General features: G+C 36.8%; 9 protein-coding genes across 14 annotated transcripts; 1 reads left to right on the plus strand and 8 right to left on the minus strand.

Annotated features, from left to right (window-relative positions):
- Positions 1-20,756: 20,756 nt before the first annotated feature.
- Positions 20,757-29,948, minus strand: emx3 (empty spiracles homeobox 3). Its single transcript, XM_039648594.2, has 3 exons — positions 29,185-29,948; positions 23,543-23,727; positions 20,757-21,995 (listed from the first exon to the last, which is right to left on the minus strand). Exons 1-3 carry the CDS (start codon positions 29,531-29,533, stop codon positions 21,828-21,830), a joined length of 702 nt encoding a protein of 233 aa, XP_039504528.1. The 5' UTR covers positions 29,534-29,948; the 3' UTR covers positions 20,757-21,827.
- Positions 29,949-34,599: 4,651 nt separating this feature from the next.
- Positions 34,600-40,863, minus strand: b4galt7 (beta-1,4-galactosyltransferase 7). Of its 2 annotated transcripts, XM_039648831.2 has the most exons (7): positions 40,276-40,863; positions 40,017-40,085; positions 38,309-38,638; positions 37,213-37,438; positions 37,033-37,116; positions 36,794-36,898; positions 34,600-35,420 (listed from the first exon to the last, which is right to left on the minus strand). In XM_039648831.2, the coding sequence occupies exons 1-7, from the start codon at positions 40,326-40,328 to the stop codon at positions 35,265-35,267; spliced, it is 1,023 nt and encodes a 340-aa protein (XP_039504765.2). In that variant the 5' UTR covers positions 40,329-40,863; the 3' UTR covers positions 34,600-35,264. The 2 variants fall into 2 exon arrangements, with proteins under 2 accessions (XP_039504765.2, XP_039504766.2); XM_039648832.2 differs by lacking the exon at positions 40,017-40,085 and having other exon boundaries at positions 40,276-40,857.
- A 1,067-nt stretch (positions 40,864-41,930) lies between these two features.
- On the minus strand, positions 41,931-45,249 carry tmed9 (transmembrane p24 trafficking protein 9). The gene is made up of 5 exons (XM_039648833.2): positions 45,024-45,249; positions 44,397-44,497; positions 44,184-44,309; positions 43,379-43,525; positions 41,931-43,193 (listed from the first exon to the last, which is right to left on the minus strand). Exons 1-5 carry the CDS (start codon positions 45,232-45,234, stop codon positions 43,044-43,046), a joined length of 735 nt encoding a protein of 244 aa, XP_039504767.1. The 5' UTR covers positions 45,235-45,249; the 3' UTR covers positions 41,931-43,043.
- A 1,915-nt stretch (positions 45,250-47,164) lies between these two features.
- lman2 (lectin, mannose-binding 2) lies at positions 47,165-53,287 on the minus strand. Of its 2 annotated transcripts, none has more exons than XM_039649148.2 (8): positions 53,059-53,287; positions 51,763-51,881; positions 50,740-50,857; positions 50,325-50,404; positions 49,518-49,679; positions 48,186-48,300; positions 47,987-48,106; positions 47,165-47,889 (listed from the first exon to the last, which is right to left on the minus strand). In XM_039649148.2, exons 1-8 carry the CDS (start codon positions 53,243-53,245, stop codon positions 47,729-47,731), a joined length of 1,062 nt encoding a protein of 353 aa, XP_039505082.1. In that variant the 5' UTR covers positions 53,246-53,287; the 3' UTR covers positions 47,165-47,728. The 2 variants fall into 2 exon arrangements, with proteins under 2 accessions (XP_039505082.1, XP_039505081.1); XM_039649147.2 differs by lacking the exon at positions 50,325-50,404 and adding an exon at positions 50,444-50,526 and having other exon boundaries at positions 53,059-53,273.
- Positions 53,288-53,904: 617 nt separating this feature from the next.
- pld7 (phospholipase D family, member 7) lies at positions 53,905-60,684 on the minus strand. Of its 2 annotated transcripts, none has more exons than XM_039649268.2 (11): positions 60,355-60,684; positions 58,926-59,828; positions 58,041-58,225; positions 57,770-57,953; positions 57,488-57,602; positions 57,256-57,383; positions 56,700-56,903; positions 56,174-56,313; positions 54,859-55,024; positions 54,681-54,780; positions 53,905-54,473 (listed from the first exon to the last, which is right to left on the minus strand). In XM_039649268.2, the coding sequence occupies exons 1-11, from the start codon at positions 60,355-60,357 to the stop codon at positions 54,268-54,270; spliced, it is 2,334 nt and encodes a 777-aa protein (XP_039505202.2). In that variant the 5' UTR covers positions 60,358-60,684; the 3' UTR covers positions 53,905-54,267. The 2 variants fall into 2 exon arrangements, with proteins under 2 accessions (XP_039505202.2, XP_039505201.2); XM_039649267.2 differs by having other exon boundaries at positions 58,041-58,228.
- A 561-nt stretch (positions 60,685-61,245) lies between these two features.
- On the plus strand, positions 61,246-65,447 carry gpr137 (G protein-coupled receptor 137). Its single transcript, XM_039648758.2, has 8 exons — positions 61,246-61,353; positions 61,799-62,416; positions 62,506-62,555; positions 63,515-63,758; positions 63,935-64,078; positions 64,164-64,292; positions 64,754-64,869; positions 64,964-65,447. The coding sequence occupies exons 2-8, from the start codon at positions 62,072-62,074 to the stop codon at positions 65,055-65,057; spliced, it is 1,122 nt and encodes a 373-aa protein (XP_039504692.2). The 5' UTR covers positions 61,246-61,353; positions 61,799-62,071; the 3' UTR covers positions 65,058-65,447.
- Positions 65,448-66,477: 1,030 nt separating this feature from the next.
- On the minus strand, positions 66,478-74,639 carry syvn1 (synovial apoptosis inhibitor 1, synoviolin). Of its 2 annotated transcripts, none has more exons than XM_039648755.2 (16): positions 74,400-74,639; positions 72,529-72,666; positions 72,353-72,445; positions 72,128-72,280; positions 71,649-71,697; positions 71,302-71,405; positions 71,006-71,132; positions 70,820-70,919; positions 70,660-70,725; positions 70,257-70,373; positions 70,018-70,169; positions 69,794-69,937; positions 69,573-69,713; positions 69,273-69,456; positions 67,459-67,571; positions 66,478-67,194 (listed from the first exon to the last, which is right to left on the minus strand). In XM_039648755.2, the coding sequence occupies exons 2-16, from the start codon at positions 72,658-72,660 to the stop codon at positions 67,031-67,033; spliced, it is 1,839 nt and encodes a 612-aa protein (XP_039504689.2). In that variant the 5' UTR covers positions 72,661-72,666; positions 74,400-74,639; the 3' UTR covers positions 66,478-67,030. The 2 variants fall into 2 exon arrangements, with proteins under 2 accessions (XP_039504689.2, XP_039504690.2); XM_039648756.2 differs by having other exon boundaries at positions 74,404-74,635.
- A 950-nt stretch (positions 74,640-75,589) lies between these two features.
- smad5 (SMAD family member 5) lies at positions 75,590-94,230 on the minus strand. Of its 2 annotated transcripts, none has more exons than XM_039648997.2 (7): positions 94,090-94,230; positions 84,633-85,394; positions 82,327-82,584; positions 80,881-80,994; positions 79,438-79,659; positions 78,091-78,347; positions 75,590-76,330 (listed from the first exon to the last, which is right to left on the minus strand). In XM_039648997.2, the coding sequence occupies exons 2-7, from the start codon at positions 85,033-85,035 to the stop codon at positions 76,187-76,189; spliced, it is 1,398 nt and encodes a 465-aa protein (XP_039504931.1). In that variant the 5' UTR covers positions 85,036-85,394; positions 94,090-94,230; the 3' UTR covers positions 75,590-76,186. The 2 variants fall into 2 exon arrangements, with proteins under 2 accessions (XP_039504931.1, XP_088990942.1); XM_089134816.1 differs by having other exon boundaries at positions 84,633-85,299; positions 94,090-94,215.
- A 7,228-nt stretch (positions 94,231-101,458) lies between these two features.
- Positions 101,459-116,027, minus strand: tgfbi (transforming growth factor, beta-induced). The gene is made up of 17 exons (XM_039649046.2): positions 115,857-116,027; positions 115,496-115,594; positions 109,808-109,872; positions 109,568-109,725; positions 109,237-109,401; positions 108,085-108,231; positions 107,845-107,986; positions 107,167-107,379; positions 105,958-106,095; positions 105,729-105,874; positions 105,308-105,444; positions 104,087-104,217; positions 103,797-103,921; positions 102,537-102,639; positions 102,389-102,450; positions 102,227-102,251; positions 101,459-102,082 (listed from the first exon to the last, which is right to left on the minus strand). The coding sequence occupies exons 1-17, from the start codon at positions 115,970-115,972 to the stop codon at positions 102,021-102,023; spliced, it is 2,034 nt and encodes a 677-aa protein (XP_039504980.2). The 5' UTR covers positions 115,973-116,027; the 3' UTR covers positions 101,459-102,020.
- Between the last annotated feature and the right edge of the window lie 11,114 nt (positions 116,028-127,141).

The raw sequence follows: 127,141 nt of genomic DNA on the forward strand, positions 1-127,141 counted from the left end.
ATGGTCTAGCTCCTGTGTATTTAATGGACCATCTATCGCCCTACAATCCATTGCATTCTTTAAGATCACTAAATTCGAGGCTTTTGGTCATTCCCAGGATATCTAATTCCATTAAAGGAGGGAGGAGGGCGTTCTCACATTTAGCTCCTAATCTCTGGAATAGCCTACGCTATCTCATGACCAATTCGTACGAATTCGTACGAGTGATTAAAAAGTGGCTAACTCGTACGAATTCATACGATTTGTCCAAACCTACATGATGGGTAGGTTTAGGGACGGGGTCAGGGGTAGGTCATTCGTACGAATTCATACGAATTGGCCAATTCGTAAAATATGTACGATTTAGCAAAAATCATACTAATTCGTACGAGTGAGGTCGTAATTAGCCACCTCGTAAAATTCCTACGAATTCTCGTGAGATCGGGTTGGAATAGCCTTCCTGATATTGTTCGAGGCTCAGACTCGCCGTCCCAGTTTAAAACTAGATTAAAGACGCGTCTCTTTAGTCAAGCATTCACATAATGCTTACCCTTTTATACCACTGTTGAATCAGATCGAATGCATTAATATTATGATAGCTATGCTAATTATTTCCCATTTGCTTTTCTGCTGTTATTGGGACGCCGAGGTAAATAGTGTTCGTCAGCTCCAGTTTGTATCCAGCCTCTCACGGAGACTTCAGATGCCCCAACACCTGCAATGAGACGACTAAACGCTTGTGAAGAGACGACTCAACACCGGCGATATGTTATGCCCTAAATTAATACATGATTAACTAACTGTATTTTTTCTATGTACATTTCTGAAATGCACTTTCTGTAAAGCTGATTTGAAACAATATGTATCGTGAAATGCGCTATAAATTTGAATTTTATTGAATTGAATAGTCTAAAAAGTGCATTTATTGAAACTAAACACCTAATATTACAAACTAATACATTACTGTCTATGTAAAATAATTAGTTCAGTTCAAAATTAAAATATCCTGATAATTTACCCCCCCCCCCCCACCCCCCACGTCATATCGTAACGAAACCATCCGTCATTTTCAAAAATGAAAATGTATATACTTTTTAACCACAAATGCCCGTGCACAAAAGACGATCTTTGGGCTTGATAAGACCCTTTTTCCTCGGCTGGGATCGTGTTGAGCCCTTTAAAGCTGCAGTAAAACTGCAATTTGGATCGTCAACCCGTTGGTTCCTGTTGAAGTCCACTATGGAGAAAAATCCTTGAATTTTTCCTCAAAAACCTTAATTTCTTTTCGACTGAAGAAAAAAAGACAAACATCTTCGATGACATGGGAGTGAGTACATTCTCAAGGAATTTAGAAAATTTTGAACCAATCCTTTAACATTTCATAATTAGAGACCGGTTGATCGGAGATTTCCATCTGAAGCAAAAACAGAATACAGTGATTATGTTAATGTGATAATGCTCATGAGTAGAGTAACCAGATCTAAGCTCAAGCATTGCAGATCAAAATCACACACACAAATCACACTTCTGAAGCTCATGCAACAGATTTACATATTACTCCAAAAGAATGAGTCAGATCATGTACCAAAGAGCCCAGTGAACAGGTTCATGTGCAGTGGAGAGACTTGTCCAAAAAAAAATAATAATAGCAATGATCATGTACACAGGATTGGAGAGGTTTGCCAGTAGACATCTTAATTTGCTTAATTCTTAATTACTTTTGTTATTAAAGATGATTTAATGTGCATTAGTCAACCTTCTTTAGTGTGTAATGTTGCTGTTTGAGCATGAAAAAGGTCTGCAAAGTTACCAAGAACGAAGCCACTCCAATTCTCTATATTAGTGTGTGCACACTGTTTCTGGACTTCCTCAAACACGTCCATAGTCTTATGTTGTCATCTGGGAATGAATATTCCAAATTTTAATAACAACCACCCAAGGCTAAAAAATGAGGTGAGGCCTGGTTGAGTTGCGTCAGGAAGTCGTGTCTCATTTCGGAGACTGCATCCTCCGGAGGTCGCATTTGTCGGCCGCATAGGTCATTGAGGCTGCCTCATTTCAGTAAAGTAACCATTACATTCACAAGTCATCAAGAATTTACAACTTTCATCTGACTCATTTTTGAAGGCATTATTGATGTATCCTGCTTTACTTTTGATTTCCCACAATTCTGTGCTTTCCATTCTGCGACAGCTGAGCTAAAAAACTGAACGTGGCGTTTGGTGGTCAGTTTTTAATGTACATTTTTGACCTTTTCCACGTCTGATGTCATTTCTATTGATAAATTACTAGTAATTAAATATTTGCTTAGTTCTCACCAAAGCTTGCTTAATTTTTAAACCCTTAATCACTATCGCCATACGTTAGTCCACTACAGTTTACTTGAAGGAGTGAATGACGAGTGAGTAAATTCGGGCAGCCGATTAGTGTACATCAGTTGCAACACATTCTCACCCCAAGGCGTCACCTTTTGACCATGCTTCAATATGACGCTTTAGGCGCCCTTTAGCGTCAGTTACATGACGCTATCCTACGGCGTCATCTAAAGTCTAAAGGAAAGCGTCAGTTAGATGACGCGGGTAGGTTCAGGTCTGGGGTAGGGGTAGGGTTACACGCGATCCTATGCCGTCAACTAACTGACGCTAAAGGGCGCCTAAAGCGTCAGATATTGACGCATGGTCAAATGCTTCCCAAGGCTGCAACACGTCAATGGTTTCAGACACCAAATGGCTGTTCCCTATATAGGGTATAGGGGAGATATTCAAATTCAGCCATTGTCTGATAAGGCAGAGAGTCCGCTTTTTGGAAAGGGGCTTCAGAGAAACAGGAACTAAAATGTACTCACAAACATGGAAAAGAAATGTAAAATATGTGAAAAATAATGTGGAAATCTTTTCAAGTAGACCCTAAAAATAAAACCAAGGGCAAATTATGGCCTCTTTAACAATAATCAAGACCAGTGTATGATCATTTCAGTCTGATATTAACAGTTTGTGCAGCACATTTCAGCCTGGATTGTTTTATGAATCTGTCTAATTTAAACAGGCTTGGCAAAGAGGGTGTTATTGAAGGATGGGTAGAATAAAACTATATTTAAAACGAAAACAAACCCATAGCCAGTGTTTGACAGAGCAGGAAAAGAAGCTCAACACTGTTGCTCATTAAACATGCGAGTATCATAAAGTCATAGCCATACTAGCAAAAAATTAAATAAAGTAATGAGTGTGCATGTCAATTATAAAGTATTAATTTCTTTCAGTGACAAACTTTCTTAATGAGGAAAATGTACTTTATTTTGTTTCTGTGATATGCACCATCTTTGCATCTCAAGAAATTCGTGAAAAGTTCTGTTCTTTGTCTAATCTGGGTAAGAAACCAATCAAGATGGAAAGTTCCACACACACTCAAGAAACAAATCCACCTCAACACACACAACAACATTCACATTCACACACAAAAGAGAGTCGACATCCTTCCCACACCTGAGGTGGCGAAGCTCTCACCTCCCGATCGCAGGTGTGAAAGCAAATACAATGGATCTTTATTCAGGTTGAATTACGTGAAGTCTCATCAAACGCAACACAGGTGTGTGGCAGACTTTCACATCATCAGACACTTTAGAAGGTGGATATTTGATCTAATCACTGCATCAAGCAGCATGAGAAGGAAGAACCTAATCGTTCACTTCCAGAGAGCATCAACAAGGGTGCACATCTGTAACAGGCCTGTAATTTGTGTCGTTCCATTAGGGAAATCAGTACCGTGTTTAACCCCATTTGGCGTGATGGGAAGACAGCAACACCAGCCGCTATATATCCAGGCTGCATCTCCGCCTGCACAACCCCCGTGCTCTCATTTTATGCAGTGCTGCATCATAAGGGAAAAAGAGGATAGAGTGATGTTTACCTATTCACACCTCTGATGAGTGCAGGAGAATTGAATTTATGCTGAGAGTGGAATAATTGATTTGGACGGCAGCCGCGCACCAGGAACATCTGGGGTCTTTCTCACACCAGCACATCTTCTGATGACATAATAAAAGAAGGATGAACTGTGAGGCACGGTCATTTACAGCAATATTTCCCTGTAAATACATTCGCGTACGGCGTTAAAAACTCGAAAATGTTCCCTAATGAAACGAATTAGCCTTTTCTTTCCAGTTGTGGTGTGACTTTGTTAATCGAATCTTCAAATATATTGCTTGTGTCATCTTTAATGATCTGATTGCTACAAACACGAGTCAACGTTCTTTTGGTTGGATTGCCACTTAAATGCATCGCTAATATCTAATTGGGGCGAAGCGGTTGACGTTTGCCCCCTAAATTGGGGCTCTTTCCTCCTGTGCCCCGCTCTTGTTTCTGGCATCTGGTTCACCAAGTAAATTGGCTGTAGAGACACCCTTCCTCACTCTCCTCGGTTCTGTGGCGCTCCCATTTAAAAAGTGAGAAATTATAATTATCAGAATTATGCTTTTAATGATGCGTTAATTAGACTCCTACAGTGAGATTAGCAAGTGCTTATGAATTATTAACTGTGAAGTCTTTCCAGAATTTGAACAGGCAGGATGTACTAAATTTGCTTTTTGGTGATTAGCGTGCTGGAAAATAACACAACAGACTGTGGTGCATATGCTTATGGTTACAACTTTAAGTGCATTTTATTTAACTCGATCACACACCGACGGTTTTGTGCCAAGATTCTGTGCAACCAACTTCTCGGGCAAAGAGCCTTGCGCATTCGTACTTTCTCATTAACAGAAACATATGATGAATCATTCGCTGCCAAAAGTTTTTTTTTAGCACGCGGCAGATATATATATATAGCAAGCGCTCTTTCTGTTTGGTGTTTTTCGTTTTGATGCTTTGACAAGGTCACTGTAATGATGTATGTGCTTTCTTTGCTAATGCATACGTCAGATCTTCCCCTTCACTCTGTCTGCAGCAGGGGAAACAATGAGGAACGCACCTCACCTCACCGCCCGTGAGCGAGCGCGGTGGACGTTAAATAAACAAGCCTCCCCGCAGCCAATCCTGCCTCGTGTTACATGAGCAAAACCTAACAGAGCATGGTAAAACTATTTGGGTAATCCCTAGTTGTAATAACTAAGTCAACTGTTTTGAATTGAGTGAGCAGCCTCTGCCCCAACCGCAGTGGCCTCTTTAGCCCAGCGTGTAATGCTTGGTCTGAGTTGTCCAAACTTTTGGATGGAAATAGGCCTGCTAATTTGCAGGACGTGGGCACCACACCCCACTTGGCATGCATGAGTGAAGAGTGCACCCTGGATACAATCACACAAAAGACCATTTAAAGGCAAGGGAGAAGCCTGCTCTTTGCCTGCAGTCCATTTTAAACAAATAACCAATAAATAACCCATGTCCAAATGGCCAATTTAGACAGCGCCAGCACCAATTGGTCTACTATTAGAGTGAAGTGAACAAAGGAGACACCTGATTGAAGCCTACATCTGTGATGCCATAGCTAATGATTGAGGTATTCCAGAGATAACCAAGCCATCTTTCTCTGTTTAGTAACACATAAGGGATATTCAGTCAGCTAGTTATTATGGCAAAAGAAACCCAAACTGGGTCCCGATATGAAACAGAGGGCTCTCTCAATACGGGTGCACTAATAAGCATTAATTCATGCTTAACTAATGCACAGATAATACTGAATTAATGTGTAACTAATGATTATCTAAGCTATTAATTAATGATTACCACATTAGGAACTAATTAAGAGTCTGTAGGGTTAATGTATTAGTTCATACATGAATTGTTATTAATTAGATATGTGATTGTGGATTAATTCCATAATAACTTATTTTTTTAACTAAAAGCGTTAATGAATTATGTTAATTACCAGAATAAGCCAAAGTCTTGTATTTCAACTTCCAGATAATATGACCGGTACACTAATATGCATTAATACATGATGAATTACTTCATTGTTAGTGCAAATTCATGTGCAAATTACTACAATTACTAAATAACTAGTTAATAATGATGTGCCCCAACAAGTAAAGTCATAACATAATGATACCTTTGCAAATCATTAGCTAATGATTAATTAAAGCAGGCAACTGGAAGTTGAAGTGCCGACTAATTGTGGTTATTAACACATTAATTTACACTTTTAGTTAATAAAATATGTTATTAAGGAATTAATACACAATTACACATTGAATTAATAGCGAATCGCTATTAGCGATTCATGTATTACGTAATCTAATAATCATTTAGACTCTTTATTAATTGCTGATGCAGTAATCATTAATTAATGGTTTAGTTCTTCATGAGTTATATATTAACTCATGATTATCTGTGCATAAGTTAAGTATGAATTAATGCATATTAGTGCATTCGTATTGTAAAGTGTTACCAGTTTTTTTACTTACAAAAGAAGTAAACAAATTGACATAAAATATTGATTCGACAGGAGAGTGAAACAGATTAGGCACTGGACAAACATTTTTGACACTAGATAATCACGGATGACAAGTCAAAATCAAGTGTGTAATATACTGTATATATTTTTAAAAAATTGGAACGTTTAATATATTAAAAACTGTATACATTTGATGTACTTATACTTATTAAATGAATTGACCACTTAAATTGAATTATTTTAATTAATGGGGTTATAATTCAGTATTCCCATCAATTATGTACATTTCAATCTCATCTTTGCGTTAAGTCATTCAATTTGCATTCATGGTGTTAACATATCTTCAATTAAAATATGGGCAATTAAATAAGTAAATATTCATGTCTCTTGTCACACACACACACAGAAAGGAATAGACAGATGGTAAGGTGAAATGGTTTATTCAAGTTAACATTATGGGACAACAGCGGGAACCAGACTATGGTGACTTGAAGAAGACTTTGGCTGGCGATGACTGAATTGGAAACTGTGCAGGTGAAGGATGAACACGATGACTGGAGGACAGGAGGCATCTCCATCTCCATCTCCTCTCCATCTCCTCTTTATCTCCATCTTTCTCCATCTCCCTTTCCTCTCCATCTCCATCTCCATCTCACCTGCATCTCCATCTTCTCTTCATCTCCATCTCATCTGCATCTCCATCTCCTCTACAGCTCCTCTACATCTCCATCTCCTCTACATCTCCATCTCCTCTGCATCTCATCTGCATCTCCATCTCCTCTCCATATCAATCTCCTCTCCATCTCCTCTGCATCTGCAGCTCCATCTCCTCTCCATCTCATCTGCATCTGCAGCTCCATCTCCTCTCCATCTCATCTGCCTCTGCAGCTCCATCTCATCTCCATCTCATTTGCATCTCCATCTCCCATGCATCTCCACCTCCTCTCCATCTCCATTTCCTCTCCTTTGCATATCCATCTCCATCTCATCTGCATCTCTATCTCCATCTCCTCTCCATCTCATCTGCATCTGCAGCTCCATCTCATTTGCATCTCCATCTCCTATGCATCTCCACCTCCTCTCCATCTACTTATTACTAATTACTAAATTCCATACCAACATCTACCACTTAAACAATACAAGGAGAGATTAGAAACTGCACTTTTAATGCTTTCAAAATAACAATATACAATTGCATGAATCTTGAATTAAACAGAGTGTGTGGAGGGAGAAGGTAACAATGTAAAATATACCTTTTTAAATTGCAGTATTTAATGCAATTACATCAGATTTTATTTTCAATTACAGAAGAATTAAGAGTAATCCCCGATTGACAGTATTTAGATAACTTGGTAATTAATTACACCCAACACTGTACAACAGTAATTAAAGTGTAAACTTAAGCATTGACTCCAGCAATTATTTTCTTCCAAGCTAAAACAGTTCTGCTGGTGCAGACCTCTTTTTGTATGCCGCTGTTGCCATGGTGACTCATAATATCTGTGCTCCATTGATAATGGCTTTTTTATAGTTGTGGTGCACGCTTTAACTCAAGAGTCAGTCAACTGAGAGTTGATTGTACTCATTTCAGCTGTAACCGAAAACTCAAGAGTTTCCCGTCTCAAGGTAAGTCAACTCAGATTTCAAGTTTTAACTCAGAGTTGTTTGAACCTCCTTATTGAAATGGGCCCCAGAAGACTGTGGGAAATACAGGCTGATATAGGCTGTGTTTATGAGGGAGTGCAGCACTGTAAAAAAATATTGTTGGTTTAACTTAAAAAAGTAAGTAACCTGGTTGCCTTAAAATTTTAAGTTCATTGAACTGGAAAAAGTGAGTTAATACAATGAAGGAGAATGATTTAATCATCAGAAACTCAAAATTATATGTTATCTGAACTAAATAAATGATTTAAGTTGATTTGACAAAAGAAAAAATGATGTGATTACTACACTGTAAAAAAATATTGTTGGTTTAACTTAAAAAAGTAAGTAACCTGGGTTGCCTAAAAAATTTTAAGTTGATTGAACTGGAAAAAGTGAGTTAATACAATGAAGGAGATTAATTTAATCATCAGAAACTCAAAATAATAAGTTATCTCAACTAAATAAATTATTCTAAACTTTATTTGATAACAAATCTTGAAAATATTTTTTTTTTTACAATGAGGGAATCAGTATCTAGTGATGATCAGCAGCAGGTGTGGTAATGGCTGACTGAGTGCAGGTGAGTATAGGGGATGCTGGGAAGTGTAGTGCAGACAGGTTACAGAGTGACATGTGACACCTAATTTTACCTTTCAGAGGAATCTCTTTTTGCTTTGTCTGTCATCAGTTATTCAATTCAATCAACTTATTTGTGAAAATAAACATTTTCATAAAACATTTTATTTAGTATTTTACCTTAATGACACTTTAAAATATATCTAAATATTAAAACGATTTTCTTTACACATTCTTGTGTTTTTACTTTTTCACGACGAGGAACAACGAGGAAAATTAAAAGATGAGATACAAAATATAAAATAGCCTATGACAAAACTTGGATTTTTTTTCCCTTTGACTGGACATGTAATGCTTAAACGGGATGTACAAATTTGTAAATGTTGCTGAGTTACTTAATCAAGTGAATGAATATTAAAATAAAATATATACAACCCTTATGACTCATAAGAATGACAATGGTATCAATGATTGTGTTGAATACAAAAAGAGAGATAAAGTGCATTATCCTGATTGTCAGTTGTCTAATAAAACTTTTATATATACATTATCAATTAATATACAGATAACACTCCATTACAAATAATTTTGTCTTTAACAAGGGACCTTAAGATGTTCTATATTCTATATTTTACATTTTGTTTATTTTCTATAATACCACATTGTCTGGTGCATCATCATCCTGCATATGCTAAACTTATATCTAAATATATTACAATTTAAAAGTAAGTATATCTTTCTGAAGGGGGGTATCTTTCCCATCCTATAGGCTACACTTCTTCAAACCCTGTCTCTTTTTGTCTATTTTTATATATACGAATATTTTTTTTCATTTCAGTTTAATTAGAACGTTTTCAGATTTCAGAAGCTGCTTCCGTTGAATCAAGGCACCGCTGACATGCCCATGGCAATCACGGATTAATGGATTGTTGCATGGATATTAAGTACCTCCATACATAATGCAGTGAAACACTGATGGAGCTTAAAAAAAACATATCATATCAACTTCGCATCTGACATCGTGTGACTTATGAAGTGCGTTTTAATGAACCATTGTTTCTTTGATAGTTCCCACAGTTTTTCTCCACAGGGTGTCAGTGAGTGTGTTAGTAGGCCGGAGGGTAGAAAATAACACAACGCAATATATTTTATGAAGAGACCTCCGACAATCGCAAGGAGCAACTCGTAGGCAGATTTTGTTTTTGCACAGGTTATGCAAATCAGTCCTCGTTGACTCACCGACTCGTTATAACATTAATTAACACAGTGCTACCTTGCTCAATATTTGGTAACAGAGCCACTGTCTGCGGATGTAAAAATTTACAGGATTCCAATTTTAATGAGAGAGCAGAGCACAGGTGTGCTAATGAAGGGATTGGCTCATTTGAATAAAACCATCCTGTTTGGGAGAAAATTAATTAGCAACACTGGAGTAAACGCTGACACCTTTGAACAGAGATGGTGAAAATATACCATAATGCAGATTTGCCTGACAAAGGTGCTCCCATCTTATCTCTATTTAGTAAAGTCTGTTATTCAGCATTAATCTTTGTGTTATCATAGGTCCATTCAGACATTTAATTGCACTAATAGTCACAAGGTCGAGTTCAAAAAGCAGCATTTACCAGTTTTCTTTCCCTCCTCATGTTTAGTCTCCATTTAAGGCTAAATTTACATGATCCTCACTCTGCCCGTCTCAATTTTCCTTCCTGGATTACCGTGTTTAAGCCTAATTTTCAGGAGACAAGACGAGCTAACTGCAGCTTATTAAAAACTATGAGGAGGAATTTTACTGTGACATTCAAGACAGAGCAGATAATAGGGAAATACCATGTCTTTTCATGAAGTGCAGAGGAACGTAGTCTTAACCCGAGGCCTGATATTAAAACGTTCTTCTGAGCTTAAAGCGGCAATTAAAGAGCGTTGTGAAACAAGTGTTAGATACTCAAAAGTCTCTCACACGATACCTCTGAGTTTAACACTTTGAATACCCACTTGAGGCTAATGCTTATCATAGTTGCCGTTTCATCCGCTTTATCTTGGAGGGACCACAAATTTTCCATTTTCTACTGAAAACTATGGCTATAAATCTAAAGCTTTACATTCAGCAGGCCTTTAGCCAATGGCTGAATATCATCCTACACAGTGTGGCCTGAAATAAATCAGTGACAGGGTTTCTTATTTCCTTTTTTTTAAGCAACTTTTTAAGCAAATTTTTAAGCACTTTTACAGGACCCTTTTTCAGTGTTATCTTGCAAAAGTTTTTTATTTTGCTTTACCAAAAATAGAAAAATACATAAAATATTAGGCTATAAATGTATATAAGTAATAAATTAACTATAATAAAAATAACTAGTAATTAATTTTATAATTTTTTCAGCTCATTTTTTAGAAAAAGAACAAATTTCTATGCCTATTCCTAAATGTGTACTTTCATAAGCATTGAATTTGTTGAACTTATTTCTGAACCATGATGAAATGTATATATTCACATTGTGACCATGATTGACAACAAAGATCTTGAATGTGACAAGCTAGTAATCGACTTCAGAAGTTGGAAGATGGACATTTCCGATAGCGTTGGTCGATCGGCAGTCACATACCCGTTTACATCTGGTGTTTTATTCTGCCTTCACGTGGAAATTTCCTACTTACCACTTCTGAAGTTGATTACTAGCTCATCACATTCAAGATCTTTGTTGAACAGGAACTATGGAGGACACTAGGTTTAATCATATGGGAAAATCATATTAAAGCCATTTATAGTCACTACGCTAGTCAGATTGCTGAGTATAATACACACAACAATGATCATGTAAATATGCATTACTTTAACAACGAGACATGGTGATGTAGCAGTTGTGGGAAAAAAATAAACAAGAATACCAATCCTCCCCTCAATCGCAAATCGTTCACCGTTCTGCCATGTTTAAAGTTTGTGTGACCCACCCATCTTGGGAACTTGGGTATCAAAAAAAAAAAAAAATGATCCCTGAACTTCCCAGGTGGTAAATACGACTTGAGTGGGCATTCGTGTCCAATTTTCAACTAGGAAACTTGTATTTATGATAATTCTGATGAGTTGAGGGCAGCATTAATCCATCTCTTTTGTCCACTTTCAACCACTTTTCTGTCCTGATTTCTTTAAGGGGAGGGTCTATGCAGGTAAATGTATGAATTTCTTCAGATCTTTGAATCAAATGGACAAAATAAGCTTGTACATAATATACATATGAGCGTGATCGGAGATAATGGAAAAACACACAGGGAGCATCAGCTTTTGTTTCTGCTCTGACAGCCGCAAGATCACACTGAACACTGTGAGTGAGTGTTTGAAAGCTGGAATGGTAAGAGAACATTGTGCTTGGTACATTTTTCATCTTCAAATCAAACTTGGACCTTCAGCCAACGAAAGTTTACATCCCATCTGGTCAGCAGTAGGCGTGTGTTCGAACGCATTTGACCAAAAAAGCGATCTGGTCAATGCGTTTTCAACTATCTTTAGAAGTGGTCAAAAGTGGACAAGCTCAAAAGTTTTAGACTCCGTTTACACCTGTATTTAGCATCATCTTCTTATGAACCAATCGAGCAAAATGCATAATACCATGTCCATTCCGGTTCAATTCATATAGCACGGGTTTTCCGAGAATACGGTTGTGCGTCCTGAAAATACACGGATGTGAGTTTGGTTACAGAATGCGATTGTCACTCGTCAGAGAATGTGTGTCATTATGTGTGAAAGGTTTCCATGTAGATCGGATTTTGCGGTAAATACTGCGTGTTTAGGTCATGTCCGTACACACAAGAAGGTTCAGCTATAGCCTAGGTCTACTATGTATGGGTTGTAGTAGCCTGTTGCAACAATAACTAGTGTTGTTTGAACTGTAGTCTGTTAAAGAGTATAGATGTTATTCGATCTGCGTCATCAATGTTTGCGGCGGCCATATTGTTGACATAGAAACCACGGAAACTGTCAGTCTGTCAATTGACAAGCGAGGTAGCGTCGGGATTATCCATGGTATATCACTGTTTTTTTTTTTTTTTACAGCGTGATGGTTTTGTGTAGATACACGGCTGTTCTAACAACAGAAATAAGAACCTCAGAGTTAGTTTCTATGCGATAAGATACCGACTGTCAGAAAACGTGAAGGGAATGAGACAGCGCAGGACAGGCTAGCTAGGATAAATAGGCTAAACTTTCAGCCAACTCCCCACAGAAAAGTCTGTTCCCATCATTTTACCACAGGTTTCACACATAATCCATGTCAAATGCGTGTGTGGTGTGTATACGGTACAGACGCAGGACATGCTATAGTGCTTTATATGCTGCGTTTGTGATCCGCGGCTGTACAACGAACACCCTGGTTCTCACTATTTTTATTTTAACTTACTCAATTACTTAACTTACTCACTATTTCAACAACGTAAGCCAACTATTCCATGCATTACTTCTATATATTAACTTGCTCAATGAAGTGGTCAAATATGTAACCATGTACTTATATTAAAATCACAAAGAGTTTAAATGAAAACCTAAAATTGACAAAAATAACCGACTCTCATGTCTTTTCTTTTGCACTTACAATTTAATACAATAAATCTTGTCACAAAGAGCATGTCACAAAGAACTTGATTTTCCACCTCCATGAATGAGGCGAGTGTCGTTCATTATGTTGCCTTGTTGAGGTAAATTGTAGTTTGTACGTTACGGACACTGTACGATCGAGATCGAATCTTTACTTAATGCTATTATTTGATTTTGATGTGGGTCCACACACCAATCAAGCTTTTGATACCGACGAGATGAAGCTCCCCCTCAACTCAAATCTGCGCGCGGCTAGGGGCAGCATGAACAGATGTCATGTCAACAATATGGCCACGGTAAGCTACTTCCGGTGTTTGCGAATAAGGTCTATTCATGGACAGCTAACAGAAACCTTCACTGGTCTTTGGTGAATCACCCTTTTGGAAAAAAAACCCCATCAACCTAGAACTGAGTCTGCATTGAAAAATAGAATATATGCCAATGCGTGCAATAAAATCTGAACCACAACGACAGACATGGCATACTTAGGCTCCTTGCTCAGGTGTCTTTTTTTCTTTTTATACTCCTTGTTGGAATTTTTTGGTGTCTTGGTGTGCAACACAACAGATCTGCTCAGATAAAGCGATCACACAACGGAGATTCCGCAAATATTGGATTCATCCACGCAAACAAGCAGTATCGAAACAAATGCTGTAAAAATAAAATTATATCCGCAAGTGACATTTTAAAGTATGTTTTAACGTTTTAATTCTAATTCTAAAGATATCCATTGTGATTTTAAGCAATAATACAGTATATTATTAGGTGCTAAGCGTCACATGAAGTACGTTTTTCATCAGCATAAGATGACCACTAGACAGAAGTGTAAGGATGTAAACGTCTCCGTCAATGGGCAGTCTCATTCTTTATACTGTCATCCATAAATATAGGAACTGGTAAATATAGTCACAGCAACCGGATGACTGTGATGCCGATGCACTGATTTCCATCATAATTCTGCACCTAGAACCAGACTGGGCCCCTTAAATAGTAATGTGCTAGAACACAAATAGGGGATGCGTGATCGCATTGGAGAAAACCTGCTGTCGGGTGTTGATTCGCGCTGTCTGGTGAGTGCCAATGGGGACGCACGTCAGTTTTATAGCTGAGCTGGGAGGAGAGGCGTTGGCAGGGAAAGAAATGCGCTCATCAATGTTTATTAATCACCGGCATGATATGATACTGTAGAATTGCAGTATTTTTACACACGTTGAGCATGCACAATCGTCTTTGGCCACAAGTCGATTTACTTAATTAGTCACAGGTCTGTATGAAAGCCATGCGAAACTGTTCCTGGTATAAGCAAAAAGCCATAAGTGTCATTCTATCAGCTGTCAGTCAAAGTCATCTGCTGGGCCTGCTTTTTCTGTTTTTAACACACACACGTCAGAATGTCTCAAGCTGTTTGCAAGGAATCAAGCGTTGAGTTTTCTACATGAACCACATGAAACAAAGGAGCAACAGCTCACACATGTCAGAAAACCCACAGTGTATCCATTCAAATGATGAAAAAATGCAAGATGGAAGTGATGGGGACAGGAGAAAGATATAGAATTATAATATTTAAGACATATCACGATTGCGAGTGTGAGCTAACAGGCAACGTTCCTAGAACATTCACTAACATTCTTTAAAAGTTGTGTAAATGTTAGGACAAAACGTTATTAAAATAATGTTTTCGGAATGTTCATATAACATTATTAACGTTCTTGTAACGTTGAGAGAAAACGTTCTTAGAACAACGTTCTTGGAACGTCTTTATCAAGTTATTTGTATTTGATGAACGTTCTCATTATGTTGATAAAAAACGTTCTTAGAACAACGTTATCGGAACGTCTTTATCAGGTTATTTGTGTTTGATAAACGTTCTCATAACGTTCCAGCAACATTATGCTAACCTTAGGATAACGTTCTAACAACATTATGCTAACGTTCCAGCAACGTTCTGCAAACATTAAGACACCGTTCCAGCAACGTTAAGCAAACTGGACATTTCCACGTTTTTAGAACATTTTAAATTAACGTTCCCACAACCAAAATGGAACGTTAGAAAAACGTTCTCAGAACCTAACTTTGTTAGCTGGGAAATTTGTTTTCATACAATAGTTCAATAATTGAGAGCAACACAATCGCAATCAACCACCTCTTAAAAATCCACATGTACAGTATAGCTTCATAAACTATGATCGCTGGCTTCCGGCCAAAGAGTGACCTCTGACCTGACGCATGACGTATTGATGAACACGGAAGCGCAAAGGATAGAGAAAAACAAAACACAGCCGGTCACAAATTGGGGATTTTTACACAAATTAGTAAAAATGAGAATTTTTAAAGAGAAATGTCAAGAGGAGCTTGTTTTTGTTGTCCAGCCATATTTGTTTGAACCGCGAGAGGCGTCGACTCTCACCCAAGGTTACGCTACTTTACTCTACATCATACGTCATATAGGTCAAAGGTCACTCTTCCGCTGGAACTAGACTCATGTAAGGCCGTTACCGGCGGAAGCCAGTGATTATATAGTAGGGGTGTAACATTACACAAAACTGACGGTTCGGTTTTCCCGTCTCGGTTCGGTTTAGAAAGCTAAAATTGCTTTTTTTGTTGTTGTTTTTTAAACAGTGGTTTAATGAAAAATTGTCTTGTCTTTAAATTAATTCAATTACAATGAAACATTTCACAAGGATTTAAAAAGATCTGCTAATGCTGTAAACTATATAGGGAGCCGCACATTACTATAACATTAAAGGTTGTAGCCTAGACTTTTAACCTAAATTCAGATGCTATTTCTTTTTTAGATATAATAATAAACACACAACACATTGTATGAAAACTGAACAGTTTTTGCATTAACTTTTGTTTTTACTCTAATTTGTTATTGAAATATAATAATGTGGCGTGTTCTGTACGCAACGAGAGTATCGCGATTCGAATCGTGAGTTCTGTATCGTGGTTTTTCGGTTCGGTTAGAATATCGTCACACCCCTATTATATATAATAAAGTTAAAAAATATATATATTTTTCTTCCAAAAATTCATTGTTTCACTTCAGAGGGCCTTTATTAACCCCCCGGAGCCGTATGGATTACTTTTATGATGGATGGATGCGCTTTTTTAGGCTTCTCTATTCACCCCTATTCTAAAGCTTGGATGAGCCTGGACATATAATTTAAATCGTATTGTGTTTGGCTGAAAGAAGAAAATCATATAGCCTACACCTAGGATGTCTTGAGGGTGAGTAAATTATGGGATTTTGGATTATTTAATTAATTATGGGAAAACTAACCTTTTAATATCAAGTATTAAATACAAATCTTTCTGACAAGGTTAGTCCATCAAAATAGTGGACAACTGTTGTAAATTGTATCTTAAAAAAATTCATTTACAATTAGTCTGTCGTAAAACGCATACTTTGCCTGGACTATCTTGTTTTCGCAGAAAAATAGGCCTGCTAGTAAAGTCACCCACATATTCAGATTATGCAAATACTGTATTATTTTGAGCATGTAACAATACAAAGGATATGCTAAGCATATTATATGAGTAATTACCATTCATAGCTTTTGACAGATTAACAAAGGTGCCAACATATTTCGTTACATACTTCACAAGATTTCTATCTGCAAAGACTTGAATGATTGTTTCGATTCGTTCGACTGCCTGTATTTGTCCATTCAACACCTATTAACTGATGTTTCTGTGTAATTACTCTGGCTCGTCTGTGTGTTGAACAAACACACAACACACAAAAGAAGCTTGTATGTTTTCAAAGAAGCAAAGCGACATGTCTGCGATAATTCAAATATTTGTAATCAAAACAGAAAACTCTCACTGACTGTTTTGGGTACACAAACAAAGCCTGGCCAATCAAAATATTGTTGCACAAGCGAAAAGTGCAGAAGCCATTTACTTTTGAAAGATCGATTGAACCGATGATGAGCGTTCTTGGTTTAGCTCAAGGATTTTGGATCGCCAACAGTCATTGTCCATTAATTAGAGCTGTTAACGCTGATTCACAAAAACCAATCAATTACTCCTCCAGACTTGACTGTCGGTATACCCTATAATTGGGCGACTGCTTTCCTTTTCTCAAGTGCCCCGCGGCCAATCGTTGCAGACCAAACAGGTGGCTGCAGAGGAAACAAGCTCTTCCAGTCCATAAAACTGGCTAACTAGCTCCTGAAAGTTGCCAGCCTACAATTATCATATCATTTGTGTTGTAAATCATACTGCTTCTTGTCATGTTGTCATCAGTTGCACCAATTTCATGCAACACATCTACCCCCCACCCCTAAAAAAAAAGAAACAAATGTAAAAAATTAAAGACATCCCAGGTAATTTTCACAGGGACGGATGAAAAGTATGTATGGTTTCAGTTTCAATACACAGAGCTGGAATTGAGTAGCTGTGAATGTGGTTCATAAATCAGCACATTTGTGTGTGACATTGTCCCATAGGCGTGAGATGGCCCTCCCACTGTACGTTGCACAATTGACAACGTAGACTCAAACGCATGTACTTCCCCCTTCTCAAGTCTAAACATCCCCGAATCCAGCATACCAAATTTTGATCCTGTCACATGGACACAGCAAGGGCGTACAACATTTTTATAATGCCTTTTGTACTTCATTCTGCCTTAATAAATCATAAAGTCGGATTTTAATTGTCCCGTGGATAGCATAATCATGGCAATCCTTAAACTAATAGCTAAAGATTGTTAAGTTTAGCCATTTGCACAGTTATTCAGATCATTTTATATACTTGTGGTTGAAAAAGCGTATCTAATTGAACATTGGCATTGTTCATAGCCACACTGAGGTACTGGATGTTCTTACCCCTTAAACACATTGTAATTGTTCAGCTGCAGTTGACAGCCACAAATAAGGCAAATGAGTCTGTTAGATAAACAACTAGATCTGGGTAATCCTCACCATATCATAAATTGCACCAACACTGTAAAAAAAAAAAATATTTTCAAGATTTGTTATCACAAGATTTTTTCTTTTGTCAAATCAACTTAAATAATTTATTTAGTTGAGATCACTTGTTATTTTGAGTTTCTGATGATTACATTAATCTCCTTCATTGCATTAACTCACTTTTTCCAGTTCAATCAACTTAACATTTTAAGGCAACCAGGGTAACCAACAATATTTTTTTACAGTGAACTTATAAAGAAAACATATTTGAATCAATAATTTTAAAAGCAACATTAGCCATTAAATGACTGTCTATTATATTTCTATGGAACTATTGAAGAGTAATTGCTGGAGAAGTGGGTTTTCTTATAGAGCTAACGAAAGTTATCATAAGCACTGTATGGTTTGAAGCAGGTTTTGGATGAGTTAAAGCAATTTAAAAATATATGTTGTCATAACTTCAATTCTTTTATGCATAAGAGACTGAATTCTTTCAAAAAACATTGTTTTTGTAAAAATCGTACTGACCGCAAACTTTTGAACATAATTTAAATTACAAGTTTCATTAAATGCCATAAAGGATAAAAAAAGTTATAGAAATAAACAAAAGTACTGCTTATTCATGAATATACCTGCTGCAATTATAAATTGCAATCACTGGCCAATTTTGTTTATAAGAAAGAGAATTAAAAGCAATGAGCAAAGATTTCAGTTTGAATATAGCAACATATCACAGACGAGGACTAAACATTTATGTACGAAAAGTAGCTAACTTTGTCATTCATTGGTTAGACAAACTTGGTTTGTAGCATAAACAAGAAGCAGCACTAGTTTTGATCAACCTGATGAAGCCGAACCAGTAGCCCACTCACCGCTTGGCATCAGTCCAGATCAAATTACTGTGAGTTAGATGAATTATTTCACTTAACATAGTTGGGAAACATCACAGACTGCTCTCTACACCTACATGCTTTCAACCATCTGTTCATTTGTTTACACCTCTTCATATCCATGGCAACAGCATGGGGGCAGGTAGCTAGTCGGAAATATTTGTAAGTAGCCTAGCATAGTTCTCATAACATTAATGAGCATTTGTTCAAAGCACTGAGCTTTGACACGGAAGGATATATTCCGATGTTGTTGCTTCATCATAAACTGGGACTCCAACAGTGAGGAAATCAGTCAGTCTAATCTATTTTACACACATAATTGAGAATTAGGCTTGTGTGATTGTCAGTAATTCGCATATGTTGCATCATATCTGTGATAAAATCACTGTAGTCTTCAGAGTTAGCTCAACCTTCTATTTATCATCATGTGTTAACATTGATAGCGTGCTGTCTGTGCGATCATTACTCATACAGTCTGAGAGTGGTAATTTTGCTATACACAAACATTGCGACTTCGGTGGCTATGTTACATTAGTGAAGTTTGACCCACACAAATACTGTTGTTCTCAATTAGCCTATATTTCGTTTCGATATGCTCACAGAACTTAGATGCATCTAAAAACCGAATCTGCAAGATTGTAAACAAGCCTTTGTTTACACTATTCGATTTTTTTAACGGAGTGGGTGTATAAAGGAAACATATATCTGTCTGAAGTGTTGCGGCGTACGCCTATATATAGTCTAAATATGTTGGTTTTTTAATAGCCTATGTTTCAGAAGTGTTGTTTCCTGGGGACTTCTTCAATTAAAGAGAATATGAATAGATTGTTCATATATTATCTTTCACAGTTTAGAGGCATTGCGACTGATAATGAGGCTATGTATTAACATCTAAGGTGATGCAAATTTAATACATTTCTGTCACTCAGGCCCTTAAGGATTAGCTGGTGTAAATTACAGTACATAAAGGTGACGTGAATGCATTTTCAGCTGACTGAAATGTGTGTGTGTGTGTGTGTGTGCTACCGGTCAAAAGTCTGGAATTTAAAATCATATATTTGATAAAAAACAATAAAACTGAAATAATGTGAAATAGGCTATTTTACCATTTAAAATAATTATACTTAAATACATTAAATACATTTTAAAATGCTCAAGAAAAGTTTCCTATTATGATTATCAATGTTTAAACAGTTATACAGCTTAGGCTAATATTTTTGTGGAAACAAAACAATTTTTATTTGATGAATAGAAAGATCAAAAGAACATCATTTATTTGAAATAGACACCACTGTCACTTTTAATTTAATGCATCAAGAAATGGCACTCAAGAAAATTGTTTCTTGAGTGCCAAATTAGCATTATCGACAAAATTATTTTAATGAGCCAGCAGGTGAGATGCACATGCTGTAAGCGAACTGTTAAATGAAACAAAACACAAACTAAATCAACTCAGAAACATATTTATAAATATTTTCACAGCCCAGTGAAGGTAATGGTGTTTGATACCGTTTTGAACAGGTTTTGGCGTGACACTGTTTGCACATGTAAATCCAAAGGTGGATATGTTTGTTCACTTTCAGGCACTTATATGTTCAGTGAGCATGTAAGTACACTATTTTTGGAAGGATTTCTGTCTAATGACACCTGTCTGTTTTATGTAACTCAACCAATTAAGCTGTGGCTCCTCAGGAATGCGAACGCAAAGTCTAATGAGCTGCTTAATTATAATTAAATATTTAGTAATTAAATAATTATAATAAAGGATAAATAATTCCCAAACAGTCTTTAAGTTAAGGTTTTATTATCTAATAGTCTGCAGAAAAAAAAAGTTAAACACAGAAGATTCCTATGAAGACAAACGAATGGGGTTACAGTGAGTGCTTATCACCTTAAAGAAAACCCAACAAAAAACAACAAAAAAACAACAACCTGCTATGAAGTGCTACAAACCAGTCTGGGTCTTAGAGGTTAGACTGCATTTTTTTTTCCTCGTATTTAATTGAGTAAAGAAAAAAAAATTCAAACAATTTCTAAGCTTCTCTATAGTTCACTGATATCTGATCTCAGTTCACGAACATGAAAGAAAAATGAATTCCCCCACGATACATGTAAAATCTTCAGTGAGCTTTAACCCAGATGTAAAACACAAAATACAATTTTGGGTTTGGAGCTCAAATGCATAGAAAAGTTCACTCGTTCAGAATAAATAGAACCATTTCAAATGGATATCTGACTGATATTTCTCACTTTTAATTTGAAGTGTTTGCCTGGTTCGTAAAAGAATGGCATTGTATAAAATACGCACATCCATTTTCTTTTTTTAGAAGTACATCTATGGCATCTATGTACACCTATTGGTGTTAGACTGTGGGCATTGAATCTCTAAATCAATTTAACACTACAAAACATTGATCAATCTATTCATTAAGGTGTTCTTTCATTATTACTTTTGTCATCCAGTTTACTTCTTTATGATGGAAATGTTCTGACTGATAACAGGAGCGAGAGAGAAGTGAAAACTTACACACTCACACACACACGCAAAAAAAAAAAAAAGCGTACAAAAAAAGTCTCCATTGCTCTGAGATGGAATGTGATCCAAAATGAAGAGGTCCATGTGTATTGCATACAGAAGTCTTTTACAGTCAAGTCTTTCGGAGCAGTTCGGCTGCTGACGTCCTTATGTTCTGCTGTGCGCGATCAGAAGTCAGTGGCTAAATTCCTTAGTTTACACACCGAGTTTAATTCATGGCACTGTCTGTCTGAAAAATATCGTCCTTTTTTTGTGTGTGGCAGAGATCCGTCATCATGACTGATGTTTATTACCCGAGATAACGCAGCCGTACGATATCAGTCTTCTGAAATGACGTCAATGTCCTCAGAGCTGCCCTGTTGCGTGGCCACCCTCCAGCGGTTCACATGTTGACTGCCCTTCCTCTTCTGCTGCGACTCTGGTGACTCTTCCTCCAGCTTCTGTCTCTTGTGCTTGGTCCTTCTGTTCTGGAACCAGACTTTCACCTGAACGAGAACGAGAAAGAGAGGCCATTTCAATATATCAGCTTGTCTAGCCACAGCCAAATAGTTAGATATATAATTCATATATAATTATAGATAAAAAAAATATTTGTTATCACAACATTTTTTCTTTTGTCAAATCAACTTAAATAATTTATGTAGTTCAGATAACATAATATTTTGAGTTTCTGATGATTAAATCAATCTCCTTCATTGTATTAACTCACTTTTTCCAGTTCAATCAACTTAAAATTTTAAGGCAACCAGGTTACTATTTTAAGTTAAACCAACAATATTTTTTTTACAGTGTAGTATTAGAAATATTATATATTAATCAGTTTAAAATGCATGTTTTAACTAGTTTATCCTTTTATTTTATTAAAGAAAGTTAAAAAGTATACCTTCCCCACACCTCGTTTGCTGTTAAAATACTTTGACGGCATTATTATGCCATATAAAAACATGCTTATGCCTGCTGCTCATGGGAAATATGATTGTTGTTGACGTAATCTCTCAGTCTGGTAAGGAAATCATGAATCGTGATTGCATGATATGTGGAAACATATTCTGACTATGCTTGACACGGATAAAACAGTATGTAAAAAAAAAACTGTCCACAAGTCTGAAACCACTAGAGAAAATGCTTTACATTTTTATAATTTAAAAAAAAGGTCATTATAAAGGTCATTACATTTCAACGAAACTTGTAATTAAAAATGAAGTTTTTATATAAAAACGTGTTAGAATACGAGTACGACTATGTAAAAAATAAATAAATAAAAGTCGCTGCAAAAACGTAAAAACTAATTAAAAAGGTTAATCAAAAAGTCTAAAACCACAAGTGAAATTTCATTCTTATAATTAAATAAAACAAACTTTTGAACATTGAAACTAAAAACAAATGAAAAAAATATATTTTTAATTTAAAAATGTATCCATATAAAACAGTGTAAAAAACATCCAAAAGAAAAGTAACAAAATAAATAATTTAGACATTTTTAATTACATTTAGATCATCTAGATTTAAAGATGCATATAACCTGTAAAAAAGTTGCTGCCTAAACTTTTTAAGTACAATCAACATGGATGTTTAAGTCACTTCAACTTAAATGACATTAAACTCCCTTAAACAGATGTGTACAGTGTAGCAGGTGTCCAAAAGTCTAAAATAAGTTTCTTATTTTATCTCATAACATTGATTTTTTTCTGGTTTATGTTTTATTATTCCATTTTTTTCCACGATCAGATCTAGTGGTGTCTCAGAATTTGGAACGTATGTCACAACACGCATTGCTCAAGCCTAACAATCCTACACAAGTACGTATGTGAATGTTGTGAAAATAACCAATAAATGCATGTTGTATCCATGCTTTGGAATTTATACGGCCTATCCCAAGGCAATGAATGATGAATTACTTCCGTCCTGTGAGGAAACTAGATGAGTAAATGCGTGTTCACATCCCATGCCGTTAGCAGCGTGTGAGTGTGTGTGTGTGTGCTGCATTCCACCGTGTGCTGAGGGGATAGACCCTCACGCCTCTGCCTCATACCTGTGTCTCTGTCAGGCACAGCCCGTTGGCTAACTGCTTGCGCTCGGCTCCCACCACGTAATGGTTCTTCTCAAAGGCACGTTCCAGCCGCAGCAGCTGCGACGGGGAGAAGGCCGTGCGGATGCGCTTGGGCTTGCGGGAGAAAGGCCCGTGTAGCAGCAGGTTTTCCGGGCTGCTGTCATCACCTGGGGAATAAAAAGCACATGTCGATTAGCCCAGTGGATACTTTTATAGTGGGATTTAAAACGAATAAAAGAAAATCTAAAACTTTCACAACAAAAACACAAGGAAATGTGTACATTTTAAAGATTTGGAACTATGCGCCAAATATGTTTAGCATATTTCCTAATAACATCACTGGATTGCTTTTTCCCTTTTTGAAGGGTGTGGCATTACAAAATATAGTGATATGAATTAACAAAATTCTTATGAAAATAGTTTTTATAAAAAGTGAGTCTCATGGCAGCCATTCCATCTAGCAGATTGATTATCCAGAGGCTCTTTGTGCTTTTATACAAAATACGTGCTTTACATAGCATAGCAGTGCTGACATTAACACAGGATTGCACGTCTTAATTGAGCCACATGAGCTGATTTGAATAATTCCAGGTCAGTTCCAGACACGGCTGATGTAAAGTGTGTTCACACCGCATCATTCATACGTCTGTACACTCAGACAGATCACCGTGCATTCAAAGACGAGTCTTTAACCTTCATTACCCTGATTTTCATACAAATGCAAGGCTGCTAAAAAATAAATAGACATCAATGGATGAATAGATGCAAAAACATTTGTGATGAATATGTTAATTGTCAGTTAAGCAAATCTAAATCCCCTACATTTGGTCTGATTACATTCAACATGAGGATATAGTAAAATTTTGTCCCCATCAGCATCAGAGCAAACGTGATCTTCGCTCGACCCCAGAGGACATCTGGAGGGTAGAGTACGTGTGCCGTTTATTGCAAACACACAGAGAGGGGAAAACATTTTTCATAAACAAATGGATGTGTAATTTACGTGACCACTTCAGTGTTTGGAGAGCTATGCTTGAAAGAAATCTTCAGAAAGGTGACGACCGCAATCACGTATAAACAAAATATTGTCGCGGAGCGGTTACAGGGAGGATAGAAGTGACAGACCATGATCTTTTGTCAATGATAAAAAAGAACCCAAAGGTTTCAACGTTCGCATCAGGTGTGCAACCGCAAATGTACATCGGTAACATGCAAACGTCTCAAATAGGTGTTTGCTTCAATAACGACTTTTTCTGAGCACGCAATTCGTCTGGGTTCATGAACCGACGCGGTTGGTCCATGCCCACACATAGGCCGTGAAGCTGCTGAAAACGTCAGTGGCAATTGCTAAAAGCATATTAATGCATTAAATGGAAGTTATGAAATACGTTCAGCCACATTTCCAAAGGCTAAATCCTTTAAACCACAAATTTAGATAAACTAATGTGCACGGAACCCATTGACATTTTTTTTAACACTGATCATCAAAGAAAGCACAATGATGCACCAATTCTGAGCACAAAAGAAGCTCACTAATGGCATCACCAGAAGATAAAAAGAGGATTAGCATGAGGCGGCTCGGACTTAAAAACTCCGGAACCCAGCCTTTATTTGCAGACAATAGCTTTGAACTGACTCCTTTCAGACGAGCATTAAGCCATCACAGAGAAGCAACTTCAACTCTCAGCCTCAAACACAGCGATGCTTCATATAAACACATTTCTAGGCATCCCACTGCGGAAAAGACAGTTGCAACATGTTTGTTTGCAGGCACAGAATGACTGGTTCGTAATGGTCGCTGTTGCAAGCCTCCATTAGCGGAGACTTCTCAAAGGTCCTCCTAATAATGGTTGCACTTTACTTCTATTTTACTAAAAGGTGCATATTTTCTGTCACAGCACTGTCATTGACAACTGCTTTCAGCTGGCGTGCTGAAAACGCTTTGAACACCGGAGGCAAAAACAATGGAGACATCTCCGTGCAAAAAAAAAAAATGAGGGGAGCAGGGCGGAAGAATGTAAATAATGAGTTCTACGCGGTTTGAAGGTGTTGAAACGCCCTCCTTAAACCTTCCTCAAGGTGCACTGAGCGCCAACCAACTGAAACCGAATACTCGGTCGGTGTTAGAGTGGCAACTTTTCGAAACTTTAAAATCAAAGTGGAATCGGATTTCGCGCAGGCTCGGTGCTCTCGGCCTGGCATCATCAGCATGTGTGGCATCACCTCCGTGTCTCTCGAGAGAGGTGGCGGATCAGACTAGTCGCAGGCCAGAACACTGACAGAGACTCGAGCCTCCTGAAGAGCTGGGAGACCCTCCGGGGGTTTGGACTCAAACACACACTGGCCTATCCACGGCAAGAAAGCCCCCAACACGAGGAAAAGGGAACCAGATGGCACCCAGATCAGCTTTACTACCATTCCCTTGGCACAAACAAGCTTGGTCTTGTCAGTGCGGCTCTCATTAGAGGCAGGGAGAAGGGTGGCCTACAGTGGGAAAGAAAGAGACTGTACCCTTTGGTCTCTGGGTGTTCCTCGTTAAGCCGTCTCCCTGAAAGTTTGATTCAATATTTTCCAAGCAATTTGGAAATAAAACTATTATATATTTATATCCAAAACATTTAACTGTTATTATCTGCTATTATTGTTATTATAATGATACATTATTATTATATTGTTATATAAGCTTTGGAATGCGGCCGCTAAAGAAAGACAATAAATCATTCTAGTTTTAAAAGTCTGCTGATAACACTGTTAATACTGTGTATGTGTGTGTGTGTAACTTAAGTGCTATTATTATATTGTTACATTTTAATTGTGCTTTGAAATGAGGCTTCCAAAGAAAGACACTCAATTATTCTATCAATAGTATTAAAAGTCTGCTGTATTAAAACACAAAAAATATTGTTGGTTTAACTTAAAAAAAAAGTAAGTAACCTGGTTGCCTTAAAATTTGGAAAAAGTGAGTTAATACAATGAAGGAGATTGATTTACTCATCAGAAACTCAAAATGATATGTTGTCTGAACTAAATAAATTATTTAAGTTGATTTGACAAAAGAAAAAATGTTGTGATTACTAATCATGAAAATATATATTTTTTTACAGTGTGCCTATATATAATATTAGGGCTGTAACAATATATCGTGTCTATATATCACTATACAAAAAAGCAACCGTATCGTGGATAGTGACAATCTGTATTCACCCAAAATTAAAATTACTGTGTGAGAAAATATTTTACGTTTACAGAGTTTTGGTGCCAGTACAATATTAAACTACTATATGTGATGTTAAACATAATGTATAATTATATTTGTGCAGTGGGGGAATATTTGTGGATCCTCTTGATAATACCAAATGCCTTATGTTACCAGTAAAAAGTGGCCTACACTATTTTAAACATATCTAGTCAGCGACAGAGTGCACGCATATTCATCTAAAATCATTTTTGTTAACGTTTTACAATTGTAGCAATAAAATTGTATTGTGAGTTCAGTATCTTTATATGTATCGAGTTGTGACATACGGGTATCGTCACATCCCTAATATGTTTATTATATTATTACATTACTATTACATTGTTCACATATTATTACATTATGCTTTGGAATGCAGCCTCTAAAGAAAGACAATCAAGTCTACTGATGACATTGTTTATGCATCTGGAAACTCACAGATTTGTATTGAAACCTGAGAGCGCACAAATCTCAGAAAAAAAATGCATCAGTGCCACTGTCACAATCTGTGAATCGTACCCATAACACGAAAGCCTGCTCATGTACAACAGCAGGACGGTCTGGGATCCTGTTTATCTTGTCCCGCATGACGGATCCGAGGACATGGACACATCTCTTTTCCCATTCAGGAAGTGCTCGAGTTAAAACCCATGGACACATTAGCACTGACACTCTCCTCGATAGGTGATCCGTTCCCACCCAATCCCCACGGCTGCATTTAGTCTTGTCTAAACAGTAGTTTTCTAGGTTATTGGACACCATCAGTGAGTGGATCGGCTGTGTGTGTAAACAAAGAGGCTCTATCTGAACCCCGGATCTGAGTAATAGTGACAACAACCTCTGACTTCCACCAATTACCTGAGCAATGCCCTCGGGGACTCTGGTGCAGCTCAGGACCCTATAACAGCAAATGTGTCTGGGCTTCTCATCAGGTCAGTTCGGCCAGAGCTACTGATAGCAGCTTTAACAAATTGCCTGGTAAATAGTACATTGACTACCTTCATATCTATTACCCCTTTTAAAGGACTCTGCAAACAGGACTATCAAATCAATCATATTGTCTTGTATTTGATTTTTAATAATAATAGTAATACATTAAAGACGTTTAAAGAAACTTTCATATCACAAAGATGATGCAAAAGTACAAAATTTGAATCAAATTAAAATAAAGCTCTTAAAGGAACAAACATTTCAAGGCTGTTTTTTTTTCAGTGCTACAGGTATAAATAGAGGTTTAAATGAAGGTAAAGTGCTTTTATCCAATAATAAAAGTGCAATAATTGTTTTAAAAGCTAACATATATCATTAACAGTGTTTGCATTATTATGGTAGTTTTTAGAGCTGTAAATGAGCCTTATAATGACAAATGTGTTTACTTTGTGGAAGAATCACAAATGTAAAAGAATGATGTTGCATGTAGCACTTCGACTAGGCTACCTCATAAAAATATTCGTCCACCCACAATAGTGTGATATAATTATTGAAATAGATTACGTAGCCTATATCGTACATTTAAAACAGAAAACGGAAACGACCTCGAAATACGGCGCATCTTTAAGAAGATACACAAATATTTAAATACAAATAATTCAAATAACAGTACAATAATGTCGTTTTTTTATTATTAAGAAATCTACTATAAATGATCCTAAACGATGGAACGTATTATGAAAGTAGGCTATGCTAGCCTAAGTAAAAGCCATAGCATATAACAGCCTATTTATTTGATCATTAATATAAACGTGCTTCTGAAAACGGTGACGGTAAACTTTAGGCTATCTATTTATCTTTATCTTAATTATATTTGATAATAAATTATTTATATTATAATAGGCTACACAATGGGAGCTGAAAATGTATAAAAACAAACAGAAAAAAAAAAGTAGCCTATCGAACAACGTTCCCTTCTTTAATAACACGGCTATGTGATCAAAATAAATTAGCGGTCTTTCATAATGTTATGACGACTACAAAAAATTCTATTTTACAATTTAGACGTTTATTGGTAATTTAGTAAAATTCCTTTAATTTAAAGTCAAAACATTTTTAAATAGACTAACACAACTCGCACGACATAATTTTCTCGTGAGTCCTTTTTATTTATTTATTTTTTAAATCGATATGTTTATAATAAAAAAAAATAGGTTAATATTCAGATGTAGGCTATTTATCGCATCGCCCGTGCGCATCGCCATTTAGCTAGGCTATAACAATTTTTAAATAAAACATTAAATCAATAAGCCCAAAAGGCTGCTGAAAAAAGACTAGCCTACCTCACAGTCACACTAACAATATTTTCAATCTTATTTTCAATTTATTAAGCTTTTCTTAACTTCATGGGCCCCACTCCAATCTCTCTCCATTTTAACATCCCAGAACTGATCTTTACCTTGGAATCGATGTCCCAGATATCTGTTCCTCAACACCCACGGGTAGAAGTTGAGGGGGTCCCTCTGGTGAGGGCTGAAGAAGGACTGTGTGGGGATCTGGAGGTGACGCAGAGACAGCCCGGAGTTGTTTGAATGAGTGCCCGGGTCTGTGAACATCATCTCTGGGCTGCTGCTGTACAGTGTCCTGCCTGAGTTCTGGAAGCAGCTCCCAAAGGGGGAAGGATGGATGGATTCAGAGAACCTCAGAGCAGTGGGTCTGATGGGCTCATCCGCAGAGGCACTTGAGGAATTGGAGTCTTTACCCACAAGAGATTCAATAGTGAAGCACTTCTTATTGTGCTGGAACATTGTGGTGGGCTATAAAAAAATACTCAGTCAATTAAATGCAAAAAAAAAAAAAAAAAATGATGAACCACACGTCTAAAAAAAGTCAAAAAGACAATATTTATATAGTCCCTCTACAATCCATAACTTCATAAGGTTCCTTTGGCTCCTTCAATTTCGTGGGTTGCAATACACTTCCAATAGCTGCAAATAGACGTGTGAGTCTCTGTCACCAGTTGTGTTTAAAGTAGCCTAATTCAGATCGCATCTCATTCATGTCCTTGTCAGAGCAAACGTCGAGTAGGCTATGCGATAGTCAGATCGCCACGAGCTCTTGTGATCGATGATCCGTCAGCTTGTTGTGTGCCAGCGCTTGTCATGATGACACAACTTCAATACCTGCTCTCTCGGAGCTCCGACAGCGAGGTGTGCTGCGCATGCGCAGATCGGCGAGAGGCGCACTCGAGCTCAATAGCCATTTTGTGTTGTGTACAGAAATTCATTTGACCAGAAAGAGTTCAACATATGAGGATGTATGAGAATATATGAAGGGTTATACCTAGATACATTTAAAATGTTTTAAAGCTTCAAAACTGAATCTTTTTGGTGGCTTAGTGATCAGCAGGATGCTTTACAGTGTGTTTAATTTTGTGATTGAAGTTTTAAAATCATTTTTATCTTATTTATTTATTTATTTACTTTTTGAGAAATAGGCGGAAACAGGTGTAAGGGATTTATAGATTTTGTTTTGCTTGGCTAGCATAGCCTCGATAATTGGTCACGATATTCAAGGTTTTTATGTCTATTAGCCTACTTTATTGTCTTCTTACACCCCAGAAACAGCCTATTTATTTCCGTTAATAATTTTTCACTTCTCAGGCCTTTCTTATTTAGGCTATTTATTTTTTTAAGATTATTTTTTAAATTCTGAAAGTGTTTCCTTACTAGGCTACATGTAGCCTAGGCTATTTTATGATCCATTAGCAATTTATCGTGTGTAGCCTAATCGTCTATCGGTAGCCTACACTGTAAAACAATATTGTTGGTTTAACTTTTAAAAAGTAGCCTAGCAGCCTAACTTGGTTGCTTGATAAAATTTAGAAAATACAATAGAGATCGTTTTAATCAACAGAAACTCAAAATATTAAGTTGATAAGTTGATTTGACAAAAGAAAAACTGTAGGCTACAAAAAAAAATATTTGACAAAAAAAGCCTATTTTTTAATGTGTAGCGTACAACCAGTAAGAATTAAAGCCTACAAATGTAAAAATTCGATGTAGCAAGTAAAATAATAATTGTAGGCTAATATCAATACAATATTCCAATAATGACAATATTAAATATCATTAAAATCACACCACATGCATCCACTTGCTTTTATCATTTGTCATTTGCAGCATTTTTTTTAATTTGTTGTTTTAGCTATAAATCATGATTGTCTTTTATAAGAATGTATTTAGCCTACCTTACAAGTGAAGAAAATTATAGAGAGAAAATTATATATTATTTATCTTATATATTTGTTTGATTTATGGGTCATTAGCCTATAGGTGAGCATAAATAACATTGGTGAAATAATCAATATGGTTAACACATCTAACACTTATTTTTATATTTTATGGATATAACTCACCATCATAACAAGGGAACTCAGGAATCTGAGCTTAGTTAAGAAGTTTATGAAGGTGTCTTAATAAAGCAGACACAGATCAAGGGAACGGGGCATTGATCTCTCGGCTTGACATGTCTCGAGTGCCTCTCCTTGTCTCATTTGTCAGTTACAAACGCAATAAGTTGTTGAGAGAGGATGGAGGCTAATGGGTGGATCAGAGTCTCGGAAACCCTGGACAGATGTCACCCTTTTGAGAAGGAACAATCGTGGCTCAGGAGCCACACAAAAGCCCCCCTGCTCATGCCTTTCACAATCCACCCAGCGGAAACCCATGTGAACCTCACAGGGCACAGACCCCATTGAGCCCCAAAGCAGCCCGTCTCCAGCCCTCTTGTGCCTCCCTTCTCAGTCCCTCTGCATATAATTAATAGCTTTCTCTGGCCAATTTTGTCCCCTTTGCCTCAAATACAAATGGCCATTAACATCTATTAATTTTGCCTCTGGCAATTGATTGCAGAGTGCGCACAGCTGAAAAGGCTATAACAGTTGGAGTTTTTGTAAGCACTCTGGGTGTGAAGGCGAGTTAAAATGTGATTATTGTTCCCCTGCCTGGAACTTACTGGTGTTAAACCCTCTTTGAACACGGAGAAGCCAAGATTGGTTATTTTACTAGTCATTAGCTGACTCAGAGAGGATAAATTATGTGGATAACATTCAATTGACTTGAGGAACATTATGAAAAAATAGCATGTTCAAGAAATCCCTTATTCACAAAAAAATTAGCAAATCAAAGATACATTACAAAAAAAGGTCAAATGAAGCTATCTTATTGTAAAACTTCTCTTCTCAGACCATTCAAATCTTTTATCAGAAAGCCACAGTAAAAACCTTTCTTTCTGAATGCATTATTTGCAAAGTGTTTTTTTTTTAATAGAAAGTTAATATTTTGCAATAATTCAGCTCTTGATTCTAAGATTTAGATAAAAAAAGAAATGCTAATATATATATATATATATATATATATATATATATATATATATATATATATATATATATATATATATATATATATATATATATAATGGGCTGGAGCTGGATGAGTGCCTAAATTATAGTTGTAACAAAGTTCAGGGAAGAAGGAGGCAGGAACCGGATAATAATAATAAAATAAAACTTTAAATAAAATAAACAAACAAATTACCTGCCAGCAGCCCCTCGCGGACGACTGCTGGCTACCCAAAATAAAACATAAATACCGGCCAGCAGCCCCTCACGGACGACTGCTGGCTTACCAAATAAAATATAAAATACAAATAAAAGCAGGCCTGTTCCTCTCTCGATCATCCACTCCGTCGCTCCCCCTTTATGGCTCCGCTCCTTCGTGAGAGATGCGAGACCGGTGTGCTTCACAGGTGCTGCTCATTAGCAATCGCACCACCGGCCTCGCGACTTTCTCTCACGTCCCTCGGCCGTCCTGCTCACCACAACAGTTACCGTAAAACAACTGAAAATAAAATACAAATAGAAATATTATGACATTCAACAATATTTGCATGATGTAGGCTATCGTGTAGGCTATTGGTAAAACTAAAATAGGCCAAGGATCTCAAGCTCACAGTCACGTTTATGTGACTCAGTGTTAGTGTTTATTTGCTCATGTAGTCTGTTTATCCAATAAAAACAATGTAAATGTAGTCATGAATGCTAGGACAAAAACTCAAGGATTTGATACAGGCTTTTTGTTAGTGACTGTTCAGAAATGTGGGTGCGCGCGCGGTGAACTACATTGTGTACAAGCAACGCCCTCTACTGTACCAATGTGTAAAAGACACAGAGCACAGCCAAAAAACAATTTAGACATTTAGACATGCTTTTAAAATCGATAAATTGGAGGTACATAAATCTCTCAGATTTAATCAAAAAGATCTTCATTTGGGTTCCAAAAATGAATGAAAGTTGTATTTGAAACGGGTGAGTAGCCTAATTAATTACAGTTTTTATTTCATTTTTATAGCTATTTAAGCCTCGTTTGTGAAACTAGGGGCTTGTTATTTCCGATCCAGATTAGTCAGAACAAAATACACACACTCACTGCATGCAACCATTGATCTATATAGGCTATAGGCTAATGTCATTGCCTTTGTTAAAGCTCCGCATTGTGTGTTTTAACTTAATAAAATAAAAACACACAGTTAAGTATGTTTTAATTTAATAAAAAATATATTTTTTTTTTATTAATAATGATATTCTTTTTTTAAGAATAGCCTATAGACTAAAGTCCTTAAAACTACAAAAAAAGGGTCTATGGAAAATTAATAGGCTACTTTGAAAATAACTGTTCAAAATCAAAGCAAAAGGTTCATCATAGGCCTCGTTTACACTACAGGTCTTGATGTCCAATTCTGATTTGTTACCCATATCCGAGTAGCTATGTTTTTGCACTTGACTGAAACATCGCGCATGTTTCTTGTTCAGATGGACGAACGCGCAGCGAGATCTCAGGATTGGGAACATACAACACGATCTCGTAAAAGTGAGGATCTATAGCACAATTTTTTTTTTCTCAAGCCATTAATACGTCAAAAATAGTTTTGCTTGCATATGAAATGCACTGTATCGTGCGTATTAAACGCCAAAAGTGCGTATCATGCACGCAAAAACTATTTTGGCGTAAATAGCACGTAAAAAAAATCCAGCTCTTCTCCTCGCATATTTTTCTCTCTGTTAAAAAAACATATTTAACTAGTAGGCCTACTTTAAATATTTCAACATTCTGAAGGCTTGTAAGGGAACATGAGACAAATTCCATTAAGTCTGTCCATTTGGGATGAGACTGTGTTAAGTCAACAAACCCCATCTTAACCCATTAAAATGGCCCACTTATTTGCTGAAGATAAAATTAAGCAAAAGTTCATGAAAACACAGCACAGCAAACTTCATTAACTGTATAATGTTGTGGAGCTAGGCACGATGCACAAATGGCTTGTACACAAACCTGAAATCAATTATATTTTTTCTTGAAACATCTCCAAATAAAAGGGTTAGAAAGCTGTTTACTAGTGTTAAAAAATATACAAATAAACAGGGGCAGGAATGACAATTTCTCTTTCCACACTCAAATTGCTCTGTTGGTGATTGTGTAGTACCCTGTTTTTTTTGTTTTTTTTTAAAAGACAAAGTAATTGTTGAGTCATTGTAGTGTTTTGTAGTATCAAGCACAAGTACCCTGTTTTTTTTTGTTTTTTTTTAAAAGACAAAGTAATTGTTGAGTCATATTTTCTTTATTTTTTTGGCACACATGTTCTGTCAGTTGTGTAGCAGTTTGTTGCCACAGGCACAATAATGCATTTTAGTCTGGACAGAGTACTCAGGTCACAGTTTATGTTCAGGCATCGCTAATGAAAACAAGTGTGGTTTCTGAATTGTATTAACATTTGCACCAAAAGCTGTTTTTTTTTTTTTTGGGGGGGGGGGGGGGGGGGGGGGGTATAGCTTCATGCCTCCAGGTCATTACGTCTCTAAATAATCCTGTGAGTGTACGTTGTAACAGCATCCCATGCGTCCTGAAACATGGGGCAAAGGTAAAAAGACTCGAAATTAGGAAACATTTGTTTTTATATATAAATACTGAATATTGTGCAAATACAATCAAAGTACCCTTAAACCCATTTCATGTATATATAATATTGTCCTTTACAAGACATAATTTTGAATTCAAGCAAAAAAATAACAATTTTGTCAAGACAGGGCTGAGCAAATACTCACAATTGCACTAAGAGAAACAGTCCAAAACAGTCCACCGCTACAACTAAAATATTATACTCGTTAAAAAAAAAAAAAAAAAAAAAAAAAAAAAGGACATTTGGATGCTCGTATTTGCAAAGTTGATGATGCAAACTCAGTGTAGTACCTGACATTGGTCCAAAGATCAATTAAAAAACGAGGCAGCACTTCATCATGGATGAAGTCAACAACACTGTTCAATAAAAATAAATCCTCAGAGAAAAGTTCTTTCCCCACCGTTACATATTCAAGTCCTTTTGGTTCGGCGATCACATAGTGACTGGCACTAATAATCTGTGAAAGCTTTCCTGGCACCAGAATGCGTATCACTCTGGATTTACAGGTCCTGCTCAAGCACTTTAGCTGGGCTGGCACCATGGGGTCTGGCTGAGGTCACACTCTAGGACGACGCTGATGACGGTGCATGGAGCTCCACTGATGGTCACTTCCTTTCTGGACTCCACCTTGTAGCGGAGGTTGGTGAGGCCACCCTCGGGGTCCACCTTAAACTGCTCCTGTCGAAAGCAGACCGAAATCATTGGGACAAGAGGCATGACAATGATGTCACGACATAAACAACTACTGATCAGAGAACATCTGACAAACTTTGCTTCATTTTAGAAAGACTGGAAGTGTATATGTTTGTACATTTCAGTTAAGCTGTGTCGACATACCTAGTCTTTATTAGTAGTACCTTTCCACACCTTTCAATAATACTAAACTAAAAAAATAACACAAACTGAGTCATGGGAATTATGTAATGACCAAAAATTCTCAAAACAATATTATATTTGTTCTAATACATTTATAGATTCGATTATATTTGTATTTGATTAAAATGTTTAAGTTCATTATAAATATAAATTCAGCCAAATATGTTCAAATGTCTTACATGGTTATGCAAGATATGTTATGAATACAGCTTATTAATTGATACACATCTTTATGCCAATTTAAATATTGGCAATGTGAGTTAAATAAATTTAAGATTTGATTAAAACATAATCATACCATAGTGTTAACCCCTTGCTATCCATTTAGGGGATGCAACCACTCAAAACCTTACAACAAGAACTTGTTTTGCAAGAATGCAATACATTTATAAAGTGACAGTCAAGACATTTATAATGTTACAAAAGATTTATATTTCAAATAAATGCTGTTCTTTTGAACTTTCTATTCAAAGAGTCCTGACAAATTTTTATTTTCAACTTTGATAATAAGAAAATGTTTTTTTCTTATCATCAAATCAGCATATTAAAGGAGGAACTAATCTTTTTTCGGGTCATCTGGTTCATTCAACGAACGAAATGACTCGAAAAAAGATTCATTCATTTTGATGAACAAGTTCGAACAGGAGAGTCAACTTAACTTAAACTTGTTTACTTTTTTTTTTAAACGAGCGATCGTTTCGCTAGATAAGACCCTTATTCATCGTCTGGTGTCATTTAAAGCCCTTTGAAGCAGCACTGAAACTCTCATTTGGACCTTGAACCGTTTGGTTCCCAATGAAGTCCATTATATGGAGAACAATCCTGGAATGTTTTCATCAAAAACCTTAATTTCTTTTCGACTGAAGAAAGAAAGACATGGACATCTTGGATGACATGGGGGTGAGTAAATTATCAGCAAAAGTTGTTTAAAAATTAACTACTCTGAAGGATCATGTGACACTGAAGACTGGAGTAATGATGCTGAAAATTCAGCTTTGCCATAACATGCATAAATTACTTTAAAATGCATTCAAACAGAAAACTGTTATTTTAAATTGTAATCATATTTCATAGCATTACTGTTTTTACAGTATTTTTGATAGACTTACGAGACTACTTCAGAGCAGGTACTGAGCATTGGGATCTGAGGTATTTTTAAAAAGAATTAATTCTACCTGCTTTTGTGCAGCGATCCGCTTCTGGTCTCTCTTCCTCCAGGCTGGATCATGGATGTGTCTAAATGTTTTAGTTCCTGTAGTAATACCCGTTGGCCTAAAAAGCTGCAGAGATTTGAATTGTCACGATTAAATAACTTAATAAAATAAAACTTAATGATGAAATAAAATGAAACGCATCAACTCCTAATAAGCAGGTGCGCAAGAATAAATAGTGTTAGTGTTCAGTTCTTTAGTACCTCGAGTTTAGCCGTTTTTAGTCTTCTGAAAAACTCATCATCTTCTCTTCCCCATCCCCAAAAGCGATTTGACATCCCATTGCACTATAGGGAAAAAAATCATAAGAAATTGTCATTTGCAATGAAATTCTGTAGTGCTGGAACCAGTACTAAGTGTACAAACTTATTCAGGTTTCTAACCATTTGATAATGTTTCTTGGTAAGCAGCAGGATCCCTCCCACATACGTCTTATAATGATATAACGGATGGAGCTCTGGTGAGGCCACATGGAAGGGCCCCTCCTCTGGGAATCCATAATCCAGATCCTCATTTTGGGGCAACAAGTCCACATCATGCATTGCAATGTAGTCCGTGTCATTACCACTTTCCATATAGCCAACATTAATAAGAGAGGCACGATTGAACCTGACAAAAGAGAGTCAAAATCCAAATTGTTTTACTCCATAACACTTGTGTAATGGATAGTGCCTTCAGCAAAAAATAATATATTTATTCCAGCAATGAAATATGTGCATGTATATATTTTATATATATTTATTCACAATTAATATTATATATAAATATAAATATTTGATATATTAATAACACATTTTTCTTAAATATATAGATGCATGTGTGGGTATTTGTATATGAAGAGTTCAGATGCAAAAGCCTCTAAATGCCATTTGAAATTTTCTTCTTTAATGATGATTTTTTATCAAACTTGTATATTTAAGTTCAGTAATTTCACTTAAATGGAAATGATAATCACCTATTAATTGTTATTTAAGTGAAATTACTGAACTTAAATATACAAGTTTGATAAAAATCATCATTAAAGAAGAAACTTTCAAATGGCATTTAGAGGCTTTTGCATCTGAACTCTTCATATACAAATTAATAATACACACTACACACACATATATTATGTAAACACAAACTTTTATTTTGGATGCGATTATTCGTTGCCCATCCATACTTTTTATATATAACTCTGATTGTATTCGTCTGAAAGTCATTTACACCTAGGAAGGCTTGAGGGTAAATCATGTGGTAATTTTAAATTTTGGGGTGAATTATCCCTTTAACGGAGTCTTCTACAATAGGTTTACATGAATCTAAGGTAAAAAATAAATAAATAAATAAATAAATAAACAAACATTGCAGGCATTTTACATTCACAAACAACTAAATAAACATAACATGAAAGGTAATATCCGAAAGAGCATAATAGGGGCACTTATCAAGAATCATTAGCAAACACAAAAAGTTAAGACGCATAGTAAAATTACTCACCGAAAGCGATCCACTTGGTTTATAATAAATATGTTATGCCGTATTTTCTTTTTGTTGAGGAAAGCATGCATGTAAGGGACGAATATTAGCAGCTCTTCAAAGCGCTCTCTGAATGGCACGATGAGGGCCATTTTGTGTGGGCCCCAGGAGGGGTCATCAGCAGAAGATGACTGTCTCTCTATGGGACAGGGCTGATGAGGGAGGTGGCTGTATCCAACAGTCTGGTTCATGTCTCCAGAACAAGTCAGCTGCACCCAAAGAAGGGACCCCAAAACAAATACCATGCAGAACCCGAAGAGCTTCCAGACGGTGCATTTCCTCGACAGAAAACTGAAAAACACAAATAATTGAGCTGAACCTGATATATCACATATCAGCATTCAATAAAAGGATAATAACATAACAGTCCGGTTAGCATCTTGTGGTTATGTGGCTGTGTTCCAGACACACTAAAAGCACTATAACTAACCCATGACATTGCTTAATGACAGCGCCTGACGGATTTCCCTTTAAACCAGGAAGTGTTGCGACAAATCAAAGTGCAGGTTAAAATTCAGGCGAATACAGGCAGTATTAGCAGGAGGTACATTCTCATTCTTGAGAGCATTTCATTGAGTGCAAGACCATCAATACTCATCAAGGTCATCAATACTTCTGGTTAGTTTTTCTAGAAAATAAACATCATGCATCTCTAAACAACTTGTCTTACTCAACCAGACTTAACCCCATAAAGTCTACTGTATGTTTGATACATGAAATTTTAAAGGGTTAGAATAGTTTAATAATGTTGATATTTTGGGGGTTTGCACACAATCTATTGTCGTTGCTTGATAAACTTAAGGTTGAGCCAAAAAAAAAATTATGTTTTTACTAACTTTTCTTGCAATTACCAAGCAGCTTATAAAGGATTGAGCCAGCTCTCAGTCAGATCTCATTAAAATTAAAAATTCTTACAGGGTTAGAACATGAGGGCTATGTCGTCTGATTAATAGTTTTATACCTTTTTAGCAAGTAAATGGCTTTTTAGTATAATTGTAAAAACATTCCCCTTCAGGTTGTGGTACACGTCTTATGGCTGGGGGAATTTGTATTGATTTTTATGAAGTAAACATAAGAATGGCTTTTATATAATTATTAATATTGCAAGATGAACACTTACTGAACTGAAGCAACTTATGTTTACTTGATTATTCACCAACATTTTTTTTTCTAAGAAATAATTAGCAAAAGAACTTTAGCAATAAAACTAAGAATTTAAACAATCTTACAAAAACATATTACTCTGAGATATAAAGTGACTACTGATATTTATATTCATTTTATCTGAGTAGTCTGTTATAAAGATCGCATTGCTATCTATCATTACAAGCCATCTCAATTTCTGAAGCAAATGCTTCAAATTGTATATTTTTGCTCAGCTTGGGCATCTGAACAGAATGTAGGCTTTGTGTTGTATTTTCCTCCTTGAGTCTGAGCTACATTTTGAGCCATAAAGCTTTGTGCATCAAATATTATACTCTACATAAAACATGTGCAATCATAAATCATAATTAGAAAAATGTTTATTGAACCTGAAGTCGAAATATATTAGAAAAAAATTATATATATTGACTTCAGGTTCAATAAACATTTTGCTAATTATGATTTAAAATCTCAGGCTTACAGGGTTAAAGCTCTTCACAAATAATAACTTCACACTTATACTCACTGAACCTCTTCATGGCGCTGCATCCTTTGACTTTCACTTCTTGAAATTTTGAAACACATGAAACAGCTTCTAGCAAACGAAGATTACATTTCTTTTCATACACACAGAGGGTTTTATACACCCACAGACCAGCATTTCCAAATAATTAGAGAGAGAGAGAGAGAGAGAGAGAGAGAGAGAGAGAGAGAGAGAGAGAGAGAGAGAGAGAGAGAGAGAGAGAGACACATGTTGATATGCATGTTATGATTAAAGCATTTACCTTCTATCATCTTTGAAATACAGCACAGGTTTTCTTCGTGAAGAATACATCATCTTTGTGTCAGTCAGTGCAACACTGTACCACGCATGAAGTAGACAAGCAGATCGCAATATGATACACTGATACAGCCTTATGACGTCTACATGTTAAAATCTAATTTCTCGTTTGCAATAGTGCATAATATCTCTTTCCATCATGAATGATCTAAAACTTTAAACCGCATTCTTCCTAGTTGTCTGTTTAAGGTTCTCTTGCATAGTAGGCGCAAGGGCAATCACTCTATCTCAATCTATATAAACCTAATTCATCCTCGTTATGTCTGATTTAGAGCATTTCGTGAGTTCAGTTACACGTTACTCCTAACGGTACGACAAATAAAACGCGCACGAGCGTGATGGTTTTAGGACGACACGTGTTACAAGCCACCTAACATACTAACGTTAACGTTATATAATTTGACCTTACTTAATACGCCGCATCATTGACGCTAAACGTTCAAAAACTTAACTGAGAACGGTGACAAAAGAAAAAAATTACACGCTGGCTGGAATCGTCCGTCTTTAAAATATTCCTCTGGAAACAGTGTACGGAATAAAGTTCCTAGGATTTTCTGACCACAGGTATATTAATTTAGAGATATGGTACATATTGCGATTTTTTTACAGTTGTATGCACATACCGAAGGTCACCAATAGACAGAGGAAATCTGAGTGCAATGTGCCATGTAATAATAAATGTACAAATATGACTATACCCAAAAGCAACTGTGATGTGAAGTTCGAATCTTTTCCGAGAATCGGTTCTTTTGAACAATTCGTGTTAATGAACCGGTTGATAGATAGATAGATAGATAATCTTTATTCAGGACACACAAGATGGTCCATAGCCCTATACATATACCATAATATTACAAAGTGCATTAAAAAGAAAAAGAAGAAAGAGAGAGAGAGAGAGAAAAAGGAAGAGAAAAGAACAGAGTTCTATAAAATGACTACATAGTCAGTATTCTGCAATACATACAAAAAAGTGTTCAAATGTTAACATACAAACTAAAACGCCAATGATTCCACAAACCAGAAGTGAACCTAACAGCACTCAATGCCGGATTCACTAGTGTTTTGATGATATCAAAACACTGATATCATCAGTAGTTATTTTGAAAATATCAGTAGTTATTTTACGCTGCCGCGTGCCGTGGCCACCATCATCCCCAAAGTATTATTACACACCCTATTAAACCAACAAACTACTTTTTATTTTTACCGAATAGGAGGCCTACGTGTAAATGTTTGGAATGTACTTTATGGAATGTCTGTTAACACAGTGTTATTATTAGCAAATCTGACCAAGGTGTGTAATAATAGTAAAACACTCCAAACACTAGTAAATTAATTTCATCTAACCCAAACAGCTGTGACGTGGACATTAAAACTGAGCCAATGTTGGGGGAGCAGGAAACTTTATTTCTGAGTGCAATTATGGGTTGATTTCTCACCAGCAAAACTTTTCCCTCCCCATCCCCAATTAAAAGGCAAACCCCAATTCCCTGTGGCTGCTTATAAACTAAAATGACCAAAAAATATATGTAATACAATACAATGAGAGGGCAAAGATCTTGAGTGAGCAATATTCGGTGTAACAAAACACTCAAAATGCAAAATATTTTTTTTTATAAAGAAAATACAACTACAAAAAAAAGCAAACAGATATCCTTTTTAGATGCATATTCTGGCCAGATCACTTTGAGGGGCAAATAATCTGAAATCTCTACATCAACCTGAGCAAGTGACAACAGGAAAATAAAGATGTGAAATAGAAAAATGACAACGCAAGTGCAAGATGGCATTACGGATTTCACAGGGATGTGAGAAAATCTCATTCGATTAAAATCTGTCAAAACTTCAGTCAGAATAACAGACAATGGATAGTGGGGACTTAGGTATTCATGATAAAATAAAAAATAACTTTTTTATATAATTTCTTTCAATGTGCCAAGTACTCACAATTAAACATTTTACCTTTTGATAACTACAGTTTGCCATTTATTTAGATATATACACTTTAAACACATGTACACTTTTATGCAAAATCATTGTCAAAATGTAGCTATCAAAAGGGAAGAATGCCTAATACTAACTGATCCAGATCACAATGATGATTTACACAAATAAAATGGGGGTAAAATAAAGAAAACAAACCAATTATATAAAGAACAAAAAGAAAACGCTAAGAAACATTCACTCTGAACAAACCTTTAAATATCATACTAATTACTGCATAACCAAACAACAACAACAATTTACACCTGCCACCAGGATAAACATAGTTATTTTTGTCTTGTAAATGTTTACGCAAATAATCCAAGGACATTTAGGAAAACATCACACTCACAGCCCAGAAAATGTCTTCATCGGCTTTCTGAAACAAATACTACTGTTAACAACTTAAGGGGCGATAAAAAAATTCCAAGGCAACCACTATGCAATTTGTGTTTTGAATCCAGTATTTGAGAGCCTATCACCTCAAAACAGTTCAGAACAAACTGTAATGCATTTCTGAACAGAAACTAGATTCACATTACTTGGGCTGTGACACTGAAACTAGCAATGGAAAAAGAATCAATGCAGTATAAACCAGGGGAATTTAGGGCGGGAACTGATCTGAGAGCATGTCGAGTTTTCAGCAGTCTTGACCACATGTGAAGCAGGCGATCTTCAACATTTTGTGTACTCTATCAAGAATTTTAAAAAAAAAATCCAAATACAGTTCTATACTAATTTCTTGGCCTCAAAGAAGCTCTTGAGATGTCTCATTTGCCAAAAACCAATGGCCACCAGGATCAGCGTCTGGACGATAGACCACCACAGAACCCTCTGATTGGTGCTCTCGCTGGTTTGTCTGAAGCGTTCCTCACGATACTGAAAGTAAAAAAAAAGAAAAAGATTTAAATAAGGATCCTTCTTGTGTGCAATGGCAAAAGTGGTGCTTATGCATGTTTCACTAACATGTTCTATCTGCATCGGTGGAAGAACGCCTTGAATAATGTGGTTGCGGTTGATCTGAATCAGCCAGATCTCAGTTGCCAAACCTGCAGGACACTTACCCTCTGATAGTTCTGCTCTTTCTGGATCTGATCCACCTGCTCCATCAGCTGTCGAACTCTCAGCTGCAGCTCCGTGAGCTTGTCTTTGGCAGCAATTTCTGCATAGTTGTTTGTATGCTCACCAACTTGGATGTCCAAGTGAACACGCTGTATTGAAAATTCAAAAGGAAAAGTAGGCAAAAATAGCTAGATAAATAACAGATAATGCTCTACACTTTAAGAAACATAAATAAATATCAATTTTTTTTTTTAGATATATATATATATATATATATATATATATACACACAAATTATGATTTGACAAAATATCTGGTTTTTGTAATAGATTAACACATCCTTACTTGCAATAATGTTTTGTCAATTTATCTGGAAGAAACTTAAAATATAATACAAAATAGCAAACTACTTTAAATTTGGCATGTAACAGTTACAGGTCACAATAGACTTTTCTTCCACAATGTGACATCTGAATGAAACGGCTTCCCAAACAAGAAAATTGTAGGACAGGACTTGATTTTGTGTGGATGGGTGTGGTTTGCTGTTGCTGTGATCTCATGTGAATGACAGCAGAGCCGTCATCAGAGGAGAGATGAGATGAGGTTGCAATAGGGAGGGGGAAGTTGTTTTGATTAAAAATTATGAGGGCACATTATTTAAAAAAAAATGATGGGCACAGATAACTGATTTATAATAAATACCGTAACTGCAATACTCCTTTTTAAAAATATATGAATTGTCTATCAATTTTAATTTCATGGCGACTTTAAGGAAACCAGAAGACGTGATGCACAAAAATAACTCACAAGCATCCCACCAGCAAACAGAGCAAATTTGGAAGAATTTGAGTGCAAGCAGATTTGATGCTCTCCAGGTGTGTGGGAGGTGAAAATAAACCTGCCCTCAGATCCATACTGGCGGGACAGGATCACCTGAAAACCAGAAAAGAAAAGCAAATGACTGAGCGTGATAACAAACAAACAAACTGGGCTTTTATTATTTACAAATCTTTAACAGACCTTCTCATCGGGATCTTTCACTTCCACAAACATCCCAAGTCCTTGAGTTGCAGGCAAATACTCTTCTTTCTGCTTGTCATAGAGCTGTGTTCGGTAGTTACCTGTTTTATTAACAGAATTACACACTCGTAAGGAAAGAGAGAAAAGTCATAAACGCAAACTACTTTGTTGAGCACCTAAACAGGTTAGAACAAACTGTAAGAAATACACTAAACAAAGTCGTTGTTATCTTAGAGTCAGATGTTGTTACATCATATTCACTTGATATTGCAATATAGAATGTCACTTGGGCATTCATGACATTTCAAAAAAAAGATTCTTATCTCATTATTTGCATCTTCGCCTAACTTGAGTCAAAGTGGCAGCAGGATGGATCACTATACTGATCACTAATGTTTTTTAAAAAAAGCGTATAAGCTCATGTTACTTACCAAACCAGTAAGTTAAGCCGGTAGATATCTACTTATAATTTAACAAGTAAAAATGATCTAATTAACTTATTTTTTGTTTATTAAGGTCAAATTGGTTGCCAAACGAATGAAGTCCACCTGACAAAACTGCTAGTTAGCACTAGGCTAAGCATTAACGTGCACTGCAAACTTGGCTTATTCCGCTTATCTTACTTACCTATTATCATGGTTTCGTCTGGTATTTCTTCTATGAAGCATTTCTTTTCAGTCTCGCCGATATGAAAGTACAACGCAGACACAAAACTGTTGTAAATATTTAACAACACCACCAAATAAAGTGTAAACTGCATTCTGATTGCCACCATCTTGACACTACCGGTGAAAAGTGCACTGCGCCTGCGCAGAGACTCCAATGCCACGTAACCCATCGTCGGCCATCGTCCAATCACAAACGGAAAGTGCAATCCAGGAATGATCATGGTCATTGTAGTTTAGCATCTTGTGTCTTCTTCTTCTTCTTCTTCTTCTTCTTCTTCTTCTTCTTCTTCCTTCGTTTTTTGGCGCGTTGCAATCTTAGCATCTTGTGTCAAATTATATTTCTATATTTATTTTTCCAACACATAAAACCTAAGCCGCAATAAAACCCATCCAATACTCGGTACACCCTTGAACTCAACAGACTCAGTGGCTCAGTTCATAAAGTGCTGGGCTTAAATCAAGAAAACCTGAGTTCAAATCCCATTCTTGCTTACGTTAAATTGTTATGATTATATCAAACAAAGTGGCCAAAACAACATTTTTAGTGGCCAAAACAACATTTCTCCAACATGAAATAAGAAATAATCACGTTGGTCCACTTTGGAAAACGTGTAGATGTCACGGTTAACCCCTCAAACGTGAAACTTAGACGTTTGCGTTAACACCATACGGTAACACGCTCCAGTGGAGAGATACCCGGATGTTTCTACACGCAATGCCATAACCGAGAAAAATGGAATTTTGTTTTATTTACGATCACTGAGAAATGTTCTATTATTTAGAATGCAAAAAAAAAAAAACATTTATTATAAGGTGAAAATGATTCATGTGCCTTGATCCACGCCGAAGAAAACGTCTAAATGTCACGTTTTTAATGAAGCAGCCTAAGTAAAATGTCTATTTTTTCCGGCATCCCCCAACTCCTCGTTTAAGCAAAAGGTACGCTACCACAATGTTAACCATAACCTTGTTAAATACTCGACCTAGTTCCGTTGCTTAGCAACGTGAAGAAACTCCTGTAACTTCAGTGCCCAACCCATGTGTATCAGGACAAGACGTGAAATAATCACGTTGGTCCACTTTGGAAAACGTGTAGATGTCACGGTTTAACTGATAGTTTAAACTCAAAACCATAAATAGGGCTATATTGCCCTCAGACAGTAAAATAAGTAGTTGTAGTTTAGTGGTGGGACCTTTCATTCAACTCAGTGAACCGAATCTTTTGAATCTTCCAATGGAATTGGTTTAGTTCAATTGCCAGCAGGTGGCGTGGAGGGGAAAAGTTTTTAGGTTAAATTATCATATTTTTGTGGCTCTTCTGGTTCTGGTTCTTCTGCAAAGGAACAGCGGCGTTCTTGATCGCGTCTTTTCGTCTATAATAAAACGAACGCTATAAAACAGCATATTATACCATAATGAACATGTTATTTTTGTTTTCTTTAAAAACATATGAAACATTATCCATTTGTAGCCTATTTTAACAAAGAGAGACAGAGTTTAGGGAGACTGTCTTAAGATCTTAGATGACATCTAATTTTCACAGCTCAAGTGTTTTTGTGTGTATCACTAGATTCCTCCAATATTTTTGACGTCACAAGAAGGAAGTTAAACTACTATAAGATTCACTGAATTAAATACTTAAAACACAACACTTAAAACTTTGATTCAACTGACACAACGACAAAACAATATGAATTTGAACCGATCCAGAGTTGTTTTTTTTATTCATTCACATAGTCATTTTTATGAAACTAATTTGTCAGGACAAATAATTATTTCAGTCTTTTGATTGATCTTTTGAGTTTTGAGTGGTTTATGATGAATATATAATACAACACATGGCTAAAGTAATACAAAAAGAAAAGGGAAACCTGTTTAGCAAGACAACCGTTATAACTGCTTTATTTTCTCACCAAAAGCATCATTTTACAGTCACTGCCCATTTGCTCTCCAACAAAAAAACTTTTGGGAACTTCTTTCAGAAACTGTTGTAAATCAGTGCATTGCAATCACTTCTCTCATTGCGCAAAAAAAATGCAAAAAGGATGTTAGGAAAAAAAAAAAAAACCTCACACAAGGATGAATTCTTGTTACCCTGGAGAAAAAAAAATGTTTTTCTTCTTTTATTTGTTTCAATATTGGTTAAAAAAACAAGGCTGAAAAAATATACTGCAGAGGGGAGGGACCAGAGTAGTAACTTTAGAAAATAAGCTAAAATATTTACATTGATTTGATACATTTAAGAGAACATTTTCATTAGTTTGATTTCTTTGGCCATCCATTAAAACCCTCTTAAGTAAATCATACAGGTTGTAAACAGCATTATTAGCACTCTAGATCAGATCAGAACAAAACAATTTGTAGATGAAACAGCTTAAGGGTTAAAAACAATAATAAAAAAATAAAACCACCAACAATTTAGAGACGTAGTGCATACACACCAATAAAGATGTACTACTGTTGAACACATTGAAAATGTGTAATCTACTATATGTAAGCAGACCCAAACATAGACAGAGCAACATAAAGAAAGGTTTCTTTGAAGCCACCAATCCTACTCCTTCCAATCAAGCACTTCAACAATATCAACATTTGTACAGCTGTTCGAAATTCACATTAATGTTTTTCACCAACAATCTCCAGAGTTCTTTAAAATCCAGATGTTTAGTAGAACCTCTTGTTCCTCTCCTGACGCTTCTGAAAGACCACAGCACCAACAACTGCACAAACCACAATTCCCAGCAGGGCACACAGAAGTAGTAGGAAGACCTTCCAGCCAGTGAGGGGTGAGCTCCGAAAATTTCCCGTAGGATCATCAATATTATCTGTTTTATGGGAGAAAACATGTAAACATGCAGTTGAATGAAAAATCCTTCTGCCAACAATTTGAATATGTCTGCACCAACACATCAGCAGTGTTACCTTTTGGCGACTTGAGGAGACTGACACTAGGCTCGATCTTCGTCCAGTCCTGGTTGTCCTCCTCAGGAGTATGTTCTACCATCAGCTGGTACATCTTCATAGAGATGATGTCATGGTTATCTGCACAGAAGAAACCGTGCCAGTGAGGTCTGGAAAAAAGGCATCAGTAAAACTGTGGAGATTTATAACTAACACTTACCGGAGAGATCTCCTGTGGCCGCAGAAGAGCCAAAATAGTATCCTGTCGGGAGGCGGACGCCCCCAATATCAATACATTCTTTCCAATCGTTCCTGTCATCCACATCTACCATAATCTGTAAAAACATAATATACAGTAGCTGTGAAAAACCTCTATACATATTTAATATAATAAAGGACTGATCATAAGGAACTAAAAACATCTTCTCCATTGAGCGGTTAATCATTTCACGTGTTTCTTTAGAGCATGCAAATCTAAATTAATTCTTCAGGTTCAGGGAAAGGAAAAAATGGTCATGATTTTTTCAGTGCTAATATTAAAATGACAGTATAAAACAATATACACTACAGACCCATTATACCAAGAGCAATAACTAGAAAGATCACTGTTATAGTGCCAATACATAGTTTTGTTTATTATAAGCAGGCACTGCAGTTATATCATCTGCGGTTTTAGGGCATGTTTGCGTGTCAACAATGTACTAAAAATAAAAAAAAATAAAAATAAAATCTGATTAAGCGATCCTCGTTCACGGATCCATGAAAATGACTAAAAACACTGTAGTATTCTAAATCCAGGCCAGTATTTGACAATGTCACTTGGTAAAGAAACACAACGTGCACACCTATAGACTGAATATGCAATACACATGCGCATGACGTCACCGTTTTTACACATTTTTTTGAAGTTTACATGGAAACGATTACAGTATAAATTTTCTAAAACTTGCGATTTGAAACCTGTTTTCAAAAGTTTGCGTATTCAGGCCCCAACAATGCCCTTGTCGTGTAAATGAATTGATTGATGAATAAAATTGTGGATTCCAATTGGCTGTCAATGTTGTTTTCATTCATCAGCAGGAAAAATTCGTTATCACTATAGCTATCGTCCTTGGTGTGAACGTGCCTTACTGTTTAAAACTAAGTAAGGGGTCAAAGTTAGGGGTCAGTAAGTTTTTATTTTTTAAAGACATTGATACTTTTATTCAGCAGGGATGCATTCAATTGATCAAAAGTGACAGTAAAGACATTTATAATGTAAATATAACAAAATATTTCTATTTCAAATGAATGCTGTTCTTTACAACTTTCTAATAATCAAAGAATCCTGAAAAAAAAGACTAAGCAGCACAGCTGTTTTCAACATCATTTGTAAATGCTTTATTATTGTACTTTTATTGTGCGAGTAGTATCCTGTTGAAGCATTTAACCTGTGAAGCACCTTGGAGATAAGAATTGTGCTATATGCAAATAAAATTGATTGATTGGCAATATTACTGTTTTTTTTTTTTACCATCCTGATTATGACTATTTAAAATGATTGAGCTCTTACCGTGAGTCTGCCTTTGGAGTACCTAACAGCCAGGTATGTGTCATGATCTTTGTTTCTGATTTCAACAGAGCATCCTCCCAGTTCAGTAGACCGGCCGTCTTTCCCGTGATCATACGGCAATGAGCCATTACTCACCATTGCAGAAATGTAGGGAAAAGAGCGCTAGAGGACCAAAATGAATATGAATAAATTATTTCATTGGTTTTTCTTTTTTATATCGACGACACAAAAATACTCTGAAAGTTAACAAATGATGGTACAGCTGTTCCTGAATCAAACAATTATCTAAAATGTATAAAAGGTCACTGTAAACTACTAAAATCAAAATAATAAACACTGAATAATTGTTACCAAATGTTTCATCAAAAAATAAATGAATGATGCGGGTAAGAATATGACACAGACCACATGATGCAGGCAAAACAAAGAAAGCTTTGTTTACTTAAAACTGTTGAAAGATCATTTCGGAACATAAAGCAAATCAAAAGAGAAAGTGAAGGGATAGTCCAAATAAAAGCTATTATTTTCTACTCAAAGGAAGTTCAACATCTGAAATCAAATACCTGGCACATAATCGTATTCAAACTATCCCTTAAAGTTCAGTTTACAGATGAGGACAAAAGCCAGAAGCAGACCAAAAAAAATGCCAGAAGTCCAGTATTTTTAATGCTTCAAAACATATTAGGTAGTCTGCATATATAGATATCTTTGAATTTTAGTCTCAAGTCAATTTCTGATCATGAAAAAGCAAAGCTTCCATTCAAATGAAGGTACAAAAACACAAACATTTTACATCGCTCAACTCACATCCGGAGCTTCATCGTTAGGGTATGTGTCTATAAAAATGGCCAACCCATGGAAATTGCCACTACTTCCAAACACGGTGCCTGTAGAGAAAGAAGGACCCATGAGTACGGCTCACTTACATCCATTCCTTGGAGATCATTACGGAAGGTATCCACAAAAATAGCCAGGCCTACAAAATGGTCTTGGTTTCCAAAGACTGGGCCTAAATGAAAGTATGACACAATCAACTGCAGGGAAGAAAGAGCAGACTTGCAAATGGATCACAGATGGACTACACACACACACACAGACAGACAGCATTATAACTCATCACAGTTAAAATCATGAAGTGCGCGATGGAAATGGTCAGAGAAAGTGCTTGAAATGGACCTAAACCTGCAATATTCCTTCACAGGATCACAGCTTTCAAACTTACCAGGATGTAGTCTCTCCTTTGTGTACCAAATGGCAAAGCCATCTCCATGGAGATTCTTCTTTCCTGATCCATGAACTTTAAACTGCACATGCATCTCCCAATCCTTCAAATAGCATGGCTACAAAAGGCAAAACGATTACCATTACTCGTATAGCTTTGTTTTGCATTTAATACGAATTTTCACAATTAAATAGGAATCGCACGAGGGAGAAAGATTTCCCCACACAGATTTTTCATTTAAGTTGGATATATGAATTGAGAGTTGATCAACAGGAAGATACTTGGTTTGAAAGCAAGTGTGAGATGCATTTGACAACATACAATGGACATTATTATTTTATTATATAAAATATGTTTTTTATATATTATTTGTAGTACTTGACAATGCAGAGTACCAATGGCGGTTTCATTTTCTCATTTCTCAATTAATTTTTTTTTTTTTTTTTTAATATTTGGCAGAGAAACTGGCAAGAAAATGAATCAAATTATGTGGCTTGGTAAATTGATATTTCCTTCACTTATTTTCATGCTTAATTAGGCCTGTTAAAATGTATTGTAAGAGCCACTATTGCTTTCACTGTTCATATAATTGCCCTATCATATTTTATCTTTAATTTAATAGCACAGCGAATATTTAGTGCCGCTCCAGTAGGGTTCAATCAGTCAGGTGGCTTTAGTGATTTTCTCTGTCTTTTGTTGGTAGATTAGCATTGAGGACAGCAGAAGGTTTATCAGGCTGCTGTCACTTTAAAAGCTACACATATCCAACATACATTTACACACATTTTCTTTTCATCCGTTTGCATTCATTCACAAGACAGACAATTTTGTCATGTGACCAATAAGTGGCACCAGAGAAGCGTGAACATGCAAATGTGTGCTTAAAATATAAACATATTAAAATCTCAGGGGGTACTTCAATAAATATTTTACATCTAAAGGGTTCGGCTGAAAAAAAAAAAAAAAAAAAAAAAAGGTTTGTGAACTCCAGCTGTAGGTTTAGTTCAAGGAAGTTTTACTCACCACTGTATTCCAGATGGACCCTTGTTTGCTCCTCTCATCCGGAGTTAGTCGCACATACTGGCTGGTTACTAAAGTACTTCCCCAAAAATCCCACTGACTCGAAGGACTCGTTCCAACACCTGATAAATGAATTATCATAATTTATTCAGTGTCTTGGATGTTAGTCACAAGCTTCTTATGAATGGAATGTTAAGCTTGTACAAATACTATGAAAATATTATGAGATAAACATGAACTAGACATCACATTCAGTGGGGTTCAAAAGCCGGACACCACAATTAAAATATCGGAACGTAAATTTACACACTGTAAACATTTGTTTGACATTTTTACAGAAAAAAATATATATAAAAATGCTGCAGTACTGCAAGTTGCCATACAGTGAACTTTCGTAAATGCTTTAACATTAGATTTTACTGTGAAATAGTCAGTCAAATAAAAACTATTAATAACAATATAATTTTTTTCATTGTTATATATAAATATATATTTATAGTGAAAAACAGTAAAAGGACATTGGCAGAAGCCCACATGACATCATATACATATGATTATATTTTACACATGACTTTAAAATTAGGGGGTTTGTGTTACAATTTTTGTGTTTTATCCTCATGTATGTTACTCTGTGTTTTTTAGGACTCTGTCCACCGTCTAAGTATATACCATGTCTAATGAACAGGCCACTTAATTTAAAACTTCTATTATAATGCTGGCTCATTTATAATGAGGTCAGCACAATTTAAGGTACAAAGCAGTAGTTGGTACTAGTTCAAGTAGATCGGAGTATTAACATTATGTTACTTAAATAATATGGTTAGAAGTTATATAGGCATCCTCCACTCGTGAAAAACAACATGACAGTTTCAAACTGCAGATTTCTGGCATTTTGGAGAACATGATCATCAAGTTTAGCACAAACTTGAGGTGTAACCTTAAATATGTGTAAATGTTCCATGCAAGAAAAATGCAATTTTATACATTTCAAAAAGTGATTGATAATTTGCATGCTCTGCGTGTGAAGGCAGATTCCTTTACAACCTGCAATACAAATGCAAACTACCCTCACCTGTTCAAATAAAGGCGCTGACTAGTAGTGTTTACACTAAGTTGTGTTCCTGTAAATCCTCTACTGTAGACTCCTTAACTTATTTCCCTTTGGTACATGCTCCCAATAAAATACATGATCAATGACATTACAAAATAAAAGGTGAAATCCTACTCAAGGTAGTGAACGATGAGGCTAAATGACGTCAAGAACAAACCACAACACTAACACTAGCAGCGGCTACTCACCCTGATATGGCTTAATAAGCGAGTGCTCCCGCTTTAAATGCTCCGCATTCCCGTCCGTTATATCTGAATATACCGAAGAAAAGTGGAGTAGCCATAAAAGTAGAAGTATTCTGTGACACACTGGCATTTTACGAGTTACACTTGGCTGAGTGTGAAGCCATAAGGCTGGGCTTCTTTCTTGTGCCATTTTTAACGTCTTCCTTCCTTCCTCCGCACCTTCACTTCCTGCGCAGAGAAGACGCAGGCTGTGTTTCAAAGCCTAGTGAGCTGCCTACTTAGACAGCATATTTTGGGCATCATGGGAACTAGCATTCTTAATCTTAAAAAATGAAGTCTAGGTAGGGGGCTCACTAGGTTTTGAGATACAGCAGAAGTTACAATTTCTTGCCGTTTATCAATTAGCTTGCACAATTGCACATATATAAGACACATTTTAAATTATTTTATGTTTTGGCGTCACTTTTTAAAGAAAATATCTAAAATTAGCTGTAGAGCTGAATTTCAGCTTGTCTGTTAAGTGGTAGACATCTGTATTTTTGTTTGTTTTATGTAAATGTTGATGCATTAAAGGGATACTCCACTTTTTTTGGAAATAGGCTCATTTTTTTTGGAAATAGGCTCCACTCGACCAGAGTTATACAGTTTTTTTTGTTTTTGATACTTAGAAGAATATCAGTAACCATACAGTTTCTGGTCTCATTCACTTCCGTAGTAGGAAAAATATATACTATGGAAGTGGAGTATCCCTTTAAACTGTGTAATATTTAAGTAAACTTAAAAAAAAAAAATACCTAAAAAGACCCGAATAAGCTAAAAAATAATTTCAGGAACAACAGAGCACAAGCATTTTCTTACTGAAAAGTAGTTTTATTTTGAAAACAAACTTGACAGCCAAGGCACCTATTACAACATTTTATTGACATGCATGTTTAAACAGTTGAACATCATAGATCAGTGCTTGCTCAAGGACCTTGTCCTTATTCTGGCAAATGTCACATAATGCAAATATACAATAAATGCACTTGATTAAGAAAACAAAAAAATGTCATATTTAGAACAAACATTAAAAATGCACAGCATCCTTTTGGCAAATACATAAAACATAAATAAATTATCAGTAGGCAGGAATGCCGCAGGGAAGAGTTTTTGATGTTTTGGTTTTTTTGAATCATAATGCTAAGCAACATGACAAATAAAGAGCACGATACATTATGTAAGCTTTTTTCCGCTACAATGTTCTGCGTGAACATCAGTGGTGGGTTGGGCATATTCTGAATGCCAATCCCTCTGGAAAATCTTCTGCAACTGGCTCTGAACAGTATGCTGGCCCTGCCCCACTGCAGAACCTGTCTGATTCACAACAAGCCCAACCCCTGCCGTCTGGGTGAAGTAATTCTCAGACCAGTTGGAAGTTCCTGTAAAACACAATATAACAATCGATCATTGTAACAGGATTATAAATATGACATTGACTTTATTGCACCACTCATATTCAAAGTGCTTCAAAATGTAAACATGGACTGTTTCTGTTGGCAGGTTTTTATTATGAAACCTGCCGTCAGATAGCAGCAATATGAAAAAGCATGCAAGTGTGAAATTGTGCATGCAGACAGCTAACATACCAATGTAAACAACGCGATCAGTCACCATGTACTTGGCATGGTTGACACGTGCAAACGGAATCCTTTGCTGCTCTCGTGTTGAGGGCACCTCGAAAACTTTCTGTATATAAAAGGTTTATAAGCATTAAATGTGATGCCTCAATTACTTTTTTTAGATATAAAGAGCAGAGAAACGTACAGTCTGAATGTTGCAGCTCAGAGGGGGCTTGTTGAGGACTGACAGAGACTGAAGAAAGACAAACATGGCACCAGGAGAGTGACTCCAGCAACTGACCAACAGCTTCACTTCAACACCTCTGGTACAAGCAGCCTCACGAAGGGCCGAGTCGATGACAGGCCAAAACCTAAAAATCATGGAAAACAATAATTCACTAAGCTATTAAACACCACATACATGCAAATTTAATACATTTTACAAATGATTAACTTACTTCAGTTAATGGAATTATTTTTCCCACTAATGTTATTTTAGTATTGAGACACCGTTTATTTTTTATATTTTGAAATAGTTTATATTCAAGTTTCATTTTAGTTAAATTATCATTAATTTTGTGTTTTTTTGTCACACTAATGTTATTTTAGTTTTGAGATACTATTTATTTTTTATATTTTGAATTAGTTTATAATTCAGTAATTTTGTGTTATTTGTAACACTAATGTTATTTTAGTATTGAGACACTATTTATTTTTTCATATTTTGAATTAGTTTATATTCAAGTTTCATTTTAGTTAAATTATCATTAATTTTGTGTTTTTTGTCACACTAATGTTATTTTAGTTTTGAAATACTATTTATTTTTTATATTTTGAAATAGTTTGTATTCAAGTTTCATTTTAGTTAAATTATCAGTAATTCTGTGTTATTTGTAACACTAATGTTATTTTAGTATTGAGATACTATTTTTTTAATATTTTGAACTAGTATGTATTTAAGTTCCATTTTAGTTAAATAATCAGTAATTTTGTGTTTTTGTCATTATTATTAGCTATTGATTAGTTATTAGTTATAATGAAATAGTTGGTTATACAGTTATTTTAGTATATTGAAATGAGAAAAGTCGCTTTGGCTACTAGCTGTTAGAGCGCCTCTATTGTGGTTTTTTTTTTGGGGATAATACCTTTCATGTATTGTGTAAAATGGCTGTTTGTGAATGCAAAAGGTGTGTTTCAAAGATCAAAGTGCCTAATGAATGTTGTTATTGTCTCCCAAAAGAAAGAACCAATTCTGAACTGACTGAAATTGGTCAATATTAATTTCAGTATTATGAAACCAGTCTTACTAATCTTGCTCAAACGTCATTGGACATTAAGAAAATTAAAGTCTTTTTTTTATACCTTGGATGCATGTAAACCTATTGAGGAACTTCAAAACTAAATTATCAACCTTTAAAATAGCATAATGAGGGTACTTTAATATTTTATTTTATTTCAGTTAACGTTTATTTAAATTTTTTTGTTTTTAGTTTTACTCAATATAAAATGGTAAAGATTACCGAATGGGCTCCGTGAACTGGGACATGGGAAGGTAGTCCATCACAGACACGTAAATGAAGCGCTCAGCATCAGCAATCACTGACAGGATGCTTGAGAGGTCATCAGAACGTCCATGTGACGATAAAGGAGGAGGGGAACTCTAAAAGAACAAGTCAAAAATTGCCATTTCAAACATTTCTGCTCACACACACAAAAAAATGCATATCATGTTTAGAAACAAATGAAAATGAATGACACAGGACATACATACAGTCCATGCAATGTATTCATTAAAAAGATATATTTTTTTCAGAAGTGAAAAGGGTGACAATATAAAAAAAAAGCCAACCTTTCTACACAATGCATAAAAAACCCTCATATAGAATAAATGAAAACCAGCCAACACAAAAAAGTCAGACAATGAGTGGAATTGTGAACGGGTTGAATAAAAATGATTGCAAAGCATGCAATGAAAAAATATCTAAACATGGTGAACGAAAACCAGACATAACAACAAAGTCAACTTGTGAGAGAAACACAACTCACAGACAAATAGACACGTGCAGGGACACCGTTGAATTTAACAGCTAATGGGTACTTAGAACTGGAGAGGGCAGAGAACCGGCCAGGCCAGAAAGGAGGTAGAGATCCATTCTTCTGAGCTCCAATGTCCCAGTACACGTCAAATATCCGTGAAGCGTCCTGTGCTAGACAGCTGCAGTCTTCCACAGTCACTCCAACCTCTTTCACCTAGTAGAAATATTGACCATATTTTAGCATAAGCATTCATATATTTATAGGATTGTTTATTTCGGTTGATGGCCATTTTGATATTATAGTCTAATAAACTGCACTGAATAATGAATAGAATAAAATCAAAACAAACCAAAAATTACATAATGTCAAGGACGTTGCATGTCAACAGAAACATCCAATAAGATCCATTTACCATCCAATCCAATGAAGCAATGACTTTGCAGGCAGGTTTTTTTTCTCAAAGGTACCTTACAAAACTGTGACAATATCCCACAGAATTGTTGGTCATTTTGGCATTTTTACAAGGATAGCATTTTTCAGCTTCCGGACACAGCCTTCGACTCACCTGGGTAAGAGAACGCCAATCCATGTTTGCGCTGCCTAAATACATATGCTTCTTATCCACAACCCACAGTTTGGTATGCAAAATGCCTCCAGTGATGCTCTGCAGGTCAACTCCCCTGACGTCAGCCCCTAAAAGAGAAAGCACAAAGCAAGTAAGCTGAAGGGAATAGGCTGCATAACATCCATTCAAAATCATTCAAGCTCTTACAATTCTCAATGTGTGCAACGTGTACCTGTTGCTACCAGTTCATCTGTGTCTGCAATGTATGGCTGAGGGGCGTTTACTGCAATCTTCAACTTCACTCCTTTTGGTTCCAGCTGCTTCAGTTGGTTGAACACTTTTTTGCCCTATAGAAAAGATACAAATGAACTATTCCCATATAATTCCCATTCCCATATAATCACGATCAATACTATCCTATTATTGTCCAACTCTTATTAGATCATCTGTCGATAACAAAATAGAGTGTATTATTCTCACTTATGCACAGTAAAATGTCCACGGCACGACATACCAGCACAGATGAGGGCTCTGTAAGGCCCAGGTCTGAATCTCGGAGTGTGAAATAGAAAGCACCAATGTGGACAGAGCTGTTTGCTCTGTTTAGTAGATTAGTCCAAGTCTCTGAAATGCTTGGCAGGTGAGGTGAGCCTGAAGGGAAGCTGAGGCCCTCTGGGACACTCTCAACAAGAGTGAGCCTGATAAAGAACATTTAGAAACACATTTAAACATCTCAAACTCGCTATTTATAAAGTGAAAAAAATCTTCAGGATCCGTTTCCTCACCTACAGTCAGAGATGCATGTCTCTTGAGGCATCCAGAAACTTTCCAGACAGTGAAGCTCCAGTTGTGACATCAGGTGTGACATGGATTTAGGGACTCCATACTGCCAGATATGTAACGTAAATCCACCCAAAATAAGGAGAACGGAGGGCACGAGACAGAAAAGGAAAAAGCTCCTTCCTTTTGTCTGCTAAAACAATATAAAAATAAAATGAAAGACAAACTATTTATTTATGCTAACATCTACCTAACAAGATACTTTTGTGGCTTTTTCATTACATATCTTCTTCTGTTGAAATTCTGTTCTGTTTTTGATGGGAAAACAAATATTTGAAGGCAACTAGACTCAGATACTTCGAATTTGTATATTTATGCAAATCAAAAAGGTCAAATTAGTCCTGAGAAAGACATTCTGTACTACAGATATGGCTTGCACTGCAGTATTTTTCTTTCTTACCTAGGATATTTGTCCCATTTTCCAGTAAAAAAGAAGAACATCTCAACATTTATTTTTAAAACAATTTACTTGAGCAAAACTACTTATTGTATTATTATTATTTTGTATAAAAACGATGCGAGTTTGTACCAAAGACAAAATATCTTGTTTTAGCCTAAAAAAAAGCATAATATTAAGGGAAATCAAGTGTATTTTTTCTTAGCCCATTGGCAGTCATTTTCCATGTTTTAAACAGATGCCTTGTTTATTCTTAAGTAAATGTTTGTTCATTTAAAAATGTTTAGATAGTTGTACTGGAAAACAAGAAAATTATTTGCAGTGATTCCCTTCATCATGGTAAATGCATTTCCTCAACAGGAAAAACAATAATATGCTTGCCCAAGCAAACACCATTCATTTTGCATATTGCATGTAATATAGTTCACCTCACCTTTGAGGGTGTACATATTTTGGCCTGGGTGTGTTTTGTAGGACTAGTATTGCCAGTTTTGGTTCCCTGTCGTGTTTCTTCAATGCATTTTTTACTATTTAAAGGTTTCTGCATCTTAGCGGTTTCATCCTGAGCACAAAGTGTGGATCCATCACCCTTATCTGAAACAAAGCACTGTTTCACATTGTTCTCTGTGACACGATTTTCTTCTGTCCAATGTGATTGGGATACACTTCCTTTTTCCTCACTCAAAGTTTCTTCACGAACTCGAGCCGAGGCCTCGGGTTGATCATCAGTGGAGCCCGAGCTCAGTTCTTCTACAACATCATCCTGTGCCGACATCTGCTCATCTTCTGAGATGTTCTCCGCACTTGCAGTTTCAAATTCACAAACGGGCTTCACGACGTGATCATATGTCTCATAGATGTCCCTGAGTGGAGGTCGCTGCAGTGACATGTCATCGTGATCAGAGTCTTTTGTAATCTCAGGCGTTTGATCAAGGGATTGATCTATTTTCGGAGCTAAAAGAGTGGAGGTGTGATCTGAGATATCACCTTCAAAGAGAACATCAGCAAGGCTTGTGGGTAAACGAGCCGATGGGATGGGCAGTGCTTTTTCTCTCCCCCCAGATACTGACATTTTGCCTCTTCCAGCCTCTGTAGAGCCAGCTTTCTCTTTTTGGCCCTGCTGGCTGGATCCATCCATCTTCAGTGATGACTCTGCACTCTGGATGGTGACTCGCTTGCGGCCCAGAGAGCTTTGAAAGGTAGGGATGCGGGACAACGGTAGTCTCCCTGCTTTACGGGATTCCTCTCCATCCTCCTTCCTCTCGGATGTTGTTTTCTCATTCGATTCATCGCCTATCAATTGTTCTGGTGATCTAAAATAAACATCCTCTGGTTCCTATAGCATAAGTTCAAAAACATAATTTAATGCAAAAACATTACATAATGGGTGTGCACACATGTAACACAATATGCAATTTGTTGCCTTGTACACATGCACTCTTTACGCTTTAGTACATGTGTATGTATGCAAGTCTGTATAGCATAAAGGGTGTAAACAAATAAAATGTATATTTAATTTGTTGTTTGTAGACACTCTTTACACTTGGTACATACAGTATGTTATTATCAAACATAAAACTATTAAATGCTAAATTAACTAAACGATGCAAAGACTGTAGAGTAGACAGATAGAAAAGAAATATAATACTGAATAATCAACTCCATATCCCTTGATCTGTAAATGCAAGACTGGTTAACAAGTAGCAAAACGTTTGTCTAACATTATGCAAGCTCAGTAGCCTATAAGAAGGTGTGTGCGACAAACTGAAATGTCTAAACGCTAAAGAAAAAAGCTGTAACGTTAACCTTTTAAACACCAAGCCAGCAAGTTTGAAACCCTAGTTAGCACGCAAGCTACTCACCATGACCACAGGCGATAACTATTCTCAACTTATCCGTAACGAGTAACTATTTTCAGAAATAAAACGGTAAAAACAAAACGTAAGACGATCTGTACGAGGTGGTAAACTTGTAATAGGTCCGGGCGGATACTTTGGTAAAGGAGAGATGCTGTATCTATCTGCGACGTGGCTGCAGAACTACAGCTCACACAGTGCGGTACAGTGAAGAAAAGAGAGCGAGAGAAAGAGAGAGCGAGAGGAAAAAGTGAGGAAGAAAACCTCGCCTACTAAACACGCTATGAGTTCAGACCGTTCAGACGTTACAAACCACCTCTGACTCACAGCCTGAATCTATGACCGCACATCATCACTCATCTTTGTTGTTCATGTTATGAAATTATGAGTATAGCTGCTATAACTTTTAAAAAGTGTTATTTAAACCAAGTTGTTGATGTACTCGCTTTATTATTCAGTTCGTGAAATGAAAGGCAAGTATAAATCATAATGACAGGAAGGAATGACAGCTGACATGACGATTATTGAAGCGCAAAATTGAACTAACCGCCGTTTCTCCGTACAGTAGTAAATTAGTAGAAGTAGTAGTGCGATTGATTGATTAAGGGTTCCCCTACAGGCCAAGTGCGGTAATGCAACAGGCGTCTACCACAAACCACCCCCACATAATGCTTAAATACAAAATACTTCCTGAAAATTAAGATGACGGGTCTCTTTGTTCCTCTTTTCTCCTTTTTGAAACTCCTCTGTACTTTTGAAGAGTTTGGAGAGAAATAATTTTAAGGAATGCATCCTTGTTTTCGTTACTTCATAGTGGGCGTGGTCTTGCATGAGGAGGAAGTCACGTTTGTTTACGTTTGTCATTACCAGTATGTACTGCTAGATGTCGCCATAGATGAGTCTCTCACTCTCACTAAGGCAGTGCATAAACACGAACCGGACTTTGGTGATGAGGGAAAGGATTTATTGGATGTGTCACGTCGATTACTTGTTCATTTTTGTAAGGTATTGTTGAATTCATTTTTGTAATATTTTAGGGTATTTTTAAAGAATGTGTATCGCATATTTATGTCAAAACCGCCCTATGAACTAGCAAATCGATTTTAAACCCTTATCTAGCAACGTTAGCCACACAGCTATGCACTTTGTATCGGTCTAAACAAAGTAATTTTGATACGAATGTTTCAGTGTTAGAATGAGTTAAACATTTAAAAACTATTAAAATCTGTGCTGTACACCGTGCAGACGAACAGGTCTAGCGAATAAACAAAAGTCGTGCTGTCATTCGCGACTGTCAAAACTGCCAATCAGTCACACTGTAATGGCTGTTGTCAGATAAACGATGTTTTTGTTTTCGAAGAGGAAAATTGTGTTCTTGATTTTTGAGTTGATGTGAAACTTGGCTATCTTACTTTAGTTACATTAAACGCTTTCACTTTTATTTTTGCAGATCACAGGTTGAAAAGGGAAATTCTCACAAAGGACTTTTTTTCCAGAAGAAGAAGTGTTGTTTTCGTCGTGTAGTTTGATCCTCGCTTCACCGTATGGGACAGTAATAGTATATCATATAATGATACTCAGACAAAGACAGTACGGCTGAATTTTATTTTTATTTGCTAATATGATTTATACTGACATTTTATGCCATTTTAGTTTTATTTTATTTTGATGTTCTGGGCTGTACATTCTTTTGTTTAAAATTTTTCTCACATCCATCATCATAATGCATATTCCAGTTCCACCTTCCCCCATGAGACCAGCCGTGGCCCCCTCGGTACAGCTGGGTGTCACGGTTCTTTACGCATGTCTCTATGGGGGTCTTTTTGTAGTGGTATACATTCAGCTTTGGTTGCTGTTACTCTACCGGCATAAGCGATGGAGCTACCAGAGTATTTTTCTTTTTCTTTGCCTGTTCTGGGCAGCTCTTCGCACAACACTCTTCTCGTTTTATTTCCATGATGCCCTTGCGGCCAACCACTTGTCCACTCCAGTCTACTGGCTCCTTTATTGCTTCCCAGTGTGCTTGCAGTTTTTCACTCTGAGTCTCTTCAACCTTTACTTTACTCAGGTAAGTCGAGTTAAAGTTACATAGAGAAAGATTTGTGAGATGTTTGCAAAATCAAGCCACTTCTTAATAACAATGTTTCATTTTGACAGGAGTTGCTCAAAGTCAGAAGTGTATTCAACATTGAGCCCAGCAAAGCACTGTGAGTACATTCACATACATGAATATTAGTTAGTGCTGTGTCAAGTGAATAAAATAATCAAATTAATTACATGATGTGAACATGAATTCATATATTTAATCAGAAATTAATTTGCACATCAAATGTAGCAGAGAAATTTTCCCCAAAAGATAGTCTTGATTGTGTTAAATAAGAAAAACATCAAAAAGTTATTATAAAAAGTTGATTTAAAATTAAATATTTGACATATTCAACATTTTACTCATAAGCCTTTATGGTTATAGCCAAAACAGTTTGGTTACCAACATTCTTCAAAATATATTTTCATAAATAATCATACAGGTCAATAAAATGTCATACAAATTTGAAACAACATGAGGGTGAGTAAATGTAACTAAACAGAATTTTCATTTTCGGGCAAACAAATTGTTTTGTTTTTTTTTTCGTTACACGTTATTTTTTCGTAACTAATTAAATTAACATGTTAAATCTACTGCCTTAATATTAATGGATATCATTTGTTTAATGAGAATTGTATGGAAGCTTGTTTCTGCCACTTTTTGTCTCACAATTCAGATTTATTTTCTGGAAAAAATTCTGAAAAAAAAGGGCAAAATTGCAAGATAAACTTGGATTTGTTTTTCTCATAATTGTGAGTTTTGTAACTTGTAATTCTGAAATTTTCTCTCAACACTGACTTTATTTCTCAAAATTCAGTATTCAAAACTCGTAATTCTGACTTTACAACTTGCTATTATGAGTTTATATCTCAGTTTCTGATATCTGAACTCGTATTTGTGAGGAAAAAGTCTTGAAAGAATTGCGAGTTTATATTTCACAATTGTGACTTTCCCCCCCCCTTTTTTTCAATTGCAATTTATAGAGTCAGAATTGTGAGATAAAAAGTTGCAATCACCTTTTGATTTATTTCGTGGCAGAAACAAGTTTCTCAAGAATTGTGTGTGAACTTTGACTTCCAGAAGGGCGGCTCGGTGTGTGTATGCCACCATGAGTGCCATCTTCCTGTGCGTCAACATAGTTTGCGCAAGCCTCGCAGATCATGGAGGTTCTGGTGGAGCTGGTGAAAATGCTTGGAGGCTGGTTTTGCTTCGGGTTCTGGTTAATGACCTACTGTTCATTCTGGAAGCTGTGTGTCTGGCCACATCTCTGCTCCTGTTAACTCGATTTTCGCCCACCACCACCCCCCCTTATCTACGCAGTAAGGTACATACTTTACAAGGACTTGAGCTCAAATGGTAGTCGCAATCTATTTTACTTGTTTAATCGGAAATATTCTGACGTAGTTTATGGTAAAGAATAAATCTCTGTTACTGTTCATGATAAACAAGACAAACTTTGGTAAAAAAAAAGCATTATTTCTAGATGTGTTGTGTTTACAGGGGCTTTGCCGGACTGTGGTGTTGGGGGCCGGCGTAATCTTGCTTTTCTCTAGCAGGGCTTGCTACAATCTTGCAGTGCTGTTTTTGTCTCAGAATCATAAAGTCGAGGCTTTTGACTATGACTGGTACAACATTTCTGATCAGGTGGGCAGTTGCACTTTGTGGGTTGCTAATGAAAGGGTATTTCTCTCACTGGTCAGTTTGTGATGGTTGTGTGTTCTTCTCAAAGGCTGACCTTCAGAATGAACTTGGAGAAAGAGGCTACATTATCTTTGGAGCAGTTCTTTTCATTTGGGAGCTGCTACCTACCGGCCTGCTCATTCTCATCTTCAGAGTTCGCCAACTTCCTCAAGAAAAGGTTTTTATTTTTTTGCTCATACACTCTACTTATTAACTCTCTTGTACTGTTTGGTCAGTTTTGCCTGAAATGTATTATTATTTTATTTATTTTTTTTACTTCATGTTATGAATGAATAGTAAGAAACTTGGTAAAGGGGTCAGCACTTGCTTTGTGAACTAAAAAAAAAATCATGGACATGATTTGAAAAGGTTAAATTGTCATGGTGCTTTTTTCAGTCATTCTTGTACTTCTTACATTCAAAAATGTCCGCATTGGAAATGAATGGGAAAAAGAATAAATTATGTTGCAAAATGGAAAACAGTCTTAATTAATTGTAATAATCTTTCACAATATTACTAGTTTCTGTGTTTAGTTCCATGACAAAAAGAATGAAAAGCAAACTAATCTGCCAATATATATATATATATATATATATATATATATATATATTGAGACGTTTGCTTTGTTGTTTATTTCAGAACTGCAGCCCGGCCATGTGCAACACACAAGCCTCACAGTCATATTTCTTTGATGATCCTCGAGGAATGGATGACACGGCTTCTCTCTGGAGCCACAGTATCAATCCTAATAGCAGGTAATGTGTTCATCAGGCTTTGAGTATTGCAACTCAGATATTTGACGTTACAAGTTGTGATATAGTGATTAAAACCGAGTGTCTGCACCAACAGCTGGTTTGGGTCGAGTGAGACGACTCCACTCCTCTTCAACAGGAGCGACCAGATCAACCAACACCACTCGCTTTACTCCACTCCACAGACCTAACCACTATGCAAAGCTGCAGAGATCTTCCTCTGACCTTCTCAGGCAATAGCACAGCATTACCTCTTCCTGTTGAGTAGCTCAATAGGTTTGTTTGCACTAATATGCATCAGAAGCATCTATACTTCTGAAATCGCACCTTGACTTTTTAAAGCTGAGCACAATTAGACTAGATGCTCATGATAAAAGGGACCAGATAATGATTTTACTACAAGGATTATAACCACATTTATCATTCATGAGAGATTCTTTGAAATGTATTAACAGATGTTATTTTTGCGTGTGGGATGGTGACCTTTCCATTTCAAATGGTGCATAGGGAAGCAATAAATTTGGTACTTTGTGCTCTGATATTTGCTAATTTACATTAATAAAAAACTTAATTTAAACATTTTCTTTTTTAACTCACTTTTTACATATTTATGGTTGCTCATGTATTGTTGGAATTTCACTAACACTCAGACTTATGAAACTGAATCTTTATTACTCATTTGAGATCATAAAAACAATCTTATCTGATTCAGAATTTTAATATTACCTTACGTTAATGCTTAGCCTGGATGCCAGCCTGAACCCCGCCCACAACATTTTTTGGTCGGGAAGTTCAGTCTGGACTCGATAAATTGAGAAGTAATTATAATCGGTTCAGAAATCGTCAGGCCAATCAAATTACCAGGGCGGGCTTTATACGATGACAGACAGATGATCTGCAGGGACGTAAGAGCGCTTGGGTTGAACTGGTTGGTTTCCCTCAAAAATGTTTAACCAAGGCTGCATTTATTTGATCAGTAATATTTTGAAATCCATTTTAATGTGAGAGCATGAATTTTCAGCTTCATTCCTCCAGTCACATGATCCTTCAGAAATCATTCGAATACACTGATTTGCTGCACAAGAAACATTTATTGATGTTGAAATGTTTTGTGTAAATTGACTTTTTTCAGGATTCTTTGATGAATACAAAATTCAAAAGAACGTCATTTAGATGCACGATATATCGGACACCATATTGGAATCAGACAATTTATGTTCATCTTTTAATGTTATCATTTTCAGCTCGATAAGAAAATTTGGCTAAGAAATAAAAGCCGATAAATAATGGATTATTTCTTTTAGCTGAGACACTTCAGATGCGCCCTGATGTTTGTTTGAAGTCTGTCGTAGGCTACATGAAATTATAATGAGAACATCATGTAATCAGGCTCTCAGAAATTATATTCAAATTTGGATTCAGATTTATCAGCTAAAGAATAATTTTAGAAATTTTCTGTGGCGGTATCGACCAAAATGTTCACGCCGGTGCATCACTATGTGAAATAGAAATCTTTTGTATCATTGTTCATTGATTCAATACGTCCTTGCCTGATAAAAGTATTCATTTCTTTGACCTCAGACTTCATAAACTCACCAGACATACACAAGACTGTTTCGAACAGTTTATTGTGCAGTATGTACATATCCTCCTATTAAAACACTTTATACATTATGTACATTAAGTTAATTTACTCATAATTGGTTCATGGTCATCTTTTACCCACAACCAAAGTAGATCTAAGAAAACAAAATCTAATATGTAGAGCTAGAAATAATGAAAATGCACAAAGAAGGGAGAAAACATCCAATTTTAAGGGCACATGAGAAATCCACAGACCTTATTGATCCTCTGAGAAACAGAAATCACATTCAGAGGAAAGTCTCGCCAAAACTCGATTCAATAGTCAAGGCTGACCTTCAGAGTGCAAGGTTTTTTTTAAATCTTCGCGTATGATTACCCAGAGACCAGTTCTCTAGCCGAGTCTTCTGTACACGCGACAATGACGAATCCTCATACACTGGGAAGTGCCTTGATGTGCTTCATTTAGATAACATCTAAGAACACATGAACTTTCCTCAGATAATCTGACATCTCAACATGAAAAGTGCCCAAAAAGTCTGTAAGAAGCGTTTCTACCGTCATGTATTTACGCATCACATCATCAGTGGTCAGGAGTGGGCGTGGTCTCCAGTTTACGGAGACGACGCCGCCTCAACTCGGCGGCGCTCGGCTCACCGTCATCTTCATCTCCCTCCATCCTGTCTTTGTCGTCCTCTGTGGTGGAGTCTGGTCGAGAGAATCCTGTAGCTCCATTCACAGATTCACCTAGGAACAAGAGAATACAATGACCCTGGTACTAACATGCGGCCCAGGTTTTAGTATAATAGTTTAGGAGAGTAGGAGGTGGATATAGGATATACACATACATACATACACTTGCGCGTGTGTGTGTGTGTGTAAATATAAAATATAACATTTCACTGTCAGTCATGCTGTGTATCAGGGGCCGAGTCAATACAAATATGACTCTCTTTATACAATGTTAGCTGTCATTCAGGAAGTTGTGGCAGTATTTTTTCTTCCACTCACCGCTCGGAGCGTCGTTCTCCTGACTAGGGGTTTCCGTGTTGACCGGGGAGGGTGAGGACTCCAGATTCACTGATGCACTCACTTCACCAGTGTTGGTTTCTGATCTTGGCGGACTAAACAGGAAGTTTAGAAGAAAAAAACACGGGGATTTCAGAGGTAGGAACTGGGCGTGCCACTCTATCAAAGCTTAAAGGGATACTCCACTTTTTTTGGAATAGGTTCATTTTACAACTCCCCCAGAGTCAAACAGTTGAGTTTCACCGTTTTCAAATCCATTCAGCCGATTTTCTTGATATTTAGAAGAATATCAGTAACCAGACAGTTTCTGGTCTCATTGACTTCCATAGTATACTATGGAAGTCAATGAGACCAGAAACTGTCTGGTTGTAAAATGAGCTAAACATGGACAAAGTTTCAAAAATCAAGTTGTACGTTTGATTCAGTGTTTCTGTTCTCAAAATACTCCTCCTTGGTTATTACAAGTTTCGAGTAAGGCCGTGTGTCCACCAAAGTGTTTTTCCATGCGCCTGGCGTATGTTTTCAATGGGAGCGCTTTTCAGCGTTCAGCGTTTTTTACTGATCGCTGGGAGTTGAAAAATGTTCAACTTTGGATAAAACGCAGCGCTCATCACTGTCACTTTTTACCCAGCCGTCCAATCACAGTGGAGGAGGGGCGGGACTCGAAAAAAACACTCGAGACCTTGTGTTTTCCTCCCAGCTTCCAGACGCTGTCAACGTTAAAGCTTTGCACGCTCGTGATTATTTAGCTCCGCCTACACGGCACGTCTCCACCCGCTCGGCTTTTTCCGGGAAAGACTAGGTACAGCCTATCTTTCTTTTATAAATATAATAAAACTAAAGACTTCTTGGAGATATGATGGACGCAATATTACTCTATAGGTACTCCAGATTAACTGAAACTGAGTGTTTCACCCTAGAGGTCTTCACAGTGCACCCGAGAACCGTCGACCCGGGACCCGTACGGGTTCGGGTCTAGATTTTAAATGATCAGCCGGGTCCGGGTCGGGTCCGAATCTATTACTTCGGGTCACGGGTCTGTTTAACATTGTGTGTAATACCCGTGCGATCGGAGTGCAAGTGCAATCTCAAGAGCGTGTCATGTTTCTATGGCAACCAGAGCTTCTGCAGAACCGTGCTTTACATTTTTTATATTAATTTATATTAATATAAATGAACGGTCTTGTTTAATCTTAAAGTTTTGGTGGTCAGATTCAGACTCAATGAAGAGCAGAGAGCACAGATATGATCAAGCTGAACAAGCAATCGTTATTATAGTTGGAAAACAGTTAAAGTTATTATGCGAGTTAACTCGAGTCAGAATGTACATGTGCAAGGTTGCATTTGTCATCCATCACCGTGACATCAAGTGGACTTTTAAAGCTGAAAAAATGAGTAGATTAAGCTTGGAAAAACGAGAGAAATAACATGGATAGAACTTTCTTGTCGGTGGATTGTAATGCATCACAGTCAGGTAACGTTAAAAGGAAGTGACTAAAGCTACTAAAATTAGGTAAGACAAAAAGTTTTATTTTTCGCAACTCGTGTGAAATAATATGCGAAAATCGGGTCCAGTCGGGTTTGCGTCTTCCTGCCGTGTTCGGGCCCAGTTTTCAAATAATAGATGGGTCCAGGTCGGGTCCGGGCAGTACATTTATGACATTTCTCGGGTCTGCACAGGTCCGGGTCCAGCTTTTGAAATGAACGACAGGTCCGGGTCTATTTCGGTTCGGGCATGAATTTTTGGACCCGTGAAGACCTCTATTTCACCCCCCCTTTAAGCAACACTTGCATACCTTAATGTAGCCACCGTGCTGAGGTAGTGGTGAATGTTGAGCATGGCGGCATCCAGCAATGTGTGGATGTTGTGAAGGCACTGCAACCTGGCTTCCAAACCTCGCCTGCCCTCCTGCTCCAGTTCTCGGAGCTCAGCCTCTGACATGGTGGATAGAGTTGATGGTGGCGGTGGCATGGATGACACTAGTAAACAGAGATCACAGTTTACTCAAATATCTGACCTGGAAGGTTTCTAAAGCATTTGTTCTACATGAAGTTTTATTTGTTAACAAGAAAGCATTTTGACCAGTCTGACATACTAAATGGTGGAGGTGGAGGCATCGGCAGCCATGGAGCTGACGTGAAAGGTGGCGGCATGGAAAAGGGGAATCCAGGGATAGCTCCAGGAGCAGCAGAGGCGCTGTCTGCAGTCGGCTGAGTTGAGCTGCTGGCTCCTGATTCTACATGACAGACGGTGAGAATTTTTTATGAGAATCATGGGTATTCTACATTTTCACAGGGAGGTAGAACAGATGTTCACCTGATCCCTGAGCTCCATCGGTACTGGTCTGTGGGGTGTCAGTAGCTGCCTGTGCTCCAGGGGCAGCGGGAGGAGGTGCGCCAGGGAAGGGACCCCAAAATGGAAACAACCCCGGAGGAAACTGAGGCATCATACCTGGAGCAACTGCACAGAAGTGTAGGCATACAATCTCAATTAGCAATCTTTAAAACCAAATTTCAGCAGATGAACCAGCCTGGTCTTACCATTAACAGGTGGAGGTACGGGTGCAGGAGCAGCTGGGGCAGGTGCTTGTGCAGGAGCTGGGGCTGGATTCTGGTTTGGCTGGGATGCTCGGAGGACATCCATACGACAGGTGGGACATGTCTGCTGTCTTTGGAACCATGAGCGCAGGCAACTACAATGAGAGGAAAAGACCATATGAAATAAGCTTGCAGGTATCAAGACCAAAGGAACTGAGATTTGTCAATCAGTGGACATGAACCTTGAGTGAAAGATGTGGTTGCACGGCAGTTTCTTGGCTCCAGTCACCATCTCTTCTCTGCAAATGATGCACACATTGTCGGTGGCTTGCAAGTCTTCAGGGGTGGCATCAGGATAGCTGTGACAAAGCATGGCAACCAGCGATTTGAGAAACACTCAGTAAACCATTAATACATACTCAACATATTAAAAAAGAAAAGACTTAATATACAAAAAAAACAAAATACAAAAACAGCATAAAATTACCATTAAATACACAATAAAATAAATACTTTTTACTAAACAAAACCCAAAAAAATATAAATAAATTAATACTAAAAACATTTGGTAATTAATAAAATAGATTAAAATCTTTAAAAATAATTTCATATTAAAAGATATGATTATTTTACAGAAACACTCACAGAGTATTCATATTACGAATGGCTCGTCGAGACATGATGGCGTCTGTTACTGCCTTCTTGAATTGCCTGATGAAGACAGACATTTTGAACATGACAAAAGAATAAAGACAAGCTAGACAGGGGTTCATAGCTGGAACCTGATGATGTATCCATCACTCACCTCATTGCGAGATACATGGGCCGAATGGCAAACAGAGGGAAGGTGTGCACTTTTATCATTATGGTCATGAACGCCATATACAAAAGCACCTTGATGAATCCTGAAGGATAAATATAATATCAGTCAATCTGTAAATGGGCTTATTTGATCCATAAGCAGCATTCGGTTCTCTAGTCTAGGACGTACCTGTAAAGAGCTCTGTGTACAGCATGTAGACAGCTTTATTGTCCCATGGATTCTCACTCTGCAGATCAACTGTATGTAAGGTGTACTTGATGAAGGTGGTGAGGACCATAGTCATCAGAATCGCATACTGAAATAAATGCAGAATTCATGTTACTGTAAAGTCTATGGCATTTTAAAACTCTAGTATAAAATATGTTCTGATTTCCAAATTGCTCAACTTCATCAAGTTATGGGCCACCATGTGAGACTTTAGGGTCAATGGGCCTTTCAATAATATTAATGAAATTGTTGTTCACCTCAAATCCAAAAACCAGCTGCACTGATGCCCCTCTTGTTATAATGCTGTGACACGCATGATTGACAAACAGAAAGTCTAACACTCCCAGCAACACCATAAGAGCTGTACCAGAAAAAAAAGAACAGTAGTGACACGCTCATGAAATGATGCAATACCACAACACAGTGACTCCGAAGGCAGTCTAATGTCAAATGCTTTAAAATTTTAAATGCAGGTGCAGCTCCAAAAATTTGCATGTTCAAAAAAAATGACTTGGTAAAGTAGTTTCATAAATAAAAGGGAAGTAAGAGATGTACTGGTGCTATAGAAAACAGGCCGCAGCAAACCCAGTCACAATGTACTCACAGAGAACTCTGAAGTGGAAGACCCATGATATATTTGGACTCCTTTCCATCTAACAAATTAAATAAAAACATTAGAATATATATTTGTTATATATATAATACATTTAGGGCTATATTTTTTTAGGGCTGTCACAAATATTTAATAATCACTCAATCATTTTTGGTTCAAATAAAGGATCAAAAGCAAGTCATCATGGTTTTACAGAACAAGACTGTTAAAAACAAGAAAGAAAAAAAAAATCACACTGATGTTAGTTCAAGTGTTTGTTCTTTAAATAAGTTTGGTTTTAGTTAGTTATTTGATGCTATAAAAACAGGGATGTGACTTCAATATTTTGTTCTAATAGTCTATTGTTGTTACACTTGATAAACAACATTTATTTTCCATTTAATTGAATCGCATCCAAATACTGTGACAGCCCTACATACTGTATATTGTATACATTGTATATAAAATATAACATTTCCATATTTACTCACAAAATCCACCCTGTCTTCAGCCAGCCAATGGAAGCACTTGAGGAAAAGCAGCAAAGTGAAAAGGGCCACAAAGCGAGGGGAAAAATCATCCCTGAAGACTGTAAAGGCCAAGCAGGTCTCCGTTACGGCATACCAGGAGCGTTCGATCAGGTGCTGAAAATATAAAGAATATAAAAATGAGAATGACAAAAATAAAAATTTGCCCTCGGACACTTGGACACCAACCTCCATTTCAGCAGCTCTTAGTTGCCCGAAGAAGACCTTCCGCATAAATTTCCCCAAAAGGAAAACCAACACGAAAGCCTGAATGTATAAAACCTGTCAAAGAAAAAGTACAGAGTTTAGTCTTTCACCTGTCTTTCCATCAACATTTGATACTGAATAAACCAATGGCGACTTACTGCCATACTAGGACTGCTTTTGGTGAGGTACACCACAGTCGGGTAGAACTGGTGCTTGAGGAAGTAGGCATGGGCAATGACTGTGCCAGTCAGTGCCAAACTGATGGTCGTCACAAGAGTGGCTCGCACCATCTTGCACTGCAGAGAGGAGAAAATGCTCTGAGCTTCAGAATCAATGATGACGACAAGCAACATTTCATGACACTCAAACAAATACTAGCATATTAACAACATTCAGCTGCAGGCATGTCATCAGCTAAAGGGGAAAACCTGAGCACACATCCCCCCTGGCAATTATTATAAAAAAATATTTTTCATCAAATTAAAAATTAAATATTTTATATTGCAATAATAAACAATTTTAATATCTATCTATCGATCGATCTACCTATCTATCTATCTAATAAACAGTGTTTAATAATCATGATAATAATACATTATATTATAATACAATGTTATTATTAAAGTATGAATTGGATTGTTATAAATAATACATGTTAATAATAATAATTATTATTATTATTATTATTATTAAAAAACAGAACAATGGTGAAATTAAAATTCTAACATTTTTGGTTGTCTTAATTTCTTTGTTTTCATACGTTAAACCATTGAGTATTTATTTTAGCTAAACACCTTATTGCTTCTCTTTGTTGAGAGCAACAGATTTATAAATGGTTCTCATTAATTCCCAGATGCAAATTATAAGCGATTCAAACACACAGCACTTGCACAATAAGCATTTACTGAAAACACAGTGCTCTTACAAGAACATTAAAAACATGCAGACTAGGCTGCTATGTATTTACTGGGCTGCCAACGTTTGAATTCAGTTTGGAGTGAGAATTGGATTCATGAGCTTGTGGTTCGATTTCGATATGGATTCAATATCTATTCATTTGGATATACATGGATATAGTACTTTTATAGTACCACATCTTCTCAAGGGGAAAAATCTAATGTTGTAAAGTAAACGAAACAGGGAACCCTGTCAGCTGGTACATTATTGTTAAAGATTAACTAAAGATATAGGTCACCAGAAAATGAAAATTCTGTCATTACATATTTTTTGAAGAATGTTGGTGGAAACCAGAGAGTTGACACGCACCAATTTTAATTGACATTATTTATGTATACAATTGGATATAAGGACGTTTTTAAGAATGTTACATAATAATACATTTTAATGGTATTAAAGTAAAAAATATAACAAACATCTAACTATACAGTTTATGAACAGTGAATGGCTTTTTGTGAGGTAAATGCAAGTACCTGAAAAATTGTTTACAAGCCGTTTTATCCATAAAACACTGATTGAGCTATTACATGTGACATGACATATTTCAGTAGCAAGTTGTAACTTACTGTTTACTGTGACATGCCCTCTCATGTTAGTTTACGTTTGAAGAGATAATAGTTTCACGTGAACTACCGCTTGAGAACAGTAAACAAAACTAAAACCCGTATAAATATGGAAAAGTCACCTGCCTCTCCCCGAGTAGACATTTCTAGTAAACTGAAGTGAAAGTAAGGGCCAGAATTACAGTAGGCATTTGCATAAACCGGGCATTTTTTAAATATTACTAAAAGCAGAAGTGACTAAAATTAAGCTTTAGTTACATTGTATTATGTTTTTCTTTTTTAACAATTAATTAGTTGCAGACTTTTTGAAAACAACATTAGCACAGAACAAGTTACAAGAATGCTACGAAAGAGTATGAGTCGTTATTAATCTAACTTACAACACAGATAATAAATACTGACTAAATCCGCGAAAACACGTTATAATAACCCGACCATATGCTGGCAAGTATGAACTGGCCGACTAGCTAAAAGCAGTCAGTAACGTTACTGAGATGTCTTAACGTTACCTACAGCCGCAGAAATCCGCTATTTCTGCTTTGGAGAGATGACCTCTTTTGCGTTCCTCTTCTTGTGACAGCGTCGTGCTTCTATCCTTCCATCTAAAGCAATCTTTATGCTTCCAAACTCTTGTAGTCACGGCTACGTGTTTATTTTTTGCTTGCTCTCGAGAAAGGCCACCTCATTTCCGGTGAGAGCTCATTCCTGCCAGTAGAGTGAAGACAGCACAGCAGCTTTGAGACTGCTGAACCGATCGCCTAACGTTACATGAGTTTCAATTTCAAAATAAAAGCATATCAACGATCACCAGTCCAATCATCTATGCAGTCCAACAAGCCAAGTTCGCATAGATACAATCGAATAATAAACAACAGATATAAACGAACATAAAAATATTTACAATTAACACATTACACACACTACCGCTCGTGCACATTATCGTGAGCGCGGCTGAAAATCTGTTAAACCGTAACGTAACAGTCTAAAGGCCACTGCACACTGATGGTTAAACCTGTAAACCAGTTTTGCCGTTTTATTATTTACGCTTCGGGTAGGTACATTCATAAAACGATCCAGTCATAGACTGTAAAAAAAGGTCCAGTTCGTTCAGATGCTATTTAGTTGTAATTGCAAATTATTGTTATTACTGGTTATTTTACATAAGTACTGAATAATATACACTAACATGGGTAGGTTTAATTGCTTGTAATTGTAAATAATTTAGAGTTATTTCTATAGTAAGTGCATGAAAAATGTATACCAAGTAAAATCAAGTTTTATATCTTATTATTTTGGAGAGACTGCCTGCAATGCTCCTCAAATTGATGTCTAAACGGTGATTTTAAAACAAATGCCTAGAACTAAAAATACTACTTGTCCAGTAGAGGGAACCAAATAACAGAAATCATGGTCCACTTCAGTCTCCATGCCCAAGGATTCTACTTTTAGGAATTTGTATAGAAAACACAATCATGCAACGCTAATGAAATACAAAACTGTATGTCTAAACTGTATCCATTCAATTGTGTGCTTTCTATATTGTTGATTTATAAACTGCAAGGACAAACTGTGCAAGGACATATTCCACTAGCCACTAAACGCTGATGTCTCAATCTTTATATCTAATATGTCATTTTTAGAGAATAACAGCTTTTTGAATTATCATAACATTTAAAAAAACATATCAAATTACCATGAATTCATCAAATAAAAGAACTTTATTTAAAAGCAGTAAGTTTGATTTGCCTTAAGGTTTAAGGCAACAGATGCTATAAAAAGGAAACATTTGTAATGAGCTTTGAGTCTAACAGTAAACATATAAAGGGGGAAAAATGCCTTGCGAATAACAGGGATTAGACAGCAATTAAAAAGATTCTCATAGAACTAGGAAATTGCCATTTTCAACAGGTGTAAAGTGAAGTAGAGATACATGAAAGCATGTCAAATTCATCTACTAGATTACCTACAGTTAGAGAAAATCAGTCATACAAGCATAATTTTAAAACAATTGTATGCAAAAAAAAAACAAAAAAAACAAACATGAAGGCAATTGCTAAAGCAGTAGTTAGTCCATTTTGTGTCACTGCCTAGAATTTTCCTCTGCCAGATGTGCTTGTGGCCCCAGTTCATTCATTCTCGTTCTGATCGCTGCAGGATTCGGTAACCCTTCTGCAGGTAGTGTAAACAGTTCAGCCCTTAAGACCTCATTTTCTTTCAAAAGTGAAAAAAAGAAAGAAAAACGCTAAAAAAACAAACAGACAAACAAAAAATCCTCCCAGCCCAGAGGGGCTCATCATTATGAGACAGAAGAGATGGGGTTCAGAGGAGAACCCATTTGTGTAAGGACTTTATCCAGCCACTGGAGGGGGCCGTGGAGATGCACTTCTATCCAGCAAGGGGTGCTCGTCACGTCTTGTCTGTGATACTCTGCGCCCCAGCCCTAAACAAATTTATTAAAAACAAGTTCAATTTTTTTACATTTATTAAAACAAAAAATTAACTAAAGGCATTAAAAGATTAGTTCACCCAAAAATAATTATCCCATAATTTCAGCCAAACACTTTTTGCACTTCAAAGTCTAAGCCTGGAAGAGCCAGGACATTTTTTGGCTCAAAAAAAAGGACTGTGTAAGGTCACATACACCTAGGACGGCTTGAGGTTGACTAAATTGTGATAATTTTCATTTTTAATTGAACAAACCCTTTAACAATTCAAACAATACATTTAATTTGTGAACTGATGTTCAGCTGTTCTATTTAATTGTCAAATTATTTTCGCATCATCATCGGTCATCAATCTCATTAAAGGGGGTCATGGACCTTGAGGCCTTTGTAAATTCACCAAGCTGATTGTTCATTAAAAAAAGAACAACACAATCATCATGTTCTCAGGCCATTTCAAGTTTGATTTTAACATGACAAAGAACAGTTGTTAACTTAATTTAATTATTCTTCTCATAAACATCATTATGTTGATTCAGACCGATTCACGAACGCGCAAAAAAACAAGGGGCAAGAGTTATAGCACCAACCAATCCCACCCAATCATAGCGTGATGGAGGCATTGCCTTTCCCCCATTCGTTCTCAATTACCCTCCACAAAACCCACCGAACATGAAATCCACGGGGAGGAGTCGGATCCAGATCCAACTCCTCCCACCTTACATATACCTAAACCTACCCAGCTCCACCCCCTGATCCCTAAAACCACCCCTAAACCTTCCCAACTCCACCCCTCAGATCAGGATCCAACTCCGCCCCCTGGATCTTTTGTACTGCAATGAGGTGCTACTGCACGCTTGGGTATCTGTTAAAACTCAATGGGAGCAGAGGAGGCACAAGACACACAGGGTGCTTCTCAATATCCCTCCTCGTCTCCTCGCTCCTCCGTCCTCCCTCCTATGACCCGGAAACCGATCGAGCTCAGCCATCTTGAAGGACATCTCAATTCTCTAATTGCACCGTGAGGAGTCGAGGATCGAGGAGTGAGGAGGCTTCCTGAGGAGTCATAAGCGAGGATACACAGGTGCATCCTACGCGGAACTGTTATATTGACTAAACGTGACGCACGTGTCAATTCTCCTCCCCCTTCACATCGGTCACAATCATTTTAATTTATACTTTACCTTTGCAGTTTATATAAACCACACATCTCAAATATTTCAACAGTATAGCCTATCTTTATTATTATTTATTATGAATTTATTAAATAACCAAACTTCAACAACATAAGGGCAGATCCTTTTAGCGCTGCTGATGACACTGTGGAGTGACGCTCGAGTGATCAAGTATTCCAATGGATATAAAAAAGCTTTTATTCGATTCCTCTGTCCTCCTTTCCTTTCCTCGCTTCCTTCCCTCGCGTCCTACAGGGGGTGGAGCTGAGACGCAAGGAAAGGAAGCAAGGAAAGGAAACGAGGATGCACAAATAAGAAATGAGAAGCACCCACAGACTCTCACTGTAACTTTACCTGCTGGTGTCACTGTTGGACAGTGTGACTTAAGAAAAACAAGTGATTTATACATTTTTTAATTTCACATTTGTTTTATTTTTGTAATATGGATTATTATTCTCATCCAATTTTCTTTGGCACTACTCCCTCTCTTGCCTCCTTGAAGCAAATGCCCCTGATTCTTCTTCCCTGAACATTCAATGGTGAATGACCATCTGAATACTAATCGTCTGTGGTGATACTCGTACCTTTACAAAGCTCATGCGAATGGTGCACATCTTGGTGAGCTCGTAGACGGCCTCAAAACCATGGTTGACAGATTGAGCAAGCAGCTGAGCAAACTCTTGGTTGTTGAAGATCTTGAGGCTGCAGCCACTGGGGATTTTGCAGACAGTTGTGGGATGGAAGCCATGATGGTAGTTGCAGTTCCGACTCTGGACGAAAATGCTGGTGTCACTCAGACACTCTGCATACACTTCTCCTCCGACATAATACAGGTGGACACCTGAGGAGTCAAATACAGGAAAGATGTAATCCTGAAATATTCTAGAATAGAGTAAAACTAAAAGGAGATTTCCTGGCATTTAATTCCATAACAGTCCAACGATGATTCATCATTGTAATAAAACACATTCTCTTTGAGCATATGTATTTACCTTGTTGGGTGTGGAGATGAGTAATGGTTATTGTAATATTAACACAATGGTCTTCTTTGTTATTTAACCAGGTCACCCACAATGAATTATCTGGAAGCTTTTAAAGGGCCATATAGCACGATAACAATAATAGTTCTAATTCTATAGAATAGGGAAGTCCACACAACAGCTATAAAGAAAACACAGAGGAACAAAGCGCTTTTCCTGCAGTTTTTTTCCAGGACAATAAAACAGATTATCAGAATCCACACGCTTCAGCATTTAAAGCGACAAACAACATAACTGCAGTGCGTGCTTTAATAAACAGAAAGTTAGCATGTGTTGATGTGGACACTACATTTATTCATTTAGCTGACGCTTTTATCCAAAGCGACTTGCTTTATATGTCAGTGGTCGCACGCCTCTGGAGCAACTAGGGGTTAAGTGTCTTGCTCAGGGACACATTGGTGTCTCACAGTGGATTCGAGCCCGGGTCTCCCGCACCAAAAGCATGCGTCTAATCCACGGCGACATCACCACCCCAGTTATCTTTATAGTTAATGTTCTTGATGTGAATGGGCCTCAAACATAGTAAAGATCATCATTCTAGGTCAACCTTTGCTGCGGTGTTATTTTTGCATTTACATACAATTAAAGTTAGCAATTTTTTTAATTAGCTTTTAATTTAATAATTTCAGTTTTCAAATTCATTTATTTTTTATTGTGCTTTTGGCATCATGATTATTTAGATAAAATATTTCTAAATAGTTTTAATTCAGTAAGCAACTTTACTTATACAATATTTCTTATAATACTTTTTGATTGCAGCTTTATTTCATCACCTAAAATATTTTGGTAGACGACAGCACCGCTTTCCCCTCCCACACTGGGTTTCATAACTCCTACTGATTTTCCAGGATTGAGTGAAATAGAGCACTTTGAGCATAACTGCATGCATACCTTTGCCAATGTGGCGGCGGGTGTTTTCAATGGTGGAGTTGCGATTGACGTTAGAGAGCAGGCCCAGGCAGAAGCGGTTCTTGTTGTTGGATGGGTCGGTGAATCCATCAACCAGAACGCTGGTGGAGGAAGCGTGGTAAGCCTCTCCCACACGATTATTCAGCTCATAGTACACAATAGAGCACCAATGACTGGGCTCTTCATACTCCACTGGCTGCACATCTGAAAGGAAAATAAAACAAGACCTTGAGCTTAAGCCGTCTATTGTTTCAACTTGCTCAGATACTTCACCACATCAGCTAGATAAACATACTGGAGAGATTAGAGGGGAATACCTGCCTGGGATTTAATGATTACAAGCAAACGGTGTTAGAAATTCAGGTTGCCCAAGTCATGACGACAATGTTTTTAACTCTAGAAGTTGTTAGTGCGACTAGTCATTTTTGTGTGACATGCATGAGCTTTCTCAATTTTGTGACCTGCAATCGGACTGTCTGGTTTCAACACAATTGCCATGCACAGGTTTTATTTTGGTCTGCCACAAAACAAAGTTGTGTTTTTAAAGTACCAGGTTGCTACAATGAGTGCTTCTGAGAAAAAAAGTAGTCATTTGATTTGCTAAACGCCCCCAGATGTTATGTACAAAGAGTGAACTGTTGTTGGTCATTTTACTAGGGCTGGGTTTTAAAGCGGCACTATGCAGGATTTCTGTTTTTATCAAACTGTGACCCCTAGAGTCGCTGTGGAGTACTTGTACTGTCGTAAATAGCACTCACGCAGAGATGTATATGGCGCCGGGTTATTTCTGTTTGATGCTCTTTTTTTTTTTTTTTTTTAAACAATTCTGAACTTCCTGAAATGAGTCGTAATTCCAGTCTTATTTCCTGTGTGAATCTATCATGCGTGGGTTTGTAACAAATTTGCATTATACCAGCCTATAGTCTTTATTGGCAGCCCCCATACAGTATCTACTTTGACCCTCAAACACTGTAGCTGAGGCCCAGAAAAGTTGGTGTTGTCACCATGTCGAGAAGACGCTGTTTTCTGCACTGTGAAAGCAAATCCACTTTGCATGAATGAGAACTCGGGCTCAGATTGATACCCTAAAACCAATGTCATTGTTACAGTTCTTATCACTGCATATACAAGTGTTGAGGAAGTCTCCGGAGCTGAAACTTAGATATGACAATGGACGTTTCGTTTCCGACACGCACTGTAAGTGGTAGACCACAGGCCGTCTTAAGCGTTTCGAATTGTATGCCTTTATTCAAAAGTGTACTTCTGCAAGACCTTTGGCAATATTTTCCTCTACAAAACAAGCTATGACAAATACTACTGAAATGAATAAGCTACATGATGATACTCGGATTTGTGGGAGTTTTTTATATGTTCTATGATTTCACTCCTAGACCACTTTAGATCAGGATGATAATAGTTTCTTACCCCCTCTGGGCATGTTCTGAGGAACCATACTGCTATTGCCAGTCTCCATGGACTGAGACCCGTCCTGTCCCATCTGCTCATCTGGAGGCATGTAGGCAGGAGGAGGGGTATCAGCTGGTAAAAAGAAACCAGAGAGAGAGAGAGAGGTCAGATGATGAAGTCTGGTGCAAACAAATGGGCTTCCACTGCAATCCCTTAGAGCCTCAATTGTGATTATTCTTTACAGGAAGCTGCATTACATCTTATGGAAACCTTTTAGTCTCAGATTTCACAAATCCCATACATCAAACACCCACCATACATATACCAAACATTCAAAATGTGGAAACAATCAGAGAAACAACCACTTAAAATGAAGATTTTCATAGTGTGAATACATGGATACAGGGTTGTTTATTATTTGGACATACATAAGTGTTTGTTTTACCATCTATGAAGGCAACCACTGAATGTCCCATAGAACAGCAAATTGCATTCAAATACAATCTCTTCCAGAAACTGATTATGGCTAATAAAAGAAAGCAGCTAAAAAAGAAACACCTCTGGCTCTAAATAAATCCTTGGAAGACGTTATCTAATGCAAGAAGAATTTAAAAAAAGATTTTGATGAGTTAATGTTACTAAAGTCTCCAGATAAATTCAATGAAGGCAAAGGAAATGAGTTTGTTTTTTTTTACATGAACAAGTAAAACAACGTTATGCTATTTTTCCTTTGAATTTTTGTTGTATAAAAACTGATTAAAATTTTCTGAATAAATCATTACCACTGAATTACACTATTGTTTAAAAGTTGGGTCAGTAATAAAAAAAAGAGTTTTTGAAAAGGTATCTTATACTCATCAAGGCTAATATTGTGAAATACTAATACGTTATTATTATTATGTTGATGCAGCTAGAACCATCCTGAGGGATTATCCTACTAAAGTCTGCTGTTGACACAAAAATGACCTCATATTGTATAAGAGTTATATTCACAATGTACACACCATATATGTCAAAGCTTCAAGTACTTTCATTGTTAAATCACTGAAGCAGATCAGATGCTGCAATGAATCGAGCAATCTCTATGAATAAATCCAGCTTTAGTTCTAGCCCACAGTGCAATAAAACATCGTTGCCCTTCTGCCTGAGTGAACCCAGCCTACGGATGCAGGCATCAGCAAATCACTCTGATGCAGAATAGAGGAAGTCCGGGCCAGTGCCAAGTAATGGGCACCCACCAGCAGGACTGAAGTCCCTGGGCTTTAGTGTGCTGCTTAGCAGGCATTTCCATTGTTTACAGACAGCAATCAACACTGCACTACTCACCGTCATATCACGGGTTAATCATTCAGTCTCACGCATCCATTTGTGATTGCAGCAGCAAAGAAAATAAAAAAAATCAGTTTGCCACTGGCAAAGATATCCCGAAAGGTCTATCAACATCTTGACTGGTGTTGTGTGTACCTGGGAGCTGGAAGGGGCTGGAGGGCCCAGAGCTTGCAGGAGAGTTGGGGTAGGTACCACTGCTGGCCGGAGACGGAGGGTAGGGCGAGTTTGGAGAGATAGGGAAGGAGCTCCCTCCGCTGTGTTGCTGGAAAGACTCTGGAAAGGTGGCGTTTAGAGGCATGTGAGGCTCATTGTGACTCAGGTTGCGGAACTGCACTAGAAGACTGTGCTGAGGGTTGAACTCGCTGTGTCGTGGCACCAAAACTGGAGGAAGCACTGAGAAAAGATGAAAACATTTTAAATATCCTCCTAACAGATCATTCTGAGAGTCAATTTTAAATATTTATGGCAAAAAAAAAAGAGAAATACAGCATCATTGACATCTGTGTTTCAATTTGCGGGCTTGGGCTCCAAGGTAATTGCTAAGACACAACAGATCAGTTTTCCAGCTTCAACAGAAATGTGTTTTCTCTCCTGAGTGACATGTGATATCTGCCCTTGAAAAGCTCAATACAGTGTACATCTCCATCTAAGCAGAGGGCAACAGAGGTTACAGAGATCAGAGGGACTCTGGGGGCTAAAGATATCTGATAGTCAACACGGTCTATACCACTGGATATGCTAAGGGAATGACAAGCCACATATCCTCACAGGATACATATATGTTGAACAATCTTTGTTATTTTGTCTGATTTTTGTTTGCTTGCAGTCAACAGTAGCTTTTCAGAAAAACAACGGACAGAGGAAATCAGTTGATAAGGATTAAATGATGCGTGTTTGGTCAAATGAGTTCACACTATTCATCAAAAAATATGAAATTGCTGAGACTAAATAGCGATTGGTTGAAAAATACACTACCGTATTTTCTGCACTATAAGGCGCACTGGATTATAAGATGCACCTTCAATGTATGACCAATTTTAGGACATTTTTCATATATAGGGCGCACCGGATAAGGCGCATAAGATACTGCAGTCAAATGTTAGACTGGGTTTGCATTATGCAGCCACTAGATGTGCTGGGAATGTAGCGAGTGTGCGGCGCCGGAGGTGAGGCGTTTAGTAGTAAGCGTGAGCGCGCTGGGGCGGGCTGACATTTTATCCATCAATTTAAAATTGATTAAAAAAAATTTTGATAAATACACCAGATACAGAATATGCAATGCAATAGTTAAAGGGTTAGTTCACCCAAAAATGAAAATTAAGTCATTAATTACTCACCCCCATGCTGTACCAACCCCGTAAGACCTTCGTTCGTCTTCGGAACACAAATGAAGATATTTTTGATTAAATTTGAGAGCTGTATAACTACCACATTGGCTGCCTAAGGGACTGCCTCTTGACGGCCCAGAAAGTCAATGAAGAAAATGTTTAAATATCCCAAGTGACTACCGTGGCTCAACTATATGTTTATCAAGCGACGCGAATACTTTTTGTGCGAAAAAACAAACAAAAATAACGAGTTTATTCGACTATTTCTTTTCTTCCTTGTAGGCCAGAACGAGACTTCCTTATAGATTTCCACGACGCATGCGCGAGATTTGCGATCTGCTTACACCAGCTTACACTACTTCAGATCGCAATTCTCGCGCATGCGTCGTGGAAATCTATAAGGAAGTCTCGTTCTGGCCTACAAGGAAGAAAAGAAATAGTCGAATAAACTCGTTATTTTTGTTTGTTTTTTCGCACAAAAAGTATTCGCGTCGCTTGATAAACATATAGTTGAGCCACGGTAGTCACTTGGGATATTTAAACATTTTCTTCATTGACTTTTTGGGCCGTCAAGAGGCAGTCCCTTAGGAGCCAATGTGGTAGTTATACAGCTCTCAAATTTAATCAAAAATATCTTCATTTGTGTTCCGAAGACAAACGAAGGTCTTACGGGGTTGGTACAGCATGGGGGTGAGTAATTAATGACTTAATTTTCATTTTTGGGTGAACTAACCCTTTAATGGCGACACTCTTGTGCTGATTTTAGATAAATTTGGAGGCTGGTTTTGAATCCGTCAAGAGCGAAATTGACGCGTGAAAAAAACAAAGTTTGAAGCGAAATTTCGATCTTGATGCGCAAATGGATTCAAAGTGTTCAAGCGTATAACTAGACGCGAATTTGATGCGCTAGTCACATCTGGTGTGAACTCACAGTAAGAGACTTCTTTCAAAAACATTTTTTTTTTTTAAATCTTACTGACTACAAACATTTTAACTGTGGTGTACTTGTATTACTCTTCCGTAAAATGTCAATAATATTCTTAATGTGACAAAACATTTGTGTAGAAGGACGTATACGTCATGAGAAATATGAACACACCAGTCATGACTTACCTGGACTTTCAACTCTTTTGTAGTGATATGGGTTGATACACACTTCTTTCTGTTTGGAGCCGAACGGATATTCGCACACCTCGAGGGGTTTGAGCTCGTGATGGGACTGAAGGTCAGGCCAGCGCCACACACGGCAGTAGATGACGTGAGGGAGGCCTTTCCTGTGGGACACCTGTAGCCGCCCGTCCAGCGACCGGGGGATGGTCACACATTTGCTGGGCTGCCCAGGACTGCTAAGGGCCTTTTCCAAGTCCTCCATGGCACCCTTTTTCTTCTTTAGTTTCTTCACTAGGGCATCCACAGCCTTTTCCGCCCATTTTTCCTCCTCGTCACCCTGCTTCCATCCCAGCAATCGCTTCACCGCCGGGCTGGTGAAGGAGAACAGACTGGACATGGAGGTCATAGTGCCGAGCTGCACCAGAAAGTGGGATCTGAAGCTCTCTCGACCAGCAGCGTGCCAGGAAGATGATTATGCGTGTGTGTGTGTGTGGGGTGGGGGGGTGGGGGGGGGTGGGGAGTGGACAAGCTTAGCCTTGCAAGACCAAGGACAGGAAGTTGAGGCAGGACGCAGCTGCTGGTGCTCAGGAAGGCCTGCAGTGAAGCAGGGGGTGGAACTGGGTCACAACCACTCCGAAAATTAGTGTAAAGGGCAACTGAGAAATTAAGGCTGAAAACACAGATGAGACAGCTATTAGATATTAGAGACTAAATCCATGCCAGATATGGATTGTGGCCAGAGGTTGAAACTTCAAGAAGGGGCACCTGCAACAAAAAGAGAAACTGACATTAGTTTGGAAATAAAATGTGTATAGGCAATTTATAATGATGACAAAGAGACTTGGTTGGATCTTCTCCATCTAAAATAGTTTAAACAACAAAAAACAGCTTTCTTTGATAAACTTACATTATCTACTTTACAATTTATTAAGGGGGGAAAGGAAACTAACAACGGTGAAATGGTGACTACAGTAAACTTCATTTATTTACAATAAGACAAAAGCATTAAAACAAGCTAAAAACAACTGAAAGATATTTCTTATTTTAATGCACCTGTTCATCAAAATATGTTTGTATCTTAGAAAACCTGGATATAGGAGGTATGACTCATTTTAAAAAGTGTAGTTTCTAGACCTAAAAAAAATAATTAAAATTCTCCATGAAACCACAGACAACTGGAAAACTTGACTTCCAAAACAATGGAAGGTCTTGACTTGGAGTCACAAAGGTTGGCGAGAACCCCTGATCATGATATAAAATATCCCTTATGCATTCACAAATTGTAACTTAAAATCGACATGGACAGAATAAAAAATAAGTACATAGCCTTTTATGGATGATGAAAAATTACCTTTCAGCTATTCAGCTCAACACAGTTGTTAAAAATGTGTTAAGATATCCAATCTTTGTACAATACAATTAGACTCCTTACGAGTTTTTGAGCAAATATTTAAAACCACAATATTAGTGCCCACAATGATAATTATAGCCGTCTGAAAATAAATAAAATCACAGTGTCTAAAGGATGTGCACAAAAAAAGCTACCAGCTATTAATTTATTAAAACAACACACATACGTGCACATCTGGGGTCTTGCAGATAACTGTTAGGATGTACCCATCTTCCATGTGTTATGATGAACTACAACAGACTCATTGTGTTGAATCTGTAAGCAACAGCCTCCCGCTGCCCCACCCAGGGAGCTCCCAGGGCGAGAGTGAGCGGGAGCACAGCACAGCTGTTGAAAATGTAACCAGGACAGAGAGGATATAAAACCTCTGAGAGGCACTTCCTGTAGCCACATCCCTTCCCCTTGACCTCTTCAGCTGCCAAACATCAGCCCATTGGCTCTTCGGGACAAACTGTTACTATTCAAAGCGATCCCCACTCCCAGACCACTACGGTGTTTGTCCTGTCAAAACCACACCATGCTTTATGTACAATGAGAATGATGGATCATTTCATTATTAGTGAAATTAGGGGTGTAACGGTACACAGAAGAACAGTGACGGTTCGGTTCATACATCAAGGTTCGGTATGAGTTCGGTAAAAAGCAAAACAAAAAGTGCATGTCTGAGGCTGTACTTAATTAATGTAGTTAATTGTAATCATACTGTTATTAATTCATAATAACTTAATTTATATTTCAGATCAATGTATTTGTTATATTTGTATAAAATAATACTACCATTAAAAAACACATTCTCTTCTTTAATCAATGTGGAATGTTTAACTTAAACAGACAAGTGCTCTGTTTGAGGATAAGAAATGAAAACCAATGCAATATGACGAATGTCCAAAAGATAGCACCAGACTGTTTTTAAATGGGTTGGATAAATACAAATTTAATTTTTAATAATATTTATATACTGAAAATGCTGTCAAAAAATAAATAATATAAAAAATTAACATTTAACAAAAAGAAAACAATTAACAAGTAGTAAAAAAAAACCTGCAAATGCACAGAAGGGACGTTTTTTCTTTCTACAGATTTTTCCTTCTTTTCTTAGTGAAGGTTGCACACTATTGCTGAAAAACACAAATCGGTTCAGATGTTTGAGCGACAGGCCATATCTGCTGATAAAGCTATTTTGGTAGAGGCGTGTTTTAAAAAAAATTACTTTAACTTGATTGCATGATTATGATGCTGTTATGCACAAGATACTGCAGAAGACATGTCTGTTTACATAGAAAAACTATGTAAAAAATGTGCAGTGGAATGGAAAACGGGCATTCTCTTTGAAAATGAACTAGACTCGTCTCCTGTGAAACAGCCTTAACACTATTTGTGTGCATGCACCATTTTGTGCTGTGACATTCATATACAGCGCATTTACTCACAGTGCTTGGCTTCACTTTTTCCACACTATTATGTTATAGCCTTATTTCAAAATGGATTAATGAAATCTTTGCAAATGTATCAAAAAATAAAAACTGGCAAAACAAATCACATCAGCCTTTGCCATGACACTCAAAATTGAGCTGTTTCCACTATTCATCCTTGAGATGTTTCTACAACTTGAGTTGTAGAGTCCACCTGTGGTAAATTCAGTCGATATGACATCATTTGGAAAGGCACACACCTGTCTATATAAGGTCACACAGTTAACAGTGTATGTCAGAGCACAAACCAAGCCATGGAATTGTTTGTAGATCTCCGAGACCTTGTATCGAGGCACAGATCTGGGAAAGGGTAAAGAAAAAGTTCTGCAGCATTGAAGGTCCCAATGAGTACAGTGGCCTCAATCATCCATAATGGAAGAAGTTAGGAACCACCAGGACTCCCTAGAGCTGGCCGCCCGGCCAAACTGACCACGTCAGGGTGGTGACCAAAAACCTAACGGTCCCTCTGACAGAGCTCCAGCGTTTCTCTGTGGAGAGAGGAGAACCTTCCAAAAGAACAACCATCTCTGCACTGCAGCGCTCCACATATCAAGCCAGTATGGTAGAGTGGCCATAGCCATACGGAAGCAATTTCTTTTCAGACAGCCCGCCTGGAGTTTGCCAAAAGGCTTCTGAAGGACTCTCATCCATGAGAAACAAAATTCTCTGGTCTGATGAAACAAAGATTGAACTCTTTGGCCTGAATGTCAAGCATTATGTCTGGAGGAAACCAGGCACCACTCATCACTTGGCCAAAACCATCCCTACAGTGAAGCATGGTGGCAGCAGCATCATGCTGTGGGGATGTTTTTCAGTGGCAGGAACTGGGAGACTAGTCAGGACCAAGGGAAAGATGAATGCAGCAATGTTCAGAGACATCCTTGTTAAAAACCTGCTCCAGAGCGCTTTGGGCCTCAGACAGACTGGTGCGACGGTTCATCTTCCAGTCGGACAACGACCCTAAGCACACAGCAAAGATAACAAAGGAGTGGCTATGGGCCAACTCTGTGAATGTCCTTGAGTGGCCCAGCCAGAGCCCAGACTTGAACCCGATTGAACATCTCTGGAGAGATCTGAAAATGGATGTGCAGACACTGTGTGCACTGACGCTTTATACACTGATGCTTTTATTCCAGTATCACATGATCCTAAAGAAATCATTCTATATGATATGCTATATGATAACGTGATGATTACGTCCCTGAAGATCATCTGTCCATCATTGTATAAAGCCCACCCTGGCAATTTGATTGGCCTGATCATAATTACTCCTCAATGGATCAAGGCCGGATCGAACTTCCCGACCAAAAAATGTTGTGGGCGGGGTTCAGGCTGGCATCCAGGCAAGACTTAACGCGGAATTCCACATATTTGGTTTGAAATTCTGTTGTTGCGTGGGAGAAGAACGTACATCTGGTGAAAATGCAGACCGGGGGAAGCAAATCTGGGCGACACAACCATAATCATAAAAGCTAATTTAAGCTCATAATCATATTTTGTTGTTACTTGAAGAGTGCAGTGTTGTGTTGCATCATGCCGTATTTGTCCTGAAAAGGCTACTGAGTAAATGTCGGTCACCTCAATACATTTAAGATCATTCCTATTTTATTTGTATACATTTTAATCATTAACTTTAAAAAGCACACTCTTTTTATGAGTAAAATAACTGTCAATGGTAAAACAAAAATGAATTCCCAAAAATTAAAACAGAAAAAACAGATTTCATAGGGCCCTAGAAATAGTCTGCATTTCACTGGAGGCAAGTGTATTTTCATACTAGACTGATGGAAGCATGTATAACTTGACGCTATACCTTCAAAACAGCAACATGTCAACAAGCTGCCCATGTACTAGATTATATGTTTAAAAAAAAAAAAAAAGATTTTTTTGTGGTAATGAATGTTACACCACATATGCTGACAAATTGTGCCAAGAGTGTATGTGACACATTACAACTCATTATTTTAAACTGTTCCAAGTCTGATCAATGGCAAACATCGATAATGGTAAAAATAAATCTAGAGATTGAATTACTGAAATCTTCCTGAAATTAAGTTCAATGGGACAGCACACACACCAAAACGTCTTGCTAATCAGCAGAAACAAGCAATCAGCTTGTAACCAGCACACTCTGCCTTTATTGCTGAGGGACTGATGATAACAAAGCTTTAACAATAGGAAGTACAGGACTCAGATCAGCAATATAGAGGCTCAATACACAAACACACACTTCCCTGTTCCCTATCTCCATCCTGCCTTCACACTCAGCTGCTCCACTTGCAAAATAAGCAGCACAGAAAGCATTACCAGTATTGATTTTCTAGCAGTCTCTAAAGCCTCCCACTTAAAGCTTTTACTCTTTCTGTGCTCTTATTTCATGGCGAGGAAGCAATTTTGCTTTAAAGAGCGAAGAAGAAATTTTGGCGTGAGTCTAATAATGTCATTAAAACGAAAATTGACAGTCATCTGCTTCATCCCAAATAATGAAAATAATGTTAAGATTCTGACCACAACCACAACACGATTATCAGAAGATGTGCATCTTAATGCTGCTTCATAATTATGATATACACTCAAGGGCAGTGCCATTTGCAAAATTACACATGAAATCAGCCTTCTAAATCATAATGGAGTCACATTTTGACACTAATGCAGAGCTCCAGACCAAGGAAGAGGCACTTTTACTCTCTACTGGTCAATTGATTTATTACAAGGACTGCCATGTCGTGCAGTCGCAATGCCTCTAGTGGGCTTCAACCCATGCATTATCCTTAAAATCAAATTACGAATACAATTAGATATAATAGCCAGATTGAAAGAGCCATCTAACATTTCAGTGACATTTAAGAGCATGACAGAGGCAAACAAAAGCACAGCCTTACAATTTTATCAGTTCGACTATGATCTAAGGCTTTCTTACCCAGAACAAGACCATTTCTTTTTTTGTAAATAGGGTCACACCCATCCAAGACAATGAGGACGACTGTTTAATCGCTTGACACCATCCAGTCTCTCCATCCCTGGAGCCTTAAATCGTCGTCGACATTAATAGATAATATAACCCTTTATGCTGCAACTGGCTCAAATACAATCATGAATGCAGAGAATAACACATTTCTAATGATATACATCTTCAAATTCAACTGATATATTATTCATGATCAGGTAACGGCTCAAGATCGACAACAGATGTGAGCACTCACATGAACATCTATGTGACAGATGTTACACGTTGGCAGATATTCAGAAACTCTATGGAAACAAACTCTGCTGTTGCAAAAACTAGGCGCTAAGAACAGGCTAAAACTGTAAGACTTAAACTTTACTTAAACTGCTTGATAATGTGGCATACTAAATGAGTCTCATTCACTAACCGCGAGTAAATAATTATTTGTGCGTACCATACGAACATTTTTACGAACAAAATTCATTAATAACATTCGTTCTAAATGTAGGAACAACTGAAACCACACATTCACAAAAAATCTCTGGGTGGTCTTACAAACGGATTTAGATGGAATTTCAAACACAGCCTACATGTTACATCTTAAATACATTTCATATACACATACACACACACACATTACTGTATGTGTGTGCCTTCCCTAATTTCATAACAACATCACCACACTTGTGACACGCACATGAGAACTGAATACTCCTCAAAGAAAATGTTATTTAAAACAGACTACAAAACTGAAAGTTGTTCATCAGCATTTTGTTGTTTTCACGGCTCAAAGCATTTAATGACACTAGTAACAATACATAAACATTATTAATAATAATATCACTAAATTTGTATCAGGCCTAATAACAGTCTTTAGGTGTGAAATACTGATTTTTTTTTTTTCCATATTAAGAACGGTCAACAAGAAAATTATTAAGCGAACTACATTAAGGCTGCCGTTATCAGCTCATGGTGAGGTATTTATCTCGTCGTCTCAGAGAATGTGCCTTTAATAAAGAGACAGATGCCAAAAGCTCAGTCAGTTTTTGCTTTCACTTTGACTTTCATGGAATAAGCAAGCGCTCTTAACTCGATTATGCTTAATAAGGCAACAGCTTATTATATTAATAAACGGTTTAAGCATAAACCGAATGACAGAGCTCGATTTTTGCCTCCCGGCATGTAAACATTAACCTTCTTTCTTTTAGCTTATTGAAGTGTGCATATGTGATAGGCTATGACAGGAAAGCTTCCTTACTACGCATCCAGACAAAGCAAGCTTTTTGTGGTAGCTATAGGAAGGAGGAAATAAATATCTCTGACTCATTCTTGACCCAAGAAATTATAACAATGTGTTTTTATAGTACAGTAAAGTGTGTGAGAGGATAATGTGTATGCAAGTTTTACGCTGACATGTTGAAATACAAATTAATATATAGCTATAGCTGTGTTTTTTTGTGTGTTAACTTGTTTAGAGGATGGTACACTTGGCATTGCCCGATGATCTTGCTGCGAGAGTGCATCCTATTGAGCAACATGTTTACTGAGAGAGACAAAAGGGAAGCCCTTATATGGACACGTTATATTAAAATATGTAACCTCAGGCACGCGGTCGGAATACTGCAAATTCATTAACGTAAGCACAAATCCATGTTGTGAATTAGTCCGAATAAAACAAGTAATCCATGCAATTATTAGTGAATGAGACCCATTCATTGTCTGTAAGGTTTATTTTCATTCACTGGCTATTATAATGTTAACCAACCCAGATTGTGTTTTTTTTTTTTTTTTTTTTTTAAGTGAGAGGAGTAAGACCTTTAAGACAGTTAACGGGATAGTTCACCATCGTTTACTCAACCTCAAGTTGTTCCAAACCTGTAGGAGTTTCTTTCTTGTGTGTGACATAAAAGAAGATATTTTGAAGAATGTTTGTAACCAGACAGTTGACAGGTCCCCATTGGCTTCCATAATGGAAAAACTACATGGGGTCCATAAAAATATCTGCTTTTGTGTTCAATGGAAGAAAGAAATTCATACAGGTTTGCAAGAATTTGAGGGTTAACTACTGGCCCTTTAAGTATATTAAGACAGATGTAAAAGATAGTTATTTATGCAACACCATGCAAAAAAAAAATGTAAAAACACTTACAAATCAGAATCTTACTATGTGATGCATGAAAGCCAGGAACATGGTGATGCCCTTTAAATGCACTCCGTTAACATGTTACAAGCTCAAGCTGACCGTTTCTAAACCTCCCCTGTCAAGGTCAAAAACAAGCTGACGACTTTCAAATGCTGTTTCTACAAAGGATTGACATTGATACTTGGAAAAAAAAAATATTAAAGTGTAGCATCTGTCGTTGTGCATCAAGGCCAGGGAAAACCTTCCTTTTGAAGCTCTTTATCTAATAGGTTCAAGGAACGCTCCAGCAATAAACAAGTCTCAGACCAAATGAACAATATTTAAACCTCAGAACAAACAAAACACACCTATTTATATCTTGACAACAATCTTCATTGTTCACAACTGCTTCAATGATGAACTTTGGGAAGGACACCCTGGATATTCACAAATATTTCAAATGTGGGTAAATGATAAAAGCTCATCACACCAGCTCAAATGTTCGACCAAAAAACAAACAAACAAACTTTGCGTTAACGTGTTATCCCTCAGATGGACGATTTGATCGCTAAACGATAAACAAAGCTCTTTGAATGTGCTTTCAAGGGGTTAATATCAGACAGACTCACAAACTGTCCCTCAAAACCGAGGTAGCTGCCCATCTAGACAGCATCTTGGGGCATCACAAGCACGTTTAGAAAGTTTGAGCCTAGGAAGAACACTAGTTTTTGAGATTATAAAGCCCCACAATGCTGTCTGAGTGGGCAGCACACTAGGTTAGGTTTTGAGGCACAGCCAGAAAGACACGCCACGACACGCACATCTCTCCTCACAAGAATGCGAACAGTGACTTTCTTCTAAGTTACTACACAGCAATTATTATTAAACACACTGTTGTTTATTTGATACTCGTGGAGTTTTGTATGTAAACATGTGGAGTTAAACCGTAAATATGTAACTTAACTGAATGGCTCAATAAACAAGAGGAGAGAAGCTAAGCTAACGTTACATTTTAGCCGCAACTTTGTGGAATTGAGTTCAAAACATGGGTATTTATTTTAAATTCAAACCACTTTTATTTTTTTGATAACATTATCCATTTGCAAAACTTTCTGAAATCACAACGACATATTACTGGATACATTTTTGTTTCGTTTGTTTTTCTCTATTGTGTAAAAACTTAACTTACTGCTAGCCGAGTTGCTACATAGCCAGTTACATTTGCGGTTTAATAAACCCAAATAACAATTGCAACCTCAAAATGCTGCATATAACATGCAATACATATTTAAATTGTTTTTTGTATAAAATGTAAATACACTTCGTTCACGTGTTTTCCTCACCTCATTCGTACACAAATTAAAAGAAAAGAAAACCCAGCAAGGAAACTTTTTCAATCACTTCTCAACACCCCCTGCGGAAAATCCACCATCCCTCCTGGAATAAAGTTGATAAGTGACCGCTGAACAGTCTTTATCGGCTAGATGTATTATCATTAGATTGCATACCTTTCATGAAATGGTGTAGCGTCTGTCGACCTTTGCTCTGTTGAACAGACACCGACATGAAGGAGTTTTTTTTCCCTTCTTTCCTGCCTCTCTTTCCCTCGCCTCCCTCTCTCACCCGTCCTGGCGTCAAACAGACTGGAGGCGAAGCACATTAGTGCATATCCATCCGCCTATTTGACAACCGACCACTCTTCTTCCTCTCACACTGTTAGCTCAGTGCCTGTAGATGCACTTGAGATGATTAAAAGAAAGACTGTGATAAATGGACTGGAGTATAGTATTATGTGAGTATGATGGTTTCTCTATTGTGGCTGTAAGATGGACAACATCAGAAGGCATTTACTAAAGGAAAATGCCTGTTGTAATTCGATCATAAGGCACTGACTAGGCTATTTAATGGTGAAAGTAATTGTAAGTGATACAGTTAAATTCAGTTTCCTAGTATGTGCATTTATTGCTGTGTGGGTCCCCACATATCCTAGCTTACCTAGTACGGTTTTCATGTTTCCAACAACAGACAGAAATCATTGAATTATCCAATCAAAAATAATAATGTCATCTACAGCTACTGACAGAACGAAGTGAAAAAAACTGCAGTTAATTTACCCCTGGTTGATCGTTGGCAATTTATAAAACAGACATAGGCTAAAAAATGCATTTCTAACACTGTTTTATTTTAGGCATGTTATTATTTTGATGTTTTAAAACGGGACTCTTGTCATTTTATTACTTTCAACATAGGCGCTATAGGCTTAATCCATGTTATACACCTATTTGTGTGAAAATTATATGAAAAAACAACTTATATGTGCAGTGCACAGAATACAATCAAACTTGTCATGAGCGACTACCACATTCAGGTCTACAATCTACTCTACATATAAAATAGAAAGGCGGAAGGATACAGTTGGTTGCTATGTTCTGCCTGGGTCGTCTTGAAGTTGTGCTTCGGTCATGTGACGTCACGAAACTTGGCTCCACTCTGTCTGGCTTTTAAAACTTCAGTAGTGCAACAGCCAATAGAGAGTGAGTAGCCTATACGCGGTATTTGTTTTTTCGCGCATACACACGAGGTCATATTCAAATTAAGTAGTTTGCCTAATTAATTAGTTTGCCTAATTAATTAGTTTGCCTATCTATCTATCTATCTATCTATCTATCTATCTATCTATCTATCTATCTATCTATCTATCTATCTATCTATCTATCTATCTATCTATCTATCTATCTATCTATCTATCTATCTATCTCTGTCTGTCTGTCTGTCTACTAGTGGTTGTACGAATATATCTATAATCAAATAAACATAGGCTATAGCCTAGGCTACATTTAAGTAGGCTATTATCTAGCATTTAGTAACACCTCTAGTTCTCTAGTTTTTCCCAAGGAGTGAATGAGGAAGCATCTCAAATTGAAATTGTGAATGAGCCAAAGGTTAAGTCTGAATTCAAATCTATTATCTCCATAAAGGAAAAATGTCAATAACTTCAAGTGAATTTTACTGCACAAATGTAGTTAAATCTTTTTTTAAACATTATGTGTTGAAAAGAAAAATATTTTACCCACATATTGCCAATCTAAACAATTGTCTGTTAATAATGTATTGTATTAAGTGTCTATTTCATTAGGATTAATCGTTAATAATTGAACATGCACATGTATTTTAATATACATTTTATATATATTCTTAATGAATGTTATTGAATATTAGCTGTTTAAATTAGAAATTAATTTAATATTCAGGGATTGACTTGATTGGTAGTGTAGAGTCTAGTGTATTGTTCATGGCTACCCTAAAAAATATAATGATACTTTTTAAAATCATACCCTCATTGGGGACTGAGCCTCCCTAATATCGAAATCCTATAATCGCCCCTGATGACCCGTCCACTTAGGTTGACCATTGTTACACCTTATCCTTAGCCCCCTCCAATAAAAACATTTATTTTTTTTAATCACAAGAACACTAATAATTATAAAATAATAAATATTTTGACTATTTAAATTTTATTTTATGTTTACATGTTTATATTTTATATGTTTATATCAGTAACTAATAAACCTGGAAATCCAGTAGCTTCAACATCACATTTATTACTATATATATATATATATATATATATATATATATATATATATATATTATTGCTCTAAACATCCAGGGCCCATATTCAGACAAAAACAAAGAGTTTAGGCCTAGCTCCTAGTGACAAAATTCTAAGAAAATTCGTAGAAATGTGGGTGTTTACTCTTAAAATTAAAGAAAAAATCCTATAAGTAGCTAATTCAGAAAGCATCTTAACCCTTAAAAGAGGTCTTTAGGTCAAAATTGTTAGGAGTACGGTTGAGGACTTTTAAAAGGCTTAAGAGTTTCTTTAGCAGAGGAGAAAGTGATAGAACGATGAAGAGGGAGAAGAAATGTAATGCAGACAATAGATGACAGTGAGTTAATAAGACGCTATAGGCCTAGATGAGATTGTGCAGGGATCATGTTTGTGACTGATCTTATTAGAGACGCACGCTAATATCTCAGACACAGCGCAGGAATGCCACAAATGAAAGTAATCACTACATTAAGATATTTGACGAATGGGAAAATGCAATAATGCAGCAGTGATTTGGGTCTGTCACAACCTTCTGTAACAGTGTTCACACAAACAATTAGGCTACTGCACTTTCAGAAACTTTTATTGTGTCGCAGTTCATTTAGTTTCCACTGGACATTCCCACCTTGCAGGCTCAAAAAACTGAAATTATGAATATAGCAGGCTTCCCTGGTGCACACATGCAGGGGAATGAACCGTTAATAATTTGCGACATCCAACGTCCGCTTCTTGCCCCGTGCTGTGACACCCGGCCTGAATTTTCCCTTAATGATGGCCTAGTGTTCATCCACTAACTGGGCTAACAGTTCTTCTGTCCAGTCGGGCTTTCTCATCTTTCTCATTTTTTATTCCATGTTTGCTATATTGAAACCACATTCAAACTACCACTTGAATAGACAGTAAGCAGTGTAACTGAAGAGTGGAACATTTTTTTTATCATTCTAAGCTAATCAAATACCATATGAAATTAATAGCATGGTTAAAAAATGATTTATATATACTTATATTATAAATACGGGCCCAGGTTTTCTGTGTTCTTTGTTGGATGGGACATGAAGACACATCCTGAAGTAATCACCAGGGGTCAGTCTTTCTCTTAAAAAAAAAAATCTTGATGCAAATGGTTCAACATGTTTTAAAACACACAACAATAATGCATATTAAGATACAGTTCTATTTTTCACAGTTTATTTTGGAAAATATTTTTGAATGACTGAAGACACCTGAAGTAACAAACAACAGTGTCAGAGGCCACAAGTTCATTAAGTGGTATTAAATGAACCATTACTCTTCCTGAGTGGAGCGAGATGTTTTTTGTGCAGTTTAAGATGATTAAGTTTAATTTCTGTTCCTGTTTTACTTTGCGTCTCCCCCTTTTTCTTGCAGATTTTGTTCATACAGCCAGGGTTCAGGCTTTCACAAGCTGAGAGTTTTATGGATACTGGAAACCTGCTTCTACAATCTGTTCTCACTGGGTGTCCTGAATGTAATATAAGGGAGCTATTGTGGGTCAAGCCCACACAGCAAAAGGCCAAATCAGAGGGCAGCCTGTAGAGCAGGTCATGCATTATGTCAAAGTCATCCACCCAGATCACAAAACATATGTGTCTGTCTATGAACACAGAAGAAGCACTTATTCTTTTTGCTTTCACACATCTAAACAGTTTGTCTCTTTTATGTCACTGCCTTTTTGAAGGAACACGCTGGCTGGTTTCTGTTACTGTAAGCCTTTCCATCAATGAAAACTCCCTCGATCACTCAGACTAAAAGAGAACAGCTGCACGCAATACAGATTTAATTTGTAACTCATGACTAGCATGAAACGACTGCCATAAGATCCACTTATGTTTGAAAGTAAGCTCTGCCTTAATCGTGCACATTCCAAGTCGAGGTTAAAGTTGTCAAACAATCACGTTTTGGCATACTTTGTGTCTCTGTTGGATAGTTCGATCAATACACAAAAAGTTATTTAAACTTGGTCTAACCCTTAAAAATCACTTTTTGGTGTATAACCAAATGAAGTCAGAGAATCAGGCAAATGAAATAATATTTTTGACTTAAATATTACCAGTAAATGTGGATGTGACCAAATATGAAGCACATTTTTTTTTATTTGAGCGTGAAAGAACACGTTATATTGAGCCATCAATGGCCACGCATGTGTTTTCCATTAGAAACGAGATATCATACAATAGCCATGCGTAGGTCGAATTCAATTTGAGTGGAGAGAATTGTAAATCACCACTGATATCGCTATATAACAAGACTTAAACTGGTTATCTGATTGATTTAAATGCAGGCGATCAAAATAGTGGACAAAACATGTCTGATTACTCTGTCTGGATTGATACTAAAGGAAAACAGACATCAAATGATTTATAAAGGTCTCAGGCATGCAGTATAATCCTGGATTTAATATAGATGTAGACTTATTAGACTTGACATTTGTTTCCGTGCGGTGTTGTAATGATTTTAACTTTGTGGTTAAACATTTCTAAGAGGAGATACTGCAAACTGTACTAATAACTTAACTTAAAGTGTGTTTGCCAGCAGGTTTCAGTAGCACTAAACTATCTCCGACACAAAACAGCCTGCCAGTGTCTTGCTGGAAGTAAAACGCTGTTGGAATGTTTCGTTTGGGATGCCAGCTGAGAAAGGGTACTGTGCACATATGTTTTCTACTCCAGCTCCGTGGGAAACTCGAGACATCCCATCCCTACTGCGGGGTACAAAAGCTCAGTTTAACATCCTCAAACTAGTGTATGCGGTGATATAACAAGCACAGTGAAGCGAAATGGCACGTTTAAACAACAGGCATCTTTTCATGTAAAGTCATTTTGGAAGCTCCCATTGGCAGTCACGTTTTCAGATTCCAGTTGTTGGTTGGTAAATGATAATGCTACTTTATGTAAATAATGAAATGCAATGAACTAAATAATTATGAGTTTATATCAAATTAAATAGGTTAACAACTTTTAATAGACCCTATGAAATAATGCTTATAGGCCATGAATTAGCTTTAAGGTCAAACAAAATCTTCTGACAAAAATTAACCTTTAGAAGATATATGCATTTGAAATATTTCTCTGGGAAATAGGAGCAAAGAATTGATGACTCATCCTGCACCTCAGATTTTTGTCCAATCAGATGTTCTCTAGAATGAGAATGCCCCTCCCACACTGAAAAAAAGATTTGTGTTGGATTAACGTGATTTAATCATTTGCATCTGTCCCACATGAATCAAATAAGTTAAACAAACAGAATTTGTGCAATATATATCATGGATTTGCACATGATTAATGCATTTAATTTCATATATTCTAATGCCCCACCTCAGCATTACAAGACTGCCCTAACAAGTAATCAAACTTTTAACAAGCGATATCACACATTTGTATTTAGTATGTTAAGCATTAAGTACTCCTTTAATCAAGAAAGTTCTAATGTTAGCTGTATCAGTATACAGCCAAATGCTCCACTCTTCCCCACAATAGAAAAACCAGTGGTTCTAATAATTCCAAAATAATCGACCATTAAACACTATTACACACTCTCAAGTCTCCTCCTTTTCTCATCTTGCTCAAAAAAACACATAAATAACATTATATACACTCGCATAAAGGATTATTAGGAACATACCATACTAATAATGTGTTTTGCCCCCTTTCGCCATCAGAACTGCCTTAGTTCTACGTGGCATTGATTCAACAAGGTGCTGAAAGCATTCCTTAGACATGTTGGCCCATATTGATAGGATAGCATCTGCAGTTGATGGAGATTTGTGGGATGCACATCCCCGTTCCACCACATCCCAAAGATGCTCTATTGGGTTGAGATCTGGTGACTGTGGGGGCCATTTTAGTACAGTGAACTCATTGTCATGTTCAAGAAACCAATTTGAAATGATTTGAGCTTTGTGACATGGTGCACTATCCTGCTGGAAGTAGCCATCAGAGGATGGGTGTCCATAAAGGGATACATATGGTCAGAAACATTGCTCAGGTAGGCCGTGGCATTTAAACGATGCCCAATTGGCACTAAGGGACCTAAAGTGTGCCAAGAAAACATCCCCCACACCATTACACCACCACCACCAGCCTGCACAGTGGTAACAAGGCATGATGGATCCATGTTCTCATTCTGTTTACGCCAAATTCAGACTCTACCATCTGAATGTCTTAACAGAAATCGAGACAACCTTTTTCCAGTCTTCAACTGTCCAATTTTGGTGAGCTCTTGCAAATTGTAGCCTCTTTTTCTCAAGGTTGAATGTTTTGTGGCTTCACAAATCATGGTTTGCTGCATACCTCGGTTGTAACGAGTGGTTATTTCAGTCAAAGTTGCTCTTCTATCAGCTTGAACCAGTCTGGCCATTCTCCTCTGACCTCTAGCATCAACAAGGCATTTTCGCCCACAGGACTGCCGCATATTGGATGTTTTTCCCTTTTCACACCATTCTTTGTAAACCCTAGAAATGGTTGTGCGTGAAAATCCCAGTAACTGAGCAGATTGTGAAATACTCAGACCGGCCCGTCTGGCACCAACAACCATGCCGAACTCAAAATTGCTTAAATCACCTTTCTTTCCCATTCTGACATTCAGTTTGGAGTTCAGGAGATTGTCTCGACCAGGACCATACCCTAAATGCATTGAAGCAACTGCCATGTGATTGGTTGATTAGGTAATTGCATTAATGAGAAATTGAACAGGTGTTCCTATAATCCTTTAGGTGAGTGTAGACCAGAGAAAGTGTAGACAGTTACCTACCACTACCAGTTATGTTTGTCTCATTGCAAATAGCCGTAGAGAGCAAGAGAGCACTAAAGCACCTACAACTGACAACACTACAAACATAGACAGACTATTTACTTGACTTTTAAACTTAATATTATATTAATGATTGATGGACTTTTCTGTTACTTTTTACATAAAAACAATATTGGGTGTCTGGGTGATGTTTAATGTAAAGTCCAGGTCTGGAAGCAAAATAAGCCCCCCAATACTGGTATATTTTGGATTGATGTAAATGTGCTTTTAAGAAAGAAACAGGAAACATAAAAAACTTCTTTAGTCATGATTAATAGGCCGACTTTTAAATGATCATCTGAGTGAGACTTTTAATTACCACACAGATTAATCACCACGTTATGACAATCCACCACATTGTGAATTCAGCTCAGTGAACTGACAAACTGGCTTAGAACAGACAGAGCAAACTACATTCAAGGGCACTGGACTAGTTATGTAAACTATAACTCTGTGGCTACAAAATGGTCCTTTTATTATGAAATATGCCGAAAGGGATCTTTGGTTCTTTACAAAATATCTTTGATACAACATGACAAATAATCTGCACGAGTTACAGGTTTTACATTGTAGATCATGGGAAATGAAGACATACATTTGGTCTGTGTTTTCATGTGCCCAAATAGCATTTGTTCCAGCTTAAACCATGCAAACATGCTACAGGTATATCAAATACAACAACCAAAAACAATAAAAAAGAAATACAAAATGGTAATAAAAAGTGTTGAACCAACATCTGATTCAAAAAATTCAGACTGAAAGTCCAAAACGGAAGTTGAATGAATATCCAAAACATATGAAGTGCCATATTGTGATATTTAAAACTGCTGTTCATCCAAGGGTCTTTGGCATGTGAAAAAGTTACAATGCTTTCCAGAATTCTGTATTTTGTTGCCTGGATTGTCTTAGTCTTCTGATTATCTCTCCACTGCGCCAAATAAGACATTGAACTGTGTGTTTCCTTCTTCTTAAAGTGGTGAAGGCTAAAATTAATTGCAGTTTTACTTTGCAGAGCTATGTTTACTGATCACGAGACATTGCTTTCCTGCTCTGACTTCTCAGGACCTTCTGGAAGAGATCATCTGGAATGTGACAAGAAATATAATAAGATTCTTTTTTTTTTTTTTTTTTTTTACATCTCAATACAATCACAAGCAAAAGATGAATATATCTGAATCTTTATTTATGTGGGGGTGAAAAAGTTAAAGTTAGTGAACTATGCATACCATTTTTCATTACATGAGTCCCAGCCTGGGATGGAAAATTGAAAAGATATATTTCATTTATTATGACAAACATTAATATTTATAAAATCTTTTAATTAAATAGAGGCACTGATCTATTGTAAAAATGTATGATCTATTTAGTGTTTATGACATTATACTAACCCTAACAGCAGAGGTGCGTCTGATTGTTGAGCCTTCAGCCTGGTCACTCACAGTTTTAGGAGCTAAAACAAAGTGGCATGTCACACTGTTATGAAGCTCAGAAATGTTTATTATCAAAATGTTTTAGAAATTGTGTCTGATGGCTTACGCAGTGGCTTTATGATCACACCAACAGCATGTACAACTCCATTGGTAGCCATCAGATCACCCTCCACAACAGGCACCCTGTTCACGTATATGGTGGAGTTACGCTGAAAGTCATACAAAAATAACGAATTAATTATCAGATGAAATCAGGAATACATTACCCATAAATTAATATTCTGTCAATTATTTACTCTCCCTGACTTCATTAAAATATGTAATTTTTTATCCAAAAGGAGAATTTTAAAGAATCTTCAAACAGACCATCTCTACAGAACGGCAGTTATGAATCTTCAATGTGAATGTGTATATTTTTTAATATAAAAAATTTATATTAATTTATATTATTTTATATATATATATATATATATATATATATATATATATATATATATATATATATGAAGAGTTCAGATGCAAAAGCCTCTAAATGCAATTTGAAATTTTCTTCTTTAATGATGATTTTTATCAAACTTGTATATTTAAGTACAGTAATTTCACTTAAATGGCAATGATAATTACCTATTAATTGTTATTTAAGTGAAATTAATGAAATAAAATATACAAGTTTGATAAAAAATCATAATTAAAGAAGAAAATTTCAAATGGCATTTAGAGGCTTTTGCATCTGAACTCTTCATATATATATATATATATATATATATGTATATATATATATGTATATACAGTATATATATGTACTTTGTATATATATACATATACAGTATAAGAGTTAATTTGATTTTTTTTAAAGAAATTAATTCTTTTATTAAAAAATTACACAAATGATATTAAATTGATCCAAAAGATTTCTATTTCAAATAAATGCTGTTGAATTGTCTATTCTTTAAAGAATCCTGAAAAAAGTGTCACAGTTTACACAAAAATGTTAAGCAACACAACTGTTTTTCCAACATTGATAATAATGAGAAATATTTCTCAGGCACCAAATCAGCATATGAGAATGATTTCTATAGGGTTAATGTGACTGAAGACTGTAGTAATGGTGCTGAAAATTTAGCTTCGCCATCACAGGAATACATTACATTTAAAAATACATAAAAATAGAAAACAGTTATTTTAAATTGTAATAATATTTCAAAATAATACTGTTTTTTTTTTCAAATAAAAACTTTTGAATGGCAGTGTACCAATATGATTATATAACCTATATTCTACTTCTATCGAAGATACACAGTCTAAAAAGCATTTATTTTCTTCACCCAATAATAAGATAAGATTGATTGCAGTAGTGAGTACTGACAGTGCCTAACTCCAGTTTATCGCCTGCAAGGGGCTTCATTCTGGTATGTGAGGTCACAGCACCGCTGACCAGGAACTCGTCACCAATGTGATATTTCAGAAGGTTTGCCAGCTCCTTGGGGTCTCCTATGTACAACATACAGTAGCAGGGAAACAACAGATGTAAGTATATGCTGCACATTCACAAACACTCATACTGATTTCCCAAATCTGACCAGCTTGTGTAATGCACCGAACATCTGTTTTATGAACACATATGGTGAAACATGAGTGGCACTTGCAAGACATTACTCATGAGTTTGTTGAGGTCGGCGGGGGGCATTGCACTGAAAGCAGCATTGGTGGGGGCGAAGAAGGTGTAGGTCCCTTTTTTGTTCAGGAGCTCAGTCAGGCCTGCTTTCTGAATGGCGCCAACCAAGGTGCTGTACGGATGAAAGTTCAATCAAGCACATTATTAGAGTATATCTTTAGGCTATAAAGACAGTTAGACTGACAGCTTAAATTCCACCCAGATCATCAGAAATCTGAAGAAATTACAGCCTCAAGTTTGAACATGCGACTACATTGTCATTATGAAAAGAAAAAAGAAAAATGTTTTGAGAGACTGACGTTGAGGTCTTTGAATATGGGTGAGAAACGGCAGCTGCACATTTCCTTTCAATAAGACTGTGAAAACAATTACACCCTTAATGGTGGAACATTTTTTCTTCTAGTTTTTTTAAATAGGGCATTTGGAGTAAAGCACCACTGATGTGAAGTTAATCTTTTTTAAACTGAAGTTTATTTTCTCCAAATACCTCTAGATAGGCTTAAGCAGTCATAGCATCTTACTTAAAAGGAAAATGAAAAACCTGTCATCATCTAATAAACCACAAAACCATCATTTACTCATGTCATTCTAAACCCACTTTGTCTTGTGTGGAATACAAAGACAACATTTCTTTCCATATATAAGCACAAGGTCGTTTGGATGTCAAGATCCAAAAAATCACTGTAAAAACATCATAAAAGTAGACTATACGACTTATTAGCTTTGGTGTGCTGGTGCCTTTTGACAGCAAACGCCATTTGTTCTCATGTGTCGTCTGACCAAATGCTTTATTTGATTTCAGAACAACAGCGGAAGGGAAGATTCAGTGAATAACGGCTAACATTTCAGAAAACACTGTCATAATTTACTCGCTCTCAAGTGGTTCCAAACCTGTATGTGTTTCTTTCTTCTGCTGAACACAAAAAGAAGATATTTGGAAGAACGTTGGTAACCAGATAGTTGATGGTAGCCATTGACTTCCATTGTAGGAAAAACATCCTATAGAAAGTCAATGGCAAGTTTGATTACCCTACATTCTTTAAAATATCTTATTTTGTGCTCAGCAGAAGAAACAAATACAGGTTTGGAACAACTTGAGGGTGAGTAAATGATATCATTTCCATTTTTGGGTGAACTATCCGTTTATGAATTCACTATATGGAGGTTTCTTTGAATATGAATATGTTTATGATCTTTTTTACCTAAAACGATCATCTGCCTTCAGCACGTCCATTACAGTTCCCATGGGGGGTGCCAGGACCTTGTCAACGATGAACATATTCGCAAAGCGTCCATTTTTGTCATGGGCAGCAATGCAAGCGTTCTCAATGCACAGGTTCTGCAAAGTGAAATGGTTAAGGTTATTGGTAATACAGATCAGCACATTTGTTTCAAAGCTCTCTTTTCTCACAAGACTGATGATGCATGAAGTGGGCTGTGGAAAATGTTAAGGTGATCCAAAGGAGAGGTTTCCGGTGGTCTGGGAATTCCATTACAAAGCAGAAATCTGAGAGCGCAGACAGAACTATACCACCCTCGCTGCCAGCTACAACATGGCTAGAAGTAAAAAAAAAAAAACGTGGCTTTTATGTGTGTTTGATGGATTGACATGTAAAGACTTACATTTCTGAACACAAACACTCTTAGTTTCAATCCACCAAGAGTCTCCAACTCCTGCCCATGATAAAGGCTCTTGGAAGAAAACCTCTCCTTGAGAATGTGGTTTCTCAGCAGTTTCTTCATGTCGGGTGTCATGGCCAAGCTCTTGTCTGCACATAAATGATACAATTACAGTTATTTCAGAGTTTCTTAAAGCTCATTTGCTAGATTAATGATAGTGGAGTGATCCAACCTTTGAAAGCATCATCCAGTGGGGCTAATAAGGTCACAGCCTCAGAACCAATGAGATGATCAGTAAGACCAGCATCTTTAAAAAGTTTTGAGGCTGTATTAACTACTGATCCCTCTGCAAGCTCCAGAAGGGTCTTGGCTAAAACAAACAAGAAAGCACAGTAAAGCATTGAATACAACATGGTTAAAAGGTCAACTAAAAATAAGAGTCTCCATGACACCAAACAAAAAAAATATATATATTTTGAAAAAAAATTTCCGGCAAAAGTATGATATTTAAAAGTAGATATTTATATTTACTAACATCATGTATAGCTAACATCTCCAAAGTAAGGGAACAGAGGTGGACTATCTCATGACCAATTCGTACGAATTCGTACGAGTGATTCAAAAGTGGCTAATTCGTACTAATTCATACGACCTCACTCGTACGAATTCGTACGATTTGTCGAAACCCACATGGCGGTTATATTTAGGGGCGGGGTCAGGGGTAGGTCATTCGTACGAATTCATACGAATTGGCTAATTCCTAAAATATGTACGATTTAGCAAAATCGTACTAATTTGTACGAGTGAGGTCGTATGAATTGTTACAATTTAGCCACCTCGTAAAATTTGTGCGAATTCCCGTGAGATCGGGTTGAGGTGGACAGAGTACACAGCTTTATTACTCGAGTAAAAGTACAGATAGATACCCCTTGCTAAATTTTACTCAAGTACAAGTAAAAGAGTTACAGTCAGATGTCTACTTAAGTAAAAATACTGAAGTACTTGTTTTTAAAAGTAATTGAGTACATTTTCTAAATATTGCATTAAACGGCCACAGTGCTTACAATTATGTACAGAAACGTCCTACATGGAGTTATGAAAAATGTTAATGTTAATACCTTGGACTATGAATGGCGTCCCAGGTCACTAAAGACCCTTAAGGGTTAATAGAGTAATAAAATAAAATAAAAAATGTGTCATGAGCATGAAACTGAACATAAAATAGCATCTAAAAGTATTTACATTTACATTTATTCATTTAGCTGACGCGTTTATCCAAACTCAGGTTGTAGTCGCAACATTGTTAATATATTAATAGGTTACATTCAAATAGTGAGTTCTACATTCAATGTCACTTTAATAATACAACTATTATTGTTTAATTAACTTGTAGTAAAGGAATTGTTAATTGGTTAACAGGAAAGTATCCTAAAGATCATACCTGAGTCAGGGATGAGGAGTTCGTTGATGTAGTGAACAACTCCATTGGTTCCAAGTTTATCTCTCTGCATGACGATGGCTTTGCCATTGATGGTCATGTCTTCACCATTGCAGCCGACTTCCAGCACGGAGCCCTGCAGGGTTTCCAGAGGTGTTCCAGCCACAATGGACTCAGAGCAATGCAAGTTCTTCAGAATGTGGTAATTCAGCAGATCTAAAGTGGATTGAGTCCAAAAAATGATGACAAGGTGACAACAGATCTCAATATCAGCACAGCTGTGCAACTGGAAAAAGACATACCATAATAATTGTTCTGAAAGAATAAAATGAAACTGCGGGTGCAGCATCTGGGAGATTCACAAGTGCACATTATTACTAAAACAAAACGTTTGTCTTCGTAATCTTTTAGCAAAATGTAATAGCTTTCTTGCTTCTGAAACATTTTTCTGTTTGGCTGACGTTACAAATGAATCTCTCTTACCTACTCCCACCACCTGGCTCCAATCAGGTATGCACTATAACGCCAACTTTTTACAATCCAATCACTTCCCAATGGATACATTTAGTCCCACTCAACATTTTTTCTCATGGAATATCTCGTTTCACTCAGAAATGCATCACATTATGGAAGTAAAATGGGTTGTGACAAGTGCCCCATGCTGAAGAAGAACAAAAGTACCTTTAAGAGCAACAGGATCTCCCAAAATCCTGGTCAGTGTTTCTGGAGGAATCTTCTCAAAGGCTTCATTGGTAGGAGCAAAGATGGTGTAGGTACCCTCGTTCTCAAACAGATTTGTGAGACCAGCAGCAGCCACAGCAGTCTAAATGAAAAGGGGAAAAAAGTCATTCTATGTACTTTGTACCATTTACACTACATTAAATTGAATGCCTACTGAACCAGTAAATTCCCTCAATCTACCCGTAGAGTGTCCAAGTCATCGTCTGTGTCAATCAAAGAGTTGACATTGTTCGTAATGGCGGTGATGACTCTGTCAACAACATGCACAATTCCATTGGTGGCATGCTGGTCTGTCTTCACAAGCCTCGCACAGTTCACTGTCACAATCTGCAACAAAACATATGGTTTAGTAATGTACAGACAACTTCACAACAAATCATTTGGGTAACACTTTACAATACGGGTGCACTAATATGCATTAATTCATGCTTAACTAATGCACAGATAATACTGAGTTAATGTATAACACATGAAGAACTAAACCATTAATAAATGATTATTGCATCAGCAACTAATAAAGAGTCAATATGATTAATAGATTAAGAAATACATGGATTGCTATTAATTCAATGTGTTATTGTGTATTAATTCCTTAATAACATATTTTATTAACTAATAGTGTAAATTAATGTGTTAATTACCACAATTAGTCAAAGCTATGCACTTCAACTTCCAGTTGTCTGCTTTAATTAATCATTAGCTAATGATTTGCAAAGGTATCATTATGTTATGACTTTACTTGTTGGGGCACATCATTGTTAACTAGTCATTTAGTAATTGTAGTAAAATGGTAAATGGTAAATGGACTGCATTTATATAGCGCCTTCATAGACCTAATGGGCACCAAAGCGCTTTACATTTTGCCTCACATTCACCCATTCATACACTCATTCACACACCGACGGCGGTGTCAGCCATGCAAGGCGCCAGCCAGCTCGTCAGGAGCAGCTGGGGTTAGGTGTCTTGCTCATGGACACCTCGACACTTGGTCAGGTAGTAATTTGCACATGAATTTGCACTAACAATGTAGTAATAAATCATGTAATAATGCATATTAGTGTACCTGTCATATTATCTGGAAGTTGAAATACAAGGCTTTGACTCATTCTGGTAATCCAAAATCACACATTTAATCAATAACAATTCATGTATGAACTAATACATTAACCTTACAGACTCTTAATTAGCTCCTATTGTGGTAATCATTAATTAATAGCTTAAATAATCATTAGTTACACATTAATTCATTATTATTCAGTATTGTCTGTGTTTAGAAAATCTAAACAAGACTTGGTTAAAGCAGCAAACCGATTTCATTCACATTTGACTTACTCCGCTAGAATAATGGTGGATGTGAACATCAAAGTCCTGATACATAGAGGGGAACGAAGAGCCATGCTTGAGGTCGTCAGAAGTCAAGCGTCTGTTGATCATGTGGTAGTGCAGAGCGTTGAGGAGTTCGATGTTGACGTTGCTCACCAGCGCATCCAGAATTTCCTACAGCACATTGAGCTAATCTTGATATTTCTTGCTATTTTTATAGTTTGGTAGACAATACATAATGTTTTCTGGGAACTCTTTGCCTACATGGTCTGAATAAGACAGGTTATGAACACTTTATTTGTTCTACATGGTCTAAGGAGACGCATTGCTGGGAACTCACAGTGGGAAGCGCAGCCCAAGCCTCATTGCTGGGAGCAAAGAATGTGAAGCTGCCGGGTCCTTCGATCTCCTCCTGCAATTTCGCTCTTTCAGAGTACATCTTAGTAGTAGTGGCTCCAACCACACCCAGGGTTTTATAGATGTTCGCCAGAGGTAAAGCTGTGAAAAAAACGAATCAAGTTTTATCTGCTATTTCATAACAAACCTTGTTGCTTTAGTGCACACAATTCTATTTACATACCTGCTGGACAGCCTTTTTCTCCAATGGCCTTCTCATAGCCAGGGCAGCACTCATAGCTGATCACCCTACAAAAAGATTGAACAAGGTTGAGTTTTACAGAAGATTCGGTGCAGATACCATTGGAAATGAGAGTCCTTCAAAAACTTCTGCAGGAAATCAGGTCTAAATTTCTTTCTTTATTATTGCGAGGGCTGAAGCGGAGACAACCAACACACTCCTCGGTGTGTTTTAAGCTATACTGTCTTCAGTTTATTTCTCGCCAGATGTGTCCATGATAAATAAGGTCTGTGCTTGAGTTGGTCTTAGAGGGTCATAAAATCTCATTTCCTTTAGATGCTGAAGAATCCAGAGGCACGGTATGGGAAACTCCTGAGAGGGAACTCTAACACCAGTAGTTCTGCCAATAAAAACAATGGGAAATTCCTAGGAACCACCATACAAAGGTGCAAGAGATTGACACATACCTTTTAAATGTTATGCAGTTAATCTTTACATTAAAAAATAAATAAATATTTTCAAAATTTGTTATCACAACATTTTTTCTTTTGTCAAATCAACTTCAATAATTTATTTAGCTCAGATAACTTATTATTTTAAGTTTCTGATGATTAAATCAATCTCCTTCATTGAATTAACTCACTTTTTCCAGTTCAATCAACTTAAAAATTTAAGGCAACCAGGTTATTTACCAACAATATTTTTTTTTACAGTGTACTAATAATTCAATAGTAGAAAATGAGTCGGTGTCTGTTTTGTTTGGTTTTTCTTCTGAGAAATAATCATTGCATTATTTAATGACAAAAAAGTGCTTGTATGGGAATAAATAATGATCATTAAATCCCTTTTAAGGCCTATAGATTTAAAGGTAAAATATGTCTGTGCTTATTTTAACAATATATGCAAGAATCTGCTATTACATAGTTTCCTTGACATATTATAAAACAGCTCTTTGACTTATTTGCTTAACATATTTTGCCGAAGAATCCTTGAGGATGCATAGATGATGTGGTATGAGTGGTATGACCACTTAGAGACAAAGTCATTTGAATTATACATTTTTAAAGCAAGCAAATTGTTAGCATACTAGCTTGAGTAACCCATAGCATCTTAAGAGTGGGAGCCGTGGAAGACTAGAAGGCAAATCTAAACAAAGACAACAATCCTGACATTCAGGCATGGGGTAGACTTGTAAAACGCACGGAAGAGAAAAGCAGACCGAACTGATTATCAAAACAGATGGTAACTCAACTCCTGTTTGTCTTCTGCCAACATAAGCAAAGATGGTAGCCATGGATTTCTGACTAAATAAACAGCAAGGCCACATACATATTGTGCGCTTTCAAGTGGTGTGACAAGAGGTTCCCAGAAGTATTGTGAAAGTTGTATTATACTAGATGATGTTGAAATCTATTTTCAGTGTATGAATGGTCAGCTGATTTATCATACGTCTTCTAAAACATCTCACTTCCCATTTATAAAGGATATCAAAAGAGACAATATGATTTCTCTAACTTCTTAAATTGGAAAAAGGAGTTGACAACATTCCTAATTTGATTAAATATCTTAATAAAGTAATTATATCTTTAAAGGGATACTCCACTTTTTAGGAAATAGGCTCATTTTACAACTCCCCCAAAGTTAAACAGTTGAGTTTCTGATATTTAGAAGAATATCCGTAACCAGACAGTTTCTGGTCACATTGACTTCCATAGTAGGAAAAAATATATACTATGGAAGTCAATGAGACCAGAAACTGTCTGGTTACGGATATTCTTCTAAATATCAGAAAATCGGCTGAATGCATTCGAAAACGGTAAAACTCAACTGGGGGAGTTGTAAAACGAGCCTATTTCCAAAAAAAGTGGAGTATCCCTTTGAAAGCAGAAACATTTTAAAGGTTTGCTGAAGTTATCAAACCATATTATCACCAATATATATCAAAATAAAGGTGTCTAGCAAAAGGAGAGCACTAGGGAGTAAATGCTGAAGAAAGTTATTAGTCTCGCCTCAAGTGACCTGGAAACATCATGTTCCACAGTACTGATCTTTATAAACCAGTCATACAAAGAGTGCAGTTATATCCACAAAATTCCACCCACCCCAAAACCTCGAAACGCTGTAAATCAAGTCATTTTTAGTGTCACAGAACACAACCTTGGGGTTTCCTGAGGAAGGTACATACTTTCACTGCAAAACTTTCTTCTTTTTTTCACACAGAAAGACATCAGCAAAACTCCTTGAGACCTGGTCAATGATTTGTGTGCGTTTAGGGATATAAGGCCTTCTACAGGATCATTTCCCAGAAGCGCCCACACCAACTCTGACTTCCTTCTTTCTTTCTTGAGAATTGAAAGAAACTTTGTTTAAAAAACAAATCCTTCTCTATCTCAAGATTTCGCTGTACACGCTTAAATTTTGTTCTTGATCAGAGTTGCCAAACAGACAGCTTTTACTCATTTTGAATAAAGAAATAATGAATAATAACAAATAACAGGCTACATAAATAAACGAAATGTGACAAATCATGTCACTCTTTCACAGAATTGAATTTATGTACTACCATCAAAAAGTAAAAAAAAAATATATAAAAATTATTTTTATTCAGCAAGGATACATCACACTGATCAAATGTGAAATTAAAAACATTTATAATGTCATAAAAGATTTCTATTTCAAATAAATGCTGTTCTTTTGAACTTTCTGCTCATCAAAGGGTAAAATAATTTAGCATAACTGAAAGGGAATAGTAAATGTTTCTCAAGCACCAAATCAGCATATTAGAATGATTTCTGGAGGATCATGTGACACTGACGACCGGAGTAATGATTCTGAACATTCAACTTTGCCATCACAAGAATAAATTATATTTAAATAATAAATTAAAATCATTTTAAAATGTAATAACATTTCGCAATATTACTGTTTTACCGTTTTTTTTTCCAATCGAATAAATGTAGCCTTGGCAAATATAAGTGACTTATTTAAATAAACTTTTGAATGGTATGTGTTATGCATAACAAATGGTGTTGTAAACCATAATCCAGTATAAACCAAAATTAATTAACATTAGCCAGGACACATGGGATTATTCAAAACTTCTCCAACCAAAAAACTCCCAAAACGTGTTGGTGTACCTACTTTAGCATGCACACCTTATGTAAGAAACATTCATCTCTTACATAATGTTTCCAAATAAACATTCCAGATTCCAACATCCTTAAAAACCATCCATCATGGAACGTACCAAAACGGCTACTTCACCAATTTAAACTCTCCCATTAAATCTATGATTTTTATTTGTCCTTTAAAAAGTATAATTGGTGTTGTAATTGTAGACACTGAACATGCGGTTCCTCCTGAATATATAATATTGTCTGTGGAATGTTCATAACACCTTTCCCTCCTGCGGGGACATTAAGTGGCTGTCAATCAAACAGTGTTTCTACAAGTTGTAATTGAAATCCAGGTCTTGGAGCACTGAGGAGCTTTTAGACAGAAAGGCACACAGATTTGTCAGCCTCGGCATTAATGCGCTCTTCAGGATGTTAGGCAATTTAACCCTGTGAAGACTGAAGCCAATTACCAAGAGACATATGGTAACCATTACTACACAACGTTCTTCTATATCTACTGTCAACTTGAACTCAAATACCCTGTTCACTGTTTCATACAAAAGAAAAGAGGCCTTTACCAAAAAAAAAAGTGAATCTGTCCATTGTGTAAAATTATAACTTTATGAGCTACGCAGCTGGTGGAAAATGGAGACTGAAAGATGTCAAAGTCATTAACACTTCAACAAGACATTTTCTCTTCATCACTTCAAAAGATTGCAATTTGGAAAATGCTTCACCAAAGTCATCAGAAGCTATGAATATACTTATCTCTGGGTAATACATATTATTTAGTACAACCACTTCAAACGGCATTGATAATGCATTTCACCCAAAAAAAAAAAGAAAATTCTCTCAGTATTTACTCACCCTCATGTTGTTCCAACCCCGTTAGACCTTCGTTCATCTTCGGAACACAAATTAAGATATTCGATTAAATCTGAGAGCTGGATCACTCATGCATACCAGTCCAGAGGCCAGTGTTGTCGAACATTTTTTTTTTCATGACTCGGAATTATTCCCGAGTCCACTCGAGTTCAATTAAAAATCTTTTTCATGATTATTAATGTATGTTAATAAAATATTTCTTTAAATTGATTGACACGCCCAGTGATTGGCGATTTTCTAGTGCGCAACTGCGCATGACAAATTGTAATAAAATTACTTTTAACACCACCTACTATGTGGCCTTTTTACCCTAAACTGATCATATTTTTTAAACTCTAAGTAAATTCAGTAAAAAAAAAAAAAAAGGATTTCTCTAAGTAAATAAAAGTAAATTAGGTAATCAACCCTCACTGGTCTCGGTCTCGACTCGGACTCGACCGTCTCTGGTCTCGGTCTTGACTCGGACTCGACTCTCTCTGGTCTCGGTGTCGACTCGGACTCGAGTGAGGTGGTCTCGACTACAACACTGCCAGAGGCTTCTTGAGGAATTGAAACTTGCCGGCCTCGAAAAGTTATTAAAGACATCGTTAAAATAGTCCAGGTGACTACAGTGGTTCAATCTTAAGTTTATCAAGCGATGAGAAAATTTTTGTGTGCAAAAAACAACAAAAATAACGACTTTATTTCAACTATTGATTTACTATTCTCTGGGCCTCGAGTCAGGTTACTAGTTTAATAGCGTAAGCTTCTGTTATTGTACATCACACGCATCACACACATGCATCGGCCAATAGTGAGCTTACGTGTGACGTAGCTCTACGCTATCACACTCTGTTAACTGACTAGAGGCCCATAGAGAAGAAAGTGAATAGTTTAAATAGAGTCATTATTTTTGTTTGTTTTTGCGCACAAAACGTATTCTCATCGCTTGATAAAGTTAAGATTGAGCTTGGACTATTTTAACGATGTCTTTAATAACTTTTCGAGACAAGCAAGTTTCAATCCCTCAAGAAGCCTATGGACCAGTATGCATGAGTGATCAAACTCTCAGATTTCATCAAAAATATCTTAATTTGTGTTCCGAAGATGAACGAAGGTCTTAAGGGGTTGGAACAACATGAGGGTGAGTAAATACTGACAGAATTTTCCTTTTTGGGTGAACTAACCCTTTAACTCCCCTGCGAAAACTGTGTTGGCAAGGTGATATATGTTTATTCACATATTCATCTTTTAGCACATTCTTCAGTTTAGATGAAAATGCTGAAAATAAGTCATTAACTTAAACTTCAATCTGGTTTGCAGGGAAAAGACTCTGGTATGACACAGGTGAAATATTTTCCATCTAGTTATGTTCTGAGAGATTTTTTCCTCAGCAACTTGAAAAGACAATGGTATTATTTTACCATATAGGCTAGTCATTATGTCTGTACACTGGCTCACACTTCAGCACAGTAAAATACTGGAACATCTTTTGCAAAATGCAAAATGTTATCCTGAAAAATGTAGCTGTCCGATAGATAGATAGATAGATAGATAGATAGATAGATAGATAGATAGATAGATAGATAGATAGATAGATAGATAGATAGATAGATAGATAGATAGATAGATAGATAGATAGATAGATAGATAGATAGATAGATAGATAGATAGATAGAATCTCAGATTTTCAATATCTGTGGTGACTCACGTTGGTTTGCCACAGATTTTGCGGTGATACCATTGCTTGCAGTTGGTGAAGTACTTCTTATCCGTTCCTTGAATCTTCTGCATAGCACAGACATTGGGGCTGCAAATCAAATAAACACACCATTTTTAAGCTCCATGCATTCACCAAATGCTTAATGCATTGTGCAGGACTAAAAAATGCAACTTTTTACTTTTGTTCTAAACCATGTTTATAGCCTATGTGCATATAAATCAGAGGGTCATATGATTTTATTTGTGCACATTTTTTTTAAATCCTATTATATTTAGAAAACAGAACGGCAATCAGTCTTTAAAATGATCAATGAATGACTCAAGTACGAACACAGCAAAACAGCCCTTACCCTTGTGTCCTTCCTCTTATCCTGCTGTGCTGAAGAACCGCTTGATACGGGGATTTCGCGGCGAAAACTGTCGCGATTAATGTGATAGCCAGAGCAAACAAAGTTGAGCGCTTCATTTTGCGTCCCTGCACGCGCACTCCACAGCGGCGCTGCAAGCGGCACTGACTGACTTTAAATACCGAGACCCCTGGCTCTGGTGCTCTGGGAGGGGCTTCAGAGGACAGCACGACACTTTCACTTTACAGACACAGACACTTTTCACTTAAAAGTACAATTTTCGACCATGATATTAAAGCTCTGATACATTGTAACCATTGTAGCTACAAGTTTTTTTTTGTTGTAAAAATAAATAAATAATAAATAAATTATATATATATATATATATATATATATATATATATATATATATATATATATATATATATATATATATATATATATATATATATATATAATTGCGTGTGTATATATATGTGTGTTTATTATTTATTACACTCAATTGTATACAGTAGGCCTAGTATATTATAAAAGAGCCATAATAAATGTAAAAGTGTAAAGATGCCCATAAAACATGGACTAAAAACTGAATTCTTTATGTAGCAGCCTACTTAGTTTTGTCTTAAATATTATTTTAATTTAAACTATTTTAATGAAATTGTCATGACTTACAAACACTGGCTTTCTATTAAAAAAAAAAAAAGCAATGTAACCTGTTCTAGTCATGATTTCATGTCAATTGTCAAGTGTAATTTTGTGTCTCAATACCCTACTCTGTTTCACTGTTAATTCATAGTTACAATTTACAGACTTTTCTGTAAGTAACAATAAATGTAATAACCATGAGATAAAATTAAATAACCATCTGGGTTAAATGTGCAACCCAGCCTGTATCAGCACTGGTTGCAAACACGATATTTAATCTCAAGCAGTGGATGTTTAATGAAAACAAACTCAAAATAACACGTCTTAGAATACTGGATACAAAAATACGTAGAACAGAACAACCAATACTGATGGTCAATGAACTCAACAAACTTTTAAATAACACAACTAATCAATGAAATAGAGAACAGGTGCAGATCATAATCAATCAATGAAAATCCAAACTAAACCACAGGAAACGGGAACCAAAACAAGAGCAAAACCCAGGAATCCCACCCAAAACAGACATTAAACCCAGAATCAGGAAGGCGCATCCTACAAGCTGCGTTCCCAGACAGCAAACTGACATTGAATCAACGTGGAAACGACGTCTCTCATGACATTGAAACAACGTTGATTTGCTCATCGAATTAACGTTGAACCAACGTCAGACGCGGCATTCTTCAAAGCTAAATGAAATCGAAAATTGGTTTGCTTTCATAACGTTGAAACAACGTGTTGATTTCAAGTTGATTTTCCGTTAGTTTTGAAAGAATGACGCGTCTGACGTTGGATTAACGTTAATTCGATGAGCAAAACAATGTCAGATCAACGTTGTTTCAATGTCATATTTCCACGTTGATTCAATGTCAGTTTGCTATCTGCGTTTACACTGCAGGGAATTAACATGCGATCACGGTGATCCGATCAAGCAGATAGGATCATTAGCCAACCAGGACATGGTGCGTTTATATTTGTTCACATTAAGTAGCCTCTAAATAACCCATCGTATTTCTGTTTCCTGCATAATATTTAAATAGGTCTGTGGCACGACACCAGATTAAGAGTAAAGATGATACCAATTAAACAATGTACCCATTGCTTTCACTCACTCACTTTACTTTCCTGTGTAATCTCCAGATCAAATTAAAGGTGCTCTAAGTGATGTCGGGTGACGTGACTTCTTGTTGACGTTTAAAGTAATTTCAAGCAAAACGTAGGCTAGATAGACCCTCCCTCTTCCTCATCCGCGCACTGACCCCCCAAACCCCATCCACAGCGCCTTCTTGTCAGTTATTGGCTGGAACAGTTTGTTATGTTTCGTGGAGTGGGTTGCTGCAGTTTGTTTTTGTTGCCATTTGTGGAGCCTGGGTTGTCTGCATAGACCTCGCTTAGGGGACAGGCAGCTAGATGATAGTGAGGAGATGTTTGCTGTATGTACCAAAAAAAGTTTTTTGAAAGAAGGAATTCTTAATTCCTAATTTTGAATGAGTTAATCATTCAAAAATAACTGGGTTGATCATGTTTAACATGTCACATCATCAACCATGGGTTTAAGGTTATAGCGTGCAATGATATTGACAGAAATGGGAGATTGATAAACATGCTGAAACAATAAAAACATTCAACATTTAAAATTCATTCATTCATTCATTCAAATTCTCTTCATTAAGAGACCAAGGCGGAGCTGAAGTGCCGACAAAGGCCGGTCGACACAGAAGGTCCTGGAGACCAAGGCAGAGCTGTGGGGTCGAGCAGCCATTGAAGGGTACAGAGGTTCTAGGCAGAGCAAACCAATAGACAGTCCAGGGCTGAACTGGCAAACAATTAGTCTGAGGCAAATTCACAAAGCACAGAGCAGGAGATGAACACCTCAAGAACTGGCCAGTGCAGGCAGGGGTTTCCAAAACAGCTTTCCAAAACAGACAGACTTCTTGGGAGCTTCTCGTTGGCCGATACAGGACAGGCAGACATTCAGGAATTACTCTCTTGGCTGACACAGAACAAGCAAATATTTCAGGAATGGCACTCTCTGCTGGGTGACGAAACAGGCTTGGTGCAGGTTGACGGAAAAGCCAGGGTGCATTAATTTTCCAAATCAATCAGGGGCTCAGAGTTTAGAGCATCTACTGTACAACCAGCTTAGCTGATGGGACAGGGCTCCATTCCATCTTCTACTATTTCAACAGTTGTCCCTCACTGATGGATGATGTTGCCCGACAATCTGACATGGTTGGCTCGGGCTCCAGGGCGATCTGGCATTGGCTCTGGCTCTTGGTTCGCGTCAGGCTAGGGCTTAGCATCCGTTGGGTGATGCGCTGAATTCCTCCTCTCTCTCGCAGATGGTGAAGGGGGAACCATTAGAAGAACCCAGTCTAAATATTTCTTGAATGTCCCTTGAGGTCTGTCTCCGGGAAGATCTCAATGTGGGGACACAAGCATACCTACCCTGTGAAGAGAAGAAAAAACACACACGCTGTCGTCATCATAGTGGATGAGATGGTACAAATCCAGCATTTGCTCCGTCCTGTATTTAGCAGTTGCGTTTAAAAACTTCCCAAGTTGGGTGGTTTTTACTCAGCATTTTTTTTTTCATAGAGAATTATATAATTAATATTATAAATATACTTTGTATAATAAATTATATAATACATACCATATTGTGCTGGTTACATTCTTAAATTGGATGGGGTATTGTAGCAAGGGTACTGTTTCTTATTTTTAAAGGTAAAACAAACCTCCATTTTAGAGATTTGTTGGTTTACATAATGCTTTGAGTAAATAAACTCTGACATCTAAAAACTCCACAGAAGAATGAATTACACAAAACAAAATATCAGCTTCTGAAATTATAACATTATACCTTTTATAGTACCCTGATAAACCTCACCAAAGTATCTTCCACCTCACTTACAGAACATAGAAAAAACTTGTAAGTGGGGGACACAGGTAACGACTTGATGAAACATTCTCTGAACTGAACACACATACAGACTGTTTCCAATGACTGGAGCAGATTTTAAACACTGACTGAACGCAACAGTCTCTGACTCGGCATGTTTGGGCTTGATCAGTCATCATAAGTATCAAATTACACTAATATCGGCTTTGCAGTTGTTAAGTGTGTCCCCACATGTGTGTCCCCCTTTAATCAAAACATGTTGGACAGCACTCCATTACTTTCAGAAGTAATAAAACAGTTATCATCAGCCTTAGGTGTTAGGCGCTTCGAAACATTTGCACTCACTTTCAATACAGAACAGAATATATAATAATATACTGATATACTGTATATCTGAACAGACAGATAACATTTCCTTCCATTTCCCTCACAATGGCAGCACAAATTGCCTGACTTTTCTTCACTTACTGCAACACTTTTTTTTCAAATGTGTTTCCAATAAGCATTTAATTGTACAAATAGGTCAAGTTTCCAATCCAGTTGGCTGGCTTGAGGAAATGGGACAATAAACACTTGAAGTTTCTTTGGGCGTTAAAATATTTAAAAACAACATTTAGTTCAGCCAGTTACACTTTTACAGCTTCTAGTTATGTGGTTAGTTTTATATTATATTCAAATCCACTATTAGAACTAATAAATATGTGTCACTGAAAAACAAATAATTAAATTATGCTTATTCAAATATTACCTTTCATGCAGTGTGTGTGTATGTGTGTGTGTGTGTGTGTGTGGGTGTGTGCGTGCGTGTGTGTATGTGTGTGTGTGTGAATATGATGTCGAAAAAAGAGCAAGAGCAAGAGTCTTTGAACCAGCCTGAGCCAAAGAGCACTTTTGTTTTTGACCTCAGGGATTTCTCCAGAACTGCAAGTGAAAACAGACACAATGACAGTTGATGAGGTGGAGCAAGTAGTAATAGCTAGTACAAGACAGCAGAACTGAAACATGGTGGATCTAGTGTGATATACAAGCCGTCCGTGGTGATTAATAAACGTTGGTAAGAAGAACAAGAACCAGATGAATGGTGCCAATTAAGGCCGATCTGGACTTTGCAGATGAGTCACTGGAGAAGCTAAAGCAACTTACCACCAGGTTAGAAAAATTTGCTCTTAAGATCGGTCTACGGATCAATATCAAAAAGACCCAAGTGATAAAAATGAACAGAGAAGACGAAGATCTACCGATGCCAATCATGGCAACCAGCTGCTCAATGATATAGACCGGTGTACATAGGAAAGCAGAGACAGACTAACGCAATAGCAAGGCAGCCAATGTGATTCATTAGCATGTCACTTAAGATCCACCTCTGTCCATTGTGTTACCGATGGCAATCTATGCCAGCTTGTGATGTCTGTCTTATGAAACAAAAAACAAAAACAAAAAAACAGATTTAACAGACAGGAGTAGCGATCTTCAGTAGCGATCTTCAAGATGGATCTTCATCCATCTTGTTTACTTTATTCACTTCCGTTCTCACACACATGCATCAGAACACTTCAACAGTTCAGGCTTCTTCTTCCACATAGTCCACAGTATAATTCACTCATGAACACAACACTGCAAGACCTGTAAAAACACTGCACATTGTCCACAAGTTGGACGTGTTCCACCAGCGGTGCCTCAGATGCATTTTCTATGTCACATACCACGACTACGTTACTAACGAAGAGATTCTGCGCAGGGCTAAGCCTAAAACCCACAGACTTTCCACCATGTTGGTTTTTGTCTGAGCATTGCATCAAACAGGCAGGTCAGGGGTGGGGTTAAGATTAGGCAAGGTACTGACTTCAACGAGAGGGGTAATAATTTGGCAGGGGGTCGAAATTCGGCACAACACGGCGTTAATTCGAAATAATCCCATGCAGCCAATCATAACCAATGGAATATGCTTGCTGCCCAATGTGCACTCTAAAAAAATGCTGGGTTGTTTCAACCCAAATATGGGTCAAATATGGAAAAACCCAAATGTTGGGTTTAAAAATGTAATAAAAAATGTACAGTTGAAAGTAAAAGTTGAAGTTGGGTTCAAATGTTAAATTACATTTTAACCCAACATTTGGGTTAGTCCATATTTGACCCAAATTTGGGTTAAAACAACCCAGCATTGTTTAGAGTGTGCCCAGTAGCACAAAAAGAAGATGAAAAAGAAGTGTGTAATATACTGTAACTGTTTGTGAATGTAAAAGGTCTGGCAAATTTTAAAGATCAAAGTGCATCACAAATACAATTATTTTCTCGTAAAATATAGATTTGATTCTGATCTACTGAAACAAGTTGTCAGTAATTTCAGAATCACTTACTGTTACATATCTACCAAGCGGCAACTTCTTGAAACTTCTTGGTTTCTCTTGAAACCCATCTTCGCCATTTCATCTGTATCCGTCACTTAGTGATTTATGGACCATCTCATATGCAAGAGACTAACCATGAATTTTCTTGGGAATGATTTTTCCAGGGCATATTGCCAGGTCTTCCCCAAACCTCCCCTTTACAGACAATTTGGCGTCCCCAATTCACCAACTGCATGTTTTTGGATTATGGGGGAAACCAGTACTCAGAAAACCCACACAGATACATGAAGAACAAGTAAACTCCACACAGAAAGGCCTTCTGGTTCAGCCAGGACTTAAACCTTTGCTGCAAGACGACAGTGCTAACCACTGACTACTGTGCCACCCAAAACAAAATTGCTGCAGATTTTGACAATATTCCAAGATATTATCTTAAACAAACACGGTGTCAAAGGCAGGTGATGGTGTGTTTGGACATATTGTTTTTATTTTTATGTTATTTTACAGTAAGTTCTTTAGAACTGATACTTGGTTTATTTTTTGTTGTTACCCCATAAATCTAGCAGCAGTGGTTAATGACCTCTCCTCATATCCTCTTGCCCGATGCTCCATTAGCTGTGTGGTATTCAGAGAGGGGATTCCTCCAGAGGGGGTTTCCTTCTTGCACTGTATGTGTATTACTTGACTTTGTTTTTTGAAGTTTATTGAATAACAGGAATATCTACTGAGTTACACCTAAGCCATAATGGGGTTATTTTCCGATTTTCCGGGATCCAGGATGCTGCATGTTGCGGTCATAACACAGATGCCTGCCACGTCAAATATCATATCACACATATGCCCGAAAAACATGTTTGAGCAAGAAAGACTCATCAGAAATATTTTTTTATTAAAGGGATAGTTCACTTTGAAATTAATTTTTGATATGTTTTAGCTTACCTCAAGGGCATCCAAAATGTAGGTGTCTTTGTTTCCACAGTATTTTCAATTTTGATATTTTTAGGTCAAACCGGTGTTGTCTGTCAGTCATATAATGGAGGTCTATGGGGTCCACCTCAAAGAGCATGTACAGAGAAGTCCAAATTAAACATGATTTAATGACTCGTAAATTTTAAGTACACATTGATGGCCTAAGACACTAAACGAGCGGTTTGTGTGAGAAAACGAACATTATTTATATCGCTTTTACCTCTTGTAATCACAGTCACGTCCATTATACTCTGAGTGCGAGGGTGCTTCTGTCTGCGCAAGCACCGTAAAGCCCCTGAAGTGATCTCTCGCGCATATACATCACTCATTGTTTACACAGAGATTTCAGAAGTTTTACCTTTCACTGTGAATATCTAAATCGTCTTTCATTGCGATTTCCTGCATATCAAAATATGTTAAGATCTTCACAGTAAAAGGTAAAACTTCTGAAATCTCTGTGAAAACAACTGCTCGTTTCGTGTCTTAGGCCATCAATGTGTACTTACATTTACGAGTCATTAAATCATGTTTAATTTGGACTTCTCTGTGCATGCTCTTCGACGTGGACCCCATAGACCTCCATTATATGACTGACTGACAAGAACGGTTTGACCTAAAAATATCGAAATTGAAAATACTGTGGAAACAAAAACACCTACATCTTGGATGCCCTTGAGGTAAGCTAAAACATATCAAAAATCTATTTCAAATTGAACTATCAATATGAATTATTAAAAAAAATGTTTAAAGGAACCTTTTTACATATTTTTTATCAAAATGTCATGATTCCACAAGTCTTGATATTCTACATAATGCGATTCAGCCTCCAAATCTTATCTGATAGCATTTCAGTGAATGGACTCTGTTTAATACACTATGTGTTCTACACAAACAATAAGAAAATCTCTAATAAAAAGTGTCTAATAAAGAATATCTTCAGTAAAAAAAAGATAATAATAATAATAATAAAAATCAACATTGATTGACAGTCTAATTTACTCAATATTTCTTATTTGTTATTTCATGTCAGAAATGAAGTATGGGACATTACCTTGTTGAGGTCTGTTTCTTCTATTAATTTTTATGGCCATGTCCAGGAGTTGCCATGGGGCCTAGTGTTTAATGTTCAGTTCAGCTTCAGCCAGGGAAGAGCACATTCCTGTGCACTAAAACCTCCAAAGGGAGAAGGAATACCCATTTGTCCTTTGAATGTTGATACCTCAATGCTTCAGATGCCCAGGAAACAAAAACGAGTAAAAGTGGAATTTTTACATTCCACATCAAGACATTTGATATAAATCCCTTTGTGTGTTAATTTAGTGTGAGCTACAAGGGTCTCCTTTGAAGCTCCATGCATGAGTTTTCCCTGCCCCTTTCACACTTTTTGAATTAATCATTCTTTCCTTTGGTGATTCAACACTTGTGTGTGTCAACACAATCATTTTAATGCATTGAGAAATGCCCATGGAGCATCCTGTATCTCTACAGCTTTCCATCTCAAGCCACAGTCAGGGACTGGGGAATGGGTTACCTTAAGGGGAAACAATTAAGTGTGTTTTTCCACTCTCTTTGGGGTACACCCATGGTCTCCTTACTGTCTGGCATTACTTCCTGCTTCCAAGATCAGGTTAACTGAAGCCAGAAAACAATTTAACAAGAATACAACTCTGACCCTAAAAAATATTTTAAAAGAAAACATCCAAAATGGACATGAAAACAGTGAGTTACTGGATCTTTGTATATCAAAGTAAAGAAATGTATAACAGGTGGCTTTGTATAATAGGAGAACATTCTCATGGTTACAACATAAGTTGCAAGGAATCCCTGACATAAACAACGAGAGCATCTTTCCAGTCAGTCGATGAATCGGCTGAAGAGGTCAGCTAGGCGGAAATCTGGAGACAATTCAAAATGTACTCAAAATATCCTCCAGCAAGGGTTATTTTATTTTTGTAATTTTTTCTTGGATTGCATCCACCCACTTTGTCTGTGTTTATGCCTGTATCTGAGTAATATGGCTTTTAATCTAATGTATTATAGGTCTTAATACTTCAAGTGACTTAAATTTGCAAGTAAATGCACGTCATTATTATCGTTCACTCCAGTTTAGGGCTGTCGTACAGTGAAATAAGTGAAATGACTGTTAAAGTGCATTATATACATGAAAATGAATGCTTTATCTAATCAATATTGCGGCAACAGATTACAAGCAATAGTATTAATTAAATTTAACAAATTAGAATTGAGTAATAATTAATCAAATTATTCCTTAAAAGTTAACCATTTAAAATGAATAAAGTTTACACCAAAAAATGTAACAAAAATATCTCATATTTATGTTTTTTTGGTTGTTGTTGTAAGTTTTACTCATTTTAAATGGCTAACTTTAAGGAATTAATTTGATTAAATGTTACTCAATTCTAATTTGTTCAATTAAATTAATAACATTGCTTATAATCTGTTGCCACATTTTTTTTTTGATTAGATAAAGCATATTCATTTTTACAGTGCATGGATTAAGTTTTAAAGAAATTCATTTTCTGAATTAGGCAACAGATTGTTGATTTGCAGAACACATTGCTTACTGCAGAAATTGGGTGTTTATAAAAAAAAATTCTGGCATTTTCTTTTGTTAGTACATAACAAAAAATATGATAAATATAGACATCACAATAAACATTAAACCTTAAACACATACCTCGGGTCTTTAGTGACCCGGGACGACATTCACTACCCTCTTCCTCATTTATTTTTTAAAGTTAGACATCAACAGTATTTCTCAATCAATTAATTAACAATATAACAATAAAAAAAAACAAAAACATTTAAATTATAAAAGAATGCCCTTTTTCCCCATTAACTTTTTTGGAAAAATTCTATAGGATCTCTGACTAATCTTTGATGACTAAATAAGTGCAATTCACCTTTATTCCACAAGATGACAATGTCTGATACACAATGATGAAGTGACGTTTCACTCATATTTACCGCAGGCAGAAAACAAAAGAATAGGAAGCATCATCAGCAAAACTTGAAATGGCTCAGTGAATTACTGCCGAGAAAGAACACAATCAAATATTAGTATCATTGTTATTTGATGGTGGATCTGATAAAGAAGCTGTCAGTGATCAAAATATTGATTTTGAAGATGCTGAAAATTATAGTTTTGAGAATATATTTATGATGGCGAATATGTTCCAGATGCTGAATGTACTGGGAAATGAGTTCTGATGAGGACAGTGATGATGATATAAAACATCTGCTCAAATCTGCTCATATCACGACAGATAAGAGATCCATCCATTTTAGATATAGATCTGGGTCGCTAAAGACCCTAATATGTAATAATGTGAAACATTCATTCATTTAATGGTTACGTTTTTTCAAAGTTAAGTTGTCTTTATTTATAGTAAATAAACTATAAAAAAATGATAAAAATCATTTTTATTAATTGTATTCATAGCTGGCAAGGAGATGATATGTGGAACCAATGTGATGCTTCACTTTATTATACAAATAAAAATGAAAGGAGGAAATCCAAAAAGGCAAAACACACAGAAGCAGGGAAATCTGCAACAGCTTCACAAAACCAAAGAAACACAGCAAGGAAAATAAGGAAACTGGATACTATTGATATTAAACAATAAACTAGAAACAGGTGTACAATATTATCATTTACTATGACAACAAATGAAGAGCTGTGGGTGTCTACATTTCCCTTTGTTTGGACTTTGTGTTTTTTTTGTCTAATCTGTCATCATGGACACTAAAGTGATTTTTTATTCAGTTGCATGTCAATCAAGCCAAAAAAAGACTGCTGTGAGAATTTTAATGAAATAAATTTGAGAGACTTTGTAGTTGACACAGGATCAGGTTACTGAGTCTGATGCCTTAAGGGAAAAGGTCGATATAATGTGCTCTTGTGGGCCTTCACTCTCAGGATTCCCTTAACAATGTGTTTGATGAGAGTCATAGCCTATTCCTTTACAAGAGAAAAAGGTCTAGCTGAACCTCTCAGTGTAATAACCACTTAAACTTAAACCACAATATATTTCAGTGTCAGCTATGTTTAGATGTGTGAGACGAGTCATACTGAATGCCCTTGTGTAACCCTAATGGAATGAATCAGTCTACACAGTGAACCCTATTGCTGAGCCACATTACAGGACAGGGAAAGAGGAGACCCTGTGTGATCTCATGACCCTGCCACATGGAGGAGGAGGAGGCTGAGATCATCTAAAAACATTCCAGCAACACAGCAAAGCCTTTCTGGACAGCTGGACAGCACATAGTCTACACGATTGGTGTGGAGATGACCAGAGGCTGTCTAAAGATAACCGCAGAGATCATTATGCATAAAAACAACAACAGATAATTTAGTGTGCCATCATCTTAATATAAAATGGAGGGGTGAGGGGCTAATT

Source organism: Pimephales promelas, chromosome 9 (assembly GCF_988280905.1).
Source record: "Pimephales promelas chromosome 9, fPimPro1.hap1.1, whole genome shotgun sequence".
Lineage (NCBI taxonomy): Eukaryota > Metazoa > Chordata > Actinopteri > Cypriniformes > Leuciscidae > Pimephales > Pimephales promelas.

Bases quoted from the DNA above. Each gene is read 5' to 3' on its own strand.
- emx3 (XM_039648594.2), bottom strand. From the start codon at position 29,533: ATGTTCCAGCACAATAAGAAGTGCTTCACTATTGAATCTCTTGTGGGT. The intron at 23,728-29,184 runs GTAAAGATCAGT...TTTATTCCCCAG, and splicing joins TCTGGGACATCGATTCCAAG to GTGATGACAGCAGCCCGGAA. The intron at 21,996-23,542 runs GTATGAGGCAGA...GTTCTCGTTCAG, and splicing joins TGTGCCTGACAGAGACACAG to GTGAAAGTCTGGTTCCAGAA.
- b4galt7 (XM_039648831.2), bottom strand. From the start codon at position 40,328: ATGATGTATTCTTCACGAAGAAAACCTGTGCTGTATTTCAAAGATGAT. The intron at 37,117-37,212 runs GTTAGAAACCTG...TTTTCCCTATAG, and splicing joins CCAAGAAACATTATCAAATG to TGCAATGGGATGTCAAATCG. The intron at 36,899-37,032 runs GTACTAAAGAAC...AAATCTCTGCAG, and splicing joins TAAAAACGGCTAAACTCGAG to CTTTTTAGGCCAACGGGTAT.
- tmed9 (XM_039648833.2), bottom strand. From the start codon at position 45,234: ATGGGTTACGTGGCATTGGAGTCTCTGCGCAGGCGCAGTGCACTTTTC. The intron at 43,526-44,183 runs GTGAGTTATTTT...TTTTCAATACAG, and splicing joins TGTTTGCTGGTGGGATGCTT to CGTGTTCACTTGGACATCCA. The intron at 43,194-43,378 runs GTAAGTGTCCTG...TTTTACTTTCAG, and splicing joins AAGAGCAGAACTATCAGAGG to TATCGTGAGGAACGCTTCAG.
- lman2 (XM_039649147.2), bottom strand. From the start codon at position 53,245: ATGGCACAAGAAAGAAGCCCAGCCTTATGGCTTCACACTCAGCCAAGT. The intron at 51,882-53,058 runs GTGAGTAGCCGC...TTCATTTATCAG, and splicing joins GCTTATTAAGCCATATCAGG to GTGTTGGAACGAGTCCTTCG. The intron at 48,107-48,185 runs GTAAGTGTTAGT...TCTTCTGTGCAG, and splicing joins GGCCACAGGAGATCTCTCCG to ATAACCATGACATCATCTCT.
- pld7 (XM_039649267.2), bottom strand. The intron at 57,384-57,487 runs GTACACGTTGCA...TTTCTCTTTTAG, and splicing joins AGATGAACTGGTAGCAACAG to GGGCTGACGTCAGGGGAGTT. The intron at 54,781-54,858 runs GTACGTTTCTCT...TTTTATATACAG, and splicing joins TGAGCTGCAACATTCAGACT to AAAGTTTTCGAGGTGCCCTC.
- gpr137 (XM_039648758.2), top strand. From the start codon at position 62,072: ATGCATATTCCAGTTCCACCTTCCCCCATGAGACCAGCCGTGGCCCCC. The intron at 62,417-62,505 runs GTAAGTCGAGTT...TCATTTTGACAG, and splicing joins TCAACCTTTACTTTACTCAG to GAGTTGCTCAAAGTCAGAAG. The intron at 62,556-63,514 runs GTGAGTACATTC...TTTGACTTCCAG, and splicing joins ATTGAGCCCAGCAAAGCACT to AAGGGCGGCTCGGTGTGTGT.
- syvn1 (XM_039648755.2), bottom strand. From the start codon at position 72,660: ATGGTGCGAGCCACTCTTGTGACGACCATCAGTTTGGCACTGACTGGC. The intron at 70,726-70,819 runs GTGAGTGATGGA...TGTCTTCATCAG, and splicing joins CCCATGTATCTCGCAATGAG to GCAATTCAAGAAGGCAGTAA. The intron at 67,195-67,458 runs GTGAGTGGAAGA...TCTTGTTCCTAG, and splicing joins GGAGAACGACGCTCCGAGCG to GTGAATCTGTGAATGGAGCT.
- smad5 (XM_039648997.2), bottom strand. From the start codon at position 85,035: ATGACCTCCATGTCCAGTCTGTTCTCCTTCACCAGCCCGGCGGTGAAG. The intron at 80,995-82,326 runs GTACACACAACA...TCTTTTTACCAG, and splicing joins CAGCCCCTTCCAGCTCCCAG to CTGATACCCCTCCTCCTGCC. The intron at 76,331-78,090 runs GTACGAGTATCA...AAATTTGTTTAG, and splicing joins TTCGCATGAGCTTTGTAAAG to GGCTGGGGCGCAGAGTATCA.
- tgfbi (XM_039649046.2), bottom strand. From the start codon at position 115,972: ATGAAGCGCTCAACTTTGTTTGCTCTGGCTATCACATTAATCGCGACA. The intron at 107,987-108,084 runs GTAGATTGAGGG...CTTTTCATTTAG, and splicing joins ATGACTTGGACACTCTACGG to ACTGCTGTGGCTGCTGCTGG. The intron at 107,380-107,844 runs GTACTTTTGTTC...AATCCACTTTAG, and splicing joins AGATCCTGTTGCTCTTAAAG to ATCTGCTGAATTACCACATT.